The sequence below is a fragment of the Dryobates pubescens genome, chromosome 3 (assembly GCF_014839835.1).
Source record: "Dryobates pubescens isolate bDryPub1 chromosome 3, bDryPub1.pri, whole genome shotgun sequence".
NCBI lineage: Eukaryota > Metazoa > Chordata > Aves > Piciformes > Picidae > Dryobates > Dryobates pubescens.
Window position 1 is genome coordinate 47,411,866 of NC_071614.1, and position 114,703 is coordinate 47,526,568.

General features: G+C 41.7%; 2 protein-coding genes and 1 long non-coding RNA gene across 5 annotated transcripts; 2 read left to right on the forward strand and 1 right to left on the reverse strand.

Annotated features, from left to right (window-relative positions):
• Positions 1-11,343: 11,343 nt before the first annotated feature.
• On the reverse strand, positions 11,344-56,796 carry ESF1 (ESF1 nucleolar pre-rRNA processing protein homolog). The gene is made up of 13 exons (XM_009906895.2): positions 56,088-56,796; positions 54,978-55,330; positions 54,101-54,214; positions 53,392-53,492; positions 51,758-51,910; positions 49,660-49,774; positions 48,211-48,349; positions 38,206-38,367; positions 27,199-27,320; positions 24,674-24,764; positions 14,371-14,438; positions 13,076-13,222; positions 11,344-12,074 (listed from the first exon to the last, which is right to left on the reverse strand). The coding sequence occupies exons 1-13, from the start codon at positions 56,794-56,796 to the stop codon at positions 11,775-11,777; spliced, it is 2,574 nt and encodes an 857-aa protein (XP_009905197.2). The 3' UTR covers positions 11,344-11,774.
• Positions 56,797-58,141: 1,345 nt separating this feature from the next.
• On the forward strand, positions 58,142-68,469 carry NDUFAF5 (NADH:ubiquinone oxidoreductase complex assembly factor 5). 3 transcript variants are annotated; one of them, XM_054180106.1, is made up of 11 exons: positions 58,142-58,158; positions 58,544-58,584; positions 59,553-59,616; positions 60,276-60,323; positions 60,423-60,526; positions 62,073-62,112; positions 65,706-65,903; positions 66,385-66,445; positions 67,683-67,766; positions 68,038-68,120; positions 68,250-68,469. In XM_054180106.1, exons 7-11 carry the CDS (start codon positions 65,748-65,750, stop codon positions 68,334-68,336), a joined length of 471 nt encoding a protein of 156 aa, XP_054036081.1. In that variant the 5' UTR covers positions 58,142-58,158; positions 58,544-58,584; positions 59,553-59,616; positions 60,276-60,323; positions 60,423-60,526; positions 62,073-62,112; positions 65,706-65,747; the 3' UTR covers positions 68,337-68,469. The 3 variants fall into 3 exon arrangements, with proteins under 3 accessions (XP_054036081.1, XP_054036079.1, XP_054036080.1); XM_054180104.1 differs by lacking the exon at positions 58,142-58,158 and adding an exon at positions 58,162-58,178; XM_054180105.1 differs by lacking the exon at positions 58,142-58,158 and adding an exon at positions 58,353-58,458.
• Positions 68,470-91,624: 23,155 nt separating this feature from the next.
• Positions 91,625-103,072, forward strand: LOC128899467 (uncharacterized). The gene is made up of 3 exons (XR_008463110.1): positions 91,625-91,750; positions 100,168-100,215; positions 102,931-103,072. It is a non-coding gene; the product is annotated as an uncharacterized LOC128899467 (long non-coding RNA).
• Positions 103,073-114,703: the final 11,631 nt, after the last annotated feature.

The following is a 114,703-nucleotide window of genomic DNA, read 5'->3' on the forward strand; positions in this document are numbered from 1 at the left end:
TAGTACAGCAAATGAGATGAAGCCTCTAGGCTTGAAGAGCAGTTTTTATTCAATAAAAAACTTAAAGCAGCAGATAAGCTCTTTATCACATCAAGAAGTAAAATTAATGGAGTCAGTATTCAAAACAGTGCAAGAAGAAATCTGTGATTATCAATGAAAAATAGAGGAAACCCAAAACTAGGCATCAAAACACATCTGGAAACTCTGTAGAAGAAATAAAGGAAGCCTTTTGCTTCAAATCTGTATGTTGAGGAGTGATTTACAGAATGAGATCACCTTTTTTTTTATTGGAGTAGCACCACATATGTACAGACAAGCAAGGACCAGAAACCAGGAAAACCCAAGAAATACTTGGCGAGTGTGGAAATTGTCACCAGCAGCAAGGGACAAGTAAAACCATAAAAAAAAAATCAAGTGAAAACAGACATTTGGATTTGAAATCTAGTTCTCCTGGAGGATGGTGTAGGGCCAAACATTGACAATGTTTTTAGCCTCCCCTGCTAAAGAAAGCTGGTCTCTGTGATCAGTGTCCATCCATCAGTCTGTCAGGCTGCCTTCGTAATTTGAACCTGCTGGCCAGCTTCAAGGAGGCTTGACAGAAGGGTCAAGTCAAAATATGTACCTCAGGGTCAGCCACATGTGCTGCCTCTTTCTTAGCCAACAGACATGAGAAGTGGGCAGAAAAGGGGAAAATGGGGCTAGGGGGTGTGCATAAAGTGTGTGAGACCTTGTAGAACAGAGAGATGAATGCTCAAAGTCAAATCAAAGCTGCGGTGCTAGTGGCCAGCATGGTGTGTCAAAGAAAGGCTGCAGCCAGAAGTCAAATGTGTTGCAACACTCCAACACAACACCCTCCCTTACCCCAAAAATCAGATTTTCCTAGCTCAAATGTAACTATTGCCATCCAAAAGGAAAAGAGGAAAAAAAAATGTTTTGTGGAATATCCTTGGTTCACTTCAGCATCATTGTGAAGAGTACTGAGGACTTTAAAAAAAAAATCAGCAACAGAGCAATTTGCAGCTGGGGTTTGGACCTCACATTAAAATCTGTGAAAGGAAGCAAAACATTTTCTAAGGCTTTTGGACTTCACATTATTTCCTTGTAGTTTTATCCAACAGAAGAGGAAGCACCTGGTAACGTGGAAAACAAAAACTGATCTCCATAAGCCACATTTTTGTGTGCCAAAAATGTGTGTTGAAGCAAGCAGATTTGCATTTTGTTCTTGACTTTTTTTGCATCATTAAAAAAAAAATTAAGGCTGGTCTTTGAAAGAAAAAGTGGGCAATATGAAAATTAATGGAAGCATTTTTATTTATTGTCACTGGGCACCACCGAAAAGAGACTGGCCCCATCCTCTTGACAGCCACGCTTTAAATATTGAAAAGTGTTGATAAGATTCCCTTTCAGCCCCAGGTCTCTCAGCCTCTTGTAAAAGAGATGCTCCTGTCCTCTCAGCATCTTCAAGGCTGCTGGACTTTCCAGTATTTTTGACCCACAATCAATCTGAGACAACTGTAACACTTTGACAAAGAAATGGTCTGGGAAGTGGTCACATGTAAACAAAACCAACCAAACAAATAAAACCACCCAGGCAAGCCCGTGGAAATACAGCACTGTATCAATCATTCCTGATTAGTTAGGAATTTTGCAGCTCAGTTGTATAGTGAAAAGAAAAGGTGAATGCACCAATAAATATGAATAGGAACTGTTGTCTGAACAATTGCAACACAAAAGGAGAACACCATCTGAAGGCTGTTTGTGAAGGCTGGAATCAATCTACTCAGATAACACATTATTAATCTCCCTGAAAGACTAACTGATCATTGCAGGTAGCATAAATAAGTCTGCAGTCTTCTTTAGCGTGCTTGTTTCCTCTGCATATGAAGAGGCCCCTTTTTTGACTTCCAGCCAGTAAAATAATGTGTTTTCCAGATAGTGAGCCACTTCACATGAGGCAAATACTCCAGCATCCTGGACCTGTCTAAATAGCATTCCACATACTCCTGGCTGCTCAACACCCACACACGATTATTTCCAACACTCGTTCCATTGCATCTCAAAAAACTCTAACTCAGTGTGATTGCAGACTTCTCTCAGCCAGCTTTCACAGTTGTAACCAGATGGGGGCCAAATCATAAGACACAGGACTTTTGAGAAATGAAACTTCAAATGTGCATTCATCAGCTATTTCCAAAATAGCCACTAGTACCTGCAAGGTTTTGTCTTTATTCCTTCCAGTGAGTTTTATGCCTACTGAGTGTATATACTGGCCATTTCAGCAGGATGGTCATCTTGCCATCAACCAGTGGGAAGCCAGGACTCACAGAACAGTGGCTTTTGGAGTCAGAGATCATTTCTCTTCGCACCCACACAAAGTGCGGTTCAGATTTAAATATGACAATTAAAAGTACATATTTTGGTAGAACAGGCCAAGTTGATGACTAAATAAATCCTGGACTAGGTTTTCCCCACAAGTTTTATCATCTCATTATTTTTATGGGTTTTGACCTGCATGGTTGCTTTTTGCAGCTCTCTGTGGGTAATCGTTTAGTCCAAACCCAGGCTGGTTTATTACACTGAAGATGTGATACAATTTCAGTAGGGCAGTCTTCACAACATCCTCCTCTTCAAATTCTCTGATATCAATCCAGTTTCAATATCAAGAGAGCAGGATAACCGATTTCACTATGAATCTTTAAGGACAATTAGCAGAATCATTCCCTTACTGGGGAAGGTTTGATCTTCAGGATGTAAAATGAGAAGATAATCCAGTCTCATCCCTGTCTCGGTCCAGAGAGGGAAAGAGACTCAGTTCTTTTGAATATTCCTGTGTTATGAAATTAGAGGCACAAACAAGGCCAAAATATCAACAGCTAGACTATTTATTACACAAATAAAGTAGAAGGATCAGAAGGAGAGAGAGAATAGAGAGTGAGAAAGAGAAGAGGAAGTGAGACCCCACCTGGAGTACTGCTTCCAGTTCTGGAGCCCCTATTACAAGAGGGATATGGACATGCTGGAACATGTCCAGAGAAGGGCCACGAGGATGATCAGAGGGCTGGAGCACCTCTCCTATGAGGACAGACTGAAAGAGTTGGGGCTGTTCAGTCTGGAGAAGAGAAGGCTCCAAGGTGACCTTATTGTGGCCTTCCAGTATCTGAAGGGGGCCTACAAGAAGGCTGGGGAGGGACATCTCAGGATATCAGGTAGTGATAGGACTAGGGGGAATGGAATGAAGCTGGAGGTGGGGAGATTCAGACTGGACGTGAGAAAGAAGTTCTTAACCGTGAGAGTGGTGAAGCCCTGGAATGGGTTGTCCAGGGAGGTGGTTGAGGCCCCATGCCTGGAGTTGTTTAAAACCAGGCTGCATGAGGCTCTGGCCAGCCTGATCTAGTGTGGTGTCCCTGCCCATGGCAGGGGGATTGGAACTAGTTGATCCTTGTGGTCCCTTCCAACCCTGACTGATTCTATGATTCTATTCTATGATATTACCACACCACTCACCCCCCAAGACAGTTTGGGTCTGTGGAGAAAGGGTGCTGCAGCTTTGGCTGTAGAGGAGAGGTCATCCTTGTTGGCTGTGCTGTCCTCTTAGCAGCCTCTTCAGCTCCGTGAGTTGTAGCAAGCAGAACTTAGGACACGGAGAGAGGGTTCCTCTTGGTCTGCTTCTTCCAGGCTACATGGTGATGTCTCTGTCATTTTTTTCTCTCCTGGTATTCTCTCCATTTTTCTTCAGAGCAGCATTGCCCCGGTCTTTTCCTTCTCTCATGTTTTCCTTCTCAGTGGCATTGTCCAGGTCTTTTCCTTCTTCTGTGTTTTCCTTCTCCTGAGCCAGTAGTTGCTCAGTTTTCAGGTGTGAGTCCAGGTGGTGAATATGCATATTCCAGAGAGTATAGCAACGGCCAGATAGCAGTGGCCTCTGCCCATTATTTCAAGACAGCTGCAGTCTGGTGAGCAATTTTTATCTATGTACTTTCCAGAGAGTTGTCCAGTGGCATCTGCCCAATGCACATCAGCTATTGTCTGATCAAGCAACAAAGGTGATTTTATATTTGTTGAGTCACATCAAGAGAGACAACATTTAGTCTCCCACAATCCCTCAGATTAGCTCATGATCACTATCAGCATATTCATGTTTTAGAAAGGTTGAGATTGGTACAGAAGAGAATGCAGATTTATTTTAGGACAGAATTTGCATTTTTAAACTACATCTCTTTTAATACATGAATTTAGGTTCATTATTGTTACCCTTCTTCTGTATGTTGTACCTTTTGCCTTCCTGAAAATTTGACTTAGAGCAAAGTAGTGCAGCCATTCTGGGACAAATGCACCTTTTCTGAGCAAGGCAACTTGCTTTGCTCTCAAACATATGTTTTGGGTCTCTTAAGAAAACTAGATCGCTTTAGTGATAGATTTATACTCCTTTTATGCATCATTGGTCTGCTACACCTGTTTCTATGTTAATACAAGTGTGCTGCAAGTAGTTCTGTAGCCATCACCTCATGCAGCATCCCTTTTACAGCAAAGTATCACCTTTTTGAAACAGGCAGAAAATACATAGAATACATAGAATAAACCAGGTTGGAAGAGACCTTCAAGATCATCGCGTCCAACCCATCAACCAATCCAACCCACCTAAACAACTAACCCATGGCACCAAGCACCCCATCAAGTCTCCTCCTGAACACCTCCAATGATGGCAATTCCACCACCTCCCCAGGCAGCCCATTCCAATGGGCAATCACTCTTTCTGTATAGAACTTTTTCCTAACATCCAGCCTAAACCTCCCCTGGTGCAGCCTGAGACTGTGTCCCCTTGTTCTGGTACTGGCTGCCTGGGAGAAGAGACCAACATCCGTCTGTCTACAACCTCCCTTCAGGTAGTTGTAGAGAGTAATAAGGTCACCCCTGAGTCTCCTCCTCTCCAGGCTAAGCAACCCCAGCTCCCTCAGCCTCTCCTCATAGGGCTTATGTTCCAAACCCCTCACCAACTTCGTTGCCTTTCTCTGGACTCGTTCCAGCAAGTCAATATCCTTCCTAAACTGAGGGGCCCAGAACTGGACACAGGACTTGAGGTGCAGCCTAACCAGTGCTTTGACTCGGTAAACTCCAAAGATGGCCTTATGTAGCACACAGACACTTGCTGGTTGGTCAGTACTTTTGCAGATCTCTTTAATGAAAAGGATCAACAGCTCAGGTTGCCCTGCCCTGTTCCAAAATCCGCTGAAAACCCAAGGCATCCATGCTTGGAGCAGCTCGGGCACCCACTCCCTCTTTGAGTTCCTAGGCATTAACCTAAGGAGGTTAGAGAACAAGGAAGGGAACTAGATTATGCTAGGGGGTTTTATGCTCCATAGAAATGATTTTAATTCTTAAGCACCTGTAAGAATTGCAGCCATCCTAAGACAGTCACTTTGTTATTCTTACTCCTTTTGGTAACCATTTATGTTCAGACTTACATTTTCCATGGACATACAGCCAACTCCTGAGAGCACTGAGGTTCAGCCACACACGTCGTTAACTGCAACAGGCAGCTTTTCTGTTCAGACTTACAACATCCATCTTTGGCTCATGCTGTCAGAAGTCAATACAAACCCTACCTGCCTCAGTTCCTACCCTTCTCTCCCTCCTTGCCCAACAGATATGAAAAAGGTCTAAGTGCCTTAGGAAGGATTTTGGCGCAAGTCCAGGGGTTTTGGGCAGTGCCAAGGAGGGCATGGGATGCCGTCCAAGAGCATTTGCCCATGAAAATGTGGCAACCTGCCTATGGCTCGGGTGTTCCTGAAAATGGGACAGGAGCAGGGTTTGCCAGGGAGCTCACTGGAGGCTAGAAGCAATGTTGTTTCAAACCTGTGTAGTCTTGTATAGCTGAAACACAGAGCTGGAACAGGACTGAGCAGGGATTACTCATGTGCCAGTGATGAGGAGGATATAAAGTAATAATGGCCTTAAGTGACATGAATCTAGGAGGATCCAGAACCCCAACAAAAATATTCCCATTTGTAACACCACATATCAAGCACAGAATAAAACCAGAGTAGACCTTTCTGCCACCTTGTCTTGCTTTTTACAGGAGTACAGTAACACAGCCCCGTGCATAAAAATGCATCTTTTTACATTTGGAAGGTTGTGGGTTTGTAAAATGTTCTATGAAATCACAAAAATTAATATGCCATCAGAACTAACTTATATTGTTCTTATTACAGCTAAGAAACTGAGATTGAAGTTCGATTGAACTGAGATTTAACTCATCATTTCAGACAAGGGCAAAACCTAATGACTCCAGCTTTCATGATATAAAAGTTTCTAAGACTTACTTGTTTTAATAGCATTTGGGTTGGTTTTGTTTGCTACTGAAGTGCCATCACGACTTACTGTTATTTTTGAACGCTACTAAAATGAAAAGAACAAAAAGCCAGCTTGTTATTAATTGGAAATAAGACATTTAATTTTCAGAAGGAAGGAATAACAGAAAACATATGTGGCTCTTCATCTCTGTCTCATCTTTCTCGATTTTTAAATAAATCAAACCCTCTTGTGATTTCCACATGTAATATTAGATCTTTAAATATCTGGCTTACACTCTAGCATGAGCTCTGACAGCTGCCAACTTGGAGACAATCTATTTTGTACCAGACCTCTGTAAGTTGCTAGAAAAAATATTTCTGTCCCATTTTTTTACAGGCCTAGTTTTTAATGTGTTACTTCATACAGTTGCCATCGCTTCTGCTGGTTACAGGACATTTAGTGAAAGGGGAAAACAAAATCACATTTTGAAGTTCAGATGTTGGAACTTCTAGATCTGTTTTTTTCATGTTTAAAAGGATGAGGTGGTCAAAGGGGTCCTTTTTGTTTACACCAAATGCAATTGATTGTACGGAATGCTACTTTAGACATGACCACTTCTTCTCAGATTTCTGAAACATGCTTCTGCTGGAAACAGAGAAAGAAATCACTTCAGATTTTGTTAGCATTGTTCTGAAATTATGGAGATTAGGTGATGGGCTTTGAGCCATTAGCAATTAGTAATTAATAACGTGGTCTCTTAAAAAGAAAGGGAAAGGGGGGGGGGGGGAAGAAGGAAAAAAAGATGATTTAGATCTGATCATTTTATAAACAGACCAAAAACTTCCTGTCTAAGATGCATGCTGGGACAGATCCTAGTTCTTCCCAATCAACATTTCCCCTCAGGACTCAGCAACTTGAGAACGAATCATCATCAACATCAAAAAGAACATTTGATTAGACACAATTACAATGCATTAAGCATTCACATGATACCCAATACACATTACCACAAAGTAAAGAATCTTTTCAGCCAAGAGTTAAAAGCCCTGTCAAAGTCTGCTTTCCCATTTTTCTGTGTTTTGTCTTGCCGTGACTTCCAAGTACAAGTTCTCCTTGTTCCCTCTCACAGTTGATCAGTTCAAACTGCAAAACATGGTTGTGTTGGGCCCTGCTATGTTGCTTGAAAGGCTAAGAAGCCACAGAAGGTAGATCAGTTGTGTACTAAAGACTGTAGTATCTCAACTTTTTCTGTAAGCTACTTGGAAATTAATGTGATATTCAAATGTTTATGGAGAGCAATTACATTTAGGACGTTCAAAGTCTTTGTTCCTCAGGCACATCATTGCAAAGAGGTCTTGCAAAACCCAAGTCTACCTGTATTGCTATATTGCAGCCCTTAATGACTTTGTTTATTTTGGACATTAGGTAAACAGCCTCTCATGCTACCTGTCTCAGTGATCTTTACATATTAGGATATAGATACTTCACAACCCTAGTTTTGATTATCTGTAGTTTCTAACTCCTGTTTTCATAGAAGTCTTTGCTTAAATTAGCAGAATATCACAGAAATTAATACTTCTTTAGAACTGCAATTTACCTTTAAGCTCCATTTCTCAAGTCTTCAACCTTGAATTTCCATAAGAGCTGACAGAGCAAACACTGGGTTGGGTAGGGCTGGGACTGGGCAGGAGGTAGCACTGGAACTGGGCCACAGCTGAGGTGGGCAGGGCTGGGACTGGGGTGGGCAGTGTTGGGGTTGGGTCTGGGACTAGCACAAGGCTTGGGATGAAGTTAGAAGTGGCCCCAACCCAAAACTTAAAGACAAGTCAAGCCTCACACTCTAGAGAAGAAAGCTCCTTTTCTACCTACTGTATTTTCCTTGCACCATTGATACTGTAATCACTGACACTAATGCCAATTGCATTGTATAGCTCTGCCTTTGACTTTTTTCTTTTTTTATTGTTTGTTTGAATTTTATCACTTGCCCTGCTGAAAGACATTGGATAATTATCATAGTATCACAGTATAACTAACGTTGGAAGAGACCCCAAGGATCATCGAGTCCAACCTGTCTCGGTAGACCCCACAACTAGACCATGGCACCAAGTGCCACGTCCAATCTCCTCCTGAACACCTCCAGGGACGGTGACTCCACCACCTCCCTGGGCAGCCCATTCCAATGACAAACGACTCGCTCAGTGAAGAACTTTCTCTTCACTTCGAGTCTAAACCTCCCCTGGCACAGCTTGAGACTGTGTCCCCTTGTTCTGGTGCTGGTTGCCTGGGAGACCAACCCCTTCCTGGCTACAACCACCTTTCAGGTAGTTGTAGAGGGCAATGAGGTCACCCCTGAGCCTTCTCTTCTCCACGCTAAACAATCCCAGCTCCCTCAGCCTCTCCTCATAGGGCTTGTGCTCAAGGCCTCTCCCCAGCCTTGTTGACCTTCTCTGGACACGCTCAAGTGTCTCGATGTCCTTCTTAAACTGAGGGGCCCAGAACTGGACACAGGACTCAAGGTGTGGCCTAACCAATGCAGAGTACAGGGGTACAATGACCTCCCTGCTCCTGCTGGCCACACTATTCCTCATACAGGCCAGGATGCCATTGGCCCTCTTGGCCACCTGGGCACACTGCGGGCTCATGTTTAGGCGGGTATCAATCAGCACCCTCAGGTCCCTCTCTGTTTGGCAGCTCTCCAGCCACTCTGACCCCAGCCTGTAGCTCTGCATGGGGTTGCCGTGGCCAAAGTGCAGCACCCGGCACTTGGACTTGTTAAATGCCATCCCATTGGACTCTGCCCATCTGTCCAGTCGGTCGAGGTCCCTCTGCAGAGCCTTTCTACCCTCTAACTGACCAACATCTGTTCCCAACTTGGTGTCATCTGCAAACTTGCTGATGACTGACTCAACCCCCTCATCCAGATCATCAGTGAAGATGTTAAAGAGGATGGGGCCCAGCACTGATCCCTGAGGGACGCCACTGGTGCCTGGCTGCCAGCTGGCTGTGGCACCATTCACCACCACTCTCTGGGCTCGGCCCTCCAGCCAGTTCCTAACCCAGCACAGAGTGTTGCGGTCCAAACCACGAGCTGACAGCTTAGCCAGCAGTTTACTGTGGGGGACGGTGTCAAAGGCCTTGCTGAAGTCCAGATAGACTACATCCACAGGCCTCCCCACGTCCACCAGACGGGTCACCTGATCATAGAAGGAGATCAGGTTGGAGAGGCAGGACCTGCCCCTCCTAAATCCATGATGGCTGGACCTGAGCCCTTGGCCATCCTTCAGGTGCGCAGTTATTGCCGCCAGGATAATCTGCTCCATCACTTTCCCTGGCACTGAGGTCAGGCTGACTGGTCTGTAGTTTCCAGGTTCCTCCATCCGTCCCTTCTTGTGGATGGGGACCACACTGGCCAGTTTCCAGTCATCTGGGACCTCTCCAGTGAGCCAGGACTGGAGGAAAATGATGGAGAGCGGCTTGGCCAGCTCATCTGCCAGCTCTCTCAGCACCCTAGGATGGATCCCATCCGGTCCCGTGGACTCTTGGGCGTCAAAGTGGCTCAGCAGGTCCCGAACTAATTCCTCATGGATTTCCAGGGCATCACACTGCTCCCCGACCCTATTACCCAGCTCAGGAGGCCACTCATCCTGGACTCCTACCTTGCTGTTAAACATTGAGGCAAAGAAGGCGTTCAGGACCTCAGCCTTTTCCTCATCTTCAGTCACAGTGTTCCCCTCCAGGTCCTGTAAGGAGTGCAGGTTCTTCTTGCCCTTCTTTTTAGTGTTGATATATTTGTAAAAATGCTTTTTATTGTCTTTGACAGAGGTGTTCAGCTTCAGTTCCAACTGGGCCTTTGCCTCTCTAATTTTATTCCTACACAATCTAACCACTTCCTTGAACACACCTCGAGAAGCCTTCCCCTCCTTCCAAAGGTGACACAGCCTCTTTTTTTCCCTTAATTCCTTCAGGAGCTGCTTGTCCATCCAGGCCGGTCGCCTTCCCCGCCGGCTCATCTTTCTGCACATGGGGACCGCCAGTTCCTGTGCCTTCAAGAGCTCCTGTTTGAAGTAGCTCCAACCCTCCTGGACCCCTCGGTTCATGAGGGTTGGTACCCAGGGAACTTTACAAATAAGTTTCTTAAAGAGGCTAAAGTTTGCCCTCCTGCAGTCCAAGGTGAAGGTTCTGTTGGTGCTCCTCCCTATCTCCCTGCAGATTGAAAACTTCACTATCTCGTGGTCACTGCACCCTAGGCAGCCTCCCACGGCCACATCTCCCACCAGCCCTTCCCTATTGGAGAACAGCAGGTCAACAGGTTGATGGGAATGCAGGATTAACAAAGTTGGTGAGGGGTTTGGAACATAAGCCCTACGAGGAGAAGCTGAGGGAGCTGGGGTTGCTTAGCCTGGAGGAGACTCAGGGGTGACCTTATTACTCTCTACAACTACCTGAAGGGAGGTTGTAGACAGACAGATGTTGGTCTCTTCTCCCAGGCAGCCAGTACCAGAACAAGAGGACACAGTCTCAGGCTGCGCCAGGGGAGGTTCAGGCTGGATGTTAGGAAAAAGTTCTATACAGAAAGAGTGATTGCCCATTGGAATGGGCTGCCTGGGGAGGTGGTGGAGTCGCCATCACTGGAGGTTTTCAGGAGAAGACTTGATGGGGTGCTTGGTGCTGTGGGTTAGTTGTTTGGGTGGTGTTGGATTGGTTGATGGGTTGGACGTGATGATCTTGAAGGTCTCTTCCAACCTGGTTTATTCTATGTATTCTATGTATTAATATCAGAAACTTTAATTCTGACATAAATTCATTTAGGTGTAGAATTAAGAAAACAGCTCAGTGCCCCAGATTCCTCTAGGCAAATGGAAGCCATTTATTTCCCATACATATTGATGAAATACTTCTAAATGGCAGTATTTCCATTAATCAACTCTACTATCCAGGAAGTCTTCAAGTATTTAAAGGAGAAATTTCTGAAACATATAGGTGATCTTTTAAAAATATAGAAAACCACGTATCCAAACCTTTGGTCCATTTTCAGCTGTATTACTCTTCTCTTTATTAACAGGGATGATTCTCTGTAACATTAAAAACATTAAAACCACTCATAGTCCCAGCAATAACCCTCTGCAGAAGTGTTTTTCTTATTTATAAATACAATCAATAATTATGACTACTTTTTGTAGCCTTTCTCAGCACTTGTGTAGTCTTTAAGAGACAGCATGATACATACAAAAAGTTCCCCAAGCCATCAGTTCCTTACTTACATGTTTTGAAGGCGTAGATTTTCAAGAATAGTACAAAACAGTATTTGTTGTAGCAGAAGAAAAGGGTGATTATTACCTCAGTTACTCCAAAATCTCACCACCATAATTAAGAGATTTGTTGGGTCATGTTGGATAGGAACCAAAGCTAGCCCTAGTAACTTCAACAGATGTCACCAATTGAAAGAATTGAGCATTAAGTAATGTCTGAGGAAAAAAAAAGTTCAGTTATTTGAATTTCTGCTTTTTCCTTGCCTGAAATTCTTCAGTTTTATTTTTGACAGATTTTATTAGCATTGATAAAGCAGGATCTATGGCCTTTTTGGCAACCTCTCCTTTCTTTGCCACTTTGTTCTCTTGATCCTTGCTTGCCTTCTTAACATCCTGATCCTTTCCCTCTCTTCGTCGAGCTTTTTCTTCCAAGATCTTTTCTACTGCTTTTGTCTTCTTGAAATTTGGATCTGAAGGATCCAAATTAAACAGGGGAGAAGTGAACATGGCTTGGAATCTTGTATCAGCGACATTTATCTGAAGGCAGAAAAGGATTATTTATTTTAGTTAACCTTTACCCACAACAGCAAAGCTTTTTAGCACAGTAAAATATGAGCTGCTCATGAGATTGTTCACTGTTCCTGGAATGGCTCCAGCTACAAAATCCTGATGAACATGAAGTAGAGAGCCAGAAGATACACTACAAGTAAAACAGACAAGTGAATGCTTGTACAAATCCTGTGTATGCCTGTCAGCAGAGCAAGGAAAGGTTTATTGTTGAGAATGACCAGGATGAAATGAGCTGTGAATAAAAATCAGAACAAACACACCAATGTGTGTTTTAGGCAATGAGTTGTACAAGGCCTTACCAATAGTACCTCATTATTTTACACAGAGTTCGAGTCTGTAACCTTCAACATCGTATCAGAATACTTCTTGGTTTTTGAACACCGCCTCCAGCTCCCAGAAATGGTCAATCTTCGAAGGCTACAAAGATGATGAGGGGACTGGAGCATCTCTCTTATGTAGGAAGGCTGAGAGACTGGGGCTGTTTAGCTCAGAAAAGACTGAGAATGGATCTTATCAATACTTATCAATATCTGAAAGGCAGTTGTTAAGAGAATGGGTCCAGACTCTTTTCAGTGGTGCCCAGTGATAGGACAAGGGGCAACAGCTGTAAACTAAACCATGGGAAGTTGCCTCTAAAGATAAGGAAAAACTTCTTTGAGGGTGATGGAGCACTGGAATAGGCTGCCCAGATAGGTTGTGGAGCCTCCTTATCTTGAGACTTTCAAAACTTGCCTGGGAGTGTTCAGTGTACAACCTGATCTAAATGACCCTACTTTAGTAGGGGGGGCTGGACTAGATGATCCCTAGAGGTCTCTTAGAACACTACTATTTTGGGATTCTGTGAACTAGTTCTTCTCCTTCAGATGGACTAAGAGAGAAGAAGGATATGAAACCACACAGTTTGACCTGAAAATAATTGGTATTAATAAAGGTTCTAGCAGAGCCCAACGTCAGGAGTACACCATTACCTGGAAATCATCTTCTAGTAATTCTTTCTTTTTCATTAGCAGCTTCTTTTTCTTCTTGCTCAAATTCTGTTGTTCTACAATCTTTTTATAATTGAAATGTTTTCTTGTATCATCCTCATCATCCATCATAAGTAGGGCCATTTCAGCCTGTTACAAAATAAAAAAGCATACAGTAATTAAGATTTTATGAAAAGTATTGCATCTTACTGATAAAATCTGTGTAACTCTACATGCCTCTGAGTTGAGATAGGGTTGTCAGGGTAGTACTTCATCCATGTGACCGTTTGAGGTACCCACCACAATCCATAACAACACTCTTTATCATATTGAGATGTAACAGGAAATACAATAGGCAATTTCCTTTTTATTAGATAAAAAATAAACACAAAATGCCCACATCCAACTTTGAAACAGGCTGATAATCTAATATGAACATTGTACACCATAACTTGGAAATCCAGAATGGATACAATTTTATAGTGATACTCAGAGAGAGGAAAAAATTCCCACATATATTAAAGTAATAAATGGAGGTAACTTCTCATGCGAAAGAATGAGAAGCAAACATGGAATTGCAAACAATTCAGTCTTCACAGTTACAAGGCAACAGGACAAGGCTTGAACACATGGATGTTTTATACAATGCTGATGATCATAGTGTATGTTCATCACTGCCCAACACACAAACATGCCAGGATAGCTTTAAACTAGAGGGACTACCAGCTCAACCAGCATGGCTTCCGTGCCCTCACGTTTCAGTGTTACTTAACTCTGTTGAGCTGTGTTCAACTATACATAGAAGCAAGTTAGAATATACATAGAATATACATAGAATAAACCAGGTTGGAAGAGACCTTCAAGATCATCGCGTCCAACCCAGCAACCAATCCAACACCACCCAAACATCTAACCCACGGCACCAAGCACCCCATCAAGTCTTCTCCTAAAAACCTCCAGTGATGGCGACTCCACCACCTCCCCAGGCAGCCCATTCCCATGGGCAATCACTCTTTCTGTATAGAACTTTTTCCTAACATCCAGCCTGAACCTCCCCCGGCGCAGCCTGAGACTGTGTCCTCTATAATGACAATGATATCCTGGCATAATCTTAAAATGCTACGGCATGGACCATCTCCCATTCTCTGGTAATTTTTGCTCTAAAGTTCTCAAACCCATACATTTTCATGACTGTCATCCTATGGAATTCAGTAGTTCCACTCACAAACACCTAAAAAATGTTGCATTGCCTGAATTCTGCAGCTTTCAGTTATTCTTAACATTTTAAACCACTTTACCTTCCGTTTCTCAACTTCACCTTCATCTTCTGAGGTACTTTCAACTGATTCTGGCTTCTTCTTTAAACCTAAGTGCAAACACAGGACATACACACATTTATTCAAGCCTATGCATGAGATCTTTATTTAACTATGAATAGAACCTCTTAAGTGCATCTCATTTTCTTGTAATCAATACTCAAATGATGTGGGAAATGGCTGAGAAGTTCTGAAAATCCAACGAGACATGAAGCAAAAAAAAACAACTTGTTGAATATTTGTTCCATTTAAGGACACAACAATATTCAAATAGCATAAGCAACTCATCAAAAAAAGAACAGAAAAAAAGTGGTTTGTTTTTTTTTGCAGAGCAACAGAGAGATACCACAAAAGTGCAGGCAACATATGACATTCCCCCATTCTCAGGGTGTTTTAAAGATGAATGATTCTATATCCTCATAAATGTATTTGAAGTGTCCTGCAGTTCTCAAGTAGCTCATTCTTTCTACTGAAGTAGAAAATACAGTAAAGGCTTTAACAGAAATAGCCAATGTGCACCTCTTCCCTGTATCCACAATACAAGTTGGTCCCCTGAGTAAGAGTTTATCAGTAAAAAAAGAACTGTGCTAGCACTGTATCACAGTATCACAGTATAACTAAGGTTGGAAGAGACCCCAAGGATCATCAAGCCCAACCTGTCCCAACAGACCTCACGACTAGACCATGGCACCAAGTGCCACGTCCAATCTCCCCTTGAACGCCTCCAGGGACGGTGACTCCACCACCTCCCTGGGCAGCCCATTCCAATGACGAATGACTCGCTCAGTGAAGAACTTTCTCCTCACCTCGAGTCTAAACCTCCCCTGGCACAGCTTGAGACTGTGTCCCCTTGTTCTGGTGCTGGTTGCCTGGGAGAAGAGACCAACCCCTTCCTGTCTACAACCACCTTTCAGGTAGTTGTAGAGGGCAATGAGGTCACCCCTGAGCCTTCTCTTCTTCAGGCTAAACAATCCCAGCTCCCTCAGCCTCTCCTCATAGGGCTGTGCTCAAGGCCTCTCCCCAGCCTTGCTGCCCTTCTCTGGACACGCTCAAGTGTTTCAATGTCCTTCTTAAACTGAGGGGCCCAGAACTGGACACAGTACTCAAGGTGTGAAACCCCTGGGGGTGGGGGTGGGGAAAGACCTGAAGAGAATCACAACACTGAAAATGTGATTGATTCTGTTCTGACTGAATATTCTTCTGATGAAACTCTCTTAGTCTCTTAGAATTTACTTTAGATAAACAGGCCTGATTAGACAGACATAATGAATAGCAACAGCATAAGACATTAGTTGAATGTAACTTTTAATGAAAACAGACTCATTTATAAATCATACATAACAGACATTATTCTCTCTGGAATGCCTGCAGACTTCAATCAAGAAGGAGAAGGAAAAATAGAAGGTTCCTGACTTGAACCACATACTTTGCTTTGAGCTTGGAATTACATTTCCAGGCAATTTACTACAGTCCACTGGGGGTATTCTTAAGGAAGATACTTGGCTCCATTTTGTTAAACCTGATTTTTAGTCAGACTAGAAATACAAACATGCCAGAAAAATGTCAGGTCATATCACTAAGTACACTCTGGAATAGGACATGTGTCTTGAAGAACAATTTTTTCCCCTCCCTTGACTATTTCTAAATGGATTCAAAGCCAGCAATGGATTTCTATAATCACAGAAACAACAAGGTTGGAAAAGACTTCAGAGATCATCAAGTCCAACCTATTACTTAACACCTCATGACCAACTAAATCATGGCTTCAAGTGCCACGTCCAATCCTTTGTGAACACCTCCAGGGATGGTGACTCCACCACCTCCCTGGGCAGCCAAATCCAATGGCAAATCACTGTTTCTGTGAAGAACTTTCTCCTCACCTCAAGCCTAAACTTCCCCTGGCACAGCTTGAGACTGTGTCTTCTTGTTCTGGCGCTGGCTGCCTGGGAGAAGAGACCAACCCCCACCTGGCTACAACCTCCCTTCAGGTAGTTGTAGGGAGCAATAAGTTCTCCCCTCAGCCTCTTCTTCTCCAGGCTAAACAACCCCAGCTCCCTCAGCCTCTCCTCAGAGGGCTTGTGCTTGAGACCTCTCACCAGCCTTGTTGCCCTTCTCTGGACACATTCAAGAGTCTCAATATCCTTCTTAAACTGAGGGGCCCAGAAATGGACACAGGACTCAAGGTGTGGCCTAATCAATGCTCAGTACAGGGCAGAATGACTTCCCTGCTCCTGCTGGTCACACTATTCCTGATGCAGGCCAGGATGCCATTGGCCCTCTTGGCCACCTGGGCACACTGCTGGCTCATATTCAGCCAGCTGTCAAACAGTACTCCCAGGTCCCTTGCTGCCTGGCTGCTCTCCAGCCACTCTGACCCCAGCCTGTAGCTCTGCATGGGGTTGTTGTGGCCAATGTGCAGAACCCGGCACTTGGATGTGTTCAATCTCCTGCCCTTGGACTCTGCCCATCTGTTCAGCCTGTCGAGGTCCCTCTGCAGAGTCCTCCTACCCTCTATCAGATCAACTCCTGCCCCCAGCTTGGTGTCATCTGCAAATTTACTGATGACTGACTCAATGCCCTCGTCCAGATCAACATTAAAGATATTAAAGAGCATGGGGCCCAAAACTGATCCCTGGGGTTCACCACTTGTGACTGGCTGCCAGCTGGATATGGCACCATTCACCACCACTCTCTGGGCTCAGCCCTCCAGCCAGTTCCTAACCCAGTGCAGAGTGCTGCTGTCCAAGCCACGAGCTGACAGCTTGGCCAGGAGTTTGCTGTGGGGGACAGTGTCAAAGGCCTTGCTGAAGTCCAGGTAGACTACATCCACAGCCTGCCCCACATCCACCAGGTAGGTCACCTGATCATAGAAGGAGATTGGGTTTGTAAGGCAGGACCTGCCCTTCCTAAATCCATGATGGCTGAGCCTGATCCCTTGGCCAACCTGCAGGTGCGCAGTGATTGCCCCCAAGATGATCTGCTCCATAATCTTTCCCTGGCACTGAGGTCAGGCTGACAGGCCTGTAGTTTGCAGGTTCCTCCATCTGGCCCTTCTTGTGGATGGCCATCACACTGGCCAGTTTCCAGTCATCTGGGACCTCTCCGGTGAGCCAGGACCAGTGGTAAATGACGGAGAGCAGCTTGGCCAGCTCATCTGCCAGCTCTCTCAGCACCCTAGGATGGATCCCATCCGGTCCCATGGACTTGTGAGTATCCAAGTGGATCAGCAAGTCCCTAACTACTTCCTCATGGATTTCAGGGGAACTACACTGCTCCTTGACCCCATCTACCAGTTCAGGAGGCCAGTTATCCTGAGGTCCTCATGCCTTACTGTTGAAAATGGAGGCAAATAAGGTATTTAGAACCTCAGCCTTTTCTTTAGGTACAATACTCCCCTCCCACTCCAACAGAGTGTAGTTTCTCCTTGCCCCTCTTTTTAGCATTAATATATTGATAAAAATGCTTTTTACTGTCTTTCACAGCAGTGGCCAGCTTGAGTTCCAACTGGGCTTTTGCTTCTCCTAATTTTTCTCCTACATGATCTAACAACATCCTTAAATGTATCAGGAGTTGCCTCCTCCCCTTTCCGAAGGCAATACATCCTCTTTTTTCCCCTTAATTCCTTCAAGAGCTGCTGGCCCATCCAGGCTGGTCGTCTTCCCCGGCAGCTCATCTTTGGCACATGGGCACAGCCAGTTCCTGTGCCTTCAAGAGTTCCTGTTTAAAGGAGGTCCAATTATCCTGGACCCCTTTGTTCTTGAGGGCTGCTACTCAGGGTACTCTCCAAATTAGTTGCTTAAATAAGCTGAAGTCTGCCCTCCAGAAGAAAGAAAGGGTTCTGTTACTGCTCCTCCTTATTTCCCTGCATATTGAAAACTCCACAATCTCCTGGTTGCTTCACCCTAGACAGCATCCCATCATCACATCTCCCACCAGCCCTTCTCTATTTGAGAACAGCAGGTCAAGCAGGGCCTGACCCCTGGTAGGCTCACATAACAGCTGCTTCAAGAAGCTGTCCTCCATACACGCTAAGAACCTTCTGTACTGCCTCCTCTCTAAGTTCCCAGCAGATGTCTGGCAGGTTAAAGTCACCCACAAGGACAAGCTCTGGTGATCTTGGGACAGCCTCCAGCTTCTTATAGAATAATTCATTAACCTCTTCATCCTGGTTGGGTGGTCTGTAACATACTCCAACCAGGATGTCAGTTTTGTTAGCCCTCCCTCTGATTTTCACCCACATGCACTCAATCCTTTCATCCTCTACCTCAAGTTCCGTGGCATCAGGAGATTCCCTAACATACAGAGCCACCCCTCCTCCTCCCTTGCCTGTCTCACCTAAAGAGCTTGTAACCATCCAGTGCAGTACTCCAATTTTGTGAGTCATCCCACCATGTTTTTGTAATGGCAACTATGTCATAGTTTTCCTGGTGAACCAAGACTTCCAGTTCTGCTTGTTTGTTACCCATACTGCATGCATTGGTGTACATGCACTTCAGCTGGGCTGCTGATTTCTCCACTAATTTAAGTTTATGTCCCTCTCTCTCCTCTCCAGAGAGACTAGTTTCATCACTCACCTGCTTCAAACCTAGTTTAGAGCCCTCCCAATGAGCCCTGCCAACTCTAGTGCTTAGAGCCCTCTTGCCCTTTCTAGATAGATTCAGCCCATCTAGGTCCATCAGGTCGGGTACAGTAAAAGTTGCCCCTTGATCAAAGAACCCAAAATTCCACTGCTGGCACCATCCCTTGAGCCATTTGCTGATGACATGGGTTGTCCTGTTCCTTTCAGTGTACACCCCTGCCACTGAGGGAACTGAGCAGAACACACCTTAAGCTCCTGCCCCATCAATCATTTGAGGGCCTTGAATTCCTTTTTGATTGTCCTGGTGCCCTTACCAATTTTGTCGCTGCCAGCTTGGATTACCAGCAATGGGTAATAGTCAGAGGGCTGGATTAGCTTTGGTAGTCTCCTGGTGATGTCCCTAATCCAGGCCTCAGGTAGGCAGCAGACATCCCTGTGGGATGGGTCAGGGCAACATATAGGACCTCTGTTCCCCTCAGGAGAGAGTCACCAAGAACAATTACCCTCTTTTTCTTTATGGTACTAGTCCTGATGGTTGATGGGGACTGATTTGCTTTAGGCAAATCAGATGGTTCCTCTTTTTTCTTCTCAAAGAAGAAACAAACCACCACCATCACCACCAAATAAACTGTCCACAAACACAATGTGATCAGCTCAAGAACTGAACTGTTGATTTAGAAGTTCCAGAAAACGTGCAGGAAAATCAGACTCAGATATGATACTGTTACCTATTATTACACAATTTATGTTAGTGTGTAGAGGGGAGAAATAAATGTCTTCTGTAAGACTTCAACAACTATGACATCTTTTGTATCTTCCCAGAACTGGCTAAGCTACGGAAAAGGAAACCAGGGCACAGAGTTAGAGACAATTACTCTAGAAGTTGTATCAATAAACCTCTTAGTCTTCCACCTATTCCTCAAAGAAAGGCTTCTTGAGTGATCTTCCCTCCTCCTTCACTGCATCTACAATCACAGAAGTGAAGGCAGCTTATCTTTAGACCTTCAAAGATTTCTGTGGCTGCAGATGGGGGTGAATGTGAAGCTAGTATCAAACTAAGCTCTTTTCCATGAAAATAAATAAATAAACCAAACGAACTTTATTTCTTACTATACAGTTAATAAACCCAGCTTGGGACCTCAATCACTCTTAGCACTGAAAATGTTGCATCATACTAAAAGCCACTTGGTTTCAGAACTCACAAGTGCATCATTTTCTGTCTTTCTACACACTACTGACGCAGTCCTCTTTCCCTCATACATTCTGGAAGCCTTCTCCCCCTAATTTTTTACATTTATGAGTGTAAATGGTGAGTCTTTCATAAACAGATTACAAAACCTTGTATTTTTTCCTAGCACCTAATCCCCACAGCCATTTTTTAATCGTTTGTTCCACCCTACAGCAGTAGATACTTGTCTTCAAATGCTATGCAGAACTGATACCTGCCACCAGCCAGTGAGGAAAGCCTCTAACTTCTGCTGCAGTTCCCCCTTGAGGTGACATTCAGCCCTTTTTCCTTTTTTTAAAGCTCAAGAATTTGCAGCACTCATTTTGCACATCAATTGAGACATTGAGACTTCAAATACAAAGACTGACCCTAGATCAAAAACACCTCTTGCAAGTCCTCTTATCTGTCTTACTCACAAGCTTGAAAGTCAGTCTCAAAAGCCTAGCAAGGACACAGTACCTGAAACAATAATACTGTTAAGACTTTTATCTTCCAAGTACAGGTTCTACAACTATACTCATATTTCACACTGTTAACCTCTTATGTCCATGCAACCTCCCTGAATTAAAAAGCTATCAATTCCATACATCATAAATTAGATCATAAGAAGGTATCAAATGGTTTGGAACAGATAGGAGTTCTAATAATGTATAAAGCCATGTAGCTTTTTTCTTCAAAGGGGGATCAACAGAAATTATGTTTAATAGTCCAAAGGATTTAGAAACTATTCAGTCAAAAAGCAGGACATTGCTCTCAGGTTAATAACCAATTACACTATTCAGTTACTGATCTTCCAGCAGATTAAGCTACAAAATTCATTCTGGTTTATGTGAACATTTTCAGAAACCCCACAGGAAAGATGCATGAAGACTGAAACTGGTCAAGCCAAATCCAAGTTTTACACCACTTCTTTACACAATATAGAATAGAATAGAATAGAATTAACCAGGTTGGAAGAGACCTTCGAGATCATCATGTCCAACCTATCATCCAACACTACCCAATCAACTAAACCATGCAACCAAGCATCCTGTCAAGCCTCGCCCTGAACACCCCCAGCGACGGCGACCCCACCACCTCCTCAGGCAGCCCATTCCAGTGGGCAATCACTCTCTCTGTGTAAAACTTCCTCCTAACCTCCAGCCTAAACCTCCCCTGACGCAGCCTGAGACCGTGCCCTCTTGTTCTGGTACTGGTTGCCTGGGAGAAGAGACCAACCTCCGCCTCACTACAACCCCCCTTCAGGTAGTTGTAGAGAGCAATAAGGTCACCCCTGAGTCTCCTCCAGGCTAAGCAACCCCAGCTCCCTCAGCCTCTCCTCATAGGGCTTGTGCTCCAAGCCCCTCACCAACCTTGTTGCCCTTTTCTGGACACCTTCCAGCAAGTCAACCTCCTTCCTAAACTGAGGAGCCCAGAACTGGACACAGTACTCAAGGTGCGGCCTAACCAGTGCAGTGTACAGGGGCAGAATGACCTCCCTGCTCCTGCTGGCCACACTGTTCCTGATGCAGGCCAGGATGCCATTGGCCCTCCTGGCTGCCTGGGCACACTGCAGGCTCATGTCCAGCCTACCATCAACCAGCACCCCCAGGTCCCTTTCTACCTGACTGCTGTCCAGCCACTCTGACCCCAGCCTGTAGCTCTGCATGGGGTTGTTGTGGCCAATGTGCAGAACCTGGCACTTGGATGTGTTCAATCTCATGCCCTTGGACTCTGCCCATCTGCCCTGAAGTAAACCAAAACTGACCAATGATTTTTTTTCTTGACTAGAATCAAGCTTCTGAAAAGCAACATCAAGACTCCTGTATATGCAGCATTTGACATTTTAGCCCATGGTAGTATTGAAAAGCCATGTTAGGGATTGTGCACACAGTAAAACTTTAGGCAAAGCAAGCACTGTCATGTATTTCAGGAGTGCTAATTTGCAAACACCTGTGTCCTGCACCCTCTTTGGGCATAGTAGACACAAAGAATTTGCTTTACCTCGCCTCTCCCAAGATGTTGTAACTGCAATGCAGGAATCACTACCTGCTTCACAATCAGTTTTCAGGAACAAGACAAGCCTGATGAGCACACTCAAGCATAATTCCCATAAATTCCAGTTTTCCCTTCACAGCACTCAAATTTGTTAGGCCCTTTGTCTAACATCTCCTTACACTCTTGCCTCCTCTTCAATTGCTTCACGTTGTCAAAAACTAACTTACGCAAGACCCACACACATTGCAGTCAACAAGTGAATCCAGCATGGGAGCAAATACGTCACTACAAACCCCCAACATCCTCACAGTTTCTGCACCACTCCACCTGAGCCTACAAACATATCCTGTCATATGGTTTTCCAGCATAATCCAAGATCATCTGACAGTCAATTTAAGGAGAAATGTCTATCTTTCAGGGAAATTGTGGAAGGCCTGTAAAAAATTCAAGTTATTGCTGCCTGTAACCTAAATATGAAAATGGCAGAGCTACAGCCTGCCATTGTAACCCATTTTCTCCAACTATGTAAGCTAGCTGTGCTTAAAAGCAACCCCAGCTATGAGACAGAGGCTGTTCTTGGTGAACTTGCTGAAAGCCAGATGAAGCTGTGCTCTGCAATCATCATTAAAATGTCAGCTGGCTCTCCGCCAGCCACTGCACTCTCCCTTTAAAACTTGTCCAGGGTTAACCACAGTTTTCCTTGTCTTTCTTAGTATCTTATCAGTAATCTTGAAGACAAAACTCACTTTCCTAACCTTTATGTCTATTTAACGATCCCAATTGACCCCATGTACACTAAAAGCCTACCATCTATATTATGGACAAGAAGATTTAAAGATCTGCAGGTACAATTGCTCTCTGCTGACATGCTCAAGGACACAGATTTTCTTACATAACACAGGAGAAAACATTTTTTCAGACATTTCACAGACCATTAGTATGAGAGTATCTATATCATATTCCTAGTTAAAAACACACAAAAAAAACCAAGACAAAAAAGGTGGCAGAAGGAATTCTATCTTTACAATGAGTCCTGAAATAACCTATGCACAATTCACTGGGAAAGCACTGCAGAAAACAGCATTGCATACTACCATCAGGTGTGGTCATTTTCTGGGACACAAAGATAGGACTCTCCATGCTGTTCTGTACTTCAGACTACTAAGACATACACATAAGCACATTAAGACACACAGAGGTCCAAACAATCAGGATGGAAGCCTGTGCTGACTGGCACAAAATGAATTTTTTAACTGTTTTTTTAAATGGATGTGGGATTTGCACTCCTATCCTCAAAAACACCCACAACCAACACAAATCTGTTACTGTCTTCTTTTTGTTTCTTTTCTTTCTTTCTACCAACCCCATCCCCAGAAATTGGCTGAGTAATGGTTACTGAGGAAAGCTAAGAGAACAACATTCCCCCTACCATTCCACATATGGCAATATATATCATTTTACGAGAAGAGCACCTGCAGTTTCAGGCAAATAGCACACACTTCACGTAATTCTGAACATTCTACCTCTGCATTTAGTCCAGCCCAACTTGGTTTCTACATATAGAATACATAGAATAAACCAGGTTGGAAGAGACCTTCAAGATCATCGCGTCCAACCCAGCAACCAATCCAACACCACCCAAACATCTAACCCATGGCACCAAGCACCCCATCAAGTCTTCTCCTGAAAACCTCCAGTGATGGCGACTCCACCACCTCCCCAGGCAGCCCATTCCAATGGGCAATCACTCTTTCTGTATAGAACTTTTTCCTAACATCCAGCCTGAACCTCCCCTGGCGCAGCCTGAGACTGTGTCCTCTTGTCCTGGTACTGGTTGCCTGGAAGAAGAGACCAACATCTGTCTATCTACAACCTCCCTTCAAGTAGTTGTAGACAGCAATAAGGTCACCCCTGAGTCTCCTCTTCTCCAGGCTAAGCAACCCCAGCTCCCTCAGCCTCTCCTCGTAGGGCTTATGTTCCAAACCCCTCACCAACTTTGTTGCTCTTCTCTGGACTCGTTCCAGCAAGTCAACCTCCTTCCTAAACTGAGGGGCCCAGAACTGGACACAGGACTCAAGGTGTGGCCTAACCAGTGCAGTGTGCAGGGGCACAATGACCTCCCTGCTCCTGCTGGCCACACTGTTCCTGATGCAGGCCAGGATGCCATTGGCCCTCCTGGCTGCCTGGGCACTCTGCAGGCTCATGTTCAGTCTACCATCGACCAGCACCCCCAGGTCCCTCTCAGCCTGACTGCTCTCCAGCCACTCTGACCCCAGCCTGTAGCTCTGCATGGGGTTGTTGTGGCCAATGTGCAGAACCCGGCACTTGGATGTGTTCAATCTCATGCTCTTGGACTCTGCCCATCTGTCCAGCCTGTCGAGGTCCCTCCAGCAGATCAACTCCTGCCCCCAGCTTGGTGTCATCAGCAAATTTACTGATGATACAGCCCATTATTTAAAGAAAGGGCAGATTTATTCTGTAAGTCACCTGTCCTGACCCACCTGTTTTCTCAAGTTCTTCAGCAAAATATGGGTCATTGAGATCAACATCAGATGGAAGTTCATCTTCACTCTGTTCTCTCTCAGCAGTAGCCTGTAACAAAGCACAAACATTTCAGTCCACATATAAACTAAAGTTTCACTGGAATTATATGGTCCTTCTTTTAGCAGTTATGAAGATAAAAAAATTAAATACTGTATGGTGAACATCACAAAACCACAAAACACTAGAAATAGCTAGTAAAGACAAATCAACAATTTGAAATCTGCTTTACAAATGGAAAGCTTTGTGTCAACCTGAAGAAAGACTATTTATACATTCCAAGGATCATTATTAGATGTACCCATAAACTGTGATGCATTTGCTAACCATACCAACAAATGACAGGATCACAGCATTCTTAAGTTCTTACACTGTGTTCCAGAAAAACTCAGGGGAAGAACTTGAGCAAACAGCTTTGTTTTGTGCTTCACTGAGTTTGGATTTAAAAGAACAGATTTTATTACTGGAGGTATCATGTCACACACCTTGTCCCTTGACTTTTCAGACTGAGTAAGAATATTATGGTGGCAAAAGTTGAGCTCTACTACCTACCAGTGCTACCTGCTCTATTCATAGCAACTTTTTCTGTAACCTTTAACAAGGTAGTCATCAAATGCCAATTAAAACCACCCTGGGTTGTAGAGATTACTCTTAAAAACATTATTCTGCAATATGAATTATATTCAGAGCAATTAGAGAATTTAGGGAAGCTGGATTCGGGATGTCACATGCCTTTTTTCCTAGCATATGCACGAACATTTCAATTCCCTGCCCATTTCTGCACACTACTGCCACGAGAGTCAATTACTTCACAACCACTTTCTGCATGTGGAAAGATAAAGCAACAGCAATTTTCACACTGCTGGAGGCTGGCTAAGCTGTCAGCTCGTGGCTTGGACCGCAACACTCTGAGCTGGGTTAGGAACTGGCTGGAGGGCCGAGCCCAGAGAGTGGTGGTGAATGGTGCCACAGCCAGCTGGCGGCCAGGCACCAGTGGCGTCCCCCAGGGATCAGTGCTGGGCCCCATCCTCTTTAACATCTTCATTGATGATCTGGATGAGGGGGTTGAGTCAGTCATCAGCAAGTCTGCAGATGACACCAAGTTGGGAACAGATGTTAGTCAGTTAGAGAGTGGAAAGGCTCTGCAGAGGGACCTCGACCGACTGGACAGATGGGCAGAGGCCAATGGGATGGCATTTAACAAGTCCAAGTGCCGGGTGCTGCACTTTGGCCACGGCAACCCCATGCAGAGCTACAGGCTGGGGTCAGAGTGGCTGGAGAGCTGCCAAACAGAGAGGGACCTGGGGGTGCTGATTGACACCTGCCTAAACATGAGCCAGCAGTGTGCCCAGGTGGCCAAGAGGGCCAATGGCATCCTGGCCTGTATGAGGAATAGTGTGGCCAGCAGGAGCAGGGAAGTCATTGTGCCCCTGGACTCTGCATTGGTTAGGCCACACCTTGAGTCCTGTGTCCAGTTCTGGGCCCCTCAGTTTAAGAAGGACATCGAGACACTTGAACGTGTCCAGAGAAGGGCAACAAGGCTGGGGAGAGGCCTTGAGCACAAGCCCTATGAGGAGAGGCTGAGGGAGCTGGGATTGTTTAGCCTGGAGAAGAGAAGGATCAGAGGTGACCTCATTGCCCTCTACAACTACCTGAAAGGTGGTTGTAGCCAGGAAGGGCTTGGTCTCTTCTCCCAGGCAACCAGCACCAGAACAAGGGGACACAGTCTCAAGCTGTGCCAGGGGAGGTTTAGACTCGAGGTGAGGAAAAAGTTCTTCACTGAGCGAGTCATTCGTCATTGGAATGGGCTGCCCAGGGAGGTGGTGGAGTCACCGTCCCTGGAGGTGTTCAAGGGGAGATTGGACATGGCACTTGGTGCCATGGTCTAGTCGTGAGGTCTGTTGGGACAGGTTGGACTTGATGATCCTTGGGGTCTCTTCCAACCTTAGTGATACTGTGATACTGTGAATTTTTATACACAGAACTATTCACCAAATTTGCTCTTGCCATTTGAAATCTGAATAGTTTTTTGTGGCTATTCATTCTTTGCTATAACAGCTTTAGGAAAAAAAGCTACTATTATTTTAGGCCAAATATTTCCAAACCTGCAATTATAATTATCATAACAACTTTGAACTCTGAGATGCATAAAGTAGCAAACAGCCCCTTCCCAAAGCAAACAAAAAATGTAAATTAAAACCCAACTCTTACAGAACTCATTTATCTCTAAAGCAACACAAGTAGAAAAGCAAACTTTTGCATAAGCATATGTATGATCAATAGTATCCTGAATAGCCTTTTGCCCTGCAAGTTTGACAACAGACTCTCAGTCTTTCCATGTGAGTTACCACTGCCTAGTATAACCTTAAAATATAATGGAAGCTATGCAATTTCTTTATTTAGTTTGTCCACAACAAACAGTAACAGCGACTTAACAGAACAAACAAGCAACAAATCTGCCCAAAGTGGGTGATGCAAACATTACCTTTCTCTTTTTCTTAAGCATTCTTTTTTCCTTCTTCTTCTCTAGATACTTTTGCCATGGAGTTAGGTTATCCTTTCCTTCCAGCTTGTTTTTGACCATTTCTTCAGCAGTTTCTTTGAGGCCTAGAAGAAAAAATAGCAAGTTAAAGGAGTGAGATGACTCTGAATTGTTTTTTAAATCAGCTGCTCTCTCCTTTGTAAAAGAACAATCTACTTTTTCTGCAGCAAGTCCATGAAAACAACATATATATTGCTTAAAACACCATCTTGATAAATAAGGTATTTTTTCTGGGTGTGTTTTTCCAAATGAAATATTCCATCACTAATAAACTGAACACGAGTCAGAAGCAGCAGCTTGCTTATTGTGATATCCCATTCCTCACACTCTTGCTAATCCTCATAAAGGTCTCCAGACCTTCATGTAGACTGCACAATCTAGAGATGCCACTCTTTGAGGATAACACAATAAAAATGACAAAAGACCTATATGAGCCCTATTATTTAATGTACCTTACTATAATTAGCTAAGATTCACAGAACCACACTGAATGCAGTCCAATCATTCAAATCTTTTGTGTTTGGCGAAACAAAGTACAAAATCTGAAGTGACTAAGGGTCACCGAGCACTGGAACAGGGAAGTTGTGGAGTTCCCTTCTCTGGAGACTTTCAAGACCCATCTGGATGCATTCCTGTTTGACCTGCACTAGATTCTATGGTCACAGTATCACAGTATCACACAGTATCACAGTATAACTAAGGTTGGAAGAGACCCCAAGGATCATCAAGTCCAACCTGTCCCAACAGACCTCACAACTAGACCATGGCACCAAGTGCCACGTCCAATCTCCCCTTGAACACCTCCAGGGACGGCGACTCCACCACCTCCCTGGGCAGCCCATTCCAATGACGAATGACTCGCTCAGTGAAGAACTTTTTCCTCACCTCGAGTCTAAACCTCCCCTGGCACAGCTTGAGACTGTATCCCCTTGTTCTGGTCCTGCTCTGACAGGGAAGTTGGACTCTATGATCTCCAGAGATCCCTTCCAAACCCTAACATCCTGTGATCCTATGACATGACAAAAGATCTGAAATATTAAATCACTATCAGAATACAGGGTCATCTCTATAGCTGGTGCTCTCTATTTCACACAGAGATCATATCTGGCTGCAGCCATGCACCTTGCTCACATGACGAAGTTGCTATATACAGCATCTCCATTGCTGAAACTTTGACTCTGTGATAATACTCTGATAATGCTGCAGCATCTCTGATGACCAATGTATTTGTCATTCATCATTGTACAAGAGGACAATCATATTATTTGAATAAAGTAAGAATAAATCTGCAGCTAGAAGAGCACAGAAGTAATAATTTCTTGCATTAGGTACTAATGTCATAACATGACATACATTAAGTTAAACAAGTTATTTTCATGTCATCTAGCCTTTTACAGCTACTTAGTACCAGGCTGCTTTAACAACAGAAAACTATCTAAAATTAAACAGCAGCACACTCCCAGTATGACAGTAACACTCGATTCAGGATCAGTGCTTAAAGTTAATAGCTTGGATTTGGAGTTCGTTTGGTGTCATTAGTTTGTTTTTAATTAAGTATTTGCTATCAAGGAATAGAGATTAAAGGGTATAAACTGCTTGAAACATATCAGCCTCTCAAAGGAAAACCAAAATCTTTGAAAGAATGCTTTGTGTTATCACTGATAAGCAGTTCCAGTCGCAAGAACTCAAGATTAAAAGAGGAAAAACAAAGATTAAAAAAAAATAACAAAAGGCTGCAAGAGAAATAAACCATTTTCCTCTTTGGTTAGCACACAAAGTTCACTAAAGTAATATTTGTACTTAACAGCTATGTGAACTGAAAGACTGAAAAAGAAGAGCATGCTTCTCTCGCCAGATTCTGTGAAGAACTGTAGCTATCAGACCACTAACTCACATCTGCACCTCACCCTTATCTTTTTGTTATAGATATGGTGCAAGAAAAGTCCCCAAGTTTGTTTCCTGAACTGTCAACAGCTTGCTATATACTTTGCTGAAGGAAGTTCTGTGTCCAGTTCTGGGCCCCTCAGTTTAAGAAGGACATCGAGACACTTGAACGTGTCCAGAGAAGGGCAACAAGGCTGGGGAGAGGCCTTGAGCACAGCCCTGTGAGGAGAGGCTGAGGGAGCTGGGATTGTTTAGCCTGGAGAAGAGGAGGCTCAGGGGTGACCTCATTGCCCTCTACAACTACCTGAAAGGTGGTTGTAGACAGGAAGGGCTTGGTCTCTTCTCCCAGGCAACCAGCACCAGAACAAGGGGACACAGTCTCAAGCTGTGCCAGGGAAGGTTTAGACTCGAGGTAAGGAAAAAGTTCTTCACTGAGCGAGTCATTCGTCATTGGAATGTGCTGCCCAGGGAGGTGGTGGAGTCGCCGTCCCTGGAGGTGTTCAAGGGGAGATTGGACGTGGCACTTGGTGCCATGGTCTAGTTGTGAGGTCTGTTGGGACAGGTTGGACTTGATGATCCTTGGGGTCTCTTCCAACCTTAGTTATACTGTGATACTGTGAAGTGTCCTCTTCAATTTCAGAGCATGACAGTCTTCCTAGGGTCCTAGAAAATCAAGCCCCATAGGGGAACACTAATAATTCTGAACAATTCTCACATTAGGGGATCAGAAGTTAAGTCTGAACGTGTTAATTACATTTACACTAAATACCATAGCTGTGTACAGAGTGCCACTGTGTCAATGCCTAGCACTTGAAGCTCCATGCACATCTTGACCTTTAATATAGCATTTTTGTAAGTATGCATTCTGCTTGTTTCTCATCACGTGATCACATTTTACCTTTTCCAGTGGATCTTCACTGCTTGATCTATAGATCACAAAGATGTAACTACTCTTTTTGTTACTCTTCAATCTATAGCTAAGTTACTGAACATAATAATGTACAGCAAAATGACCACACATAACTGAACCTTGTTCTAGAAAGTTTTCTATCATATGTATCATTAGATTATTCAGTGATTCAATATCACCTTACAGTGGAATACATTAAATAACTGGAACATCCCCATTTGACTTTAAGAATATTTAAATCCAGGGGAAAAAAAAAGAACTTCAGTTAAAAGCAGGTTTCATTTTTTGGTGAAAACTTCCATATGCTTCAGGAATGCTTTTTCACAAGTCTTGACATCACACAGCATTTGCATGTTATGAGGACGGACACTGATTTTAGATGGAGCTTAAGTACTTCCAAACTCTTCTTCACAAGATGGAAACTGGCAAAAAAAGTGTATTTCATGATACAAAGAAATTAACTGACTTGCTTTGCAAGATACTGGAGCAGAACTGAGTGTCAAGAAGACAGAATCCGCATCCCTGTCGGGAAGTAACAGCCTGAGCATTGCATGAAGTGTTTTTCTCCTACCTGCAATTTCTTGTTCAATTCACAGAATGGTAGAGATTGGAAAGGACCTCTAGAGACCATCTAGGTCAATCCCCTTGCTAAAGCAAGTTCAGTTCACCTAGAGTAGGCTGCATAGAATCACATCCAGATAGGCTTTGTATATCTCCAGAGAAGGAGACACTACACACTTTTTTTTAACTTCTGTAAAAAAAGGATATTCTAAATATCCTTTTTTACAACATGAGTGCTACATCTTGGGAGCTTTCTGCTTCCCTCTCCAAGTCTGATAGTTGCCATCTATTCCCTAATTCTATTTCTTCTAATTTTCTCTATTCAGCATCCCTTCTTGGCATTGCAGTCCAGCCCTCACCTAACCAAATCCTACTCTCCTGCCCCTCATTACATTTTTATGGCATGGAAATTATACTCAGACCTCTCCGGATTTCTTCAACTCCCAGGTTTCTTAGTTGGCCTGTTCTTCCTCCTCATCATTTCAGTAGCAAGGAATTGAAAATGGAATTCATAATGGAAAAAATGGGCAGCTTTCATGGGCAGTTCTACCTGTTCTCAGAAACGCAGGCAGAGTATTTTTTTTCCTGAAAAACTGCAAGCACCAATTCCTGTTCTTGCAATTGGCAACACTCCAAAAATAATTCAAAGGCTGGAGAGTCAGTTACAACACATCTGAAACACGAAGTGTGGACAAGATCTAAACCCATGCCTTATAGAAAGAAAAGTGTGGAGCAAAAACATGATAAAGTATCCTTGGGTTATCTAGAATTAACACTATCACAGAATCATAGAATCAAGAAGGCTGGAAAAGACTTCAGAGATCATCAAGTCCAACCTATCAGCCAACACCTCATGACTAATTAAACCATGGCTTCAAGTGCCACATCCAATCCCCTCTTGAACACCTCCAGGAATGGTGACTCCACCACCACCCTGGGCAGCACATCCCAATGGCCAATTACTCTGTGAAGAACCTTCTCCTCACCTCAAGCCTAATGTGGCAAACCAGCCACAAAAATTGGGTACTAAGCCAGCAAACAAATGCAGAGCCACAACAAAGAAAGGATCTTTTATAGATTCACTAAAAATGTGCCACTAAGAAACCCTAATTTCTAACTATACACCTCTTAATCTCCAAAGTCACTGAAAGCAGTCACCAGCAGACGAGAAATTGAACTAGTACTATTACTTTGGATACTGTTTTGTAGTGCTTTTCGCAGGGTGGGGGGGAAGAAGCACTGGTAAGGTAGCAACCTTGCATGTCCTCTCTGAAGAGTAAATACTTGATTAAAAAAAATGAAATGTCACTTCTCCAGAAAGAGAGAGACCCAAAATCTCAAAGGAGGTTACAAGATTTCAGATTTATTTGCCTGGAAAATGGAATCATTTGATCCATCTGGCATAGAATGACTTGGAGGAAAATATAGCCCTTTCTTGTGGTATTTGGCAGTCTCATGAAAGGCATTAGAGTTTCTCCACAGATTAGAATGGCTTAGAAACTACTGTCCAGACCACTTCCCGAGAATAAGAGTGTATTTAAGTGGTCAAAGGCTTTTGATTGCAGAAGGGGAAAGGAATTGTCTACTTTATGTGGAATTATTAACTGGCCATAGAAAAGTCAAATTTATACTCTTACCAATAACAATTTTTTTTCAGAAAACTAGTCACATTTAATCTTCTCAAATAAGGGCCAAGAAAAAGAGGGGGGAAAGATCATCTGTATTAGCATACAACTAAATAATATCCGAGCTAAAAGGATTCAAAATGTGATGCTATGACAAATCTAAATATGGTAGGAGAGGGAGGGTGGCCACAATTTGTTCTTTAAATATTTAGCTTTGGTAATTTTTGCAAGGTTAACAGCATGCAACTGACACAGAATCACAGAATGACAGGATGTTAGACGTTGGAAGGGACATCAAGAGATCATTGAGTCCAACCCTCCTGCCAAAAGCAGGATCACCTAGGGTACTCCACACAGGAATGCATCCAGGAGTTTTGAAAGTCTCCAGACAGTTATTGGAAGCTAAGAAGATACTTCTCTATTCTCAGGAAATCTAAATGAGTAAGTTCATCTAGCACATAATGTCTTGCCAGGAATAAAACAAACAAACAACACTTCCCGCCCCCACCCCCAAAAAAACCCAACCAAAACCAAACAACAACCCAAACAACCAAAACCAAAACATACCTTGTTGCAGGTAGATAAAAGGAACAGCAGAGAAAAATACTCTGGTAACATTACATTTTGTCACCCCTGAAGATAAGACATCTCAAATCATGGCAGATTTCTTAACATATAACTGCCTGCAAAAAAACCCCACTGCACTAGGCAGCTAAGATGTCAAATGTGAAAAACTGCAGTGCTGAGCCCAGCAGTATCAGAGGACACAGTAAGCCATGATATAGACTGTGATATATATTCCATATGGGCATTTTTGTGCTGCATATAGTCTGTAACAACAGACAGTTGGGGTTTACTATGTACTTTACAGAGACATGATTACGTGCTCTTCTATTTCTGATGAAAACACAAGTTAAAATTTCCTTTAAAGCCTAGCTGAATGTTTACATCTCACTGTTACCAAAGGAATAATTTTAAAGCCAAATTAAAACAAACCCCCAACCAACCAACAAAACCCAACCCAAACCACAAAAGCCCTAAATGAAAAGCTAAATATCTCCCTCTTTGTCTAAAGGGAGCTGGCTATGGATGCATAGTCATCGTTGCTCAAATCAGATATGATTAAGAAAACAGATGGATGCTTAAATGTATTTAATACTGATTTTTGTGCCTAAAAGAAACAGACCAAAGATGGAGCTACATCTAATTTATTTTTGCTGGCACTGTACTTTATTTAAAACTATTATGATTCAAGAATAACTGAATCATTCACAAAGCATGCTTTCTATAACCATGTGTAAATATTTGTGCCAAAACTCAAATCTTCAAATTAACTCAAAACTCTGCCTTTCAATTGAAAAGCCTCCTAGATTTAACTGTTCTAACTCCAGGTATATGTACCACTTGGGCAGGAAAAAGATTTTGCAATAAATCAAGTAGATCAAGGAAGAGCTTGATAAAAACTAAAAAATTAGACATAAAACTAGTTCTGAAAAAATTAAAGGAGTCTTAAGAGATTGTAACAAAAACTATTTTTTAATTTCCAGAGTGCTCTAATAGAACATAATTAAATTGTTTGGGAATTTAAATTAGCATTATTTTTTCAAGCCAAACAGTCACAGTAACTAATGTATTTTCTGTCCTGTAAGAAAGTACTGCCTCAGCTGCGTGCACATTGCCAGAGCTATAAACTACTGGTCAGCATGTACTGACTAGAATCCACCATAAAAATAAATCTATCTCCCTTTCAGGTGTGCAGGACCTCCTCTCCAAATCAGTAACAGCTAAAGTAACATTAGACTTACAAGCAATGTTAACCACAGAATGGTACGGGTTGGAAGGGATCTCCAGAGGCCAAGTCCAAAGCAGGATCGCCTAGGCAGGCCACACAGGAACACATCCAGGCGAGTTTTGAGTCTCCAGAGAAGGAAATTTCACAATGTCTCTGAGCAGCCTGGCCCAGTACTCCGTCACCCTCACCATGTAGAAGTTTCTCCTCATGTTGAGGTGGAACTTTGTCTTCCAGTTTGTACCATTTGCTCCTTGTCCTATCATTGGACACCACAAACTATCGCCTTATCTTGACACCCCACCTCAGATATGTATGGACATAGTAAGATCCCTTCTTAGCCTTGTCTTCTCAAGACTAAACAGCTGCAATTCTCTCAGTCTTTCTTCATAGATATTGAAGTCTCATAATCATCCTCATAGCTCTTTGTTGGACTCTCCAGCAAATCCCCAGCAAATCCCCAAATCTCCAGCAAATCCCCATCTCACCTGAATTGGGGTGCCCAAACAGAGAGGGACCTGGGGGTGCTAATTGACACCCGCCTAAACATGAGCCAGCAGTGTGCCCAGGTGGCCAAGAGGGCCAATGGCATCCTGGCCTGTATTAGGAATAGTGTGGCCAGCAGGAGCAGGGAGGTCATTGTGCCCCTGTACTCTGCATTGGTTAGGCCACACCTTGAGTACTGTGTCCAGTTCTGGGCCCCTCAGTTTAAGAAGGACATCGAGACACTTGAACGTGTCCAGAGAAGGGCAACAAGGCTGGGGAGAGGCCTTGAGTACAAGCCCTATGAGGAGAGGCTGAAGGAGCTGTGATTGTTTAGCCTGGAGAAGAGAAGGATCAGAGGTGACCTCATTGCTCTCTACAACTACCTGAAAGGTGGTTGTAGACAGGAGGGGGTTGGTCTCTTCTCCCAGGCAACCAGCACCAGAACAAGGGGACACAGTCTCAAGCTGTGCCAGGGGAGGTTTAGACTCGAGGTGAGGAAAAAGTTCTTCACTGAGCGAGTCATTCGTCATTGGAATGGGCTGCCCAGGGAGGTGGTGGAGTCGCTGTCCCTGGAGGTGTTCAAGGGGTGCCATGGTCTAGTTGTGAGGTCTGTTGGGACAGGTTGGACTTGACGATCCTTGGGGTCTCTTCCAACCTTAGTTACTGTGATACTGTGATACTGTGGATACAGTATTCCAGATACGGTCTAACCAGGGCAGAGTAGTGGTGGAGCAGAACCTCCCTAGACTTGCAGGACATGTGTTTCTTGATGCACCCCAGTATATCATTGGACATTCATTTTCACTTATAGAACTTGTGTTTTGGACAAAATCATATTCAGGGTGCCAACATCTAGTAGTGGCATTGAGTGACCTCATGAAAATTAGCATATTCACTAGCAAAGGCAAGTGAACACTTCTGAGATTTCCAGAACCTCTGTTCTTTGAGGAAACAGTAACTTTTTTTCTGGGAAAGAAATGAGGAAATATTAACATATACTGCAAAACCATAGTTTATAGTATTTGATGAGAGTTTAGCAACTACCAGTGTGAACTTCACCGTGTATACATGTGCATTCAACCCATCACTACATGAACAAACCTGATGCAGTGCACAGACGTCCAGATAACTCTAGACAAAGTCAACCATGTTTATCAGGATAGGGTTCTTTGGTTTGCTTTGTGAGTGGACTTTTTTTCCCATCTCTCCCTCAAAGAAGATGAGGATATAGCAGAAGTCCAAGGAATACCACAAGATGCTGCAGTAAGGCAAAGCTGGGCTAGATGTAATACACAGTAAATGCAATTTTGCATAGCAACAAAGAAACAGGCAGCCCATGTATTAGGAAACTGACTGCCATCTGTATTACAGTTCCTAAATGTTAGTATAATTATATGTATGTATACTACTTTTTTACTTGTAACATGCAAGGCACAGTTTTAAGAGGCACAGCCTTTCAGATGACTCCTTGCTCCCCTGTGCAAGAGACTGAAGAGAGTTCTCTTTAGTCTCTCTTAAAAGCAATATTCCATTTCCTCCAATAAATGCTTTGCCCTAGAATCCTAACTACATCACCACATTGCATTGTTTAAGACTCTGATTTACAGAGCTTCCATACAATTAGCAAGATTCTTAGGAAGACAGTCTAACAAACAAAAAATCCCTAAACGTTTTCCAAACCAACACAATAAAAGGCTGCTTATCTAACTGTTTAATCAAAGCTTGGCCTATATAAATACACAAAATTCTTGCAACAACTGATTCAGCTGTGGTTTCCACCTTCAGTCTGAATATGGCAACAAAAAATACTTGCAAAAATCATGTAATAGCTGCCTAGGTGTGAAAACTCATTTGCCTTCAATGCTCAGTGACACGATGCATTAAGGCTACTGAACTACATCAAGAATGCAAATACTGACACTCTGTGGGCAGCTGAAATAAAACATGGAGATACAGCTGCATCAATACCTCTCCTATCATGCATGATACAGTCTTTCTCTAAGAAGTTTAGAGATTCTAGTATGTCTCTGTATTTACAGTCAGAGTCAGGATGTGCCCTTACATAGCCTCCAGCCCTACACTTACTGGGCCAATACAGCACCTTGTTGCCACTGAAAATGAAATGTCATACTTCCCTAGTCTCTGGAAGGGATAATTTAACCCTCTGAGCATTCACCAAATGCTCATATTTGTCTATCTGACTCACTGACTGGAAAAGATACAGATTTTTAATTTGTGGATGGAGCAAGTTCTAAACTGGCTCCTTACATCCACAGAAGGAAATCACAAACCTATAAGCAAAATACAAAAATGAATCTGAAGGAAAAAAACCTCTAGACATTTATTTTCCTATCTCAGGATGAGGTCTGCTGGGATGCTACATGGTGAAATTACTTTTTTTTTAAAATTTATTTTAAACTTCCAGATAAAAATCTGGATGTCACTGGCCCCCAGCTTTTCTTCCTGGTAGCTTTGTTTCCCCACAGAGCAGTCTCACTGGAAGGTCAGACCTCTCCCTTCTCTGTTCCTCCAAATCTTCAGCATTCTGCACCCAATATTTTCAAACCATTCTCCTCTAATTTTATGCTACGTATCCAAATCATACTGGTTTCCATTTTCACAAGTGTAGGTATGTTTTATGACTCTATGACAAACACATGATTTCTATTCAAGAAAATCTATAAAGTATCACAGTATAACTAAGGTTGGAAGAGACCCCAAGGATCATCAAGTCCAACCTGTCCCAACAGACCTCACAACTAGACCATGGCACCAAGTGCCACGTCCAATCTCCCCTTGAACACCTCCAGGGACGGCGACTCCACCACCTCCCTGGGCAGCACATTCCAATGACGAACGACTCGCTCAGTGAAGAACTTTCTCCTCACCTCGAGTCTAAACCTCCCCTGGCACAGCTTGAGACTGTGTCCCCTTGTTCTGGTGCTGGTTGCCTGGGAGAAGAGACCAACCCCTTCCTGTCTACAACCACCTTTCAGGTAGTTGTAGAGGGCAAAGAGGTCACCCCTGAGCCTTCTCTTCTCCAGGCTAAACAATCCCAGCTCCCTCAGCCTCTCCTCATAGGGCTTGTGCTCAAGGCCTCTCACCAGCCTTGTTGCCCTTCTCTGGACATGTTCAATTGTCTCGATGTCCTTCTTAAACTGAGGGGCCCAGAACTGGACACAGGACTCAAGGTGTGGCCTAACCAATGCAGAGCACAGGGGCACAATGACCTCCCTGCTCCTGCTGGCCACACTATTCCTAATACAGGCCAGGATGCCATTGGCCCTCTTGGCCACCTGGGCACACTGCTGGCTCATGTTTAGGCGGGTGTCAATCAGCACCCCCAGGTCCCTCTCTGTTTGGCAGCTCTCCAGCCACTCTGACCCCAGCCTGTAGCCCTGCATGGGGTTGCCATGGCCAAAGTGCAGCACCAGTAATGTATGAAAAAGCAAGCACAAAACACACACACAAAACAGTCAACAACAAAAATCTATAAAGGGAGGCTTATGGCTGAGAAACTGAGTCCAGTTATATTATTTCCCCTGTTTCCCTCATTGTAATCCATCTACATTTCAACTTATAGAAAGAAGGTCAGTTTCTACTACCATAAATCCAACTCCTTACACTACATCTCTGTTACCAAGCCAATACTGCATACACTCCAAGTTAGGAAAAGAGAAAAAGATAAAGCTTACCTGGAACCCATTTAACCTCCATTCCTATGTCCTTTTCTTCCTCTTTTTTCTCTTTTTCTTGGATACTTTGCAGAAGTTCTCTGTACTTGGCAATTTGCTCTTCATCATCTTTTTGGCTTTTCCTGGGTTTGTCATCTTCCATTTTATGAGCTACATCATCATCTGGAAAGAGTGAGTAGAGCTATCACAGCCAGCCTCAAGACAGCCATCAACTGAAGTTAGTGTTTAGGGAACACACCTAAGGCACATATACATTGCTCCTAAAAACCAATCTAAAACATTTTTACCTATTATCCTCCCAGAGAACAACCAGTTTTAGAATTCTCCTACCTGGATTAAAGAAAAACAGGACCTGAAAAAACAAAAGAAGATTTGTCCACCAAAGGCAATAGCTGATGGACACAGCATCCTTCCCAGCATTTAAAAATTATTAGCTTCAAAGAATCTCACAGCACAGTTGAGCCTAAATCTCAAAAAGTAGTTGTGCAAAGCATCTTGAAAATAGAGTGCCATGCTTCACTATATAAACATTGCAAGATTCTCTCATTAATTATTCAATGTCCTAATCTTCAGTGACTTGCTAAATTAACAAATTAAGCAAGGCCAAAAGAAGGGGTTTTTGGTTCCTTCTTGTTGTTTTTGTTTGTTTGTTTTGTTGGGTTGGTTGTGTGGGGAGTTTTTGGTTTTGTTTTTTTCTTTAACACAATTACAACGTGACTTACAACAAGCTCTTCAACAAATCTTGCAGAGAGAACAAGCTTGTAGGGCTTTAAAGATCTTGCAGCCTCTCTTAACTCAAGAAAAGTAGGCTTAGGGCAGGCTTCCTTTTTCTGCTTCTCTGCAGTAAAACTTTGCTTCCTACAGTACCGAGTCTGTCATTTCAAGTTAACACAGCACAACCTCTGGTCTTCGGTGTGACACTTGGGTGTGACACTTCTCTTTTCTACATCCCATCACTGTCAAGAAGCTGGCTGTTGGTTGAATTCTTCACCATTCATAGAATAAAAAGATCATTTTGGTTGGAAAAGACTTTTAAGATCAAGTCCAACTGCTAAATCAGCACTGCCAAGTCCACCACTAGACCATGCCACTGAGCAGCACATCTATACATCTTTCAAATACCTTCAGGGATGGTGATTCCACTACTTCCCTGGGCAGCCTGTTCCAGTGCTTGACAACCCTTTTGGTGAAGAATTTTTTCCTAATGTCCAACCTAAACCTCATCTGGTGCTACTTGAGGCCATTTCCCCTTGTCTTGTTACTTCGAAAAAGAGGCCAACACTCACCTCACTATAACCTCTTTTCAGGGAGATGTAGAGACCAATCTGGTCTCCCCTTGAGCCTCCTTTCCTCCAGAATAAACAACTCCAGTTTCCTCATTCCTTATAGAACATGTTCTCTTGATCCTTCACTAGTTTCACTGCTCTTCTCTTTAATATCTTTAGTGTGTCCAGAGAACTGGCCTCCATACTGAGTCCTAATCAACACCACTGGTGACCAGATGTAACTCCGTTCACCACCAAGCTTTGGCCCTGGCCATCCAGTCAGTTTTGTACCCAATGAAGAACTGCCCATCTGTGCTGGGTTACACCCATCCTGGGGGAGGGCTTCAAGAGCCCTGCTTCCCCAGGGGACAAAAGAAATCTGATCCAGGTGAACAGAGAGGGACTTGAGGAGGAGGGGTGCCCTGGGTCAAAGGCGGTCTATTCCACTGCCCTTTCTTGTCCAGCAAGCCTATAAAAAGGAAGACGCTGCAGCCATTTGCTCTCTTTGCTCCTGCCTTGCCTGTTTGAAAGGACCAACAGCTGCTGCTGGCCTCCTGGTTCTGCCACATGGTTGGGCCTGGTCTTCTCCCTGCCACATCCATGCTTCTCGGAAGGGCTGACATCCACATACATCGAGTGAGATACAAGGCCATCCAAATTTGGGTTTGTGTATTTTCCTATTCATCCTTATTTCTTACCCTTGTAAATCCTCCCTCTTACTGCTATATATATATATATTGTTAAAAAATTTACTTTTCCTCCTTCCAAACTGACTCCAGATTACTTTTTGGTAGATTTACTTCCTTCTCTTTTCCCCTACCCCTTTTTTTCCTTCTTCTCCTTTTCCTCATCAGGGAAAAGGTGCAGTGGGAGGCAGGGGAGGAATTCATAATTTGCTACCATCTGAGCTCTTAAACTCCAGTCAAGGCTCAAACCACTAAATCATCTAAGCCATAAAGAGCCAGTTTCTCCAGGAGAATGATGTGGGAAATGGTGTCAAAGGCTTTACTGAAGTCTAGGTAGACAAGATCCACAGCCTTCCCTTATCCATTAAGCATGTCACCTTGTCATAAAAGACCAGTTTCATGAAGCAGGACCTGCCCCTTATAAACTCATGATGACTGGGCCTGATCACCTTGTCTGTACCTGCTGCATGATGGCACTCAGAATGGTCTAGTCCATAACCTTATCCAGCAATGAGGTCAGACTGACAGGCCTGTAGTTTGCCAGATCCTCCTTCCTGTAGACTGGGCTTTGGTCTTTCTAATTTTCTCCCTTCTTAACCTCACAACATCCATGTAGTATCCTTGCAGTCCTCCTGAGTTGCATTCCTCTTCTTCCTAAGGCCAAAAATTCCCCTTTTTTTTCTTAAGTTCCAGCCAAAGCTCTCTGTTCAGCAGGCTGGGCTTCTTCACAACTAGCTCGTCTTTCAGCACATGGGGACAGTTAACTGCAGCTGCTTTTCCACTTTCCTCATCAGAAGCTGATGAGAAGCTGAGATCTAAAAGGAAAGCATCTGCTCATACAGAAAGCAAAAGGCATTGTGTTTTGAAGATCAAGAAGAAAAATAAGCCTTTTTTTTTTGTTTATTCTCATTTCACAGGGCACCAACAAGAAGTAAAGCCATATTGGATGGGAACTGAAGAAATCCTTAAGCTAAAAAAGGGACTACCAGTTTGTATTTGTGACTGGGTTTGCTAGTTTTGATAGGAGAAATTTAAGTGGCAATGCATATTGCTCTACTCTCTCCTTTAGACAAAACATGCATCTCTTTTGTCAAAATTAACAGTTTGAAAATGATTGTTCAGCACTGCCTTCAAAAAAATCCCTTGAACCTTTTCATTCTGTATGCAGATAAAGAACACTTGACAATAGCTGCAAGAAAGAAAAGCGAGCCGAGCACGTTCTCAAAGTTTGTTCAGTGTTCAAATAACCTTATCACCAGCCTTCAAGTACCACGCTGCATTGCACAACGTGAGGAACCACTTTCTGATGGATATTAAGGCAGAATGCTTTCTGCCAAGAGCTTGTTCAAAGACTTTTTGAAGAAAACAGAAACAAACCCAAAAGTTCTGGTGTATTAACAGCTGCACTGCAAGAGAAATATGATTAATCTGTGAAGGAAATAAAAGCAAAACCGGATGAAATTCAAAGTACAAGTATATTCTTCTTGTTTTCAAGGGAGAGTACTAACAGAAGTGTTAAAAAAATGAAAAGAGGAAGTTAAAATCCTGAGGCAGGACAGAAACTCTCCAATACAGTAGTTGGTAGAGGGTTTTGTTTGTTTTTAAAAGCTTTAATTAACCAAAACCATTTCTAATACATGCATCCTGGCTTGTATTAGAAATGCTGTGTTCATCAGGAGTAGGGAGGTGATTGTCCCCTTGTACTCGTGTGGTAGGTTGAGAGAGGGCCTGGCTCTCTCTCCTCCACAGAGTAAGAAACCACAGCTAACCCAGTCGAAGAGCAAAGCTATGTATTTACAAGCATATATGGAAAGCAGGTTATATATAACACAATATATACAGGTATTTACAATATATACACAGAAATATACAGCAAAGAGAAATAACACAACAAAAATCCCTCCCCAAGGAGGGATCCCCTCCCTGCAACCCACTCTCTCCCCCCCTACCTCCCTTTTTTCCCAAAAAGGGGTTAGAGAGAAAGAAAGGCAAGTTATTAAGGGAAAGAGTTGTTAGTAAGCTTCAAAAGCCCACGCAGGATTAGTTTTTGCTTATCTCAAGGCCAACTCCAGCCAGTCCACAAAGAAAGCAGGCAGGGAGAACAGGCTGAAACCCACACTCCCAAACTCCCAAACCAAACTGAACTGAGAGAAAAAAATTCCAACTGCTTTACAATTTAAAGTTGCATTTTGTCTATCCACCAATGAAATTCGTTTAGAATATCAGAATGCTTTTGTTCTAGTACCGAAAACATTCAGCCACAGTGTCCCAGCACTGTTTTGTCTTAAAGGCACAGCCTCAAACGATCACAACTCGGCACTGGCGAGGCCATACCTCAAGCACTGTGTTCAGTTTTGGGCACCTCAACACAAGAGAGATGTTGAGGTACTGGAGCGAGTGCTGAGGAGGGCAATGAATCTGGTTGCCCAGGGATGTGTTTGAGGCCCTGTTCTAGAAGAATTCAAGATCGGACTCGATGTGACCCTGGGCAACCTGATCTAGTTGGAGGTGTCCGGGAGTTGGCTAAGATGACCTTTGAGGGTCCCATCTAACCCAATGTAATCTGTGAATCTGTAATCAAAATAGGTTTATTTAAAGCATATCACAGGAGACATCTTTTTGTAAGGTATTTTCCGGAGAGAAGACAAATACTGGAAGAAGATGACATGAACAGACTGATAACAGACCCCAGGCACTGCAAGAGGCTGACCAGGGAGGTGGTGGAGTCAACATCCTGGGGTTGTTTGAGAAATGTGTGAACATGGCACACTTCAGGACATGGTTTAATGGCCATGGTGATCTTAGTTTAACAGTTAGATTCAATGATCTTAGAGGTCTTTTCCAACCGAAACAATTCTATGATTCCATATTCTGGCTTTTTCAGGTTTTTGCATTGTTTTCCAGGTCAGTCCAAACACTTAAGTGGCATGCACTGGATGCAGTTTTTAAAACTCACTTGGTAAACCAGGTGACTGTAACTGCTGTGGCCCTGGCTGCACCTGACTGGGCATTCCCAGAACCAGGCCTCAGAGCCAGCCAAGACTAACATGCTTGCAGTCAGAGCTGGCTCCTCTCTAGTAAGCAATTTCCCAGTAGGAAATGACACCGGCTTGCAAAAGCACACAAAGATGTGTTCTTAATTCTAAGCTACTGGACACCTCCAACAATTTGTATGAACTTCTTAGATGCTGAGATGAGTGTTGCTTCTGGCTTTCCAAACATCTTCTCTTTCATTTATTATTAAAAGACAAACCTAACACAAAAGCTCTTGCAAACACACTTGGGAAAGCATCTACAACCTGCATCAACTATATAACATTTCTGATGCTTCATCACTAAAAAAATAAGTAAAACTCCACCCAGCAACTCCTCCTTCCCAACAGCTCCATTTGCTTTCTCTGCACTTGTGCACCTCTGGCAGTGGCATAGCTGCACAAAACAAGAGATCTGCAGTTTTAGCGGTCTGTTATTGGAAGCCAAGTACCACAAGAAACTGTGCTCCCTACTCAGACTTCTACTGAGGAGAGCAGGGCTCTACACAATTCCTGACGAGCCTGTTGGTGTTCAAGGTATGTTTGGACGACACAGTTTAACTTTTAGGTTGTCCTGTGTGGGATCTGGACTTGGGCTCAATGATCTTTGTGGGCCCTTCCAGCTCAGGATATTCTCTGATTCTGTCACCCGCAACAGCTAATAAAAAATACAGTGATGGAAGTATTTTGTCACATGTTCTATTCAGGTATTTTGTGCAGCTGTGCAAAGCAGCAGAAAAGATGCTGCTCTTAAAAAGATTAAACCAAAAGAAAACAAGAACAATGGATGTTTACTTTTTCAAAAGTCTGAAGTCTTGCTCACTTATAGAACGTACAATGGTTTGGATTGGAAGGGACCTTAAAGACCACCATGGCTTGGTCACCTTCCACTACACCAGATTGCTCAAGGCCCTGTCCAATCTGGCCTTGAATACCTCCAGGGAGGGGGCACTCGACCTTTCTGGGCAACCTGTTCCAATGTCTCACCACCCTGACTGGAAAGACTTCCTTCCAAATATCAAGTCTAAATATACCCTCCTACAGCTTAAAGCCATTCCCCCTTGTCCTGTCCCTACAAAGCTTTGTAAAAAGTCCTTTTTCAGCTTCAGGTACTGGAAGGCACTTATAAGGTCTCTCTGGAACCTTCTCTTCTCCACACTAAACAGCCCCAACTCTCACAGCCTGTCCCCATACAGGAGATGCTCCAGCCCTCTGATCATCTTTGTGGCCCTTCTCTGGACCCACTCCAGCAGTCTGATATCCTTCTTGTGTTTGGGGCAGCCCAACAACATGTTCATAACACAACGTGTTCACCACTCTATTACAGAGGCTATCCTTTACAGAATGGCATCATAAGAATATGCTCTTTTCTGCACCTACTGCTCCCACTTAGAGATACTGTATTAAGCATTATTGGAGAAACTAAAGCTCAGAGGAGCAGTTAAGAAGTTTGTTTCTATGCAGGATGAAAAACAAATGGATGTTAGCCCTGCCAAGATATTGCCAAGCTGAGTTCACTGCCAGATATCCCAACTCTGTAACCAGAAAAATCTGTAATATTTACTTTTTGCACACTCCAAATTCATCTCTGATTGCAACAATCTGCAGTATAGATCAATTTTAACATCTCTTTCAAAGACTCCATTAAGGCTTAATGAAATTTTCTTTGCCTTGTAATTTAGGCTACATATGTTATTAAGAGCAGATGGAATCTTAGAGTGAAAACAAGCAAGGTAATTCAGGAATTTACATGTCACTGCACCACACACAAGGTTTACATACCTTATGAAGTTAAATGACATTCTTTTTATATTCTTAAGTACACAACCCAAAAGGCATTAGAATGATGTTACTACTACAGTCTAAAGATTCCTTAAATATGTTCTGCTGCTTACCTTTCCCCTCACTGTGTAATACCTATAGGTAAGGATTAGCAGAAGGGCCACAGCACAACTTCTCACCACCAAAACACATTCCCCTGGTTGTCCAAGAACAGTTACTGCTGAAGTGAAGAAGTTCTGTACAATCTCCATCTCCATCAAGACCCTTTAAGGTCAGGAGTGCATTCAACACCCTAAGCCATCCCAACAAGTCCATTTTTAAGGCATGTTCTTCAGTATCTCCTTGTCTTGAAGAGACTTTAGTAAAAGTATAGAGGTCCATGAAGAGGACAAAACACTTTATTAACCTATACCTAATTCATTTAGTCATCAACCACTTCACAGCACCTGGGGGTGCTGGTCAACAGTAGGCTGAACATGAGCCTGCAGTGTGCCCAGGCAGCTAAGAGGGCCAATGGCATCCTGGCCTGCATCAGGAACACTGTGGCCAGCAGGAGCAGGGAGGTCATTCTGCCCCTGTACACTGCACTGGTTAGGCCACACCTTGAATACTGTGTCCAGTTCTGGGCCCCTCAGTTTAGGAAGGAGGTTGACTTGCTGGAACGAGTCCAGAGAAGAGCAACAAAGTTGGTGAGGGGTTTGGAAAACAAGCCCTACGAGGAGAGGCTGAGGGAGCTGGGGTTGCTTAGCCTGGAGAAGAGGAGACTCAGGGGTGACCTTATCACTCTCTACAACTACCTGAAGGGAGGTTGTAGACAGATGGATGTTGGTCTCTTCTCCCAGGCAGCCAGTACCAGAACAAGAGGACACAGTCTCAGGCAGCACCAGGGGAGGTTCAGGCTGGATGTTAGGAAAAAGTTCTATACAGAGAGAGTGATTGCCCATTGGAATGGGCTGCCTGGGGAGGTGGTGGAGTCACCATCATTGGAGGTTTTCAGGAGAAGACTTGATGGGGTGCTTGGTGCCGTGGGTTAGTTGTTTAGGTGGTGTTGGATTGGTTGATGGGTTGGACGCGATGATCTTGAAGGTCTCTTCCAACCTGGTTTATTCTATGTATTCTATGTACATTTCAAACTTTCCTCTGAAAAGGAAACACCCCCAGTTCTGTTGAAAATAATTTTATCTCAGAAATTAAGAGATTAAAGTATGTATTTTCAGACTTGACAAAGAAATGTTAAAGTGCTGTGAAAAGAAGAGCGTAGAAAATTTAAACAACGTGCAAGCTTCTCTTCAGCAAGCAGCTATTCAGGGATTCAGTGGTTAGGATAACTCCTGATCACCTACCATTTACTAATTTACCAGTGCTACTCACAACTTCACAGAAGGCAGCATATCTTCATTCAGCACTGAATGAACCACAGAATCATAGAATTGTCAGGGTTGGAAGGGACATCAAGGATCATCTAGTTCAAACCCTCCACCATGGGCAGGGACACCTGACACTAGATCAGGTTGCTCAGAGACACATCCAGCCTGGCCTTAAAAATTTCCAGGTATGGGGCCTCCACCACCTCCCTGGGCAATCTGTTCTAGTGTCTCACCACCCTCATGGTGAAGAGCTTCTTCTTAACATCCTACCTGAATCTATCCACTTCTAGTTATTTTCACCATTCCCCCTAACCCTATCACTACCTGACATCCTAAAAGGTCCCTCATCAGCTTTCTTGTAGGCCCCCTTAAGATGCTGGAAGGCCACAGTTAGGTCTCTTCAGAGTCTTCTCCTCTCCAGACTGAACAACCCCAATTGTCTCAGTCTGTCTCCATAGGAGAGGAGCTCCAGCCCTCTGATCATTCTCATGGCTCTCCTTTGGATGTCCAGCATGTCCATATCTTTCCTTTAATAGGGGCTCCAGAACTGGATGCAGTACTCTGGGTGGGGTCTCACCAGAGTGGAGTAGATGGGGAGAATCACCTTCCTTGAACTGCTGGCTATGTTTCCCTTGATGCAGCCCAGAAAGTCCTGAGCTGCAAGTGCACACTGACAATTCATATTGAGCTTCTCATCCACCAGTATCCCCAAGTCCTCTTCTTTTGAATGAACAGAACACTACATAAATCATTCAAATATATGATGAAAAGCAAATTTTCCTCAGCAGATTATATCACATCAGCAATAAATAAAATGCCATGACTTAGATCCCCTGTGATCTTGAAGGCACTCAAATTATAACCATTATACTTGGCTTTATCAAACACACCAGATAAAAAGATTTTGCAGCATAGAAATGAAACCCAAAAAGCTGGTTTCAAGCTAGGGTGATAATACTTCAGTCAAACTCTCACTAAGGAATCTTCTAAGTCAGCTGTAACTCCAAATTCAGCTAACATACTCTGCCTCCAAAAAGAATGTAGTAATCTGGGGATCATACTAGTCATATGATTTATGTAAAGAACCAAAATCAGGCTTGCATACTGATTCTCAACTGCATTTATAAACTTGCACATGATTTCTTATCATGTATAAAGAACACTGGAAAAGTATGTTTCACTGAAACAAACAGGAAAAGGAATAAAGAAAAAAGGAATGTCAAGTTCCAGTAAGTAAAAAAATCTCCTGTGGTGTCCATGTTAAATGCCTAACTTATGAATCTTTAAAAGTGTCAGCTTCTGTTAATTTGTCACTATTCTGTCATGAATTCACAGTATCACAGTATCACAGTATAACTAAGGTTGGAAGAGACTCCAAGGATCATCAAGTCCAACCTGTCACCACAGACCTCATGACTAGACCATGGCACCAAGTGCCAGGTCCAATCTCCTCTTGAACACCTCCAGGGACGGTGACTCCACCGCCTCCCTGGGCAGCCCATTCCAATGATGAACGAGTCGCTCGGTGAAGAACTTTCTCCTCACCTCGAGTCTAAACCTCCCCTCATGTATTTCCTAACTGAAAAGAGCAAACAGAAAAATATCCATGTGCTCACCACCAATTTCCCTCCACCTTTAGGTTGTGCATAAAAATTAAGTATATGCCACTTTTGGAGATGCTTAGCTCTGGAGGAAAAGTAGGTTGTTTTCGTAGTAGAATCTGACCACAGCTTTTCTACAATGAGCATGATGTTCTCCCTGAAGACAACATTCAAAGTACTTTTGAAAGACACAAAATTTACATATTTAAATAGCCTGTGTTAAAAGCACTGCAGCTAATGACTTTATGGACAACATTTACTAATGTAAATACCTTGATCCTCTTCTTCTTCTTCTCCACTAGATGAAGCCAAATAAGCTTGAAAATCCATGTCAAGAAGTTCCTCTTTGTTAAAAGTTCTGTTAAGTGACGTTACTCGTTCGTGATCTGTCTCATCCCATGTGATATCTACCTTTAAAATAAGAATGCCATTTATTGAAGCTGAAACACTAAAATTACACATTCTAAGTCTGTCTTTTTAGAGAAAATGATTTGATACCTTGCATTTAAGAAGCAATGTAAACCTGTTACTGAAGTTCTCCACAACAACTGGCTATGATAACCATTTACTAAAATTAATGTAATGGCAATGTTTTGGAATTTGTTCTACAGGGAGTTTCAAGGACTTTTAAGTACATGAAAGGATGAAGAAGTTTCCTCATCCACTGAAGGGTTCTGTTAACAGCAGAACGAACAAACAACATGAAACCTCTGTGAGGCAGCAGATGCTGGCGTTGACACCGCCACTGTTGGGAAATGGTTTGAGCAAGAGGGGACATGGGTCCCAGGAACACCTGTGCAAGCCAGACCTTGAAGGACTTTCTGTTATTAATATAGCAATGGAGTAGGAGTTGTGGAAAAGTTCTGATGCTTGGTATGCTGAAGTCAAGCTGCCCCTTAGAAGGGAGGCAAACAAGATAAGGAGTAGGCAAAGGAGCTGAGAAAAGGAGCAATTAGACTGAGCTAGAAATTCCAGAGTAGTGCAAACAATGATGTAACCCTTTTAGAGAGAGACCAATAGTGTGTGTTAAATTAGAATAGAATTAACTATGTATGAGACTATTAATAAGGAAGTGTGGAACAATAAAGTTGGATTTCATTGATCATATTGATCTGTGTCGACCCCTTCTTGTGGCACGCCACAACTCCTCCTTTCCTCTTCCAGCAGCAAATCATTCCTGGAGTCACATATGCACTGGATTGTGCAACTGCACCCTCAACTGGAAGGTTGACTGATAAATGATCCATCAGAAATTACTTATTCCTCAACTAAGCACTTCTCCAGTCTGGTTCACTTCATGGCTAGATGGATGTTTTGGCTGTCACATCACACAGAACAAGGAGAGAAGCAACTTTTGAGCCTAGCACTGCTACCAAAAAGACTTCTGTTGAGCTACACAAAAAATATCCATTTTAAGCAAGAAGATTTAACTATGAATAACAAAGTAATTCCATGTGCAGCTTGTAACAGAGGTATACTGAGGTTAAGATGTATTATTTAATTCCTAACAACAAGCCAAATCTCTTAAAATTCCAAACTCAAGCTTATTTATCAAGTTGCAACTTGTGCCCCCATTAACATGCTAACATCTTTTAATATGTATGGTGTCTTCATTTCGAAATGGTGAAGATACTCAGAAATCCTTTCCCCACTACTTAGACAATTTATAATCTGACAATAAAACAAATAAGAAAAGCATTTCAAAACCATTGTAAAGATACCTTTGATGTTCCCATAGCAGCAGATGTGAAGTACTTTGGCTTATACGCAGCTATGTTCACTTCTGATGCTTCGTCTTTTGGCTTATCATCAAATGTAACATTATCTGGAATAAATCTTCAAGGCAAACACAACATGTTATTGTTCAAATGCACTGGGAAATGTCATAGTATAAACAATCTGAGCTTTTCATGAGTATGGTACATCAGCACAAAAGAATTTCCTAAAATAAAAAGTTGGTAAGCCTGAAAAGGAAACAGAAGAAATGGACAAGTACTCAACACATGTAAGATTAACTGTGTGACTTCTGCAGAGCTGTTCCACAGGTTTTCAATGTGTAAAACTACTGGGCTGGGGAAGTAAACTCAGCTTTCAGTCTACGGTTAGCAGGGTCAGGAGGTTTCTTGGTTGGTTTTTTTTGGGGATGGGGGGAGGGAGATTTGGGGGTTTTTTAATTTGTTTGTTGGGGTTGTTTTTTGTTTTGTTGGGTTTGGGGTTTCTTGTCTTGTTTAAGAATCATCTTTTCAGAAAGCTTAATATTAAAAATGCAGAAGGAAAAAAGTGAGTAAAATAGAATTAGGAAAGAAGTTAAAAAATTCTGAAGGCAGAACATTCTGGTATGTCTTTAACATTACAAGTCATAGGGGGGAAAAAAAAGGAGGTTCAAAAGATTGAAGTCATGTGTAACAATGCAATGGGCAGTGAGGCTGGTGAGCGGTCTCAAGCACCAGCCCTATGAGGAGAGGCTGAAGGAGCTGGGGCTGCTTAGCCTGGAGAAGAGGAGGCTCAAGGGAGACCTTATTGCCGTCTACAACTCCCTGAAGGGAGGTTGTAGCCAGGTGGAGGTTGGTCTCTTCTCCCAGGCAACCAGCACCAGAACAAGAGGACACAGTCTCAAGCTGTGCCAGGGGAGGTTTAGGCTGGATGTTAGGAAGAAGTTCTTCACAGAAGGACTCATTGGCCATTGGAATGGGCTACTCAGAAAGGTGGCGGAGTCACCATCATTGGAGGTGTTTAGGAAGAGACTGGATGGGGTGCTTGATGCCATGGTTTAGTTGATTAGATAGTGTTGGATGATAGGTTGGACTCGATGATCTCAAAGGTCTCTTCCAACCTGGTTAATTCTATTCTATTCTTTGTACAGTACATGAGAAATTAGTTGGGTTTGTCTTTTTTAAATAATTGTAAATATAATCTGTTTAATATTATTCAACATCAATATTTAACAAAATGCAAGATTAGGAAAAACATTGGAGAATTTATAAAAAGCTGCCTGCTGTAAAACATTACCTGCCTATGTCTAAGAGCATGGAAAGTTACAAGTTCATAGGGCAACAGATTTTCTTCTCCAAAATGGTTCAAAGTAAATAAATGAAGTTTCTCTAGAAAATGACTCAAAGAAAAAAAGTTATCTTACACTGACTTCTAAGAGTGCCAATACAGGCCCCAGCAGACAAAGCCAGCCTCTATCAAGACTTATTATGATTTAATAATTTATCTTCTGCTCAGTACAGAAGGCTTTTTTGTAACAAAAGGAAATACTAACAATAAAGCATAATTAGAATTTAAAAGTCTTTCTTTCCCAAACGTGACTTTTGAAATATCAGAGGTTCCAGCTCATTCATAAGTGCTGGCACAGTAATCTGTTTGCGCTCCGTGACAACAGAAACAATATTCTTGCCCTGCAGTAAGGAATCCTTGACAGAACCATTCTGAACCCTTGGGGAAAGAAAAGAAAAAAAAACAACACAAAAACTCCACAACTCAAAACAAAACTAAAAAGCAGTAGTATATGGTTTTGCTTCCTAAATCCTACCAATTTACTTAATTGTGCCAAAAGTTGGAAGATGCAAATAGAACAACTCGATTCTCTGAGAATAATCTCTCTACGCAGAGACCCTCTCAAGCTTTCTATATTATTAAAGTAAAAATGCTCAAAAAAAGATTTAGAGAGAAAGCTAGCAACTTACTGGATGCCTACTATTATTTACATGTTTCATTTTGGTTCAAGAATAAACACAATACACTTTAAATTAGTTTAAATTGCCTTTACTTTTCCCTCCCTAACCCAACGCATCAAAACATCACCACTGGCGTTACCTCAGGTCAATAAAAGAACAGCTGCTTTCAAATTCCAGTCCATCACATTCCTCATAAATTTTATTGGCTGTTTCAGGACAATCACATTCCACAACTGCATAGTAGTATTTCAGTCGCTTAAATTGATACTCCCGCAGTTTTTCCCTATAAAGCCTGAAAAAGTGGAAAACATCACCATCAAGTGAGCTGGCTTTAACAACTTTGCTAAATACTTTAAATCAGCTCATTAAAAATCAGCACCATTCAAACACTCTCCTATTTTGTAATAAGATTTGATGCCTAACAGTATCTATTCAGTTTTATGCAGGTAGAAAGACTAAATTCACAGAGTTTTACTAGCTGTAGACTTTCTGTTTCTAATGTGCTTTCCACAGGCATTGTAAGGTTAAGACTCCCTGTACAGGGCACAGAGTAGTATCTCCCTATGCCTCTGTGTAGGCCACAGAAGGCAGCATTTAGTAGTTCCTATCAAGTTCTTAACAGTTATCCTGGCTCTTAGCAAGGCTGCTGAAAAGGATGTTCATCTGTAAGGATACGTGTTGAAAACATAGGAGAAACCAGGGGACTATACAGACAGGATTGAAGATGTTCACACCAGAAAGAGGCAGCATAGCAGCAACAGGTAAGAAAGTGGTGAGGAAAGAATCAGGATACTAACTCAGGCAGCACAGGAAGTGGTGGTGTCATACAAGGTGACAGCAAAAGAAAAAGAAAAGTAGAAAATAGATTGAGAAGCGGATACATTGGTGGAAGGATGCAGGAGAGAGGCTGAGGTCCTGTCCTTTGAATGTGAAAGGTACATGCACAGGTATCACTGAGGTCTCTCTGAGATGTCTGAATTTCTGGATTTCGTATTCCAGATGCTCTGGAGCACACTAAGCACTAATCTAATGCTACAGGAAGCCCCTTGATGCACAGAGTGAAGCTGACTTCAGAATGCACTGTAAGTTCATCATGCCCTTCTCTGACGCACTAGAGACTTTCTTCAAAGGGATCTGCGCTATTTGGAAGCATCCAGATTTTCCAAATCCAGGGCAGTCCAGCAGGATGTATTATATAAAAGTGGGCCCAGTTGGGCTGCCAAACATCTGGAAATTCTGGAAAAATATAAAAGCAAAGCCTCTCAAGTTCCATACAGACAAGACTTTAAAGCAGAACAAAGGGAATTAAAATGAAAATGTCTCAAGAAGGCTGGACAGTGGTAGGCCTGATGAGCTCAGCCTAGTAAGCCAGAGCTGCTGGTGTCATCCAGATCTCAATCTGGGAATTGTTGGCCTAAGTAAAGGTCCTTGTTGATTATGCAGATAAAATTTGGACAGTAAGCAACAAAGGAAGTTTACTGCATGAAAGACATTTCATAGTATTTCTCATCTATGTTAAGCTCTCCACAGATTTGTTCCATTTGTTATTCCAATGAGGTACATAACAAAAATTTTGAACTCAAGTATTGACAAGCAAATTTTCTCAAGTCCTATTCTAATGCATTTATTCAATGCATTAACAACAAACCAGGGCCAGCTGTGAAATATCCCGTGAAAAACCTATACAATTAAGGCAATCACAGGAGAATTCCACATATGAAACAGAAGCTGATGGGACATTTTATCTCTCTCATTTGAAGATAAAGCTAATACCCGTCATTCTCTGTGGCATTCTCTGGAATATCAAATAGTTCCACAGGTCCTTTTTGTTCTTCTTCTTTCAGTCTCTCTTTTCCAAACTCCGAAGGATAAATCTACAAATGCAACAATACAAAAGTAAATCTTTACTTGTAGTGTAATAGGAACACTGACTTTGTTCATTTCACCATTGTCCTTTTCAGAAAGGGGTATTTGACTAATGCTTCTCAGAAAGCTGGAGGCAGACACTAAAAAAAGTCAGATTTAAGATTGGGTCATCTACCACAGAGATCACTGAAAATTAAACTAGCCAAGTAAATGTAGTCTCCCTCTACTAGACTTAGAGAACTTAACTATTAATCTTAGTAAAACAGCACTTAGAGACAGACTCATAAATATCAGAATTTAACAGCTTTGGGTTCTAACTCTATCAAAATCATGCTCACCACTGAAAATCAGCAACTTTATTCCTAACACAGCAGGTGAAATCACAACAGACTTTCTCAGTTATCATGTCAGTATCTGTCATGAATTCACTGTATCACAGTATAACTAAGGTTGGAAGAGACCCCAAGGATCATCGAGTCCAACCTGTCTCCACAGACCTCATGACTAGAATCTCTTGCAGTTCCACACAGAACTGTGTTAGTTTTTACTGGGAGAGGTAGATTTGAGGGTTTTTTTACAACAAAAGCCAGTATTCCTTTTAGAAGTCAGGTCTTACCTTCACAGAAAATACCGTTCCTCCTTTGGGTGTGAAAGAACTAAACAGAGCCAGCAAATCCTTAGCCTTCAGCCTATCCCAATCCATATTACAAACTGCCAATCTACTTGTAACCTAAACAGAGAGGGAGGGAAAAAATATAAAGTTCATAGGTTTAATTCCTAATTTCTAGGGGGAAGACCAAGCTCTCCTTGGTAAAAATGGAAGTCTGCAACAAAGCCCACTGAAAGAATAAAAGCAGTATTTTCCTCAAGAGTTTGCATCATGTAAGCTAGCACAGGTCAGAAACACCAATCACTACAGCAGATAAAAAGGACATGAATAGTGAAGCACCACAGAATGGACTGCACCAATCACAGATTTAGAACTGCAGTTACTATATCAGCACTTAGGATTTTGTTATTGTGCTATCATTGGTAAAAACAGTAACTGGTACCAGTACTGTAAGATGGGAACGCTGATTTCTTATACACTACTTGTGCTTGGTTTTGAAGTACTACCTCACTTTCATATTTTCTTAAAGCACAAGAATTAAATTTAAAATGTTAAAAAAAGAAAAAAATGGAAAAAATCCCCAAAACATCAGTGACCAAAAGCAGTACTACTTCAGTTCTGGAATTCCTGAAAAGCCCAAAACTGTCTGCTCTTCCACTTCCAGATACTTTATCTGCCTACAGGTGAGCCTCCAGTAGGAATTCCACGCCTCTAATTCTCGGTCAATTTCATTGTCACTTGAATTCTGTAACTAAAAGCTGAAAAATCTTTATGAATAATACTTTCACAAACTGTTTCACTGATGAAGGTCTATAATGAACTCTTAACAGTGTACATGTCTGAATTTCTTGTGTAGAAAATTTTACATGCAAAGTGCTGTTACCTCATCTCCACGAGGGGCATCTTTGTCTAGCTCACGCCATGAGTGCTCTATCTCTGGCTCCTTTGGAAATAGGTCATTTAAATCTTCATCATCATCTGAGCTTGTTTCAACGTTCCCTATGCCTCTAGCTAAATCAAGCTCGTGGTCACTTTCTTCATCATCTTCTGAATCACTGTCTTCTTTGTCTGTTTCTCCATCACCTTCTGACTCCTCTTCCTCGCCAGTTTCCCCATCGTCTTCTGGTTCCTCCTCTTCTGAATCTGCATATTCAGAAGCATCACTTGCAGAAATGTCTTCCTCAGATTGGCTTTTACTAATGTCACTTTGATCACAGATGTCTGTGCATACAGTCACTGAAAGATAAACATGAAGTATTTATTTTTATGTTGGAATTATGATTGATCCTTTACAAAGAGGAAAAAACTCCTCATTTTTACCCGATATGGATTTACAGAACCTCTGAAATATGTAACAGTGAAGGAACAAGTTTCATCAGGGAAGTGCAAACAATATAAATCATCAGTATTGCCTCTTCAGATTGACAAATCTAGTTGAATCACTCTTCAGGTCTAAAATTCCATTATCAAACTCTAATAACGTATTATTCTGGTTTTCTATTTATATGGCTAGAATGAAAAGACAGAAATTAGCTTGCAGTGATGGAGGCTGTATGCATGAACAAGCAATATAAAGAAAGATTTTCTTCAAGGTGCATGCTATCTTTAATGCCCTCTAACATTAATGACTTGATGATGTCATCCTTACACTTTCAGTCAAGCGCTGATATGCTGAAGTCTTCATGGTATCAGACCTTGTATTTGCTATTCAGTTTGATTAGTACAGTAGCGTATATGTTACCCTACATTTTGCTTTTCTAACCAACCATCAATTTCTGCTCAAAACAATTAAAAGGTTATAGATGTTCACAATCACACTGAAGAATCAGCACTGATTCTATCAAGAGCTGAACAACTCCACTTCTTCAGCAATGCTGAATCTGAGTCACTCCATGATTTTATGACTGATCTCGTGAAAGACATTCCATGGGTAAAACAAAAGCAACAGCATCCAAGTAACTATAGCCAAATTCTGCTTGTTAGTTGAAATTACCTGATTCGTTTATGTTTCCTCCTAGGGAATGGTCCTTCCTGGGAGCTTTAACTGATTTCTTACCACTTGGTTGTGAAGACTTTTGCTTGTTTTGAATTGAAATTGATCTTCCTCCTGATGCATCTCCTTGTTTGTTTTCCCTTCTGTGTAACCCCTTTTTATTTCCTTGAGAACCATCAATTTCTGTTGCAGTTTTCTCAGAGTCCTCTTTCAAGTTGAACTGCGATTTAGTTTCTCGTCCTTCATTTTTAAGATCGTCTAATTCTGTCACCACTTCACATGTTTGGTCCACCCCTTGTTTCTTTATTTTGCTCTTCTCCCTAGAGAGACCATCGACACGTATTTTTGCAGAATCGGCTTCTCCTTTAGGTTTAGCTTTTTTATTCTTTCTTTTCTTTTCAGTATGTTCTTTACTGTCATCTTCTGAAAGATCAGAGTCAGATTCTGACAGGGCATAGAATTTCCTGAGGTTCTCTGTAGTAGTATAGTTAACAGGGCGGCCTCTTTTATCCACTGTATATTTCATCTTGAACTTCTTGTCATGAAACATAGCTCGGAATCGTTTGTCAATCTTGACTTTGCGTTCTTTCTCGGGCATCTCCCAAAACATAGGATCCCTAGCAATGCGGCTAAACCGCCCATCACTCAGGATCTCCTGTTGAGATGACATCCTGTCGAGGTGTTGAGATGCTGATGAAGACCTGGACATCTGCAACATGGAAAAAAAACCCCAAACACTTCAGATTAAAACACCGGATTAACATATATTTAGATAAGTAAAACACCGCTCCTGATTAATAAAGCAAACAAACATAGATTTAGATAGGTAGGTGTAGAAAAAAAGAATTAATTAAGTTAAAGTAGATTTCTAATCTATACCTAAATCCTCTTTCCACAGACACAAACAGCAATTTAAATAAGTAAAAAACAATCCCATAACTTGGCTGCAAATGTCAGGTTCCTCAGATAATGCATATGCAACTAAAAAGACCCTACCAACTGCAAATACAGTCTCAAGTGATTCCCTACCAAACCCAAACAGGCTCTCAAGTAGCTTCAATGTAAGATAGATCTCAGAATATTTCATCTTTTAAAGTGCCAGTTTAGAACAACAAAGAAAGTACAGGATGAACATTGAGGTGCCAAAGGGGGTTCAGAGAAGGGCAACAAACATGGAGAAAAGTCCGGTGAACAACTCCTGTAAGAAGCAGCTGAGGGACCTGGAATTATTTAGTTTGGAGAAGGCCAGGGGAGGACCTTATCCATCTCTACAGCTTTCTGAAAAATGACTGTAGTGAGGTGGCTGCAAGTCTCTTTTCCCAGGTAACTAGCAACACGACGAGAGGAAATGGCTTGAAATTGCATCAGGGGGCATTAAGATTAAATATCCGGGAAAATTTCTTTACTGAACAGGTGCTCAGGCATTGGAACAGGCTGCCCAGGGAAGTGGTAAAGTCACCATCCCTGGAAACGTTTGAAAAACGTAGACACTTGCGAACAAAGTTTAGCGAGTTTAGGGTGTTGGATTGACAGTTGAACATTACGCTCTTAAAAGTCTTTTCCAACCTGAATGGTTCTACGACTCTAAGTCAGCAAGAGCGCGAGAACTGTAGCGAGCTCCGGCCAATGCCACCAGTAGCTCCGGCACAGTAAGAAGCTCAGCGCAGCCTGGCAACGCCAAAGCCTACGCCGAGACTCCAGACACAGCTCCCCGTTTCTCCGCCAAGACCAGCGCCGGACGAGGCCCTACAGAACCCCCCGTACCAGAAGTCCCGCTCGCACTTCCCAGCTGGCCCAGGCTCACCCACCGTTAAGAGTCACCGCTGATTTCTCACCGCAATCCTTCACTCTGAGGCCCAAAGCTAAAAGCCACCACGCGCCGATGCAGCCACTTCCGGCGGCACTACAGTAGCCGCGGCAGGACAAGCCTCTCGCAACCAATCACACGGCGCAGCCGGCGGAAGGCCGCCCAAGTGGTGCTGCGAGGGGGAGCTGGGAAGCTCTGCTGTTGGCTTGTCTTGCACATGCGTCGTATGTGTGCTTGAGGCCATGGCCGCTGCGGCGGTTGGAGGTGCTGCGGCCATGGTGAAGGTGCGAACTTTGAGGGGGCTCTGTCGCCCGATCTTGCCGGCCGGATGGGGCGGCGGCTGGCGGCGGCGGCGGCTCTGGGCGTTGTCAGGGGGATCGGCGGCCCCCGCTTCTCCCGCCGGCGCGTCGTCGGGCTCGGGTGCGCTGAGCCCCTTCGACCGTCGGCTGAAGCGGAAACAGAAGAACTGGGCGGCGCTGCAGGCGGAGCCCGCCAAATGCGACTACCTGCGGGAGGAGGTGGGGACGGCGGCGGCCGGCGGCCCAGCGCGGCCCCCGCGGCAAGGTGGGGGAGGCGTCAGTGAAGCGCGGAGGCCGGAGGGGGAAAGGGGCGATGCCCCGCGGCGCTGACCGGCTGGCTTTCCTTTTAGGTCGGCGGCAGGATAGCGGACAGGGTGTTTGACATCACCAGGTAAGGCTCGCTCTTCGCTTCGCGACACCGCTCCGTGTCCCACATACTGCCTTGCGTTGCAGAGCCACGGTCAGAGGACGTGGCCCTCGAGGAGAAACGCTAACTTACCAATCACAGATTCATAGAATCATTTTGGTTGGAAAAGCCCTTTAAGATTATCGAGTACAGCTGTTATCTAACTACCAAGTCTGCCGCTTTATAAACTGGGTCCCTCAGCACCACATCGTTTCATCTTTTAAGCACCTCTAAGGATTTGGATTCATCCACCTCCTTACGGAGCTGGTTCTAGAGTTTGAAAACCCTTTATGTAAAGAAGCTTCTAATGTCCAATTTAAACCTCCCTTAGCACAAATTGAGCCTATTTTCTTTCCTCTTATTGCTCGTTACTATGGAGAAGAGACCAACTCCCACCTCACCACAGCCTCCTTTCAGGTAGCTGTAGAAAGCCAGAAGGTCTACTCTCAGCCTTCTCTTTTCTGGACTAAACAATTGCAGTTCCTTCAGCTGCTCCTCACAAGACTTGTTCTCTAGACCGTTCACTACCTTCATTGCCTGTCTTCAGACACACTCCAGCACCTCAGTGTTGTTGTAGTAAAGGGCCCAACACTGAACCCAGTACTCAAGGTGTGGCCTTGCCAGTGCTTGAGTATGGGGGAACAGTCACTGCCCTGGTACTCGTGGTCACACTGTTCCTGATGCAGGCTAGGATGCTGTTGGCCAGCTGGGCACGCTACTGGCTCATATTCAGCCAACTGTTGATCAATAGTCTGAGGTCTTTGTCTGCTGGACAGCTTCCCAGCCACTCTTCCCCACGCCTTTCCCAGCACTTTCTCGTGGTGGTAACCACAGAAGGCTGCCCAGTGGCTTTAGTTCAAAAAGACATACAGAAATTGTTAGATAAAACTTAAAACAGTTTTAGACCATACTAAGTCTTGATTATGTTCTGCATTGTTAAATTTATCCCTTAGAACATTTCCTCTTGCTTTGGATGTTGGCTCTGGAAGAGGTTACATAGCTCAGCATTTAACCAAGGTACTGGCTTTTCATACTTAGTATGTTCAAAATAAGTACGTATTTATCCCTCTGTTGTCAAATAGGGCTGTATTGTAACTGTCATCTGAATCTTTGAGAGGTACCTCTTTTTTTCCTCTCACATCTGGGGGTATATTTCTAAGGTGTATGTTGTGCAGGCTGTTACTGTACTTTTCTTATCTCCAAAGACTGGACAGATAGTTGTGCAAGGGAAGCTCTTCATTGTATGACAGCTGACCTTTAGTCCTGAGTGGGGAGATGTGGTTTTTTGACACATGTAATTGTTAAACAGAAGTATCACTTCAGAGATTTTATTTTTTTTCTTTTTAAGCTGTAAACAGTTTACCCTTCATGAACTGCACCATAGGTAAAGGTACTTCATTGGCTCTTGATCCATGGTTTATATTTGACTGAACTTACACCTAAAAATGCAGAACGTGTTTTCTGTCGCTACTTCTACTTCTGCTGTTCTTCCTTGGGAGCAATTTCTAACTAGTCTGTTAAGAGGGAAGAAGGCTTTTTGCGTCAGGTGTTGCTTGTTTGTTCAAGTGTTGAAGAGATTCCTTCTAACTTGTTCTAAGTATGATTAAGTGTTCCAAGAAATAACTAATGTCAGTATTTAAAAGAAATAGTTGATTGATTCTAATATTTTATTTCAGGAAACAGTTGAAAAACTTATTCAAGTTGATATTGCCGAAAATGCTTTAGTAAGTAGCTTTCTGAATGATAATGTGCTTCAATTCTGTACTACAGGAAGGCCAAAGAGCTGAGTCTCTGATGTTGTTTTTCTTCTAACCCAACAATAGAAAAATGCTGTAGAATCTGAAATCCCTGTGGTCAGTGTTATAGCTGATGAAGAATTCCTTCCTTTCAAAGAAGATACGTTTGACCTTGTTGTTAGCAGCTTAAGGTATGCATTAACAGTATACTTGCATTTTTACTGTTTGATGAAAGATGTTAAATAATATTCTTTTCAGAATAACCTTAAGGAAAAAAATACAAATGTTACATACATAGAATAAACCAGGTTGGAAGAGACCTTCAAGATCATCGCGTCCAAGCCATCAACCAATCCAACACCACCTAAACAACTAACCCATGGCACCAAGCACCCCATCAAGTCTTCTCCTGAAAACCTCCAGTGATGGCGACTCCACCACCTCCCCAGGCAGCCCATTCCAATGGGCAATCACTCTTTCTGTATAGAACTTTTTCCTAACATCCAGCCTGAACCTCCCCTGGCGCAGCCTGAGACTGTGTCCTCTTGTTCTGGTACTGGCTGCCTGGGAGAAGAGACCAACATCCATCTGTCTACAACCTCCCTTCAGGTAGTTGTAGAGAGTAATAAGGTCACCCCTGAGTCTCCTCTTCTCCAGGCTAAGCAGCCCCAGCTCCCACAGCCTCTCCTCATAGGGCTTGTGTTCCAAACCCCTCACCAACTTTGTTGCTCTTCTCTGGACTCGTTCCAGCAAGTCAACCTCCTTCCTAAACTGAGGGGCCCAGACCTGGACACAGTACTCGAGGTGCGGCCTAACCAGTGCAGTGTACAGGGGCAGAATGACCTCCCTGCTCCTGCTGGCCACACTGTTCCTGATGCAGGCCAGGATGCCATTGGCCCTCTTAGCTGCCTGGGCACACTGCAGGCTCATGTTCAGCCTACTGTCGACCAGCACCTCCAGGTCCCTCTCTACCTGGCTGTTCTCCAGCCACTCTGACCCCAGCCTGTAGCTCTGCATGGGGTTGCTGTGGCCAATGTGCAGAACCCGGCACTTGGATGTGTTCAATCTCATGCCCTTGGACTCTGCCCATCTGTCCAGCCTGTCGAGGTCCCTCTGCAGAGCCTCTCTACCCTCCATGGAACACAGGGAAACTATGCAGTTCCCTGGCTCCTTCTGCCAGCTCTGCAGGCCAGCTGTCTGGAAGACGTTCTGTCCTGCTAGTAAAAATTGAGGTAAAGAAGGTGTTAAGTACCTCTGCCCTTTCCTCATCCTGTGATACAACATTTCCCTCCATGTCAACCAAGGAGTGGAGGTTGTCCCTGCCCTTCCTCTTGCTATTAATATATTTATAGAATAGTTATGTTAATAGTCTATTAACAGCAATAAGCAATGTACTTGCATAGTTAATATAAATGTGTATTAAGAAAAAGTGCTGTCCTGATGGTTCTTACTGTTTTGTTTGTTTTCCTTCAAAATGTGTAGCTTCTCTCTTTTCCTACATTTTGGCAAACTTAGTCTCCAGGACTTGCATCTTCTCAGCTTAAAAAAATACTGTTTGTGTTAACTTCTGGTTTATCTGTATTGCTTTTAGTCAGGCATTGTAGGACTTTTGCAGCTTGAGAAGTGAGGTTTTTGCTTGGGCTTCTGAAACCTACTTAAATAGCTGTTTACTTAAAAGTTGTTTGTATTCCCTAAACTTCATTTAATATGCAGTTGTGTATGCTTCTGTTATTTCAGTTTACATTGGGTGAATGATCTTCCTAAAGCTTTTAGAGAGGTAAGAAACTCTTTCTTAATGCTAAAAATCAGCACTTCCTGTTAGGTGCATTCACAGCACTCTGTTTTTCCAGGTTTTCCTCAAATAAGAGGCACAGAAGTATTTTTGGCAGTTTGAGGAGCATCAGTTGATATTTCTACCATGTGACTGTCTGGGATCAGTTTGGAATAAATAACTGTGAAACACCGTGTTTGCGTAACACATGTTACAGTCCCAACCTCAGACGCTGTAACTGAGGCAATGCTATTGTTACCTGTTGGCTCTTACTACTGGTAGTGCAAGGCTTTTCTAAATCGAACTTCTCCAGACCTGGTTTATATAACTTGTGTAGTCTTTGTGTCTCAGCTGTTTAGTTTTGAATATGCCTTTAATCAGTTAATGCCTTTTTGATTTTGAAATTAAGCGATCACTTGTTGAGGACAAAACACTGAGACTGTTACTGACAAAAAAATCTGAAATCAGATTATCTTTTCCCCCCCATCTCCTTCCTGCCAGTGAAAACTCTTCAAATCAGCTAACTTTGAAGCAAGAGCAAGGACTGTTTTAACCAGTTTACTCTTTTTCCATTTATTTCAAATTGGTCAGTCATCACAGTGCTACTCTGCCACCTTTTCATATGAACTGGACTACTCTGCTGTTGTAGAAATACTGAAAACAAGTCTGAATGCTTTCAGTACCTGAAAGCAAATAAATAAAGTAATGGGGGGGAGGGAAATACCTAATTTTCTTTGGAATGTAAAGTGTTCTGTGGAGTGTTTAAGTAATTTTAGGCCCCTGGTAAAGATAACTGACACATTGTTATGGTACACAGAGGGGAGGGCTCTGGTGTTTTGGGCCAACTTTTATCATGAGTGCTTAATTCCTACTTTGAGAAGACTGGCTTTAGCTAATGGAAACTGCTTTCAACTACTTAGATTTCAATTAAAGGCTTATTTACTAGCATAGAAAAGATAGCTTGATTAGTACTCAATTTAAAAAAAATGTTTTAAAAGACTTGTTTCAAATCAATAAGGGAAAATGTTTGAAGCTTTTGCTGTCTTGTTAGCCTGAGTATCATAGAATTGATAGGGTTGGAAGGGACCTCAAGGGTCATCTAGTTCCAACCCCCCTGCTAGGGCAAGGACATCTTACACTAGATCAGGTTCCTCAGAGCAGCGTCCAGTCTGGCCTTAAAAACCTCCAGGGATGGGGCCTCCACCACCTTCCTGGGCAACCTGTTCCAGTGCCTCACCACCCTCATGGGGAAGAACTTCCTAACATCCAATCTGAATCTACCCATTTCTATTTTTTTTTTCCATTCCCCCATGTCCTATCACTACCTGACATCCTAAAAGTCCTTCATCTTTCTTGTAGCCCCCTTCAGATACTGGAAGGCCACAATTAGGTCTCCTCAGAGCCTTCTCTTCTCCAGACTGAATAGCTCCAACTCCCTCAGTCTGTCCTCATAGGAGAGGTGCTCCAGCCCTCTAATCATCCTCAAGTCCCTTCTCTGGACGTGCTCCAGCACGTCCCAATCTTTCCTGTAATAGGGGCTCCAGAGCTGGATGCAGTACTCCAGGTGGGGGTCTCACCAGAGCAGAGTAGAGGGGGAGACTCGCCTCCCTTGACCTTCTGGCTATGCTCCTCTTGATGCAGCCCAGGATGTGATTGGCTTTCTGGGCTGCAAGTGCACACTGGTGGCTCATGTTGAGCTTCTTGTCCACCAGCACCCCCAGGTCCTTTTCTTCTCAAGCCAGTTGCTGCCCAGCCTAGATCAGTGCCTGGGATTGCCCTGACCAAGATGCAGGACCTTGCACTTGGTCTTGTTGAACCTCATGAGGCTGTCATGGGCCCACCTTTCCAGCCTGTCAAGGTCCCTCTGGTTGGCATCCCTTCCCTCCAGCATGTCTGCTGCACCACACAGCGTGGTGTCATCAGCAAACTTGCTGAGGGTGCGCTCAGTGCCACTGTCCATGTCGCCAACAAGACTGGTCCCAGTACTGATCCCTGAGGGACTCCACTTGTCACTGGCCTCCACTTGGACATGGGCCCATTGACAGCCACCCTGTGGGTGTGGCCATCAAGCCAGTTCTTTATCCACTGAATGGTCCTTCCATGGAGCCCAGCCTGGAGGCCAGATGTGGTGTGGGATAGTGTCTGAGGCTTTGCTCAGGTAAATGACGTCAGTTGTTCGGCCTCCATCTATTAATGTTGTGACCTTGTCATAAAAGGCCACCAGGTTTGTCAGGCAGGATTTGCCCTTGGTGAAGCCCTGCTGATTGTGCCCAGTCACCTCTTTGTTATTCTTCTGCCTCAGCAGTGCCTCCAGGAGGATCTGCTCCATGATCTTACTGGGCACAGAGGTGAGAGTGACTGGCCTATAGTTCACTGGGTCATCCCTCTTTCCCTTCTTGAAAATGGGAGTTATGTTTTGCATTTTCCAGTCAGTGGGGACCTCCCTGGACTGCCATGACTTTTGGATTATGATGGAGAGCAGTTTAGCAACCTCATCCACAAGTTCCCTCAGCACTCATGGGTGTATCCCATTGGGTCCCATGGACTTGGAACACTTTTAGGTTCTTCAGATGGTCACAAACCTGATCTTCACTCACCGTGGGCAGTTCCTTCTTCCAGTCCCTGCTATTATCTTCCATTATTCTGTGAGTGTGGCTGGAGCCCTTGCCAGTGAAGGCTGAGGTAAAGAAGTCATTGAGAACCTCAGCCTTTTCCATGTCACTTGTCACCAGCTCACCTGCTTCCTTTCTGAGGGGGCCCACACCTTCCCTAGTCTTCTTTTTCCATTAATATGCCTCTAGAAATTTTTACTGCTCCCTTTGATCTCCCTGGCTAGATTTAATTCTAACTGAGCTTTAGCTTTTCTAGCTAGGTCTCTTGCTGCTCAGGCAGCTTCCTTATATTTCCCCCATTCCAGTATGTGACAGAGCTCTTCTGGATATCTAAACCAGTGATCATTACCAATTCTTTAGGAGGACATCAAGCATGAATTAATTTGCCTTCTCAGTAGGAAGGGGGCTCTGCCTTACTAGAAAGAAAGCAACTTGTCAGCCTTGATGTTTGAGTCATGTTACTGCTGTTCTCACTAATTAAAAATAAGTAGGGCTAGACATAATAATTGCATTACTCTGTGAGTTCAGAAACACAAAGATCACTATTGGAAACTAAGATCTCTGTTTCTCTTAAATCAAGCCATTAAAAAGGATTTTTGATGCCCTCCTCTGAGAAAGGAAATCTGAGCAGAAGCTATTTTAATCTACCTTATTTTCAGAAGTAAATTAATTGAGGATATTGTTTTAGAAGTATCCCACTGAAAATAGTTCTACCTTAGATTTGCACAATGCATTCTGCGTTTCCTGACTGTTAAGTGTAATTTCTGGGAACATAATGTCTTTTCAGACAGGTTGTTTATCTTGCAGTATTAGCAACAACTTTGGCACAGCTTTGCCTTGTGGCATACACAGTCAATGTTAAAAATCTGTTACAACTATTACAATGATTGCTTTAAGTTCATTTAAAAAACACATCATTCCCAAAAACTTCTTAGTTGCATAAATTTAATAACAAAAATAATTGGTTTTTCCCCCCTTGTGTTATAGATTCACCAAGTTCTTAAGCCAGATGGAGTATTCATTGGTGCAATGTTCGGGGGAGACACTCTGTATGAGCTTCGCTGCTCTTTACAGCTAGCAGAACTGGAGAGAGAAGGGGGATTTTCTCCTCACGTATCACCCTTCACTGCTGTCTCTGATTTGGGACATCTGTTGTCAAGAGCTGGCTTTAACACCCTGACTGTGGTAATTATAAATAAGAGAGCAGTCCAGAAAATCAGAGCTATATATTAATAACTATTATTTACTAAGGTGTTAGTGATGTACTGCTTCCTTCTGCATACCATGAACCTTACTGGATTGCCTCTGTTCTCAGCTTCATGGTGATTAATGAAAGCAACTGAAGTGTATCTTTGGCTGCTGGCCTAGGAGTGTTTGGATGATCTTGGAGAAATGTCACCAAACATTAGACCTGCTTGAGGAAACTTTATACACTCTTGCTGTTTCTTCTTAAACCAATAATAAAATAATGGCATTTAAATGAAACCTTCATTACATTTGGGCTACTAAACAAAACTTTTTAGAAATGTTAGGACAATATGTTGTGCTGAGTAACACACAGCTTGAACAGAAGTGGCTTATGAATAGTCTGGTAGCGCTGAAGGCTGGCAGAATGCTACTGTTTTAGCTTGATATGTTCTTAAACTAAGATTCTCTGTTATTTTAGGATACTGATGAAATTCAGGTCAACTACCCAGGGTTGTTTGAGGTTATGGAAGACTTGCAAGGCAAGTATATACTTTGTGGAAACGTACATGTTTTCTATTTCAGTGATGCAGCCAAAGAAGGGGTTCTCTGTGTGAGGTCATAGAATGATTTGGGTTGGGAGGAACCTTGAGAGGTCATCCAGTCCAACCCCCCCTGCAGTGATCAGGGACATCTTCAACTAGGTCAGGTTTCTCAGAGCCCCATGGAGCCTGACTTTGAATGTTTCCAGAGATGGGGCATCTCTCGCCTCTCTGGGCAATGTATGCCAGTGTTTCACCACCCTCATTGTAAAAATTGTCTTCCTTAAATTGTAATAAATAATAAATAAAGCTTCATGTAACAGTGGAAGCATTGCTTTTTTCCCTGATCTCTAGTGATTCAGGATAATATGTCAGCAGTTCTGTATTGGGAAGTAGTAGTCAAAGATGGATCTGCTATGAATTTTCTGCTTCCCTTTTATTGCCATTCTTTGTCATCCTGTTCAGTGTAAGCTGCTGAAGAGCCCTGAGAGGTAGACAGAAGCATATATGCCACATACTGACTTTTCCTGTGAGCCTCCCTAATTATTAGGACATTCAGGAAACTGCTCTGGAATGAGAATAGATTGTCCCTCAAATTGTAGTCTGCTGAGGAATGCAAAAAAGGCAGTTGAGATGCTTCACAATTGAGTTAGTATTCTGATTGCATTTGCCATGGATTGTGAAGTGCTCATTCATACGTGGTCACATGTTGCTTGCAGAGTAATAATTCAGGGCATTTTCTTACTCTGGATGACTTGCTGTTGCTTAGGTAATTCCCTAATGAAAATAAAACTTCCATTCCCTGTAGAAACATGCAGATGCAGTAAGTGATTAAAGAGATTAGAATTGCATTTCTTACTAAAAATCTTTTGGGGTAGTACTTTTGATGCTTATCTGCTTAAAAAATAAAGCGGTGTGTCTGCGTTAACACTTTGCACTTGTGCTTCAACTAAATTATACTAGAAAACCTAAATGAATGAAGGCTCAGACTGAAGAATTACTAGTTTGAAATCATTCCTAGCAATACAAAGTGTAAAGCACAAGGCACTGGCATAAAAAGACTTTGCATTATTATAGGCAAGAAACTCACCAAATCATTTGAGGTAAGTTGTTCTCTGATGGTGGATTTGGAGGATTCTGTGCTTGTTCTGGCTTAGTGTAAATCTGTTATTAATGCATGACACTGAACTCATGGCATATGCTGTATCTTTTTCTTAAAGCTAAAACATATTTTTAGGTATGGGGGAGAGTAATTGCTCTTGGAATAGAAAACCTCTGCTACACAGGGAGACAATGTTGGCAGCTGCTGCAATATACCAAGGTAAGTGTTTGAGAAGTAATCAGTTTATCTGAAATGACATTGGAATACAATAAAATACTGTTACTGCACAGATATTTTAAACCTTAATTATGATAGTATTTGAACTATGTTGATGCACCAGTATGAGAGATTTTCACCATCCCAAATTTTTCACCATCCCAAATTTTTCACCAAGAGTCATTATGACAAATATATCATACTTACTTCTATTTTCTTACAACTAACTTTCTGTGTACCTTTTTTCCCCCCCTTTCTTTTCCTGTCCTAACAGAAATGTATGGAAATAGTGATGGCTCAGTACCTGCCACGTTTCAGATCTACTACATGATTGGCTGGAAATTCCATGAATCACAGGTAACGTGAAGCCAAACTACTTTCTGTTTGAAGGTACTTTTGTAAACATCTTTCTAAGCATCAATAACTTAAAAATATTTAAATGTTACATTAGTCCTTTTCTTTTTTTCTGTGTCTTCTTGTTCTTAGGCAAAACCAGCTCAGAGAGGTTCCGCAACAGTTTCATTTGGAGATCTGGCAAAAATAGATGGACTCCTTTCCAGAGGGAAAAAATAATTCTTCATCAGAAGTAACAGCTGTCTTGAAGCTTCTAGAAAACTTCTCACTGAAGATGCTCTTCACTCATGCTTATTTTGTGATGGCATTTTTAAATGATCTGTGCACAGCAGGGTGTTCTTTGGGTTTTTTTTTTACTACCTCTGCTACATCATCAGCTGTGTAAAAGTCGTTCGTTTTTGGTTTCTATAGAAATATTTGAGCAGCGTTCCAAGTCCATACAACTCCTAATTAAATCACTGTTCTCAAGCATAAAATCTCTTGTAGAATTTTAGTATCACAGACTGCTCTGGGAATGATTGGCAGGTCTTGAGTGTGTATTACCTAGCATTTTTTATTTTATTTTTTTTGTTATTCCTAAAGGATGTTAGATCATAATAAAGAAATACCGCTTGGTGGACAGTGTATTTTAAGACATCCTATAAGATAGAACATCTGCAAATACACTGATTATGGGTTTTGTAGATGTTTTTTCAATCTGCAGATTAGAAAGTATGTATGAAAAGTTACTCTCAGTTACTGTGTGAAATTTCAGTGTTGTGTGTAAGGAAGTGGTTAAGGTTTTTGGTATGGAAATACCTCAGGTTACTGCTCTTCACTTAGTCCTCAAATTCAGTTTCTTTTCATTCCACCCCCAAAGCCAGAAATGTTCCTGAACATGACTAGCAGAGCTGAGCCATAAGCAAAGTTGGATGCTTCATTGTAGCTTCAGCAGAATGCACATATTTCACTTAGGATCATAGAATCGCTAAGATTGGAAAAGACCTCTAAGATTATCAGCTCCAGCCATCTTGATTTACTGAAAGGAGCAACAAACAGAAGAGTCACCTAGCAGCATTTAGATGGTCAAGTAGGTTTCAAATTAACTAGATAGAAGTGGTATTTGTTGGAATTGGCATTGCTTTGGAATTCTAGGGCTTCTTTTTTAACCTGTTCTTTTATCTCCTAGCACTTGAAACATGGAAGGTGGTCCTTTAGCTCTTAGTTAAAAATTACATTTACACTTCATTTGCTGTGTTTCTACTATCAGAAGCTGAAAAGCATGAAGTATACTTCTTGCTTCCTTAGCTGTGACATTGAGCAGTGACTGTCTATATAATTGCCTTACCAGCAGCCCTGTAACCTGAGGGGTGGGGGGGGAAACAAACCAAACAACCACCACGAGAGAAAAAACCAAGCAAACAAACAAAACAAAACGCTACCCAGGGATTTCATTTGATTGCAGCAGAGATACAGAATTGTAGAAAGGAAGAGCAGTAAGAAGATAGTCAGATACCATTTCAATCACTTTTGTTGTATCACTGCAGGTGAAACAAAAGCTTCTCTAGGCTCATTCTAAGATTATCCACCAGATGGAGTTTGACAGAATGATGTGACAGACCGAATAGTCAAGGTAGGGAGAAGCCTTCATATTGTGCTAGGTATTGAAATATGATTTAAAGATTAATACAGGTATTAAAGTTACCTCCTACCACTTAACCAGTACTCAATTTTTAAAATAACAGAAATGCTGTTTAAGACAAACTCTTCATGCAATGTTCACCTTCTAGAAGACAAAGCCTAATGTAGGGGTTTGTTTTACCTCTGAGACTCTACATTTAAGAAAGAGGCCAAGAAGGCACAAAATACCCTGATAAGGATGGAATCTTCTCTCCTGCATTTTAAGAGCCTAATCTGTCATAATTCAAAGGGACAAGTTCATGTTTCATTTTCCCTAGAAAAGTAGAGTAAGCCTTCTGGAAGAGGAGGAGAGGCTGTAAGTGGTCTTACAACCTTTATAGCCTGTAATGTTTAAAAGAAGAGCTTGTGTTTCTGAAAGCTTTCATTTTTGTCATAGTGTATCAGTGGACTTAGTATAAGGAACCACATCTCTACAGGTCCTCTCTGCCCTTAATAAAATGCACTAATTTCAAGGGGGAAGCTACTTCTATGAAGTTACATGTCAAATGACTGCATAACTTCATGCATTTTTGCTTTAGTAAGTTAATTTCCAGTATCTTTATCTGGTGGCTGTGACTCATCTGTTAAGGGAATGAGGAGGTGGAATGCGCTGGGTAAATGTTAATTGGGGAAGTGTTCCTACTGTGCTTGTTTCAAGCACTCAAGTTGCAAAGAAGGATTTCCAGTTCTTTGATGCCATATTACACAGGTGGAAGATAAAAACACTAAAGTAGGTAAGACTTGGATTCTTAATGAAGGGAAGGTACCTTCTGGACAGGGAAAAATGGAAGAATAGTTTTCTTCCTAGTGCTTGGAAGAATAAAAGAATAGAGGTCGGTTAACTTGGAGAAGACCTGGGAGAAATACAGCATTGGAATTGGAGAGCATGCCACTGACAGGTATGGTGGTTGTTTCCCTGGCTGACCATGTAACTGCCTTTTTTGTGTGGTTTTAGCTGCCCTTGTTTTTTTTCTTTTCTTGTATTTCTTCCTGAAATTCTAGGTTACTCTTATTTCCATGAGCCATTTTCTTTTTATGACACTTGTATAAATAGCTTTGAAAACAGTTTACTATGAACAGATGTTTTTGTCACATAGGACTCTTGCTGTGTTTTGATTCTTTGTCAGATTTAAGTCTTTATGGCTTCCTGAAGTTATAATGTAGAAGAACATGATTGCCAGTTGCTAGTCTAGAAATTATTTAAAACTCTGAGTCCATGTTCAGCATTAGCTTTTGCAGAGTAAGTGACTTGTAAAAAGTAATTGCTGAGGTGACATAATGTCTCCTGTAAGCTTAGTTACTTTTTAAAATCCTGATGCATATTACAGAATGCTTTAATACCTAGAATAGAATACATAGAATAAACCAGGTTGGAAGAGACCTTCAGGATCACCGCGTCCAACCCATCAACCAATCCAACACCACCTAAACAACTAACCCACGGCACCAAGCACCCCATCAAGTCTCCTCCTGAACACCTCCAGTGATGGTGACTCCACCACCTCCCCAGGCAGCCCATTCCAATGGGCAATCACTCTTTCTGTATAGAACTTTTTCCTAACATCCAGCCTGAACCTCCCCTGGCGCAGCCTGAGACTGTGTCCTCTTGTCCTGGTACTGGCTGCCTGGGAGAAGAGACCAACATCCGTCTGTCTACAACCTCCCTTCAGGTAGTTGTAGAGAGTAATAAGGTCTCCCCTCAGTCTCCTCCAGGCTAAGCAACCCCAGCTCCCTCAGCCTCTCCTCGTAGGGCTTGTGTTCCAAACCCCTCACCAACTTTGTTGCTCTTCTCTGGACTTGTTCCAGCAAGTCAACCTCCTTCCTAAACTGAGGAGCCCAGAACTGGACACAGTACTCGAGGTGCGGCCTAACCAGTGCAGTGTACAGGGGCAGAATGACCTCCCTGCTCCTGCTGGTCACACTGTTCCCGATGCAGGCCAGGATGCCATTGGCCCTCTTAGCTGCCTGGGCACACTGCAGGCTCATGTTCAGCCTACCATCAACCAGCACCCCCAGGCCCCTCTCTGCCTGGCTGCTCTCCAGCCACTCTGACCCCAGCCTGTAGCACTGCATGGGGTTGTTGTGGCCAATGTGCAGAACCCGGCACTTGGATGCGTTAAATCTCATGGACTCTGCCCATCTGTCCAGCCTGTCGAGGTCCCTCTGCAATCTTGATTATGGAAGAAAGGATAAAAAGAATTCTGGGAGGGATTTATTTTGACTAGTCAAAAGCTAGGAGTCCATAAATAACAAACACACATTTTAGGAGAAACGCATTTACACTGGTATTTTTTTGAGCTTCCAAAAGGTTCTGAGGATCTAGTGTACATCTACTATGTAATAACTACAAGTTTTTGTTGGTGCTGGAATTGCTGTACTGTTTTCTCCCTGAATGGAGCCACTGACAGATGTGTGCAATGCCCCTCTCTTAGCTACTCTCATGTCCACAAAATTTGTAGTGCCTTAGCATCCAAGTGGCAGGTGCATCCATTCTTACCAACTACTAATTTAAGGAAGTTAAGTTTCCCACTTCTATGTATTCTATTCTTTTTATGAAGATCTTTTAGTGTATTCAATTCTAGAGTTATTGACTGCTTTGATGCAGAATGTATTGGCATCTCATACAGGACTGATGTTATTTCTAAATATCAGATTTGGTTTCACTTTTGTAATTAAAAATGTAATTGCCACGAAGAACCACTTTAGAGTTGATGATAATATTCCCAGTCAGTGTCTTTCCTGACTCAACAGCAGAATGGCCAGTCTGGCAGGACTAATACTGCTATTCTAAGGCGACATCTGTAGCAAGATATAGTTGGTGAACTAATAGAATAGAATAGAATAAACCAGGTTGGAAGAGACCTTCGAGATCATCATGTCCAACTAGCATCCAACACTACCCAATCAACTAAACCATGCAACCAAGCATCCTGTCAAGCCTCGCCCTGAACACCCCCAGTGATGGTGACCCCACCACCTCCTTGGGCAGCCCATTCCAGTGGGCAATCACTCTCACTGTGTAAAACTTCCTCCTAACCTCCAGCCTAAACCTCCCCTGATGCAGCCTGAGACTGTGCCCTCTTGTTCTGGTACCGGTTGCCTGGGAGAAGAGACCAAGCTCCGCCTCACTACAACCCCCCTTCAGGTAGTTGTAGAGAGCAATAAGGTCACCCCTGAGTCTCCTCCTCTCCAGGATAAGCAACCCCAGCTCCCTCAATCTCTCCTCATAATATATATGTTATATTTATAATATATATATAATATAATATATAATATAATATATAATGTTATACTTCATAGGCAAACAGATTCAATACATAAAGATAAGTCATAGCTTAGTATCCACATAGCAAACATTTGCTAAGCATCACATCCATGCCTAATTTTTGGTCTGTGCATCTCTTTACCGGAGTTCCAAAAGAGAGCAGAGATGTAGTAACTGTCAAGAGGTTTGCTAGTTACAGCTCAAAGCAATCCTTGGATTATTTTGCTTCCAGAAGTCATCTTAGAAGGCATTCTTGGGAAAAGCTCTGGTGCTGTCACAGCACTGTTCAGTCAACAGACTTGAAGCACTTGTTTGGTACAAGGATGACTGTTCTTCCATTAGCACCTTTAGCAAAATAAACTAGAACATCTGTTTTATGTAGACATCAGCTGTCCAAATTGTAGCTTACAGACTGGGGGTTGATTGGGGTTTTTTGTTGTTCTTGTGTTCTTTCTTTCCTTCCTGACTTGGTGAGTGTTTATTGTATGGAACTTTGAGGAGTGACTGGGTTGGGTGATTGCAGCTGTATTCGGGAGATTCTGTTGCATGGAGGCTGGTACTTTTTGGTAGCTGAGAGTTAATTATCCCTTCTTCAGAGGACATTATTTAATTTATAGCTTCTAGAACTCTGTGGTTAGCTATCTCAGAGATCTGGAATTAAAAGATACTATTATTTTACATCGTGATTGGCCTCTGGGATATGTTTGGAACAAACTTAGTTGTGATTCAGGTTTAGAAATCCAAAGTCTTCATAAGTGCAGGAAAGTGTTTCCCTGCAGGTAGTTACTGTATCTTCACAAATTTAAAATTACTCTGTTCCAGTACTCCATGCTGGTATTTTGCTGCACTAGGTTTCATCGATCTCTGAACAGTCACATAGAGACTGTGCATCATTTTGGAATGCTTGAGCATGAAAGTCAGAGTAAAAGGATCTAAGAGTTAGCTGTTACAGTACTGAGTATTGCACCATGCCAATGCTTCTGCATGCTTATCTTTTTAGATTCTCCTTTTGGGTACTGCTGATTAACTTCATTTAATTGTACAGTAAATATTATTTGTTTTCTAGCAGTTAACCATCTTGAAAACACTTCAAAATGACTTAGTAAATATAACAGTTGGGATGAATTTATAAATGAATTTTGTCATAACAGACACGCATTTTAACACTGGGGTTTGGCCACCCACTCCCTGCATACTTATTTCAACCTTAGCTGCTTTGTATTGTGTACAGAAATGGTCTGTATAGTGCAGTAGGAAGTCGAGGTGAAGCCAGCATTTGTTAATGGATGCTTGGAACAGGCACAGTCAGACATGTAAAATTATTCTCAATAAGCAGTAATTCTAATATATTTCTAAAGATAGAAGTATAACAACCCAATTACCTAGTTTCCTCACACTGTAATGAGTGCAGTTAAGCATAGAAGTGGTCTATAAATTTAATGGGCAATTTCTTGTTGCGTGGACACTGAAAACAGTAGCAAAAATATGGTAAGCTCTGTTCAGAGTCTGTAGAGTAGCTTGCTCCCATTGGATGCTTCCTTGACAAAATGCGTACTGGAAAATATCCATCTAATCTGTTCAGTGCAAGGACACTTCGAGGTATTGGCTCAAACAGGGATGGCAGTAGAGTGGAGTGGAGTGGCAAAGAGTTCCTCCAAGAAAAAAAGATATCTGCATTATCACCAGGTTTTGGTTGTTAGTTTGTTTTCCTTTTAAACATGACATCATGACTATATATTCAAACTTCTGATATGTGTCAGAATGAGTCTATTATCAGGCCAGTTCTGCATGTGCAGCCTCATGTGAACAGATGAATCAGTACTTCTAAATGTAGAATATAGGCATAGGCATAGATGATGAAGAGGGGAAAAAAAGCAAAACCAAAACAACCAAAAATCTGTCAATACTCTAATGAAAAGGGAAGGGAGTGCTCAAGTCTCACAGTTGATACAGAGATTCTCAACCCAAGATTCAGATGTCTCCTGCACACAAGTTGTGTGGTTCATTGGACCTAACCAGGTGTGGGGCATTTCAGAATTTCTAGCTTATAGAATCCAAAGGACACTTTTTCCTCTCCTCTAGAGGTGATTAGTTTATGATGGGAAATTCTCTTTACTTATGAAAATATGGTCACAAAGAAAACTGAGAAAGACGTAGATAAGTTGCAGTGACTTGCCAAGACTGAAATGGTGATAATTACAGGCCATGAGAAGACATAGTTAGTATAACAAAGTTTCTTCTACTTTGCCTGTTCCCTAGAAAGTGAATTAACAAACAAAAAACCCTGAGGCTTGAAGAATAGAATCAGAATTTCAAAGTGTGTTTTCAAGATGGACTTTGGATTTCACATCTTCCATGCAGGCAGGCAGTACTGGAAAAGAGGATGCATGTAAGAGACCTTCCCCTATTGAGGACTTCTTGATCATAGAAATGCTTTACTTGCTTCAAGAGTGCATCCATTTTAAAAGTACTTCTGTTGCATCATTCTGCTAACCTCAAAACATGAAGTTTGCAATGTGTTTGTTTGTAGGTCCATTAAAAGATACATCTTTACATTTCCAGGATTTAACTCAAGGGATTGTAAATTACAGAATGAAATGTGATCTTTCAGTTTCTTATGTATGTAAGGCAGCCAGTACCAGAACAAGAGGACACAGTCCCAGGCTGTGCCAGGGGAGGTTCAGGCTGGTTGTTAGGAAGAAGTTCTATACAGAAAGAGTGATTGCCCATTGGAATGGGCTGCCTGGGGAGGTGGTGGAGTCACCATCACTGGAGGTGTTCAGGAGGAGACTTGATGGGGTGCTTGGTGCCATGGGTTAGTAATTTGGGTGGTGTTGGATTGGTTGATGGCTTGGACGCGATGGTCTTGAAGGTCTCTTCCAACCTGGTTTATTCTATGTATTCTATGTATGTAATACTGGATATTCATATTGGGTTTGGATTAACAATTGCAATCCATGTTAGACCCAAAGGGTTTTAATGCTGTGGGACTTCTGACTTTAGCTTATTAAAGAAATATAATTTAAAAACAGGTGTAAAAGAAAATGTTTCTGGGCTTTTATAATTCCTGAACTCAGTGTGATCCTGTCAGCAAGGTGAGAAAAGGCAGCCAGGAGGGCCAATGGCATCCTGGCCTGCATCAGGAACAGTGTGGCCAGCAGGAGCAGGGAGGTCATTCTGCCCCTGTACACTGCACTGGTTAGGCCGCACCTCGAGTACTGTGTCCAGTTCTGGGCCCTTCAGTTTAGGAAGGAGGTTGACTTGCTGGAAGGTGTCCAGAAAAGGGCAACAAGGTTGGTGAGGGGCTTGGAGCACAAGCCCTATGAGGAGAGATTGAGGGAGCTGGGGTTGCTTAGTCTGGAGAGGAGGAGACTCGGGGGTGACCTTATTGCTCTCTACAACTACCTGAAGGGGGGTTGTAGTGAGGCGGAGGTTGGTCTCTTCTCCCAGGCAACCAGTACCAGAACAAGAGGGCACAGTCTCAGGCTGCGTCAGGGGAGGTTTAGGCTGGAGGTTAGGAGGAAGTTTTACACAGAGAGAGTGATTGCCCATTGGAATGGGCTGCCTGAGGAGGTGGTGGGGTCGCCGTCGCTGGGGGTGTTCAGGGCGAGGCTTGACAGGATGCTTGGTTCCATGGTTTAGTTGATTGGGTGGTGTTGGATGATAGGTTGGACACAATGATCTCGAAGGTCTCTTCCAACCTGGTTTATTCTATTCTATTCTATTCTAAAAGCATGGAACACTCACTAAGTTGCTGACCTCCATCAAACTGAGCTCTGTACTCTTCTAAAATAGAAATTCTTATACAGGAGAAGTCTACTCAGATCTTTTGTTTGGAGAGGGTCGCTGAAAAGGTAGGTCAAAGTTTTAAATAAATCTCTTCAGAAGGTGCATTAGTACCTTATCCAGTAAACTGGTGCATCTCTCTTCACTGCTAGCTGAGGGGTAAAGATCTTAATAAAGAGGAATTTAAAACATGTAAAATGCATTGGCCCTAACAAAATAGCAGCAGATGTAAGCACAAACCAAAGCCTCTTTTCCCCAAGTAGTTTCAGATATTAAAAATGGAGACATGAGGTAAGTTTAGAAGCTGGCTGCATGGTCAAGTAAGTAAAACAAGTGATTGTTGGTTAGACTTTTTGGGAGGCCTGGGGGTGTGTGGGGAGTTTAGCACAGGTTTTCACCATCTATTTGAAGCAGAAAATTTGTGCTCTGTCTTAAATGTTGAAGTAGATGTCACAGGTCTGTGCTGTTTCAGGAGCGCCTTCCATTACATAACAGAAATTACACAGAATCACAAAGTATATCTGGTTGGAAGAGACCCCAAAGACCAACCAGTCCAACTCTTGACCTAGAAAACTAAAGGAGGGGGAAAGTTACTAAATCCTATGCACTACTTTAACTCTTAAGTGAAAATGAAGTGCTAGTTGATGCTGCTTGGAAAGACACCTCAGTGTTGCAGTGATGAAAACAGTAAAACCGTCTATGTTCATACAACCTTCTCTGGTCAGAATTTTTTCTGCAGCTTGCTGTAGGGCTTCACAGCCTTTTTGGTGGAAAAAGTTCTTCCTAACACCCAATATGAGAAGAGAAAAGGTAAAAAGTGAAGGTGTGGGATTGCAAAACTGCAATGTGGTTAGACATGGAAATAAGCTTTGTAGCTGGCTTAAGCTCAGGTATTTTTACTACTTGCACAGAAATCAGTTGCATGTATAATCTAAGAGGAGGTCATGTACAAGCCTGCCTTGAACTTCGACCTTCAGATTACTGAGATATTGCAATCTGTTTTCCTTTGCTGCATGGATCTGTTAATGTTTTTTTTTTTAAGCTGGTGTACAGCTACAAGCAGCAAATCTGGCATTTTTGACCAGTATATAAATAGTGTGGTTGTACTAAGTGGTCCTAGGTTGAGGGTTGGAAGTTCTGGTTTAAGGCAGCAGGCTCTGATCAGTGTGCCTTTCCAAAGGAAGAGCAGGAAGCATAAAGAACTGAACAATGAATCCTACAGTTTCTGAATACTTCTCGTTGCTCAGGCCTTGAAGTGCAGAGTGGTTTGAAAGCTCCTGCTATCTTTTCTTTTTCTTCCTATTCTTTTCCCAAATGGAATGAAAGCTGTCCAGAGCAGTACATCTTTTGCCTGGCACAAGCAGTGCTAGGTTAAGAGTTAGATTCAATTACCTTAAAGGTCTTTTCCTACCTATGATTCTAATTTGTCATAGTTGTGCATTCAAATTGAAAGTAGTGTGACTTCTGATGGCAGAGCCTTTGTTTTGGGATGTTACTCAAGATAGCGTTTTTACCAAGGGGAAGTCATGTCTGACCAACCTGATAGCCTTTTATGAGAACATAACCGGGTGGATAGATGATGGTAGAGCAGTGGATGTGGTTTCTCTTGATTTCAGTAAGGCATTTGACACTGTTTCCCACAGCATCTTTGCAGCTAAGGTGAGGCAGTGTGGTCTGGATGATCAGGTAGTGAGGTGGATTGAGAAATGGTTGAAGGAGAGAAGTCAAAAGTGTTGTGGTCAATGGGACAGAGTCTAGTTGGAGGCCTGTAACTAGTGGAGTTCCTCAGGGGTCAGTACTGGGTTGAGTACTGTTAAATGTATTCATCAACGACCTGGATGAGGGAAGGGAGAACACCGTGAGCAGGTTTGCTGATGACACCAAACTGGGAGGTGTGGCTGACACACCAGAGGGTTGTGCTGCCATTCAGCAGTACTTAGGCTGGAGAGCTGGGCAGGGAGAAATGGAATGAAGTTTAACAAGGGCAAGTGTGAAGTCTTGCACCTAGGAAAGAACCCCATGTACCAGTATAGGTTTGGGACTGACCTGCTGGACAGCAGTGAAGGGGAAAAGGACCTGGGGGTCCTAGTGGATGGAAGGTTGATGATGAGCCACCAATGCGCTCTTGTCACCAAGGCCAATGCCATTCTGGGGTGTATTAGAAGGGGTGTAGTTAGTAAGTTGAGAGAGGTTCTTCTGCCTCTCTACTCTGCCCTGGTGAGGCCACATCTGGAATATTGTGTCCAGTATTGGGCCCTTCAGTTCAAGAAGGCCAGGGAACTGCTTGAGAGAGTCCAGTGCAGAGCCACAAAAATGGTTAAGGGAGTGGAATATCTTCCTTATGAGGAGAAACTGAGTGAGCTGGGGCTCTATAGCTTTGAGAAGAGGAGACTAAGGGGTGACCTCATTCATATTTATAAACATATAAAGGGTGAGTGCCAAGAAGATGATGGAGCCAGGCTCTTCTTGGCAATGTCTAATGACAGGACAAGTACCAATGGGTGGAAGTTGAGGCATAGGAAGTTCCATGGAAACAGGAGGAAGAATTATTTGACTGTGAGGGTGACAGAACACTGGAAGAGGCTGCCCAAGGGGATTGTGGAGTCTCCTCCTCCGGAGATATTCAAGACCTGCCTGGATGAGTTCCTGTGTGACCTGGTACAGGTGATCCTGGTCTGGCAGGGAGTTTGGACTAGATGTGACTCAAGGTCACTTCCAGCCCCTGACATTCTGTGATTCATTGATACATACCAAACCAAATGTGGATTGCGTGCTGCTGACTAGCTATAATATAATGTGTCTGCAAATGTAGGAGTGATAATTGCTGATTTCAAATCTAGAAAGTATTTCAGAGGGGGGAAAAAAGGTTTTAAAAGTATTTTTCTGCAGAACTTATCGAAGTTTTCTCTCATCTGGTGTTAAAATGAAGATACATAAATAATTACAGTTCATATATACAATAAGATTATAAGAATCCTATGATTTATAATCAACAGGAAAGAGATGAAGGAATAATAAAGCCTTTATCTAGAATATGTAGAGATTATTCCAGAAAGAAAAATATTACTGGGTAAAGATATCAAAGTACTGGTAGAGAACACAATGAAAAGGACTCAGAAACAGGGCATTCAGGCTGGAGAGCTCAGATGGCACCAGAGGCTAAACTGAAGCATGAGATGTTAGATTAGGTAAGAGAGAGTTCTGAAGCTGACAATAAAAAGCTGAATGTGATGTGAAAGATAAAGGGATGCCAAAAATCAGGTGGCAAGGTTGGGGGACTGGATAGCAGCTGTATTCCCAATAAACCACGGATGACAAGCAGGAAAAGGGGTAATGTCAAAAGTATCTACTATGATTTCAGGATCAGAGAGAGAGGAAAACAGATTTAGAGAACAATGTGAAAGCAAAGCAGATAGGATTTAGCAATAGCTAAAAGAAATAAGTTTGAGTGTTCCTGTGATGGAAGAGAAGTTTGGGAGAAGGGAAAGATATTATACAAAATTGAAACGTTTTGTTGTTGTTGTTAGATACCTGGAGGTGACAAGGCACACCCTCAATTCCACTGCTAAAAAAGGGAGTTGGGAGTACAGCCAGCAGAGATTTAGATCACTCAAAAGCATAAGTGCCTTTTGGGAATATACGTGATGTCACTTAAGTGAAAGAGACAAAGTGCACCAAAAAGAACTCCCTTTCAGGCTCCAGGAAAAGGACATTTGTCTTTTATCAGCTTATTCAATGAGATTAAGTTGGAGTAGGAGGAGTTATTCCTTTTCCTTTCCTCTTGGACATTATACAGATTGATAGGTGCAATCGTCAAAGTATTGCTGGGGTTGCTTAGTCTGGAGAAGAGGAGACTCAGGGGTGACCTTATTGCTCTCTACAACTACCTGAAGGGGGGTTGTAGTGAGGCGGAGCTTGGTCTCTTCTCCCAGGCAACCAGTACCAGAACAAGAGGACACAGTCTCAGGCTGCGTCAGGGGAGATTTAGGCTGGAGGTTAGGAGGAAGTTTTACACAGAGAGAGTGATTGCCCACTGGAATGGGCTGCCTGAGGAGGTGGTGGGGTCGCCGTCACTGGGGGTGTTCAGGGCGAGGCTTGACAGGATGCTTGGTTGCATGGTTTAGTTGATTGGGTAGTGTTGGATGATAGGTTGGACATGATGATCTCGAAGGTCTCTTCCAACCTGGTTTATTCTATTCTATTCTATTCTATTATGAAGATAAGGTTTGGGCTTTGTCTGTCTTCCTGGGCACTTGGATAAGACAGATTTCAGTGAAGGAAAGGGAAAATTATACTTTATGCTGTAGATGCAGAAGATTTAGAACCAGCACAGTGACAGGATTGCTTCACTAATACAAAACACTGAAAAAAAGTTATGGAGAGAAGTATGTTGGAACAGTTTCAGTAGTGAAGGTGAGAGACTGAAAAAGAAGAGTCAGTGTGGCAAGTGGTGTAGGCTGTATGTGAAATTCAGAGTGAGCTCGGTATTTCACAGTACCATGAACAAGGTAGGCTTTTAATGCACAAGAGGTGAGAGGAAAATAAATTTCCTCTCCCGGAGAGGATGAAGAGTGACTCCTGTGGCTGCTTTACTTGCCTGAGAGAAAGTCTGCAGCTATTTTAGACAAGAAGTCTAAAATGCCATGGCAACTGCGAGAACTGGCAAGACTACCTCTTCTTGCCTGCTTTTGTTATGCTTTTTCCATCCCATCGGTCTGAAAGGCTATTTTCTGTTCTCCCTCTATGAATTGCTTGCTTTGCTAGTATGTGAATGAATAAAAATGAGAAAAGGTGTCACACAAATTGTTAGACAAAGGTAAGGACACATATAGGGATTAAATGGCTTGAGAAGGCATCAACAGCAAAACCGACTCGTTTTAACGGGCAGGTGAGAAGGTGTGTTTCTGGTTTTCAAATAACTGTTTTACTGTTTTGAAGGAAAAGTTAAGTCCAACAGTAGAAGTAATTATTAGGGATTGACTGAAGGAAATAAGCAAGGAAGTCCTGAAGGATATCTGTTTGGTTCATGTTGACAGCTTCATACAACACTGTCTATTAGCTTTTGAAAGCTCCAGCAGAGTCCTATTTGCTTGGAAATATATTTGAGTTTTTCACGTTGATTGGTAAAGGTTTTTGTGCCTGAGGTCTTGACTACTTCAGGAGCTTGATAGATGTCTTTGTGCCACTGCATTCAGGCATCATTCATAATATTGAAGAAGCCTGAATAGAATAGAATAGAATAGAATAGAATAGAATAGAATAGAATAGAATTAACCAGGTTGGAAGAGACCTTCGAGATCATCGTGTCCAACCTAGCATCCAACACTACCCAATCAACTAAACCATGCAACCAAGCATCCTGTCAAGCCTCGTTTACTGGATAAGGTACTAATGCACCTTCTGAAGAGATTTATTTAAAACTTTGACCTACCTTTTCAGCGACCCTCTCCAAACAAAAGATCTGAGTAGACTTCTCCTGTATAAGAATTTCTATTTTAGAAGAGTACAGAGCTCAGTTTGATGGAGGTCAGCAACTTAGTGAGTGTTCCATGCTTTTAGAATAGAATAGAATAGAATAAACCAGGTTGGAAGAGACCTTCGAGATCATTGTGTCCAACCTATCATCCAACACCACCCAATCAACTAAACCATGGAACCAAGCATCCTGTCAAGCCTCGCCCTGAACACCCCCAGCGACGGCGACCCCACCACCTCCTCAGGCAGCCCATTCCAATGGGCAATCACTCTCTCTGTGTAAAACTTCCTCCTAACCTCCAGCCTAAACCTCCCCTGACGCAGCCTGAGACTGTGCCCTCTTGTTCTGGTACTGGTTGCCTGGGAGAAGAGACCAACCTCCGCCTCACTACAACCCCCCTTCAGGTAGTTGTAGAGAGCAATAAGGTCACCCCTGAGTCTCCTTCTCTCCAGGCTAAGCAACCCCAGCTCCCTCAATCTCTCCTCACAGGGCTGGTGTTCCAAACCCCTCACCAACCTTGTTGCCCTTTTCTGGACACGCTCCACCAAGTCAACCTCCTTCCTAAACTGAGGGGCCCAGAACTGGACACAGGACTCGAGGTGCAGCCTAACCAGTGCAGTGTACAGGGGCAGAATGACCTCCCTGCTCCTGCTGGCCACACTGTTCCTGAATGAATTCGATAAAAGAACCAGATGGCATTAGATCCTGATCTGAGAGCTTAGATGACAGAGATCCTACTATAGACCTTATTTACAATAGTTAATTATTTTCAATTTTTGTAAAGGGGAACCTTAGCTTGAAGCCTTGAGGCTTCCAGCTGTTGAACAGATCATGGATTACCCTTCAGAGTCAAAATTTACCCAAGAGTGCATGGTGATCACATCATGTTTTAACACACTTGGATGAAGGATCAAATAAATGCTTCTAAAACTACTTATTCTTGAAATAATATTTAATTGAACTAGGTACTCTCTGTATAAACAGTGAACACCTTTACATGTTTCCCTCAATTTTTATGCTTAATTTCCTTCAGTATTTTGAAGAAAAAATGTGATGTGTGGGGTCGTGGGGTGGGGTTTTTTTGTTGGTTTTTGTGGTTTTTTTCCCCTTGGAACATAGATATTTAACTAAAGCTATATATATATTTATTTTGTTTTAGTTTTACTAATTGTAGATATACAGATTGTACAGAGTAGATAATTTGTGATTGAAAGAATATTCACATATGATGATAAGGTAAATGAGTAGTATGGTTGTAGAACCTAAGCATGTGAAAACCTGCCACCTGTGCATCTTTTTTAATATGCTTAAGGCTTTATAGTACATAATATTTTGTGAACTGATGCAAGAATAGATCCTTTGATAACAGAATACAGTTCACAGTACCAAACTTTAGCCAGATTCGGCGACGATGGAGGTTTTTGGAATCAATACGGCTGACCAATATGATCAGGTATTGATCCTTTATTGTTCCAGCATTGCAGGCCTATGGCTCAGGCCTATGGTGAAAGCATGGCACAGTAAAGCATGGAAGGAGAGGAGACAGGACAGGCAGAAAAAGAAGTGCATAGCAAGGGAACTGCCACAGTTTATATAAACTTGGAGTGCCTTGTTGGCATGGACTCATTGGTCCCCTATGAGTGACCACACATCACACTATTATAGATTATTGGTCCAACTACTGATGACACACGAGGTTTGTTGATGCAGGTGCATGTCCTGTTGTCCCAAGATAACTTGCTATGTTTCTAGCTACCAGCGTCTTGTTTTAGTTACAGTGCTGCAAGCACAGCACTGTCTTGGCATACTGGTAGCTGGCTCTGCACTTCTGCTGAGCATGGCCTACCACCGTGTCAGGCTCTAGGCCTGCACTGCCAGATTGCTCATACTGCTCGTCGCTGGCATTGCCACACCAAACCCAATCTAAATGGATTTCATCAATTTAGGAAAGAAAAAATGCAGTAGAGAATTTCTTAGAGCAGTTTTCCAGTTCAAAAGCACTTTGTTAAAGCTGGACAGAAAACTAGCAGTAAAACTAGGTGAAATGTTACACTTCTGTAGCACATCTTAGCAATCAGCCAGGCCTTACTGGTTTAATATGCATAATATATTCTGTGCTTTAATGAGATCTTCAGCTATTGGCTCTGAAGCTTGTTAGTACCGTGGTGAATAACCCTTCAGACTTCAGGCATACAGTGAGTATTTGCTTGCTCTTTCAGTTCTTCAGCTTCTTGGATAGAGTATATTATTTTCTGAAATGTAAGAAGCTGCCAAAATTCATTATAGAGTACACTATCCCTTTCTGCTATATTTACTTCTGTATCATTAAGTGGATTACATAGTTGCCTCTCATAATTAAGTGCAGATCTAATATTATATTGCAATATTATATCAAACACATAAGAAATAACATCTTTTCAGCTGACATCCTGAAATTTGTAAAGACAGAAGACCTACTCTTGAAGCTGATGTTTTGTTCCAGAAACATCTGGTCAATACAAAATCTGTATCTTGTGATAGTGAAGTCAGAACTCTCCCTGTATGTGAGAGTAAAGTCAGAAGCATCACATTTGAGATGTGCTCTGCTCTTTTGCACTTGAACATATTTAATGAGAAGTCTTTCTTTGCCTACTTTATTCCTTCAGTCCCTAGCTAATACTGACTTCCTTCAAAGATTTCTGTTGATTATGGGTTATCTGGATACTAGAAAACTTAAATAGTAGTACAGCACAGGGAACAGAGGAAAAAGAATAATGTACATTTAGTAGAGGCATATGTATTAATTTGGTAAATATTTGTTTTATTTGATAACAAATTACTATTTCTATTTCCACTAGTTACTTAGGAACAAATTTGTCTTTGAGGATGACATAGTAAAATTCTCCTGCATGTTTTAAAGTTTGATCAAGACAAGCATTGTGGACCCAAAACCTTTCTTTGTATGAACTTGCAGAATACCAAATCTAAATTAAAACCATTTAACATCAATCATATAACTAAGGTTCTTCTGTTAAGACTTTCTATAGGAATGAGAAAGAGAAAGAAGTTGTATGAGAGATTTGATACTGACCTGAAACTTGCCTGAGCCTTGGAAGCACTTCTCTCCCTCAGCTGACCAGAAGGCAGTGCAAGGCAGCCACAATCCTGGCCTTGGTGTTAATGCCTAAAGGTGGGGAATATAAACTCAGTGAGCTCAATGTAACCAAAATCCTCAGTGTTGCTTAGTTCTGTGTCTTTGGAGTTACATAGTAGGCAAACATACAGCATTTCTCCAAGTTTGATTCAGACATAATTTAAGTGTAAACAAAGTATATGTTATTAGTTATCTCAATCTATATCCTAAAGAGATTTATTTGGACAGTATTGTCACTAATTCTGTTTTATCTGGTTTCAAACAGAGTCACAAATTACATGATTTTTAAGAGCTATGTTCTGTTTTCCAGCTCTAAGTGTAATCAGGGGAGGGAGGAAGCCACAATAGTAGTAAATTCCTGCATGTATAAGAAAACAGCTCCTCTTACGGGTATGCGCTGGCTGTGTGCTCTGAACTTTGCTTTTTGCTGCGTTGTACCTTTCTTGATTCTGCAGGGTTGTGGTGTAGTGGCAATCAGCTCCATCTGTCACCAGCATTTTCTTGAGAAGAAAAAAGGGCAAGAATCACACTACTCTTCTTTACCTGAGCAGCTGCATTAGGCCTAGCCATTGTGAAGTCCTTAATTATGGCAATTTATCAAATCAGCCTTAAAATATATACCTTTTCCCAAATGTCCTACCATTAGTATGCCCTATTTTGGCTGTCTTTATGAAATATTAGAAAGCTTTCTTTTCAAGAAGAGTCTTTCCACTTGTTCCCAAAAGCTGAAAAAGGCTTGATATATTAACCATAGAGAATGTTAGGGATTGGAAGGGACCTCCATCTAGTTCAACCCCTTTGCCAAAGCAGGATCACCTAGGGCAGGCCTTAGAGAAATGTATCTAGGTGGGTTTTGAAAGTCTCCAGAGAAGGAGACTCTGCAACCTCTCTGGGTGGTCTGGTCCAGTGCTCCATCACCCTCACTGTAAAGAAGTTTCTCCTCATGTTGAGGTGGAACCTGCTGCCTTCCAGATTGTACTCATTGTTCCTTGCTCTATCGCATGACACCACTGTACATCTGTACAGTGTACATATTGCACATATTTGTGCATATTGTACATCTTCACTTTGTTTTATATAGATTGGAAAGTAGTAAAGTGCACCAAAATGACAAGTAACATTCTTCCTCTGTAGATTCTCCAAAAGATGGTTCTTGTGTGTGCAGTCCTACTCAAAAGAGATTCATGACAAGAAAATAGCCATAGTTTAGTGTGGGAGGTGGAAAGTGGCTGAATTTGAGGTCTGTTTTTTTCAGCTGAAAAGATTTCTCTCTAAAGAACAAGGTCAGTTTAACACCACTGGAAGCATACAAACCAGGAATCTGAAATGCTTGTGGTGGTGAATTGGTATTACATGGAAGATGCATTACTTTGTGAAAACATGCATTAGTGTTTCTAAGTTTATCACTTAGAGTACATTCCTTGCTCTGCCCAGCTGATGATAGTATCTCTGAAAGTGCAATCAATATATGTATATATACTTATGTGTGTATGATTTATATTTATGTCTTTTTGAGAAAGCAAGCCTTAGGCATAAGAAAGTACTTGCATCTTTGTTATTTTGCAAAGCCTTGCTGACTCAGTAAGTCAGAAGTTGTTCCATCTTCTCATCTGACAGTAGGAATGGAAAGAGGAGTCTCACCTTCTGATTTAGTTACAATTGCAGTAGAGAACTTAGTCCTAGTTTCATTCTGCCCGGCAGCCTCAGTCCACTTCTAGTTAGAGACCTATAACTACTTTGATTCCAGAGTTGCAGCTTATTCTCCTCCTGTCATATATCTAGGTTTTATAATTATTGCAGTATTAAAAATTATTGAGGCTTCAATCTAGATCTTATCATTCTGAGCACAATGACAACAAATACAGGACCTAGCCTCTATCCCAAGCAGTGTTAAAATACAGTCTGTTCCTCTGTGAGCTTTTCAGTTCTATAGGCTGTGTCTGTGTTAGCAAACAGTGTTGAGTACTGGGTGTGGATGTGCAGAAAGAACCGTGGTGTTGTAGGCTGTGTACTCACTGTGTGTTTTGGAGTATTGGGGTTTACATCAGACTCATTCTGTGAACTAAATGCTGGTTAATGGTTGATGTCCACTTCCAATTTAGTTTCATCTAAACTAAACATTACTGATTATTATGAGATTAGAAAAGTAAAAATCTACAGCAGCTTCTGCAGATACTACAGCAAAGCTCCTTCCAGGTACCCAAGGAAATAGACCTGTACCATGTGTATAATGTTATGAGTTAAATTGCTTTGGCTTTGTTTGGGTTTAATTGATTTTCATTTTATGTACATAGTGTGTTTTTTGGTGTTTTGTTTTGTGGTTTTTTGTTTTTTTTTTATGGAGAAATAGTTCTTCTTCACCTTTAAAATGGCTGGAGGGAAAAGATAAGTGCATAATTTATGTACCATCCTGCACAAGAAGAAAGGTTCAAAGGTGAAAACAACCAAAATACCTACAGTTGAAAAGAAGGTGCTGGGATGTTAAGTAAGGAAGAATTAGAGCAAGTCTTCCACAGTCAGAACTCTAAAATGTTAGTAAAGTATAAAGGAGGAAAAAAAAAAACCAACATGCTGAAACACTTGTGAGACTTGTGACCGAGGCAGTGGAAGCTTCATAGTTAAGAGTGACAGTATCTAAATATGACTGCAACGCAGCGTGCTGTTCTTGCAAAGCTATAACAAACTGCTATCCTATCTTCTATTTTACAAGCACAGCTGGAATTTTTACCTAGTACAGAACTGCTTGTTGGTCATGGTATTTTGTTTCCTTTGAATCTTGTCTACTGTAAAACTACAGGAAATGTCACAAAGGAATTACAGGAGAAAAAAATGTATTTTTCAGGTTCTCTGCGGGAGACTGGAGCAGGCTGCCAAGCAGAAGTTTCAGCAAAAGCCTTGCTGTATGAGATGCTGTGGGAGTAGCTGAGGAAGAGGGAATTACCTTCATACAAGCCTAATTCCTGGCTGAACAAGACCATTTTCTTGTAGAGACTAAAGTTACAAGCTAATGCAGATCCCTAATGTATGTGATGAGGAAGTAGCACAGAAAGTGGGAAAAGGCACCCAGATTTGGAGCTCCGGCAGGATGCACCCAAAAGGGGCAGCTACCCCAAGGTGTGTCTTTGTGGGGTGCATCAAATGAAATGCAGGAGAGTGAAACTGTTCTACTGAAAAGGAAAAATAATTTTTAAAATAATAAGAAGAAAAAAGTGGCACCCAGTAAGTAAAATGAGCAAATGTGACCTGTAGGGACAAAGGAAGGAGGTGGATGCTGCTGGGCCTACTCATGACTTTTCTTCTTTCCACCTGTTGTCATCCAAGACAGTTTGCATCAACTGCTCTGCAGTGGGATGCAGTCACAGGGGAGATATAAAGCTCTGCTATCTCACTCCTTTGAAATGCAAACTCTGTGGGGCATAGTGAACAGACATCCTGCCAGGGTACTTGGTGTATTCAGTTCAGCCTTGAATACTTGTTTCTTCCATTTTAAGAGGGAAGAAAAATACAGGCAAAATGAGTGGAGAGAGAGCCTTTGCTCTGGCAAAGAAATTCTTACTCTGTCCAGGAGTGGATAAAGTTGATACAAATCTTGGCTTGATTACCAGGTCATTGATAGTCATTTATCTGCTTTTTCCCTAGTGCTTTTGTCCCAGACTTGCTGTTTTGGTCTGTAAAAGTGAGACAGTGATCAGCTGTTTTTCTGTTAGCCACTGAAGGAAGAGTTACACGGGTGCTGAATTCCACTCAGAGTGATGCAAGAATGATCACTGTAATTTATAAGGAGGTTTCAGGTCAGTATCCTGCTGAGGAAGAGAAGGAGCAGGTTCCGACCAGAGAAAGATAACTGCTTCTGCGTGAAAGTTAAAGAGGCACCCTTGAGGTGCAACCACACAGGGATCTCAGGTTCAGTCAGCTCCAGAGAAGTAGTAATCGCTAGATGGCTCATTTACCCAAGTAGTCTAGAGACAGCAATAACTATTTATTACTGCAAAGCTATCAAGGTGATGGTTCTCTTTCTTCCTCCTTTTCAGGTTCTTCCTTCCCATTTCTAAACATAGAAAGCAAAACAGGAAAACCATTATATTAAATAGCGCTTAAATAAGGCGGAACAATGAGCTTGTTTATAAATAGTGTTCAAAAATGCTACTGAAGAAGGAAGAAAAGTCCACAGAGGACAGTCTACAGCTATTAATGCAGATGCTGCCTGGGGAGGTGGTGGAGTCGCCATCACTGGAGGTTTTTAGGAGAAGACTTGACAGGGTGCTTGGTGCCGTGGGTTAGTTGCTTGGGCGGTGTTGGATTGGTTGATGGGTTGGACGCGATGATCTTGAAGGTCTCTTCCAACCTGGTTTATTCTATGTATTCTATGTATTCTATGATTTCCACTCATGGGTTTGGAAAGTTCTTAGTCCAAATTAACCTAAATTCCTATATTTGAGTGAGTATTGTCATGAGATTGATAATCTTTCCTCTTGATCACAGAAGTAAAAGAAGGAGAAAGATGGATATTCAAATTAGCATCATCCAGTGAAGGGTAGATTCATGACAAATAAATCTGGAAGTTCAAACTGCCTGAGACATGGCCTGATACAAAACAAAGTTATTCAAAGTCAAAACAAGTTATTCAAAGTTGCATGGTTAAAGAGGAAAGGTTATAGAGGCCAGACAGTTGATACCCATTAAAGAGAGAGCTGTTCCTGTGTTGGTAAGTCTAATTGGTTCACTGAGCCTGGGATGCAGAAGACTTGAATTCGGTTTCCAGTTATACAAAGACAGCCCATGCTCTTTGGACAACTAGTTATGAGAAACTGCTGTAATAGTTCTCTTGTTCGTGGTCATGTGCTGTTCACCAACAGAAAAGATCACTGCCAAGATGCTCTAACTCTGTGCTCCATTCACTGGAAGGTGGTTTGGAGAAACAAAAATAGATGTTTTCTTTCCGTAAGCTTTGCTTATGAAATATATTCTCACTGAAACACATTAATCAAAACACAGTTTGATGCACGATTGTTGGGTTGATCTAGCATTTACTGAAGGCAGCATAAATCTTTCACTGGATGTTTAATGTCTTTCTCTTTTTGTCTTGCTGTGATGCTCTATGGTCAGTAAGCCAGCTGAGGAAAAATGCTCTAGAGTAAAAGCCCTTGGGATGAGTATTGAAGCAACAAGGATCCAGAGAAAGATAATCTGAAGGGGTATGTAGTTCATAGGTTAAAAGTAATTGTAGTCCTACAGTGTTAGTGTAAGTAATGTTGCAGCCATGATGGGTCAAAGGTATAAGGGAAATAATTTTGTTTAACTGAAGTTCTAAATCAACTTCAAATGCATTTGTTCTTGCTTCTCTTACATTTCCCACCCCCACCCACCCCCCAACCCCCCCCGTCTGAGCTGCAGAATAGAGTTCCAAAGAAGCAGAATATTGATCCACTAAATCTTCATATATTATCAAGAAAAGCAATTGAATTTTGAAGTTCTAAGTGCCATTGTTTGGACATCTGACATTTTTGCTTAAGGCATAACCTTCATGAGATAATGCTGTTTTGAATTTGCCTTATTTCCCCCCAAAGGCTGATAGTAATAACCTAGAACACAGTGTGTAGGTAAGGAACAGGAGCATGAGGAGCACATGGTAAAAGAAAGGCTATGCCCAGCCACAGCACACCCAGCTCCGCTCCAGGACAAGTAATGCTTGTCTTAGCAGCTTGCTAATTTTGAAGAGCTTAGTACCACAGCATCAGATTCAGGCTCTGGTGACACCAGTGTCAGCTTTATACAAACTTGATGTGCAAGGATGAAGGCACTGCTGGAGGAAGCCAGGGAGGTAGTTCCTGAAATTGCAGGATTTTGGTTTGATGGGATTGAGGAAGGTTTCAGCTTTTGCCTCTCCTAGGTTAAAAAAAGAAGTTGGTGTAATCTTCTTTCTCTCCCACTCCTGTTCTGTGATTCAGATATCCCCACTTATTATAAATAAAACCTGCATGATGAACATCTCTAGTCATCATTTTGGTGTGTTCAGCCTCTTTTCCACATCAAATGCTTATTTAGTAAATACCTGGAGAACAATCTGAAATTACAAGGACAAAATCAATATGCCCACAAAGTGTTTTAAGGGGATTTATTATAATCTACTTGTTTTATTTTTCTGCTAATATTTTCCAGAGTGATTTTTCATGCCTTGAGGACAAAGCAGCTGATCAACCTGGGATGAGAAGTAGAATTTAGATGAAAACCCCAAATTCCTAAAAGGTCTTTCAATTCTACAGCTACAGGTTTTTTATGAATGAAGTAAGGAGCTGCACACAAAACATCTTCAGGTAAGACACTTTTCCATAGCATGCTTACCTAAGTGACAATATGTCTTAAATTCAACCCTCACTTGATATTTAATTTCCATTATGTGTTGTCTTTTAGACCTATATTTTCTGTAGTGTGTTATTGCACAGTGATAAAAGGTTCAACAGAATTAAAAATTAATAGAATGAAAAATGGGAATGAGTTTACATACTTGCACTGCTACTTGTCTGGTTTGTACAGATAAGGGAGTATATGCAATACAGTGTTATCAGTTCAATCTATGTTACTCTGAACATTACCATACTTACAGTTCATTAATGGCAACATTTTTGCTGTGTAGGTTTTATACCAGCTAGATTGCTTAGCAACCTTAACTCCAAGATAATGATGTCTTACTGCCTGTGATTAACTGATGTGTGTTTTTTTCCCTGTTTATGATATACCTAGCTTACTTATTTTCTTGTTTGCAAACCCTGTTCTTCATTTTTGATTCCCAATATAGCAAGGTATAGACACATTCCTTGAATAATTTCCTATTTAAAATTCACCACAATCACCTACTCAAGTGAATGCAAATAGCACAGTAGTATGAAAAACCCCACACTGTACAGTAAAGCAAAGAATATAAAATGGAAAAGCAGTCTATAGAACTGCTGGGTACTGCTGAGTAAATCCTTAAAATCTTTTCAGCAGAAGTGCATTGCTAATAGCCGTGGATAATGCTTCAGTTCTATGATTTAATTCTCCTCTTGTATAAATAAATAGAAAGCTATGGGACTTGCCCATATGTGATGCTATAGTTTGGAACTGGTCCAGAAAAGTGAAATACTACACTTTAAGTGGTATCAAATGTCTCCTGGTGCTGTTAGTAGATGGATCAATTAGCTTAATGGCATTTATGGAAATCCACTGGACCTTGACACTAACAGTATTCTGTGCTAATATCTCAGAATACATTAAAATGGATATTGGGTGACTTTAATATATTTTAAATGATTATGTTAATTCCTGCAGAGCTTATCACCATGGTTACCATGACAGGAAATTGAACAAACAGGAAAAATGTTAAATGTATCCATCCTGATATATGATCCCAATGGAATCTAGAGTCACATTTAAACATTGGGAGCCACAGTGAAAAGTAACCTCTCTTCGGCCAATAGGATAACCCCTGCCTGCTGGAAGGAGGAATTCTGTCCTGGGATTTGTTGTCTGTTTTATAAAATACTTTTTAGACTGCAGGAAGCAGTGGTTGTTGAATGGAGCCACTGATGTGAATTGTCTGCTTCCAATAGACTGGAATGAAATCAATAATACTTCATGTTGTAGAGACTTTTAACTGAAGTGCTAATATTGATATGGATGCATTGTATGTGACAGCACCAGAAGTTATGGCAAAGTAAGCATTACAGGACTCTGAACCCAGTAGTAATATTGAGGAATATGCTATTTAAATATCTGGTAAGATCACAGGGATATACTAGAGAGAGTCCAATGGAGGGCTGTGAGGATGATTAAGGGACTGGAACATCTGTCTCATGAGGAAAAGCTGAGAGACCTGGGCAGTTCAGTCTGGAAAAGAGAAGACTGAGAGGAGATCTTATTAATGCTTATAAATATCTGAAGGGTGTGTGTCAAGAAGAAGGTGAAAGTCTGTTTTCAGTGGTGTCCTGTAATAGAACAAATGGCAATGGATGCAAACTGAAACGCAGGATGTTCCACCTGAACATGAGGAAAAGCTTCTTTACTGTAAGGGTCACAGAGCACTGGACTAGACTGCCCAGAGACATTGTGGAGTTTCCTTTTCCAGAGACTTTCAAGACCTGTCTGGATGTGTTCCTGTGTGACCTGCCCTAGGTGATCCTGCTTTAGCAGGGTGGTTGGACTCGCTCTCCAGAGGTCCCTTCCAAGCCCTACCATTCTATGATTCTGTCATGCCTCAGTGCAGCACTCTCCACCCTAAACCCAGGAGGATGGCAATAAGTTGCAGCATATCTCATATTCCAGTCCTTTCCTTTTTCGCCAAAGGAAAACATCCTCAAGCTTAAAGAGGTTCCCTCTCATCACTACAAGCTCTTGTAAAAAGTCTCTTCTTGGCTTTCTGGTAGGCTCTCTTCACATACTGGAAAACTATTATAACATCTGCCTAGAGCCTTGCCTTCTTTTCTCCATGCTGAACAGCCCCAGTATACTCTATCTTACACCAAGTAAGCATGCTTATAGAAGTAAATCTTTGACATCTGGAGATCTCCCTTTACTTGAAATCAGACATCAAGTAAAACATTTAGCTTACGCTGGACTAGTCTGTACAAAATACAGTGAAAAACCTCCAGGAAGCAATTAACACACATACAAGGCTGAGGTTCTCATCCACCAATAATTATGAATGAAATCAGTAGGACCTGGAGCACCTGATTTCTTTTTGTAATGAGATCCCCAGTGGGGAGTTCACTGTGGTAACGCTGGCTGGAGTTGAAGGTATGTGAAATGATAGTGAGTTGGGAGGGGAACTGCATCTTGTACCAATCACCAGAAAATAATAATGGGAATAATGATGCATTTTAAGGGGAATCCTCTGTAGTTAGTGCAATTGTAATTACAAAAGAGTTTTACTCAGTCCCAAATTCACCTAAATGATATCTGGTATTTAAGAAACTTGAGCAAATCAGAGAGACTGTGTTATAGCTAATATTGCTAATATTGCTAACATAGCTAATAATTATAGCTAATATTTTTCCACGGGAAAGCATTTTTGAGCTTGGTAGCATTTAAAGGAAAACCCCTAACTTCAAGGCTTAAATACAGTTTTCAGTAGTAGTCTACGAACATCTGAAGTAAGAGTCAAAATATCTTTCACATTATACACTCTCAAAATTCAGGTTTCAAACCATCATGAAGAATCATATTTAGTTAATCATCGCCAATTATCTTTGGAACCACAGGCTAAACAAAAACTCTAGTACTTGTCACAAAAAGTGACATGGAACAGTCTCTTCCAATATGACTGAAGCTCTGAACGTAAGTACTCTTTTTGAAGAATAAAAAGGAAGTACATTAAAGGTTCAGTGGCCCTCATTAAATTCAGCTATTCCCAACACTGATCAGGCAACATGATCCTCTTAAAGTGATCTCAAAGAGGGTACTGTCATTTTCATAATGACATGTGACCCCAATTTATGCTAAGATATATGTAAAAGTAAACTACATCTTATTGCTGTTCAAATGTTTATAAGCTTTCCAGCTAATTATACACTTAAAAAGAAAATTGGAAGTAGGGCTTTTCACTTGCCTCTTTTGAAATCCAAGTGCCGGGTTCTGCACATTGGCCACAACAACCCCATGCAGAGCTACAGGCTGGGGTCAGAGTGGCTGGAGAGCAGTCAGGTGGAAAGGGACCTGGGGGTGCTGGTTGATGGTAGACTGAACATGAGCCTGCAGTGTGCCCAGGCAGCCAGGAGGGCCAATGGCATCCTGGCCTGCATCAGGAACAGTGTGGCCAGCAGGAGCAGGGAGGTCATTCTGCCCCTGTACACTGCACTGGTTAGGCCGCACCTTGAGTACTGTGTCCAGTTCTGGGCCCCTCAGTTTAGGAAGGAGGTTGACTTGCTGGAGCGTGTCCAGAGAAGGGCAACGAGGTTGGTGAGGGGCTTGGAGCACAAGCCCTATGAGGAGAGATTGAGGGAGCTGGGGTTGCTTAGCCTGGAGAAGAGGAGACTCAGGGGTGACCTTGTTGCTCTCTACAACTACCTGAAGGGGGGTTGTAGTGAGGCGGAGGTTGGTCTCTTCTCCCAGTCAACCAGTACCAGAACAAGAGGGCACAGTCTCAGGCTGCGTCAGGGGAGGTTTAGGCTGGAGGTTAGGAGGAAGTTTTACACAGAGAGCGTGATTGCCCACTGGAATGGGCTGCCTGAGGAGGTGGTGGGGTCGCCATCGCTGGGGGTGTTCAGGGCGAGGCTTGATGGGATGCTTGGTTCCATGGTTTAGTTGATTGGGTGGTGTTGGATGATAGGTTGGACATGATGATCTCGAAGGCCTCTTCCAACCTGGTTTATTCTATTCTATTCTATAAATCCTTCTCTTTTTTTTCACCCAGATGTCACATAGCAGCACAATTGCCATAGCATCATGTGCAGAAGGCCACCATAACTGAAGAGTAAATCCACTGCATTCAGATTTCCCATGACTCGTTTTGCTGGCATTGGTAGACTTTAATTCAGAATTTTGGGCTCAAATTTAAGCATTTAATTTCAGTGTTTTCCACGGTGTTTGAGACTTATTATAGAGTGTAGAGCACTGGTCTACACACCAGTAGCTGCTGTTCCTCTGTCTGCAAGCTAATTACAATTCACTTTTTTTTTTTTTTGGCAGCAGGGATCTTCCAAGTTCTGTTTCTCCTCCCACACACTCTGAACAGTAGTTTCAGCTTACCGTGACTGTTACTTGGTAACGTTAATATTAACATCAGGGTAGGGTTAATGATACTAAAAGCATACGAAAGATGAACTGGAAGCTAACTTTTAGAGAGAAAATGCCTAGTTCAGGCTTATATAAGACTCAGAGACTTCTTGACCTATGTATGGTCCTTGAGTATTTAATAACCATCAGTGGTTTTAATACCTCTGAAGTTGTCTCTAATGCTCCTGTAAGGTTTTAGCACTCACCATACTTTTACAATATCACAGTATCACAGTATAACTAAGGTTGGAAGAGAGCCCAAGGATCATCAAGGCCAACCTGTCCCAACAAACCTCACAACTAGACCATGGCACCAAGTCCCATGTCCAGTCTCCTCTTGAACACCTCCAGGGACGGTGACTCCACTGCCTCCCTGGGCAGCCCATTCCAATGATGAATGACTCGCTCAGTGAAGAACTTTCTCCTCACCTCGAGTCTAAACCTCTCCTGGCACAGCTTGAGACTGTGTCCCCTTGTTCTGGTGCTGGTTGCCTTCTGGCAAGTAGTTCCTTAAATCTGCTCTTTGTTACACGAAGAGAACTCTTTCATTTGTTTCCTGCATATCTCCTTATGTTGGGTGGTGTTGGATGATAGGTTGGACACGATGATCTTGAAGGTCTCTTCCAGCCTGGTTTATTCTAGTCTAGTCTAGTCTATTCTATTCTAAATTGATCCCCCATAGTTTTGTTTTGCAAGAGGCAAAGAAGCTTGGCCAACCTCTCTGTTCCACTCGTGATCTTTCAGATGTTTGTCATATTTTGTTTTAGCCATTTTTTCACACTAAAGAAAAACATGTGTTTGACGAGATTTGAATAAGAAAAAAAGAATATAAAAGCTTATATGACCATTTTTTTAAAAGAAAAAAATATGAAAGCACATGAAAATTATTTTTAGACTTTAGGAAAATACTATTGCTTATAAAAGAAACCATCCATTCTGTGGAATGATGGGCAGTATTCTGCTTTGCTCCATGTTTAATAGATGGTTGACCCACCTGCTTTTTTGTTCTGTATATCTTTATCATCATTAGCAGTGGACTGTCACTTTACTTGCATGGTAGTAATCTTTACCACAAAGAGGTTTGCTGTGGTCTGCCAGGCTGTTCTGCAGGAAAACAGAATCACACAAATAAATTACAGCACCCATAATGGATAGATACATTTTCTTCTTCCCTAACTAATATCTTACTGAAACAGCTTTAGTAATAAATAGTTAACAGAAACAGGCTTTTCAGTGTGTTTTAAAAGCACTGTCAATCACAAAGCAAGTATCTGCTGTCTGTACTTACCATTCAGAAAATGGTGTATTCATGGAATCTTCTTGGAATCTTCTTGTACACGCAAAATAGGAGTCCTTGCCAAACATGGAAAGAATCTACAATCTCAACACATAACAGCAAAGTACAAACAAACAAATAGACAACATCAACTTGAAATAATGAGATGAATTGCAGTGGGAACAATCCTCATTATCAGTATAGGCTGGGGGATGAGGTGATAGAAAGCAGCCCTGTGGAAAAGGATAGAAAAGCCCTGTGGCATCCCAGAAGGCAAATCATGTCCTGGGCTGCATCGAGAGAAGTGTGGCCAGCATATCAAGAGAGATGATTCTCCCCCTTTATTCTGGAGCTCTCAACATAAGAATTACAGCATCAATAAGGTTGGAAAAGACCTCAGAGAGGCCAGTTATCCTGAGGTCCTCCTGCCTCACTGTTGAAAATGGAGGCAAAGAATGTATTTAGAACCTCAGCCTTTTCCTCATCTTTAGTTACTGTGTTCCCCTCCCAGTCCAATAAATAGTGGAGGTTCTTCTTGCTCCTCTTTTTAGGACATGGAACTGATGGAGTGGGTCCAGAGGAGGGCTGCAAAAATGACCGGGGCCTGGAACATCTCTCCTATAAGGACAGGCTCAGGGAGCTGGGGTTGCTCGGCTTGAAGAAGACACCAGGGAGACCAAATAGCAGCCTTCCAGTACCTGAAGTGGGCCTACAAGAATCCTGGAAAGGGACTGTTTACAAAGACCTGTAGTGATAGGATGAGGGCCAATGGTTTTAAATGAGAAAGAAGTGGATTTAAGTTGGACATTAGGAGGAAGTTCTTTAACCTGAGGGTAGTGGAACACTAACAGGTTGCCCAGAGAGGTAGTGATGCCCCATCCTTGGAGATACTCAGAGTCAGGCTTGATGAGGCTTTAGGCAACGTATCTAACAGAGGATGTCCCTGCTTACTGCAGGGGGTTTGGACTAGATGACTTTTGGAGGTCCCTTCCAACCCCCACCATTCTATGATTCCATCATTCTACTTGGGAAAACAGCCAACAGTTAATTGAAATAAGAGATAATTTTTTCTTTAGGGGTATTTCAGCATAAATTAGATTACAGCAAGAGAAATGTTCTGTAATTCTGGCTTTCTTTCCTTAATTTTGTTGTAGAATCACAAAAAGAATAAGGCTGGGTAGGGTATCTGGAGGTCACCTAGTCCAGTGCCCCTTTTCAGGCACAGTCACTCAGAGAAGGTTACCCAGGAACCCTATCCCATCAAGTTTTGAATGTTTCCAGAGATGGAACCTCTATAATCTCTCTAGGTTATGTGTATGAGCATTTGAACAACTTCACATGTTTTCCTGTATTATGCATCTTATCCCATCTAAATACCACTGAGAAGAGTGTGACAGTTGTCTTCACTGAAGGCCAGTTGTAACACAAAAGACTGAAGTGAAGAAGGCATTGAGTACCTTTGTTATCAGGCTCTCTGTCCCTTTCAGCAGTAGGCCCACATTTTCCCTTGATAACTTTTTTGTTGACGATGCACTTGTAGAAAGAAGCCTGTCTTCTTGCACTTCACATCCTTCAACAGATTCAGCTCCAGATGGGCCTCACTTTAAATGGAACAAATGATTTTAGATAGATTTAGCTAATTCCAAAGCCTCTTTCAAATTGCTCTGACTCTCACAGAGGTTTTAATAGTGAGTTTTACAGATGATTCTTGTTGCTTGAAGAGCTGTTGGGAGTTGAAGAAAAGTAAAAATAAATGCTCAGACCAACACAGTTGTTGCTTTGGACCTTATTGCCAAAATGTGGTTTTACTACTACATCCCTGAAATGTAGCAAATTTGTTTATTTTCAAATTAATTTTTGCCAACAAAGCAAATCAGGCTCTTCTGGATCTGGTATAGCTCAAATGGAATATTCCATAGGCAAACTGAAATAACTTGTTATATTCTTCAAACTGTCCACCTCTGTTTTTTTGCCTTTCCCTGCAATTTTGCCCTTAAAAGAACGTATAATACTCCCTGAGAAATATCATTGTCATTCAATGTAGGTGGAGCTTACATGAAGCAAGTAATTTACTAGAATTAGCCTGTAATTAATATAAACTTGCTAAGTGTAAATATTCAATTGATTTCTGAGTAGGTGCTAAGAAAAAACATTTGGTATAGATGGTTTGGTGTTCTAAAACTACTCGGCCAGAAAATTCCTTTGCCTCACAAATCCCTCTGACACATACTACAGCACTGAAAATCAATATTGACCACAATATAGACCTAAAATCTGTGCCTTTCACCTGTAAAATATGTAGAACACTTATGAGCTTAAGAACTTCACAAATTTTTCCTCTAACTGTATTTCTGTATTTCAATGTGCTGAGTGCACATTTTCCCCCACTGAGTCACGTCTTTATATCATGAAAGAATCTATGCTCTTACTTTTTAGAACCTTTTTGTAAAATACATAGCCTACTCAAATGCAAATTAAATAAACAGTGATGAATTGGGCTCACTTTCAAAAAAGCCCACTCAGTTAAAAGTTTAAGCAAATGCTCCAACATTTTACCATATGGAAATACCTTTAAGCATGAATTCATAATTAACCCTCTATGGGATTTACATGCTGAACTGGGAAAGCAGGTCATGTTTGTAAGCACCCAGAACTCACATGTAACAGTTCTATTTACTGACTTAATTTTTTTGTCCTGTTTTGCAGTGATAGTAAGGAAGAGGAGATTGGGGAATACTGTCTGCAGGCAAAGAGGTATTCCCATGTATACCTATGATTTACTTGCAACTTGTAGTTTTTTGATGCATGCATGCAAACATTTTTGTACCCTATGTGTGAAATGAGAAGAAGAAATGACTTTTTAGTATTATTTCCATGGTGATGATCCTCATTTTGGTGCCATTACACTGCTCATTAATAGTGAATTATCTACAAGGGACATCTGGAGTGAACATAATATAAGAAGTAAAAGTAGAAGAAAGCAAGACTTGAAGATTATGCTCTAAATTTTTTAGAGACATTTGTTTTAGGAAAGCTTTGCACTTCCATTGTCTTACACTGTCAGTATGATTTATACAAGGCAAACAGAATGTGGAGAGAACAAGTACTTACAGCCAAGGCTGTTAACTTGCAGAGAGGTTATGTCTTACATTCTTAATATTTGAATTCCATTCAGTGTGTCCTGGATATGGGAAGAAAATTAATTATGCACCATTTATTTAAAAACCATTTTTGGGTTTGAGGTATACATACATTTATGTGTATTTCTAGACATATCATTTACATAGCAATAACTGAAATAAAATGTCACACAATTCTCTACTTTCATTCTTAATATAGAGAGTATAAATTAAGTAGTACTGTTATGTTGCTGTATGAGCTACTCAACTGTATTTGCAACATTTGCTACAACCAAAACCCCATAAATAAAACATCTAAGAATTCGGTTTATCTGCTTTTGAGATGGCACAAATGCATTCAGATATTTTATGAGCTGGAGGAATCTGGACTTCTTAGATTAAAGAGAAATAGGTTATAATTGGTAGCAGCAAATGCTGTGATCATCAAGAAATCATCTACTGTACGCATTGACTTTTAATAAACAGGAGTAATGGCCCATTCTTTGTTTAGCAGAAGACACTTCAATAAGCATTTAAATATTCTGTTTCATTAGCACTAGGAATTTACAGGTATGAAAACTCCAGTGTTATCCATGGAATATCACATTTAATATGTTAGATTTCAAAGAAATCAAAAAGGAAAAGAAGGAACAGTTGTGTAGTAAAGATTTGCGTCTTCCATTTGTTACTGTTAGTAAAGCCCACTCTTTCCTAGACTAATTACATGTAAGCACCACAATTATTTCACCCAAGTCAACGTTTTTCTATAATTTGCAGACCTGGAACCAAAGGATGTGTCTTAAGTAAACAAATCTGATAGCCTCTTTCCAAGTATAATATCTGCCAATGTAATGCAAATACAATGGTTTTGGGGAGCTTTCTCTAAGGATATGGGTTGGTCATTGTTTATTACTCAGTAATGCGTTATGAAATGTTCCCATCTCTCTATGTAAATTCTAAGCCCTTGGGTGGAAGCTGTTCCCCATCTCATTGTAGCTGGGTTACTGTGGAGGTTCATACAGAATCACAGAATGATAGGGGTTGGAAGGGATCTCTGGAGATTATCTAGTCCAACCCCTTTACCCAAACAGGCAGCACTGGATGGCATCAAGGTGGGTTTTGAATGACTCCAGAGATGGAGACTCCACCACCATTCTGGGCAGCCTGATCTAGTGCTCCACTACCCTCAAAGTAGAGAAATTCCTCCTCATGTTTAGATGGAACTTATAATGTCCAAGTTTGTGCCCGTTACATAGCCCTGGTCAGTTGCAGCAAACCAGGCTTCTAAGCCAGGGACTTGTGATTAGTGTTTGCAGATCTAGAGGACTTTGCTGTTGACCATTTGTCTAAATGTATGACACGAAAGGCACTGAGCTCAGAACCAGAGTTTGTATTGGAACAGTGTCCAGGATTTCTTCGGCAGTTATTAATTTTGCTAAAGACATTATCAAAATAATGTATTTAAAAGTGAAGATCACTTTTGTATGAACTGTTTTTTTTTTCTACTTCAAACCACTATGTATCTTCTTTCCAGTACTGTCAAGGGTCTCTGACTTAAAGCTGGAGAGATCTTATTGTGAATCACCATAGGAGTGTGAATTAAAATTCCTTAGCTAAGCAATTTTTTAAGAGGGAATAACTGAGTTCTAGACTATTCCTGTTAACTTATATCAGTCCTTACAAGCATGACAGACATGGTGTGAAATCTGTTTTTTCTTAGGGATGCTTGATCCATCTCATGCTAGTATTGCCCACATTTGGTGACATCCTTCATTAGATATTTTGGAGAGTCTTGCATTCCTGATTAAAGCATATACAAATCCACTGAAATTCTCTCACACTATTGTTTCACTTAATGTAAGTGCCATGGATGTTGCAATCACTCACAAAGGTTTTCTACATGCTTACCTCACTGAATTTCACATTAGCCTGGCCTAAATTGCTCACATCTGAGAGGTTGTGTCAGGTTTCATTCACTGCAAGTCCACATAACCTCTGCTGGCAGCCTTGGGGTATATGCAGATCTAGCGAAAGTAGCTGTATGCCTTGCTTTATTATTGCAGGAATCTGACTATAAGAAACCTTCAGTTTTAATCCTGCAAAAGCTGTTTCCTAAGATAAGGAATCCAAATCATGGTTTTCTCTATTTTCTTTCCCATATACAAGAGCTGACTAGTGAAACATTTCAGTGGTTTCTGATAAGTATTCTGTTATTTCCTTCTCAAAAACCAAGATACACCCAATTTTCCACCTCTTGAATACTGCCTGGTGACTACTGATATAAATCTTGTTAATGCCCCACATTGTTACTTTGTGTTTGGAGCTACTTGTGTTCTACTTTTTCTTCCAGAAGGAACAAGAGACATGCTCCAAAGGAGAATCTTGTAATTTTTGAAGAAATAAAATTTCAGCATCATCATTAAAATTTCATCACTATTTGGAGTTTAAGTTCTTGTGTTCAGGCAATTCCTGATCCCATTTTGGTTTTTCCTTTCAAGGTATGGTATTCCTTTTCAGTTGGAACTTGACATAACTTTTGAAATGGCCTTTGTGACCAGGAACAGTATTCGACCATTATAAAAGACAGAAGACACTTTTGTCTGCAGCAGGTACCCTTTGGGACTCAAAAGCTGTTCAGGTATCTCTCTAATCCTGCTTGGATGCACCATGAGAATGTGCTAAGACTCTAATATCAGACCACTTTGGACAGTTCTATACAGTTTACTTATATTAGACTAGCACACAAAACCCCCCAAAATCAAGCTAATGCAAACATCATAAACCTGTAGGTGCCACTGCTGAATCACTGCAGTATTTCACTTGAACAGCAAAATGTGAAACTGTATATAGAGGGTGATGGCCAATTAGACAGAGAAAGGAAGGTAGAAACAGATCCTGTGTGAAGGTGGGATAATACATACAAAAAATGTCTGCTGGCAGAGTTATATCAGTAAATGAACATTTTGGCAAGAATTGATGTTGCTGGTTCATCAATCAAAGTCAGTTGTACTAAGAAAAGCACTTTTATGTCAGTCTGATTGTGTCTATATTGGAAGGATAGTGGAAAATTAATGTAAAAAAATAAAATTCACTAGTATTTCTCAGTTGGAGCTTTTTGAAAGAGTGGGTTCAAATTGATTTTTCACTAAATAAGTACTGCTATGATTTCTATTTTCTGGGGTTTCATCCTCCTAGTCATGATTTGCATGCTACTGACCTCCTTAATTTAGTCTTTAAATTATTTCTATCAGACGAAGATCAAACTATTTCATCTTGGTATTATAATATTAATGTGCTTTGTTGTTTTCAGCTTGGCAGTCCTGTTCAAGAATGTGCATCATTTATACTCAGGTAAGAATTTATTTGCATGAAGAAGTTCAAGGGTAGCAGCTGATCTGTTCTTCCTGGAATGCTTTTCACATTTTAAACATGTAACCATTCTAGATCACCTTTTCCATAGCTTGTGTAAGTCTATTAAAATTGTGTTTGCTCTAGGCAATAAACCAGCCTAAAACTGAAATACTGACTGTGACCCTTTGGAAAGATGTAAAGAATTTATCAGAAGAAGTGTTGTGCCCCTTTGGCAATGTCACAATTAATTATCCTTGTGACACTGTGTATCTAGCACTTATATTGCCATCAGCTGGCATTCTGCTATTCCATATTTCATAGAGAAACTATTTTGAAGTTAAATAGAGATTGTTAGTAGAGAAAAGGGGAAGTTGTGAATACCTGTTGCAAAACTCTGCTAAGGCAGATGTAGTCATAAATTGCTAAGTCCACTGTGAATCTAGCATTTTAACTTCTCACAAATGTTATGGTGCTAAGCTTTTGATGTTCCCTTAAGCTGTGTGTTTACCCAGACAAACAGAAATAGAAAAATAAATTACCTATAGATAAATTGTAGCTGGTCTTGTGATTGGCTAAGGTGAGTTTTACCTGCTGCATCTAGAGATATGGCTTAGTGTTAGGGGACTGCTGAGTTGTTCTGTCAGCTCTACTTGAACTAACCTCATTACTCTTGGCTTCTTCCCTGAGGCTGTTTCTACCCCATTTTGTACAACTAGAGCAACATGAAGAGACTATGACATGAACTGCTAATTCATGTCTCTTCCCCCACCCAAGTAGCTGGCTTTTATTGTACAAGAAACTCATTAATAAGGTCTCCAATTACATTGTCAGAAGGAACTTTTTATTATTAAGGTCTGAGAAGGCATATTCAAGGTGTTTCTTTTGTGTTTTAAAATATTTTTTGGTAACATTTCACATTATTTGATTTTTAGGATGAAGTTAAATATAGGAAATGAAAACTCTTCAGGAAGGCAGCCCATAGTGATAACACCTTTTAAAACTAGTGTACATATTTCTTGCATAGAAAGCCGTTAACTGTTTCACAAACTACAGAAGTCTTTCATGATGCACATAGTATTTTTCTTTCTGTTTACCATACTGTTAACCCATCTGGGGAAGTTAACATCGTTTTCAAATGCAACTGATGCAATGTCCAAGCAACTATTTAGTAAATGAACACTGGTTTCAGGTGGACTACATATTTATAAACTTGCTTATTACTCCAGACACAAAGCATCAGCAAAATAAGGTTCAGTCTAAAAGGTTCAATCTCCAGCAGAAAAAGATTAGCTTACAGAGAACAGCCTATGCTAGTACTGTTCATAGAGATACAGCTTCTTATTTCAAATAAAAACATAAAAATGCAACTGGATTTAGGCCTAAAATGAGATAACATTTCAAACACTCACTGCTGAAATAATTACATGTGGAATCAAATATTTGATAAGCACATCTTGCATACATCGCAGCTGTAGCTTAATACTTAAACTCATTTTATAAGTTGCATCTTCAGAAATCACATCTATAAGACACTGATTTGGAATCTAAAACTGAGCAGATGCAAAAATAATGACCACTTTGCAAATGTAGTTGTACTGAAATACTGTGGAGTAACTCTCGCTGAACTTAGTGAATGTCCATTTCCACTTGATTGCTAGTTTTTAAAAATGGACTGATTTATCAGCTTTGGAAATACTTTTCAGTTTCTTGCCCTATCAGCAGCAATATACAGGATGTTATATGCTGTTATAGAATCATAGATGATCTTTAAGGTTGCTTCCAACCCAAACCATTCTATTTCCAGCCACTTATTTCTCCTTCCACTAGATCAGGTTGCTCAAGGCCTCATCCAGCCTGCCCTTATGGCTATTTAGTTGTGCCACAATAATGATATTAAATCATAATTATAAGCATTTTACTGAAAATTGCAATTTTCAGCCACTGCATGAGAGAATGCTTACTGTAAGAAACAGTTTGTAAGGCACCAGACTTAAAAATTACCTCTTATTTGTTCTACTCATTTCAGATGCTCACTGCTCAAATGTATTTCACTGACTATTTATGTACTGGCCACCAGCTACCAGAAGGATGGACAGAAGATGATGTTTGTGGCCCAGCAAATTACTAGTAAGTCCATCTATAGAAAGATGTGTGGTTGTGGGAAGAAGCATAATTTCTGTCAAGTAGTGGCTATTTACCAGGTTGATTGCTCGGGTCCTGGGGACAAATGGCAGGTGGTCTTGCTCCTCTCTGAGCGCGTGACACAGTGGCTGGACTTGCTGCTGTGAAGTGCAGACCTAGCATCTCTTGCTACTTCTGGCAACAAGTCATTGGGGAACACAAGGCCTGTGATGTCTGTGGTGGCCAGGGCTGAACAGCCCAATTGGGAATGTAGGTAGCTGCTTATTTCTTTAGCACCTTCTGAACATGAAAGCATCTCTCTGGAAGCTGTCCTCCAGAGACTTGTTTCAATTCTCTCCCACTACTCTGGTCATTTCTAACAGCTGTGGGTGTCTCGGAGGCTATCAACTGATCTCTTGTTCCTGTCTGCAATTTCCCCAAGTATTATCTGTATGTCCAGAAGGAATTGTAACTCTTTAAGTCAGGGTTCAAGAAGAAATATGCATTCCTACAAGTGCCCCAGGAGAGAAGCCAGAATTACTGTCATTGTTTTGTAATCTTCCAGCTGTGGCAAGCCCTGCAAGTCATTCGCTATGTTCTGTGCTGAAGGATGCCCAAGTCCAGGAAACTTGGGATGGCCACAGTAACTGAGTCTTGCTTCCAGCTACTGCTCAGTTACGTGAATGCGAATGTGTATGCTCCTTTCTGCCAAGCTTGGCCAACCTTACTACTGTGGCACTTAGGAGACAATTAAATTAGGTTCTCAGCTCCTGTTGGCCTCCACAGCATTGCTTTGCGTCACACTGGATACCACCGCAGCCTGCCCTGAACCTCCTGAAAGCTGCTTCTAAGGCAGACAATGCCCAGCTCCACAGGTTCCTTTCACAGTGAATGCATGGGACTACTGTCTATCCATGCCACCTTGAAATAACTGGGTGGATGCAGTCTGGAATACTAGCAAAAACCCCAGATGATTTTTCACATTTATTGAGAGAGAATGCTCCCCATTTGTAATGACTAAGCAACACAGTTTGTGACTGTGCTGGAGAGACTCAACCTTCATCCTGATAAATTATCCTTTGAGATGCATTTACTTGTTTTGAAACATTATTGTTTTTGAAAACCACAGATAAATGTTTTCTGTTTCTGAAAATAAACAAGTTATCATAAGAGGGTACATTTTGTTATAAAAATGTTTGGTTTCTATTCGAGCAGGATGTATCTTGGAGACAAATTTTCTCAATTTGCTAACTAATAACGTCATTCTTTTCCTTTAGAGATAATTCTAACACCTTAATAACCCTGTAGGTTATTAGATTAAAATGTAAGAGATGAAATTCTAATGAGCACACTACAGACCTCTTATTGAAAGGGTTTCCAGGAAAGCATCATTATAAGAAAAAAAGATTACATTCATTTTTCCAACCTGTAACAAAAGTGGTACCTAGCTCTAACCATCAATGTGAATATATAAATCAAACAGTGTTTCCCAGGTTAGCCAGCTGTTTATCTCCTAGACTGATATGCCTGAGCAGGCAGGAATTCTTCATTTTTGCCAGGATGGAGGCTGCTGTATATCAGCCTTAACTGTACTTCCTGATGTATACAAGCACTGATGGCTTTACAATAAAAAGAGTAGCAGGATCTTTGTCAAACTTACAGATAACCCATAGAAGAGGATGCACAATGCAAACACCTTCTGCTTTACTGTGCAGCCAGAAAATGACCTGGTGGGAGGATGACAGCATTGTAGAGCTATGGTGATAATGCAATCAGATCATGGAGAACCTCAGAGGAGAATTGGCTGTGACAATCATTATACTCAGTTCATACCAGCAGTGATATGTTTTATACTCCCTGCTTTCTCTAATACTGTTAGCACCTATGCTTTAGATTCACTGTAGTAAATACAATTCTGTAACCACGGTAAATAATTCACTCTTGGTCAAAATGAAAAGAGGTTTTCCTGGTATATTCAGTATGAGCAGAATAGAGTTCACAGAATTACAGAATGGTAGGGGTTGGAAGGGACCTCTGGATCTCTGAGACCACCCTCCTGTCAGAGTAGTTACACCGAGTAGCATCCAGGTGGACTTTGAATGTCTTCACAGACTCCATCACCTCTCTGGGCAGCCTGTTCCAGTCTCACACTTAAAGTTCATTGTACAGTTCTTGACCAGCTTTGAGGGGGGCAGGGAATAAAAACAAAGCTGTTTCCTACAGGTCAGGAAGTACTTCTGGATTATGGTTTACTTCTCAAAGGATTAGCAGTGATGTGGGCACATTAGGAAAAGCCATTAATATACTGGCATCAAAAACCCCCAAAACTGTAATGAGGTAAAACATACATTAAAGCAAAAGCTGATGAGTGATATAAAAAAAGAAAGTTAGAACTAAGCCATGTTCTAAGAACTGTGATGCAAATAATCCTACTTCCCTAGTATATCACATGAGATAATGTCAGTGGTACAGTAACATGCTATTTAGTAACACAAAGCAGTAAAATCCAATTGATGGGGAGGACATTTTAATTACCAGCATTCAGGCTGAGCATTGTTGTGAATTTCCTCTCAAACCTGTACTACCAAATTATGAACTAACTTTTGCCAAGTGATATGATTAAACTAAAAGCAGTACACACAAACTGCTATGATATCCAGGTGATCAAAGGTAATTATTTATGTTACTGTTCTCCCCTCACACCAAACAAATAATCTGGGACAATTTAGTCGAGAAGAAGTTAGTGAAGTGTGTATGGGGTATACTGCATTAAAATGAAACTAAAATATAAGTAAGATATAGAGACCTTTTTGGAGGGCTGGAAGCATTATAAGGCAAGGGGCAAAATTATGAGTTCTATTTATAGGGGATAAAAATAGAGTGCACTACAAATAGGAGGGTGAGCAATAAACAACAGGGAGAGTTAGGTGAAGCAAACAAAATCAAAGACAAGAGTAAAGTAAAATAGAAAAATAATCTGGAAAATAACCAGAGACTCCCCACACCACCCTGTCACACTGGACTCCATACAAGTGTAAAGAGACAGCTCTTTGCCTAAAAGCCATGCAATGCAATGTGAAGTCCAAGACAACAGACAGAATGAACATAGTGCCAGAAAGGTATAGAGTAACAGAGGTATACTCATAGAGTTTGATGTAGTGTAGTACAGCATTCTATTGAAGTCAAATTCTTTAAACTATTTCTTCAAATCTTGACTCTAGATGAAAATGTGAGAAAAGATGCTTATAAAGTCTGTTAAATCCAGGAGGGGTTGGGACAGCCTGCCTGGAGAGGCTGCAGATCTGCCATTTCTGGAGGTTTTCAGCACCCAGCTTGCAAAAGCCCTGAGCCACCCTGATGCGACCTTTAGGCAAAACCTTGGACTGGAGACCTCCTGTGGGCCCTCCAAGCCAAGGTGAGTTTGTGATTCCTTCATTTTGTACAGGCTGTGATTCTGGGTGGATCGCAAGCACTCTCTCTCTGATGTTAATTAGCAGATGTACTTTTGTAACTGGAATGTGCTTTGAGAAGAGAATTTGCCTCATATCTATTAAAGGTACACAGAAATGGATTAAATGGAATAAATGGATAAATGGAATTAAATGGGTTGATGGACAAACCGAATCAGTTAGCAATGGTGAAAATAGATAGCTGTGAATAGACGGCATCTTTTGGAGGGGAAAAAACCCAAACCGAACAAAGTAACCAGGCAAAGGAGAAAGATGGAAAAGCAGAGCTGGGAAATTAATTCAGTTATTTTTTGTTACGTATAAACAAAGCATATTTATAGTGGTACAGCTCTACTGATTTTGATGATGCATGATCTCTGTTAAAATAAAAATAGTAAGATGTATCACATTTTCATTCAAGATAGTCCAGCTTTCCATCAATAACTGGCTTTGCACTATATATAATTTTAAAATTTAGGCTTGTCTTTACAATTCTTAAGTCTTTTATCTATTCTCTGTACTCATTCTTTCAACTCTCAACTGTAGCTCCTTTCCCCCCCCCCCCCTTCCTTCTGTCTGGCTACAAAGCTGTTGTGAAGGAAAGACAAAACACAGATAAAATAGCAGTATAATGAAAGTGGATGTCCCCTCTGGTGAGATCTAGATTTACTCAGCAGAGAATCTGACCTTCTTTCATTTCTGACACTTGAAAGCTTTCTATAATAATGTCATTTCAGCCCATTTTATACAGTCAGCATGTTAGATTTCTTTTAGAAGTACTCCCATCTTTCATTGTTTTTGGCAACCAATTAGTTCCCAGCCCAACCAGTCCCAGTTGCTCAGCTGTATGCAGGAGATTTGGCAAGCATGGCATGTTGGAATAAATCACTTGCCTTCTGCCCCTTAATGTCTTAAAATACAAATCAAAGCAGAGGTGTAGATGTGTGCAATGAGAGTGGAAGAACCCCAAAAACAAAATGCATCTGTTTACCTTTTCTTGTGGTCAGCCCAAGTAAACCTTTCTAATACCAGGATGTTGTTTTTCTGAAAAGAAAAACAGCAATCATTTAAGGAATTTTATAATTAGGCAATCTTTCTGTTACTACTGCAAATAAACACTGTGCTTTCCTCTGCTAGATCTGATCACATTTAATTGTGTTCTGTCCTTACAAAGCCACTTGATGAGTTGAATGTCTTGATTATATGAAGGTTGTACACAGCCAGCAGAGGTCAAGTTCCCAGCGGTCGTATAGTACGTCAGTAGTGCTGGTTGAAGTCAGAATTACTTCTATGAACTTTCAAGTTTGAGCACATGGTTAAGCCCTGCTTTTTTTCTTTTTCTTTGTTCTTTTGTATTGAGGTCACTTTAACTTTTTCATTCTATTTGTACTTTCAATCTCCATTTTTTACTGAGGACATTGTAGGCTGAGCACAAATTCCACATTTTCAAGTGGCATGCTGAAAATTGATTTCCTGCTTATAAGTTTTCCTCTTGACTAAGTGCTTTCTGAAATGTCTCTTAGTTCATTCTGATAGAGAATGACTAAGAAAAAGCAGTTCTGTTTCCAGAGGCTGGATAAGGGTTGTGCAAGCACCATGATCACTAAAATCATCTGAACTGTGGCAAGCTGCCTGGTAGCTGGGACCAGGGTGCCAGTGTGACATCCCACTCCCCATTCCATTGAGTCAGTTTCAAGGTGGGACGATTCTCTTTTCTCTTGTCTTATTTTTGTTTGTTTGGTTGGTTGGTTTTGGTTTTCTCTCTGAACCAGGAATAATTCCAGGAGCAAACGACAGTTTCAGTCTAGATCAGCTGCTGGGATTTTTACCTTATATTTTCACCTCTTCCATATGATGGTGATCCCAGAGAGGAACCCAAATTGGACATTCTTATCTTTTTTTTCTGGATTTTTTGCTGCATGTAAAAAAATAGGTCTGTGGGATTCTTTTGGAAACTCCGATAAGCCCCTTCTCTTTTGCCTTTGCAAATGTGGATTTCAATCACAAGATACAGCTGATGTCAACAGTAACATTCACCATACCACAGAATTCAGGTGCACCATGAAGTAAATAGAATAGAATTAACCAGGTTGGAAAAGACCTTTGAAATCGTCAAGCCCAACCTGCCATCCAACACTATCTAATCAACTAAACCATGGCAACAAGCACCCCATCCAGTCTCTTCCTAAACACCTCCAGTGATGGTGACTCCACCACCTCCCTGGGCAGCCCATTCCAATGGCCAATGACTCCTTCTGTGAAGAACTTCTTCCTAACATCCAGCCTAAACCTCCCCTGGCACAGCTTGAGACTGTGTCCCCTTGTTCTGGTGCTGGTTGCCTGGGAGAAGAGACCGACCCCCACCCGGCTACAACCTCCCTTCAGGGAGTTGTAGACAGCAATAAGGTCTCCCCTGAGCCTCCTCTTCTCCAGGCAATTAAAGCATGCATCAACCTCACGTGGTATACATAATCACACTTGATACTTCTGAACTGTAATGAAGTTTTGGGACTTCTGCAAAGTTTGGGGCCATGCTCCACTCTTTCACATTGTAAGATGAAACGGTGTTAGGATACTACTGTGTTGGAACAAAGTTATATAAAATAGTTTACTTCAAATAGCTTTGTCTTCAAATGAACTCTAACAAATTGAGTAATTCTATATCAAATACTAGAAAATAGCAGAGGCTAAGTAGAAAATAGTTAAGAATGCATCCATATTAGATTATTTGAGTAATTATCTCAAATTGCTTGAAGTGTTTAATGTTTAATTTCTTTACCACGCCAAATGGCCACCCTACAAGTGATCATAAGGTTATACTACACAAGTATAACCTTTGTGTCTGACTACTTATAATACCATAGTAAATCACACAGACAAACAGATCAACAGTACTGGAACATTTTCTCTTTGTTTGAGTAGCTTGGTTATCCCATTATTTGATGCACCAAAATGTATTTGCCTGACAAAATGGATTAAAATCATAAAGCCATAAGAAACAGAGAAGTATATTGCCTTTCATCTTTCTCTCCAATCACCCAGCACGATGAATGGGGCTTGTAGTTATTTCCTCCTCTTTAGCTCATTTGCCCAAGGCAACAAACCTGAGATCTTACAGGTAACAGTTTATCAAATGCTTGTAGTCAGTTAACTCCCTCTCTACCTGTCACTAGGCATTATTTTACCAACAGAACCTTGGCTGAGGTGTACTAGTGGCTTGCAAGCTCCGAAGGTAGGATGTAACTGTTAAATAAAAGATGGCTGATGTGCATTTTATATTTGAAATGTACAAGAGTGTATCTGAGAGTGAACTCACTAATGGAAGGTCACATTTTATCAGCGATATTGTGGAAGCCTTGTGAAAAGAAGCCTGAGCATTTTTACCATGTAATAGGAATGGACAGGAGGAAAGACTTCATGGCTAATGTACACGGGCTGTAAGTTTGCATTTGAATTTCCTGTGGTGGAAGTGTGTATTGGCACAAGATTGGAACAAAATCAACAAGACCATGCATGACATATGGTTTGATACACAAACAAGTTTTGATATGTGAGAATGAGGATGGTTGAAATACATTTTTAGTAAATATAAACAATTTATCAGCCTATTTTACATGTTTATATTGCTCTTGCTATAATAAATTAATTTGTTTAATGATTCTGAAACGATGCAGTTAGAAAGGTACCTTCATGTACATAAGGAAGGACCTTCCTCTTGACATGTGAAACTCTCCACAGTGCTCTGGTGCTTTTTTCAAGTGAGGCAGAAATCTCAATTTAAATGTCAGTGTAAATACTTTTATCAATTAATTACCTTAAGTTATATTTCGAAAAGTCAACTATACTTAAGATTTAGAAAGACATTTTAATTTAATCTTTACCTTTTAAAAATGTATTCAATTAAAGGTTTAATAAACAGCATAAATACTAATGAAATAAAGGACTGGTTACTCTTGTTTTCATATCCAACCAACCAACCAAAATCCAGCATTAACCAAAGAAACAAACATACTTCTCCCCCCCCCCTTTTTCTTTTAATAGCAGTTACTGAAAATAGAAGAATTTTAAGGCGTACTAAAAATGAATAAATTATTCCTTGTTACATGACCTTTGAAATTAACATAACTAATTTACAGGTTAGGTGTAGTTCACAGGTATCTTTCTCTAACCAGTCATTACTTTACCCACATATTAAATGCTCATTTTACAGCTATTAGTAGAAACCTCTGTTCTGCTCAGGCTACGTATCTCTTAAATGCAATTTTTGGACATTTCCTATTCTCCTTGCCTTCCTCTGTAGAATTATCACTAGGCCTTGGATAGTCTAAATACAGCTACATCACTGGATGAACACAAATTTCCTATCATTTCCTGCTCATTTTTTTTCCACAGAACATTTTAAGGCCTTTTAAGCATTACTTTAGCCTACCATGTACACAGCTCACCAGCAAGTGAGGAAAAAAAGTAAAATACAATAATAATTTTCTTACTGGCACTGCAATATTCGAAAATTTCTATTTCTAAGATGAAGGAAATCTCATTTACTTTTCCATTTTGATGCTGGTGTAAACATCAGGCTTCCCATTCCCCCCCCCCCCATTATGCTTGTACATACATTCTTTATATATTTTCCAAAATCACACTACTGTACAAAACTGAAGAATGCATGCAGATGCCCTTTATGGGAAAAGACTTTCCTCTGTCTCCCCTTCTGGTCCAATAAACATTGATTTATAAAATGTGGAACACATCCCACAGGACACTAGAATATTCAGTAGCTTGGTAAATATGCTGTGATCTAGGATATGGTTTCAAGTATATGCTCTGCACCAAGTGAGTAAGTGTGATTAAAACTAATATCTCTTTAATGCCGGTTTCCCTGTTAGTTTGTCTCCTGTTTTGCCTCCAAACGAGAAAACTGCACCTGGGCTACCAAAGCACATTGTCCTGGGCAAACTGAAGAAATTGAGTGAAGATGAAAAATGGCAACACACCATTAGGAGGTGGTCTAGTACCAGTGTTTAAATATGCTTTGTAAAAAGTAACCTTAAGTCTGTTTTTAAAGTGGTTTTAAAAGGTTAAGAGTGCTTCGCCACATCGGTTGGTGTGGTAAGGCTAAGGATTTTGCTGTAAGGAATATTACTGTGACCTCAGATTAATGGTAAAAGTAGAGGTGTTTAAAATAGGCAGAGATGTTGTGCT

Bases quoted from the DNA above. Each gene is read 5' to 3' on its own strand.
- ESF1 (XM_009906895.2), bottom strand. From the start codon at position 56,796: ATGTCCAGGTCTTCATCAGCATCTCAACACCTCGACAGGATGTCATCT. The intron at 48,350-49,659 runs GTATCTTTACAA...CTTATTTTAAAG, and splicing joins CTGCTATGGGAACATCAAAG to GTAGATATCACATGGGATGA. The intron at 38,368-48,210 runs GTATTTACATTA...CACTCTTTCCAG, and splicing joins AGAAGAAGAAGAGGATCAAG to ATGATGATGTAGCTCATAAA.
- NDUFAF5 (XM_054180104.1), top strand. The intron at 58,585-59,552 runs GTAAGGCTCGCT...TTTATCCCTTAG, and splicing joins AGGGTGTTTGACATCACCAG to AACATTTCCTCTTGCTTTGG. The intron at 60,527-62,072 runs GTATGCATTAAC...CTGTTATTTCAG, and splicing joins CTTGTTGTTAGCAGCTTAAG to TTTACATTGGGTGAATGATC.